Below are 121,896 nucleotides of genomic sequence, written 5' to 3'. Positions count from 1 at the left end.
GTGGCCTAAGAGGATGGCGGGGAGGGCCCTGGTGGGGCTGGAGAGGGAGGGGGCAGCGTCCAGCAGAAGGTCCTTTGAGGATAAGAATCATGGGAGGCAAGGGGTTTGGGCATTTAGGACGTGGAAGGACTTCTTGAAGGACTGTATTTGCAAACCATAGCTGTGAGTCACATTTCTATGTGTGTCCAGTGCCCTGTTGTTGACTTTCACTACCTCTGCTGGCAACAGCTGGAGTCCAAAGACCTCCTCACACCTTGCTTGGGAATAAGGGTGGGCATATTCTTTCAAAATGAGAAGTGACAGCTGTGAAGAATAGGCCTCTTCCAAATTTTCCATGTTGGGAAGAAACATTAGCTCCTCAGGGGGTGCGTGAGGTGTCTGAAGGAGGTTCTCTGTTCCATGAGGTCAGTGCAGAGCAGTGGGCATGCCACAGTAGCAATGCTATGTGGGTTACTGTCTGTTTGTGGACAAAGGGCCATTCAGTTTCTTAATATAGTCATATGTCATCTTTACCATTAAGCCCACGTTTCTCTTTCATATTTCATCTACAAAACAGCACTTAAAAGTCTCCTCTGGATTTCGCAACGAATGCTGAAGTTTATAGACTGTACACTTAGTATATTGCCATTAACCCAAATATAAAAATTGAAAAAACAGCAAGCCTGCACAACTCATTTCTACTAGCACTTATACATTACAGGCATACCTCAGAGATATTTCAGCCTTGGCTCCAGATCACCACAATAAAACAAATATTATAACAGATGAGCCACACACATTTTTTGATTTTCCAGTACGTGTAAAAGTTATGCTCACACTATACATAGTATGTTAAATGTGTAATAGCATTATGTCTAAAACATGTACATTCCTTCATTAAAAATACTTTATTGCTAAAAAAGCTAACGATCATTTGAGCTTTCAGCAATTCATGATCTTTTTGCTGGTGGAGGGCCTTGCCTTTATGACGGCTGCCTGATCAGGGCGGTGGGCACTGAGGGTTGGGATAGCTGTGACAATTTCTTAAAATAAAACAACAATGAAGTTCGCTGCATTGATTGACTCTTCATTTCATGAAAGATTTCTCTGTAGCATGAAATGCTGTTTAATAACATTTTACTCACAGTAGAACTCATTTCTTTCTTTCTTTTTTTTTTTTTTTTTTGAGACGGAGGCTCGCTCTGTCTGCCAGGCTGGAGGGCAGTGGCTCAGTCTTGGCTCACTGCAACCTCTGCCTCCTGGGTTCAAGTGATCCTCCTGCCTCAGCCTCACAAGTAGCTGGGACTACAGGCACGTGCCACCATGCCCGGCTAATATGTTTGTATTTTTAGTAGAGAGGGGGTTTCACCATGTTGGCCAAGTTGGTCTCGAACTCCTGACCTCAGGTGATCTGTCTGCCTCAGCCTCCCAAAGTGCTGAGATGACAGGCATGAGTCACTTCGCCCAGCCGAACTCATTTCAAAATAGGAGTCAATCCTCTCAAACCCTGCTGCTGCTTTATTAACTATGTTTATGTAATATTCTAAATCCTTTGTCATTTCAACAATGTTCACAGCATCTGCAACAAGAGTAGATTCCATCCAAGAAACCACTTTTTGCTCATTTATAAGAAGCGACTCCTCATCCATTGAAGTGTGATCATGAGATTGCAGCAGTTCAGTTACATCTTCAGGTTCCGCTTCTCATTCTTTTGCTGTCACATCTGCGTGACTTCCTTTACTCAAGTCTCGAACTCCTCAGAGTCATCCAAGAGGGTTGGAATTCACTTTTTCCAAACTCCTGTTAATGTTGATATTTTGATCTCCTCCCACGAATCCTGAATGTTCTTAATGGCATCTAGAATTTTGAATCCTTTCCAGAAGGTTTTCTGTTTACTTTGCCCAGCTCCATCAGAGGAATCACTATCTATGGCAGCTATGCCTTATGAAATGTTTTTTTCTTCCTTTCTTTTTTTTCTTTTTTCTTCCCTCCCCCAGCCTGAAATGTATTTCTTAAATAGTTAGATATGAAAGTCACAATGATGCCTTGATCCATGGGCTTTGGCTGGATGTCATGTTAGCAGGCACAAAAACAACGCTAATCTCTTTGCACATCTCCAGCAGAGCTCTTGGGTAACCTGGTGTATTGTCAACCAGCAGTAATATTTTGAAAGGAATCTTTTTTGTTCTTTTTCCAAGCAGTAGGTCTCAACAATGGGCTTAAAATATACAGTAAACCATGCCGCAAACACGTGTGCCGTCAGTGAGGCTTTGTTGTTCCATTTATAGAGCTCAGGCAGAGCAGGTTTAGTATCAGTCTTCAGAGTTCTAGGATTTTTGGGCTGGGCACAGTGGCTCATGCCTGTAATCCCAGCACTTTGGGGCCAAGATGGGTGGATCACGAGGTCGGGAGATCGAGACCATCCTGGCTAACATGGTGAAACCCTGTCTCTACTAAAAAAAATAGAAAAAATTAGCCGGGCATGGTGGCGGGCACCTGTAGTCCCAGCTACCTGGGAGGCTGAGGTAGGAGAATGGTGTGAACCCAGGAAGCAGAGCTTGCAGTGAGCCGAGATGGTGCCACTGCACTCCAGCCTGGGCGACAGAGCGAGACTCTGTCTCAAAAAAAAAAGAGTTCTAGGATTTTTGAAACAGTTAATGAGCTTTGGCTTTAACTGAAAGTCACCAGCTGTATTAACTCTCAAGAGAGTCAGCCTGTCCTTTGAAGCTTTGAAGCTAGGCATTCATTTCTCCTCTCTAGCTAGGAAAGTCCTAGATAGCATCTTCTTCCGATAGAAGGCTATTTCAGCTACACTGGAGATCTGTTGTTTATTGTAGCCGTCTTCGTCAATGATTTTAGCTACATCTTCTGGATAACTTGCTATAGCTTCCACATCAGCAACTTGCTGGTTCACTTTCCACTTGTAGGTTTTGGAGCTGTCTTCGTTCCTTAAACCTTGTGAACCAACCTCTGCCAGCTTCCTGCAGCTTCCTCACCTCTCTCAGGCTTCACAGATTTGAAGAGAGTTAGGGCTTTGCTCTGGGTCATGCTTTGGCTTAATGTTGTGACTGGTTTGATCTTCTATCCAGACCACTAAAACTGTCTCCATATCAGCAATAAGATTGTTTTGCTTTCTTATCATTTGTGTGTGTGCACTGGAGTAGAATTTTTAATTTTCTTCAAGATCCTTTTCTTTGAATTCACAACTTGGCTAACTGGTGCAAGAGGCCTAGCTTTCAGCCTGTCTCAGCTTTTGACATGCCTTCCTTACTAAGCTTAATTTCTAGAAGTATGACCCTTTCTTTCACTTGAACACATAGAGGCTGCTGTAGAGTTATTAATTATTGTGTCTCAAGGAATAGGGAGGCCGGAGGACAGGAAGAGAGACAGGGAAATGGCCGGTCAGTAGAGCAGTTAGAACACACACAACATTCACTAAGTTCATAGTCTCACATGGGCACGATTCGTGGTGCCCCAAAACACTTAATAACAGTAACATCAAAGGCCACTGATCACAGATCACCATAGCAGATATAATAAATCATAAAAATGCTTGAAATATTATCAAAGGGTGACACAGAGACAAGGAGTGAGCACGTGTTGTTGGAAACATGGCACTGTTAGACTTTCTAGACACAGGGTTGCCAAAAACCTTCAATTTGGAAAAAAAATACAGTATCTGTGAAGTGTAGTAAGGCAAAGCACAATAAAACAAATAATTTTATATATATCTATTTCAATTTTATATTCTGAATACAAAAGCTGTTTATTAAGAATGTTGAGCTACCCAAGTATAATGTATAATAAACTATACAGAAATAGGAAACACTTCTTTGAATAAGCTACATACATAAAATATGATATCTTTAAGATATGTTAATTAATTTAAGAAATCTGCTTAGATGGCTACCGAATAAGGCACTGTGCTAGGAGCTATGAATGCGGTTGAATAAGGCACAACCCTGCTCTTGAGGAGCTTACAAACTAGCAGAATTTGTAAGACACTGTATAAGATGTGAGCTGGAAGTGATTTCTAATGTAAAGAGCAGCGAATACTTTTTGCATTGAGCGTTAGTTTAGTTGTCTTTGCAAAAGCTTCTTTCTTTTCATAGTATGCGGCCTCATTCACAAACACGGGGTACACCGTACAGTCTCCGCCCAGTGGGATCGTCTTCCCATCAAGAGTTAAAAACATGGGATCCCCAGGATGCAGTGGTTTCCAGTCTTGATCCTCTCAGGAAACAATCAAAATAAATATATTATATTTGGTTTTTCTCCTCTAAAAATTTATGTCAGACTCTAGACAACTAACAAATTACAGTATTCTGTTGTTTTAAAAGAGATACTTGAGCGAGGCATTGAGATGCAGGCAAGTGATCTGACTGCGCTGAAATTGGGTCATCAATTTTGGCAGTAGTTTTAAGAGTTCCCCTTTGCATTTGTATAACTGAAACATGTAATTAACATTTGCTTCAGCCAGGTGCAGTGGCTCCTTGCCTGTAATCCCAGCACTTGGGGAGACCGACGTGGGCGGATCGCTTGAGCCTAGGAGTTCAAGACCAGCCTGGGCAACACAGAGATCCTATCTCTAGAAAAAATACGAAAAATTAGCTGGGTGTGGTGGTGCATGCCTGTAGTCCCAGATACTCGGGAGGCTGAGGTGGGAGGATTGCTCAAGCCCCCAGAGGTTGAGGCTACAGTGAGCTGTGTTCACACCACTGCACTCCAGCCTGGGTGACAGAGCGAAACCCTGTCTCTAAAAAAAATAAAAAAGTGTTTGCTTCAATACCAGGTTTACCTTGAATGTAGCCAAAGAGACTTACAATATTAAAAGGCAAAACTAAATGCATGTCTACCTAGTCTGCCTGTTGCCAGCTCAACTTAAATTCTGTTCAGCAAAATTTAGGAAATATCCATTAGGAGTCTTCTGTGTGCAAGACATTCTACCGTTGGGAAATATAAAAATGAGCTATGTTGTACCTGCATACAAGGAGATTCTATTCTGACGGGGATTGGTGAGAGAAGGTGGTGCTGGGCTGGGGAGAGTCTGGGACAAGGTAGATGTATTCCAAATATGCTCCTACATTAGGGTAACAGCTAAGTTATCTGAAGGGTCCTGCACCAGGGATTTGGACCTTTGAGCCCTCAAGCACTACGGCTGTCACACCACAGGAACCCCAGAACAGTTCTTCTCAAACTTTGAGGTGCTTGTAAATCATCTGGGGATTTTGTTAAGATGAAGATTCTGATTCTATAGGTCAGGGGTGGGGGCCTGGGATTCTGCATTTCTAACATTTCCCAGCAGCATCCGTATCACCCAGGAGCTTGTTAGAAAAGCAGGATTTCATTATGCGCGGCAGACCTACCAAATCAAAATCTTCACGTTAACAGGTCCCCGACGTTCACGTGCACAACATTAATGTTTGAGAAGTGCCGCCTCACAGCAGTTTTCTCCATCCTGGTGGCACATTATGATTGCTTGGGATGTTAAATACATATATACAGGTAGAAGGGCTGGCCCATTTCAGATAAATCAGAATCTCAGAGTAGGGCCCCGGCATCATTACTTTTAAATTTTATTTTAAAATTTACATACAGTGAAACGCACTCATTTTTGTGTACAGTTCTATGAGTTCTGACTTGCAGAGCATGGAGTCTTATAACCCGCAACTATGCGATCAGGATACGTACTTCTTTCACCCACCTCCTCGAATCCCTCGTGCTACCCATTTATAGTTCACTGTTTTCTGTGTTTATTGTATTTAGGCCCCAGATGATTTACAGGGTGGCTTGGCTGAGAACTATTTCTCTGAACCGGTGGTTTTCAGGCAGAGACTTGCCCCAGAATCACTAAAGGAACCTCTTCAACACACGTCTGGCTAGCCCCACCTGTGGAGATTCCAGCGTCGTGCAGTGCTATCCAGACCTGAGGCACATGAAAATCACCTGGTGAACTCAGTTGATTCCCTGTCTACACCCTGATGAATTAGATCAGAGCCTCTAGGAATAGGACTCAGGAATCAGCAATTTTTTTTTTTTTTTTTTTAGACGTAGTCTCAGCTCTGTCCAGGCTGGAGTGCAGTGGCACAATCTTGGCTCACTGCAACCTTCGCCTCCCGAGTTCAAGCGATTTTCCTTTCTCAGGCTCCCGAATAGCTGGGATTACAGGCGCCCGCCACCACACCTGGCTAATTTTTTGTATTTTTGGTAGAGATGGAGTTTCACCGTGTTAGCCAGGATGGTCTTGATCTCCTGACCTCATGATCCGCCCGCCTCGGCCTCCCAAAGTGCTGGGATTACAGGCGTGAGCCACCGCTCCTGGCCAGGAATCAGCATTTTTAAAAAGCTGCCCATAATTGTCCCGTGGCTCAAGTTTCAGAAGCGCTACTTTAGTAGTTTGTAGTGGGTTCCAGGCACTGGGAGGGGGTCCCCTATGTGATTCCAATTAGCATCCCTTAGTAAGAACTATCACTCTGAGGACAAAATCTAGACTCATAACTGGGTCCCGGACTGTGTGTTTTCTCCAGGCTCTACCATCCTCTGCTCACTCCTACTCTCCAGGGACATGGGTGTTCTTGCTGTTCCTCAAATGCTCCAAGTTTGTTCCAGCCTCAGGGCCTTTCACTTGCTTTCCACATGACTGGCTTCTCATCTTCTAGGTTCCAGCTTCAGTGCCACCATCTCTGAGATGGCACTTTGTGGCCACTCCATCTAATTGGAACCCTTTGTTATACCCTCTGCTATATTATTTTGTGTATTTCTTTTACAGCACTTATTACAGTTTGAAATGATTTGGTTTACATATTGTTTACTTATTCATGGTCAGTTCTCCTCACCCATTGGGATGGAAGCTCCATGAGGAACCTTCCCTATCTTGAATCTCAGGGCCCAGAATGAGCTTAGTTGTCATTCAAAAATATTTGTTGGCAGAATTAACCAATCAATCCCTCCTGTAGAATACTGAGCCATTCCTTATTGTCTGTCAAATCAAAACCATCCTTCCTAACTTTCAAGACCTACCACTAGCCCAGTTTGCTACTGATCTCATCCATCTCACTTCTCCGCCTGCCTGGGATTATTTTTGTACCCCTCAAGAGTATCCTAAAACCTGAAAAATCCTGTTTTAGCCTGCCATGACATCATCACCTTGGCCTCTGTTTCTTGTACTTGATATTTTTGTCACCAGTAATGCTTTCTTCCTTTCTCTCCCCCAGTCTTTACCTTTCCTTTAAAACATGGCCTAAGGCCGGGTGTGGTGGCTTACGCCTGTAATCCCAGCACTTTGGGAGGCCAAGGAGGGCGGATCACGAGGTCAGGAGATCGAGACCATCCTGGCCAACATGGTGAAACCCCGTCTCCACTTAAAATACAAAAATTAGCTGGGCGTGGTGACATGAGCCTGTAATCCCAGCTACTCGGGAGGCTGAGGCAGGAGAATTGCTTGAACCTGGGAGGCAGAGCTTGCAGCGAGCTGAGATGGCGCCACTGCACTCCAGCCTGGGTGACAGAGCGAGACTCCGTCTCAAAAAAACAAAAACAAACACTGCCTAAGGCGCCTTCTTTAGGTTTCCACCTGGGTCCCATTAAGCCACAAAGCAGGATTTGCTTCACTCGTCTGTATTACTGGGCAGGCCACTTCATTCAGTTGCAAGTCTAGATGACTATTAGAGTCACTAAACAGGGATAGGAACTGGATCAATCAGTGTTTTTCAATCCTGATTATCGAAGCCAGAAAGATCAGAGTATCTCAGAGTGGAGTCCTGCCATTGCTATTATTATGTTTTTTAAAAGCTCTCTAGGTAAATGTTAGTCAGGGTTGAAAGCCCCGGACTAGATAATCCACCAGTTCTCTTCCATCTCTGAGGTCTGGGAGTGTGCAGGGCACTTGCACTGGGGAATGGATACTTTGGCTTTGGAAATCTGTTCTTCTCTCCTTTTCCCTTTGCCTTTTCCAGATTTAAACCTCCTACATTCTCTCAAGAGCCTTTTTTTTTTCCTTCTTCACTATGTCATTATTGATAAAACTAGGCAAGGAGTAGATTCTGGGGGTTCTGAGGAGAGTCGGGGAATGGTGGCAGAAGAAAGAGGTCCAGTTGTTTTTCTCTAACTTATTCTGTCACAGGGAGGTAGCAAGCAATGTGGCCAACTGCAAAGAGCACTAACTCTGGATCTGTCATTGATAGCTACATGGCTATGGGAAGGATCTAACTTCTGGCCCTGTATTTCCTTATATTAAAATAGACATCATTATTCCCACCCGCTGAATGTGGGTAGGTATTTCACTTTCTCTAAGCGGCCTTGTCTGACCACTCCTCTCCCACCTCATTATTCTGTCATCGCATCTGGCTATCTTCATTTCTAGACTAAAGTTAGACTTTTGTGTACCTACACTATAAATTCCATTGAGCGTGTAAGGCCATACTTACTGATGTGTCCACACAGCCAGCACAGGTTACACTGAATAAGTATTTATTGAGCGATGGTCCGAACATCTTCCCTATCTACACTCAGTGTCTTTTGAGAACATCAAATGGGCAAATGTACGCGAAGTGCTGTATGAGCTATAAACTTCTATTCAAAGGTACAGCATTATTATTTTCAACACTTTAAAGAAAGAACAAATGTTACCTGCAGATTAGGATGGATGACAGCAGCAATTTCTCCATTTTCATCCCTGGGATAATCAACTTTCTCTATAATTTTATAGACCTCAATGGCACAGGGAGGAAATTCTTTTCCTATGACAAAAATAATACGTATCAATGGCAACTAAAAACATCTCTGGGCCAGGTGTGGTGGCTCATGCCTGTCATCCCAGCACTTTGGGAGGCCGAGTTGGGTGGATCACCTGAGGTCAGGAGTTCAAGACCACCCTGGCCAACATGGTGAAACCCCATCTCCACTAAAAATACCCAGGTTGGGATTATCCTAGCTACTTGGGAGGCTGAGGCAGGAGAATCTCTTGAACCTGGGAGGTGGAAGTTGCAGTGAGCCATTGCACTCCAACCTGGGCAACAAGAGTGAAACTCTGTCTCAAAAAAAAAAAAAAAAAAATCTGGAAAAAGGTTGATAATGTAAGGAAGAAACAATAATAACAACAACAACAATAACAAAATGAAGACAGCAATGGGGAGAACGGATAACATTTAGTTAAGGATGTTCATAAACAGCACTAGGCCAAGAGATGTCCTTGAATGATTCCTATCAGCACTCTGTCCACAAACACGCCGACGGACAGAGGTAGAAAACAGAACTGAAAAAGCCAGTTTAGGAGAAAAAGAATCTAGATTTGGGGGTCAGAAGACCTGGGCTCTAATCCCCTGGCTATGCGGCCTTGAACAAGATTCTTAACTTCTTGAGGCTTGCTTTCTTGACCTGTCAAATGAAGGTATTGGATTAGCTTATCTTGGAGGACCCTTCCAGCTATGATGTTTTATGACTGCATATTTTCAGGAGGAGTTCCAGCAACTTAGGTGACTTCAGTATCGTGCTCTTTTTCTTTTCTTTTTTTTTTTTTTTTGAGATGGAATCTCGCTCTTTCACCCAGGCTGGAGTGCAGTGGCATGATCTCGGCTCACTGCAACCTCCACCTCCTGGGTTCAAGCGATTCTCCTGCCTCAGCCTCCTGAGTAGCTGGGACTATGGGCATGCACCACCACGCCTGGCTAATTTTTGTATTTTTAGTAGAGATGGGGTTTCACCATGGTGGCCAGGATGGTCTCGATTTCTTGACCTTGTGATCAGCCCACCTTGACCTCCCCAAGTGCTGGGATTACAGGTGTGAGCCACCATGCCCAGCCTCTTTTTCTTAACTAAGTACATTGGACACTTGGACAGCTCCTGAGTAATGAGATCTTGCGACGCAGGCAGCCTGCCAATGGTGGAGACCAACTTCCAAAGATGCGGAAACCTCAATCCACTTCCCAGAAACTTGGAAAAGGATTAGTTTATGTATATACCAGGCTATCTCTGAGCAAACAGGATGAACTTTTGGTCCAATGTAGGGCCCACAGTGTCTTATGGTCACAACTCAAAGGAAAGCCTTCCTTTGCTTTTAGAGCAGAGTTAGAATGAGTATACCCAGTGATCACTTCTGTATCAGTTAGCTTCTGCTGCATAACATACTACCCCAGAATTTAGTGGCTTCAAACAACCACCTCCTAATTTAGTTCATGATTCTGTGGGTTGGTTGAAAAGTTTCTTCCATCTACACTGGCTTTGTGGATTTTTTATTGTTTTGCTCCTGCCTTTGTGGTAAGCTGACAGCTCACCTGGAGGCTGGATCCTATGGGATGGCCTCACTCTTATGTCTGTCAGCTGGAGTTGCATGGCTGTCTGTTAGGGTGCCTGAGTTTTCCACCTCAAAGGCTTTCATTATCCAGCAGGCCAATGTGGGCTGTTGCACATAATGGTACATGTACAGGGTTTCCAAGAGCAGGAAGAGAGCAAGCTGCAATGTGCAAGTGCTTTTCAAGCCTCTTCTATGGCACAAAACAAGTCACATGGGCAAGCCAGCTATTCCAGGAGTGGAAAAATAGACTGTATATCTGAACAGAAGGATATGAAACATCACACTGCCAGGATGTGGACGTGGGAAAGGGAAGAATTAAAATCTACCACACCTTCCAAGATGAAGATGGGAACTTAACAGATCTCATTTCTTTAAACCAAAAAGTTGGATAGGAAGAAAGTAAAAACTGATAGAACACAAAGGAGTATGTTTTTGCTACTTACAGTTGGAAGGAGTCTTGAAAGCCTAACTTCCATCTATGTTTGTGTATTCTCCGTATTGTTCTGGCCATCTTACAGATGCAGAAGATGACTTCTTACAGCCTCACAAAATGTGGCCCGTTTCATTGCTGCTCAGCTTTGTTAATAAGAAATTTCTGTCTCGCCAGGCGCAATGGTGCAGGCCTCTAACCCCAATGCTTTGGGAAGCCGAGGCAGGCAGATTGCTTGAGCTCAGGAGTTCAAGACCAGCCTGGGCAACGTGGCAAAACCCTGTCTCTACAAAAACCACAAAAATTAGCCGGGTGTGGTGGTGCACGCCTGTAATCCCAGCAACTCAGGAGGCTGGGTGGGAGGATTGCTTGAGCCCAGGAACTTGAGGCTCCAGTGAGCCGTGATTGCACCACTGCACTCCAGCCTGGGCAACAGAGTGAGACCCTGTCTCAAAAAAAAAAAAAGAAAAAAAAATTTCTGTCTCTAGGTAACTTTATCTCATTGATTCTCTTCTGCCCTCTGGGTCACAGAAAATATTCGAATTTCTTTCCAATGTAGACTCTTTTTTTTTTTTGAGACAGTCTCACTCTGTCACCGAGGCTGGAGTGCAGTGGCGTGAACTCGGCTCACTGCAACCTCTGCCTCCTTGGTTCAAGCGATTCTCATGCCTCAGCCTTTGGAGTCGCTGGAATTATGGGCACATGCCACCACACCCAGCTAATTTTTGCATTTTTAGTAGAGACGAGGTTTCTCCATGTTGCCCAGACTGGTCTTGAACTCCTGACCTCAAGTGATCTGCCTGCCTCGGCCTCCCAAAGTGCAAGGATTACAGGCATGAGCCACTGCGCCTGGCCAGGAATTATTCTCATTATGATTTTCAAGCTCTTTAACATTCTCAGTGCTCTCCCTGGCTAAATTCCTCTTTATAGATGTTTCTCCTGGATTACTGACTCAGAATTTATTTACAGTTCTCAAGTGTTGTTTATTCAAGGCAGAAAAAGAAGATCATTACCTCCCTTATTCTGGGATTTTTTTTTAAACATAAGAATAAAACTTTGTCCCTGATGTTGTTAACCTTAAACATTTGGTTTAAACAATTGTTAAAGATTGTCAGGACTTCTTGGATCTGCCTTCTCAACCAGGATGTTTTCCTGGCTATCTTCTTGCGACCTGTCACTTAGGTAAGCATGTCGCATATGTCTTTATCCAAGTCACTAACAACAGTTCTGAGTAGCACAGAGTCAAGAATGAAGCCCTTTTACACACTTCTTGAGACTTTTCACATAGCCGCTGTGATTCATTTGTCAGCATTCTTTGGATACGAGTGCTCAGTTGAAAATCCACCAAGCTGGATAGTCTAAATTAATCGTGGTTGACAATTTTTGAATTGCCGAATCCTTTGCTTAAATGAAATGTTACACAGAAGAGCTCTGGTTGAAGCAGAGATAAGGGGTTAAGGGGTGGGGGTGTTCCAGGAACTGCTTTTCTCCACCCTTGTGATAGGATTCTATGGACCATGATCTGAAAACCATGTTTTCCACCCAGATTTGTGGCCTTCTATCTGAATGTATCACTTCTTAACATATTGTAGTCCCACACTTACTATTCAGAGAGTTTATTGTAAATATGCTGTGATCTTCTCAAAACCAGTTCCATTAGACAGTATAGAACCTGCCCTCAGACAAAGATGGTAAAAAGCAAATTTTCAGTTTTCATGATTTTGGAGTCAAAGGATTCCCAAGCACAAAACGAATGTCTGTGATTGCAGTAGGGTGCGCACAATCTGACATTGAGGAATTTACTCCCCACAGACACTGAAGTACACACCAGCTCTGTTATTACAATTGCCCATTCCTCAACAACAATTTCAACTCAGTCTGTTGGAATAATTGTTTACATAGAATGCCTCTTTGATTTTAAGCAATTATATTCCATTTTAAAGTCAACTTTTTTTATAATTAATAGACTTTTTAGTGCAGTTTTAGATTTACCAAATAAATGAGCAGATAGTACATAGAGCTGTATATACCCACCTTGTCCACCAGTCCCCATTTAATTAATTTTTAATTACAGAAATAATACACAAATACTTTATTCTTATTGAATATAATTAAGACAAAATTAGCCTGGGTTTTGCCTCCCATCCCCAGTAACTATTGTTATCAGTTTGGTGTGTTTTCTTCTAGGACTTTTTCTGTAATATGTTAACATATATATATATTATATATATATATATATGTATCCTAGAAGGTGATGATTATTATTGTTATTTTAAAGCCAATTGGTGTACTGAATGCCTTGGTCTGCAACTTGCTTTCTGCTAATTACCAATGTGTTTTGAAGATTCTTCCATGTTAGTTTATTTAACTGTCCACCAACAGGTAGACATTCATGCTGTTTCCATTCTTTTGCTGTTATAAATTATGCACGATAATCTTTGTAAACAACATGTTGTTTGTGCTTGTGTTTCTTTGAGATGTGGAATTGCTGGGTAATAAGATTGGTGTGTTTTAAGAAGTGGATGCTGTAAAATTATCCTCTAAAATGTCTTTACCAACTTATATGTTCACTTATATGTTCACCAGCAGGTAATGAGAGTTTCCCCTTTTCCTACACATTTACCAACGCTTGATATTTGCAGACTTTAATATTTTCCCAACTTAATGGGGGAAATGATTTCTTATTTTAATTTGCATTTCTCTAATTATTAGTGATACTGAACATCTTTTCATATGTTTACTGGGCATTTGTATTTTCTCGTCTTTCTTTTCTTTTTAAAATGGAGATTAACAGGAAATAAGGATTTAATGTGGAGTCTTTATTTGGCAGCTGCTTTTCTTGAATGTGTCTATCCTGGCCATTGGGGAATAGCTGAAGTGAATAAAAATTTTAAAAAGCACTTTATATCATTAGCATGGCAAATTTGACTCAGGTTCCAATTGTTATTTAAATGTTTGGTGGTTAAGTTTGATAACGTTACCTTCATTATTACTTACCTTCATTGAAATGATGTATAAAATCAAGAGCATGTTTAATCATTTTTCTCATTTGATCCAAGATATCAGCTCTCAGAACCCCTTGAGGCTGAGGACCAACTTCTATACCTAGGTACAGAAGGAGAGATAGTCACATTTATATAAGTATGAAAATATATTATAAAACTAAGCATTTTAATGTATCAAGATTTAGAATTATGTTATTAAAAATTATTAAAAAGGTAAACCATGTAGCATCATGGAAAATAGTTGAGACATAATGTTTGGCAAAATGTAAAGCAGAACATTTACATGTTTAAGTTAGATGCATAGTGAATAAAGACTGGGAAAGAACATGGAAAAAATCAGTGGTGTTAGAAATAGGAAACTCTTGCGGTCTTTTTTCTTTAAATTTCCTTCAATATTGCTAAAATGTTTAAAAGTCATAACATAGTAAAAGAGGTGAACAAGTTTATGCTGACAAAATAATAGGTGAACCTGAAGAGAAACTGTTAAGATCTAACATTTAGCTGTGACGGTAGGAAGGACATCTATTTTTATAGATTTCACAGAAATCCAGACTAGAAGAATCATGGATTTCAGTCAATATGACAATCTATGTGACCCTTGAGCAACGATTTTGCCCTTAACATAACAATCCATCCTAACACAATACTGCAATGGTTTTATTTATTTATTTATTTTTTTGAGACAGAGTCTCACTCTGTCACCCAGGCTGGAGTACAGTGGTGTGATTTCTGCTCACTGCAACCTCTGCCTCCCAGGTTCAAGTGATTCTTCTGCCTCAGCCTCTCAAGTAATCCCGTGCCTGGGATTACAGGCATGGGCCACCATTCCTGGCTTATTTTTGTATTTTTAGTAGAGGCAGGGTTTCACCATGTTGGTCAGGCTGGTCTCAAACTCCTGACCGCAGGTAATCTGCCCTTCTCAGCTTCCCCAAGTGCTGGGATTACAGGCAAGAGCCATCATGCTTGGCCTGGTTTTAATTTTATGCAGGAAAAACTTGTGTTCATTTCTTCTAACTCATATGAAATGATGCCTGTACTATTAGGTCTACTTTGTGTGGCTGTTAAGCATCCATCCTTACACTTACAAAATACTCTTTCTTTAAACTACTTTAGTAGACCCTTCCTTCCTGTTCAAGTCTCCCACAAAGTCATCTCCCCAGTCATCACCTTCTCTATTTGTCAAACCGTTTACCAACTGCACTACCCTCATTCTCTTCCACCCCATTAACATACTGCATTCTTTTACACTCATCTTGTTTTCACCCGCTTCTGTTATTTCCCAATACACAAAATCTTATCATATTCTCTTGCATCATTTTTTATTTGTTGTGCTTAGGTTTCTTGCATATACGTGTGAACATATATTTAAGTATATGATGTTGTAAATGTGGCTAAGGTATGCATCTGTGCGTAAATGACTTACACAAATATGTGAAAAAGTGAGTTTGTAGATATGTCTGTAGGAATACTATAGAATACATTGTTGTTTGCCTACCCCAAATCCATTTCACTTTCCTCCTGTTTCTAATAGAATCCTGATTTTAGCTGGGCTTCCAGTCTTCAAGGTAGGTAAATTTTTCTCCAGTTCAAGAGTAAATGTTGAATAGTTTAAGTCAATCATAGTAATCCCCTAGTCAATGATTTAAGAATAAAGGAATCTTTATTATGCACAAAAGTATCAATACTTGAAGTAAGGAATTGGAGTAAGCTAAATATCCAAATATGGGCAATTAGCTGAAACAAATCAAAGGCTTAGCAATAAGAGATACAGATCCTGCTTCTCTGTGACACCAAATAAAAGCTTAAAATTTCCAAACTTTCAAATATCAATCTTGGGCTATGATATTTGTAGGCAATGCTACTCTTAGCCAGAACAAACATCTGCTGATATGTTTTGCCCTTACAAGTTGAGCCAAATCTTTAAAATATTTCAATATGAAGGAATATTAAGCTCATTGTAAATAATTAGAAATGTTATATGTTCTACTTCCAACTTTGCTGTTTTATTTGGAATATTTTATATCATGCGCTCATTGGAAAAAAGCATATTTAACGTTAGAGAGACAATCTTTCTGAGTCAACATTTTATAATATACTAAGAATATTGCTGCATACAAATTTTGCTTTAACTTCTAGTAGGCACCTACAAGGACCATCTTTGTACACCTGTTCCCAAGGCAGAAGAAATGTAACACGATCATTCTAGGCAAACCTTATCCTAGAAAGGAGCAGTTTGCTGCAGCCACTCTTATGATCATCCACACACACACACAAATATGGTAAAGCGACTGGACACAGCCCTCTCCTTTCTCAGATTAACTGTGGTCTCATCTGAGACTTAGAAAAGTTATTTGAATAATTATTGTTCATTCAGCTCCACCCCGACTCTGCCGTAGCCATGTCCCACAATCTAAATATTCTGCTCTGATATGAGATCTTGTATTGAAAAGTTAATTTTTGGTTCGGACAATAGGGCCACCAAAGATGGCCATATAAAGATCCCTTTATTATGCACAAAAGTATCAATACTTGAATATCCAGAATAATTTTAGATTTTTATTTATTTATATTGTTTGCCAACCTGCTTTTAAATTAAATTACTCTTGGCTAAACCATCTGAGATTTAACAAAAAAACTTTAAGTTGTAATTTTAATTGTAGTGTAATCTGCAGATAATTAATTACGCTAATGGGACACTCAGGAACGAGAATGGAATAGAGAAGAAAGACGGTGTTTGAGAGGGTGTATGAGAGTGTGGGGCTGCATCTTGGAAGTTACCAGAAGGTAAAGATGAAGTCACAGCCTAGTAACTGACAGGATAAACAAGTGAATAGATGACAAACAGCTCATGAAATGTCTGTTGCAAAGCAGGTGGTAAAAGGGATGTGGAGAGAGGGTTCCTTATGGATCTTCTGCATTTCTCCAAGTCTTGTGAGCAAGACATGGACTATTTTTGTTTCAGATGATCTTTTCAAGGATGTCTGTATAGTGAACAGCCTTGGAAGTTAGGAATGGAGTCTTCCTTGGGGTAAAGGGCACTCGTGCCTACTGCCCATTATAAAAATGAAGGTTCACAGCCGGGCGCAGTGGCTCATGCCTGCAATCCCAGCACTTTGGGAGGCTGAGGCGGTGGATCACCTGAAGTCAGAAGTTCGAGACCAGCCTGGCCAACATGGTGAAACCTTGTCTCTACTAAAAATGCAAAAACTTTGCTGGGTATGGTGGTAGGCACCTGTAATCCCAGCTACTCGGGAGGCTGAGGCAGGAGAATCGCTTAAACCCAGGAGGTGGAGGTTGCAGTGAGCCAAGATCGTGCCACTGCACTCCAGCCTGGGCAAAAAGAGCGAAACTCCATCTCAAAAAATAAAATAAAATAAAAAATAAAATAAAATAAAATAAAATAAAAGTTCCCTCAGCTCAGGGTTTGTCTCCTAGAATGTAACCACTGGCATGGATAGCTGCCATCTGGCTCTTTCTGTGTCACCCTGTGGGAAGTGGAGCTTGGGGAATGGTGCAGAAATGCTGACACTCTGCTATTACTACTGTCAATAATCTATTCTTTGTCTCTGTTTTAGGAGTCTTGTGTCTTCTACTGGCATCCACTCAGAGGTGCTAGGCTAATGGTTAGCTTGTAAGTCGGGTAAAATTTCTCAGATCTTTGACAGGTCTTGATAAGGAGAGGGTCAGAAAACAACCTGGAGTAGGTCACTGGTAGCACAAGCACTTTGGAGAAACAGACCCCTTGCCTTTCTGATCCAGTCAAATCTGAGCACTCCGGACAAGCTCATGAATGTATGTATTACCAGTGTTAGATGGCTAGTATTTATTTTTTTGGTTGTTTTTTTGAGACGGAGTTTCACTTTTGTTGCCCCAGCTGGAGTGCAATGGCATGATCTCGGCTCACTGCAACCTCCACCTCTGGGGTTCAAGCGATTCTTCTGGTTGGCTAGTATTTTATATATGGTTATAGTTATAGAACCTGCGTGGGAAGGAATGGATAAGTTCGTATGAGTCTGTGTGGGATATGTGTGATTAAAACACATCATATGATATGAGGTACAGGCGTGGTGGCTCATGCTTGTAATCCCAGCACTTTGGGAGGCCAAGGTGGGACAATTGCTTGGGTCAGGAGTTTGAGACCAGCCTGGGCATCATACCGAGATCCTGTCTTTACAAAAAATAAAAAATTAGCGGAATGTGGTGGCACGTGCCTGTAGTTTGAGCTACTCGGGAGGCTGAGATGGGAGGATTGCCTGAGCCCAGGAAGTCAAGGCTGCAGTGAACTGTGATCGTGCCGCTGCACTCAGCCTGGGCAACAGAGTGAGACCCTTTCCCAGAAAAAAAAAAAAAACCCAACTGTGAATGATGATCATTTATAAGTTGGAATTGTGTACTTACTGGTAATTTGAGCTAATATTTAGTAAGCATATATTATCAGCCCACAGAAGGGGATAGGGAACAGAGAGTGCTAAGATAAATGGAGAACACAGTGTATCAAGTATGGCATGTCATCAATTAGGGGTTTGAGGCCTTTGTATATGATATTCCTTTTTCCTCAAAGTGTTGTCTGAGGACAGGGACTGGTCCACCAATTGTCTGCTGCTAGTCCCAGGCGAGATAAGTACAGAAATTAAAATAAGTGTTTAGAAACTTTTATAGCAATTTGACATTGCTGCAACATTCAAGTATGTGATCGTTTTTCTAGAAATTCATTTTTAAATTATATTTTACAAAAGTATTGCTCTATAGCAGATTGGAAATCAACAATGGCCCTTCATCACAGATAATTTCAAGACCCTCGTCTAGAATCCTGTTGACTGCTCTCAATTTTTTTCCTTTCCTCCCCCAAACACATACACATAGACAACCTCAAGATGGATCCCACTTCTTTGGGCCTTCTGTGATCCATCAAGACTGGGTTAGGTCTTTCCTGCTCTTCCAGTCTTCTGTAATTGCCCCTATTTAGCATTTATCACTCTGTGCAGTGATTACCTGATTACCTGTCTGTCTTCTCATCAGATACGAAGCTGTTTGAAGGGAGACTGTGTGTCTTGCTCATTGTTCTGTCCCCGCACCTAGCACAGGGTTGGTCTCTGGTAGGCACACTATAAATATTAGTCAAATGTACACATTTCTGGAGTAATTAATGTTGTAGAGGGGGGTCAGGGAAAGTTCTATAGGAAGTGACAGGTGAACTGAATCTTGAGAATGAGAAGAATTGTGCCAGACTAAATAGAAGGGCCAAACATTACAGCAAAGGGAACATGAACAAAACCAGAAAGCTGCTCAGTGAAATTGGGGAAATTCGGTACAGTTAGAGCCTGCCTGGAGCTACACTGCTTGTTACTTGACAGTTATAAGCCTAAGGATATGGAAGGTAGCTGTAAATGTTTTTTTAAAAATGATTTTCTCGGCCAGGCATAGTGGCTCATGCCTGTAATCCCAGCACTTTGGGAGGCTGAGGCAGGTGCATCACCTGAGGTCAGGAGTTTGAGGCCAGCCCTGGCTAACATGGTGAAACCCCGTCTGTACTAAAAATACAAAAATTAGCTGGGTGTGGTGGCACATGCCTGTAATCCCAGCTACTAGGGAGCTTGAGGCAGGAGAATCACTTGAACCGGAGAGGTGGAGGTTGCAGTGAGCTGAGATCACACCATTGGACTCCAGCCTGGGTGACAGAGCAAGACTCTGTCTCAAAATAAATAAATAAATAAATAAATAATAAATTTCTCTGAGTTTCAGCTAGGACATATTTTATTGAGTTATGACAATGGGAACTATGACTTACCCACAGGATACTTGGCTATAGAACGAGTGGTCGCATATTTGAGGGAAGGATGCTCAATAAGATAAACGTAGCAGGGGAGTGGAGCCAAAGAAGTCTGAAAAAAATCGAAAACGTCTTTCTTATTGTGTAAAAACCGTATGTTTTGTTCTCTTTGCTTCAACAGAGTCAATAATACCTTCAATACGTTTTACTTCATCAACTAAGATTGGTAAGACACCTTTATGAAATACTTTAAAACCCAATGGTATTATAGCTTTGAAAAGATACAAATAAATTATACAATATGAAATTCATATACAATTGAATTATACAATGTCCTTCCAGGTAAAATGTACATTAAATAGTTCTCCAGAACCATGATCAAAAAACATGAAATAAATGTTCTTTCTTAATGGATGTGGTGATTTTTTTTAAAATAGTTTTTATTTGTTGTTTATTTAAGGTATACATCATGATGTTGTAGAATACATATAGATAGTAAAAGGGTTACTATAGTGAAGCGAATTAACATATCTATCTTCTCACATAGTTACCCATTTTATTTGTTTTAGTGGCAAGGGCAACTAAAATCTCATTTATCACTAGGATGTGGTGATTTTTGTTTCATCACGGGTTACACTATTTAGCTTGGTATTGGTCTCTTCAACAGTTGTTTCTATTCCTGTGATCCAGCTCTCTACAGATGTTGGGTGATTCCCCCTCCTCCTGCTTGTCTGCATGAAAATTGAAGACAGGCCTCTTGGTTTGGATAACAAAGTGTCAGCAATTCTGCTTCCATATCTGGCAACCAAAGCATTCAGCTCTCTCTTCAATAGGCAACGAAGAATCGCTACATTATGATGTCCTACCAGGACCACTACCCAGTTACTGTCCAAAACTTAAGGGAAACAAAAATAATAATCTTTACTATAGTCCAGGTATTAGGCTAAATGCTTTAAATACTTTATGTCATTTAAGGCTTTGAGTACCCTTATGGGTAAGTGTTGTTTGTTATAACACCAATTTTATAAAATGAAGGAGGCAAGGTTTTGGGAATGGTGCATTTTGTCTAAGGTTAGTGAAGGAGAAAGTGAGGATCTGAGCACAGGCCACACTCTTTCCTCTCAATCATCCTCGCTCTCACGAAGGAAGGCTATCTAGTACACAGAAATAAGCATACAGATCCTTATGTGTGTTTCTGATTGGTTGCTATTTTCTAGCAAATTTTCTCAGATTTCTGAGCCTTAAAATGATTATGGAGTACTGAAAGATTAGACGTATTCTGGGGTGTCTAAATCAAATGGGGACGGGGGCAGGACTAAAGGGAGGCAATCTTTTTATCACTCGGCTTTAGTCTACATTAAAGGGCTATTTCTTAAGTTTCCTAAAACCTTGTAATTGAGATCTCATACCATTTAAAGTTTTAATATTAATTTTACTTGGTTTTAACAAATTGACCATACCATTTAAACTTTTAATATTAATTTTACTTGGTTTTAACAAATACCCCACCATCTGGTGGCTGTCTGGATAAAATGTGTAATTTTATAGACACAAGAATCCACAAGTGTTTTATTACTTTATTAATTGTGTTTATTATTTTACTTATTTCCTCTCTTTTTCTCCTTCCTCTCACCACTGCCTCTGTGTTCTGGTAGCACCCTTTCCCCCAACCACTAAGCCTGGCTGTGGAATAAATCCCATTTCTCTTGCACCTTCCCTCATAACTGTTTTCTGATTGTCTCACATCCATAATTGACTTAAAAGTACAAGTCCTTTGCTAACTTATAAATTAATAACATTAACATTACCTTAATATAATGAAACATCTGAATTAAAAAGTGATTCCTGGAATCCTCAAGAATAAGAGTGCACCCCATGTTAGAAGTGGTGTTGTGAAGGTCAAAAATAATGTCATAGGAATCTTCACTATCTTTTGGACCAAATAAATGATTTATTTCTTGAGCCCTTCTCACTTCATATGGCAAATCTTCTGACATTTTTTTGCTGTTATAAGCAGAAAGAAAAAGATTAACAACATCTGTGCCTGAGATAATATAAACATATAATAAGAACACAGTGTAAAAACAACCAGTTGCCAAATCTTTAATATGAAAAATCTGTGTGGTAAGTAAAAACTTACCTGAAATGTTTATATATGAAAACTTACATTCTTTTTCTTCATTTGATTCCATATAACTAATGTTGCATTGGCACGCTTGCAAAGTAATACGTTCATTTATGTGGCTGGTCATGAATAGGACATATCAAACAGAATTTATCATTTGATTTCAATCTTGAACACAACATATCCATTAATTTAATGAACAGTTTCTTAGTAGTTAAGGTACACTGGGTTATTTATTATGGGACTAGACCATCAAATGCATCTTTTTTTCCCCCACTTTAGCTAATTCTAGTGCACAAATATAGTCACTTAGGGGTTCGCATAATCTAATTAGAGATCATTTTAATTTTTTGAGACAGGATCTTGCTCTGTTGCCCAGGCTGGAGTGCAGTGGCCCAATTATGTCTCATTGTACCCTCAAACTCGTGGGCTCAAGCAATCTTCCCATCTCAGCCTCCCGAGCAGCTGAAACTACAGGTGTGTGCCACCATGCCCAGCTAATCTTCTTATCTTTTGTGGAGATACAGTCTTGCTCTGTTGCCCAGGCTGGTCTTGAACTAAAACTGCCTTTGCAAAAATTATAACTGAGACAATTATTACAATGAAAGAGATCTAACCTGACTCCACCTTGCTTCTAATCTCCAAGCTATCCTCGTTCATGCCTGGGTGTAAACTGAACTAACTTTGGGAGGAACGTATAGTTTAACTTTGAAACAAAGTTGGAAACAGCCCTTTCCCAAAACAAGCCCCCTTCCTACCTGGGAACTAGACTGCCTTTGCAGGACTAACAAATTAGCCACAAGATTAGAAATTATGATTTAGGAGTCATGCAGCTGGAGGGCCGCAAGGTTCTGAACCTCCTGAAATTGCTCCTGGGGATAACACCCTATTGTAAAACCTAAGATCAGGGTTTGAGATATTTTGTAAACCCTGAGTTGACAGATCAGCTGGCACCACCCAGATGGATAAACTGGCTTATCTGGTCTCGTGGTCCCCACGCAGGAACTGATTCAGCGCAAGAGGACAGCTCCAACTCCCTATGATTTTACCTCGGATCTGACCAATCGGCACTCCCGACTCACTGGCCCCCTACCCACCAAATTATCCTTAAAAATTCCAATCTATGAATTTTCGGGGAGACTGATTTGAGTAATAAAACTCTGGCCTTCTGTACAGCCGGCTCTGCGTGAATTAAACTCTTTATTGCAGTTCCCTTGTCTTGATAAATCAGCTCTGTCTGGGCAGCGGATGAGGAGAACTTGCTGGGTGGTTACAGAATTCTTGGCCTCAGGCAATCCTCCTGCCTTGGCCTCCCAAAGTGCTGGAATCACAAGCATGAGCAGCCACACCTAATTAGAGATTCTTAATTGAGGTCCAGGAACCACTAGAGGTCCAGGGACAGAGTTTTCAGAGTCTGTAACCTCCCCAAAAAGGCCACAAGTTTGCAGGTACAGATATATGTATTTTTTTCTGGCACAAGGGCCAGTAGTTTTTTTTTCCATTCTCAAATGGGCCTCTACCCTCTCCCCACTTCACACAATGGTTAGGATACATTATTTTTCTAGATATAATAATGTTTTTCATTTACTTTTCCTCATTAAACCATTCGACCACATTTTCCTAAAATTCCATCTATTTGTATTCCTTGGTTATTTTTGCTAGTATCTTCAAGGGACCTACTGTGTACAATGGGCTAATTCCTGCCTGGAATGCGATCAGGAAGGTGTAGTAGTTATTTTGTGACTTTGAAGCAAAAACCATGAGGACAAAGCCGGCATCTTGAGACAGTGCAGTGGGAAGGTAGAAGGGACCGCGTCGAGACGGTGCAGCGGGAAGGTGGGAGGGGCCACGTGGAGACGGTGCAGCGGGAAGGTGGGAGGGGCCACGTGGAGACGGTGCAGCGGGAAGGTGGGAGGGGCCACGTGGAGACGGTGCAGGGGGAAGGTGGGAGGGGCCACGTGGAGACGGTGCAGCGGGAAGGTGGGAGGGGCCACGTGGAGACGGTGCAGCGGGAAGGTGGGAGGGGCCACGCGGAGACGGTGCAGGGGGAGACAGGTGCAGCGGGAAGGTGGGAGGGGCCACGTGGAGACGGTGCAGCGGGAAGGTGGGAGGGGCCACGTGGAGACGGTGCAGCGGGAAGGTGGGAGGGGCCACGTGGAGACGGTGCAGGGGGAAGGTGGGAGGGGCCACGTGGAGACGGTGCAGCGGGAAGGTGGGAGGGGCCACGTGGAGACGGTGCAGCGGGAAGGTGGGAGGGGCCACGTGGAGACGGTGCAGCGGGAAGGTCGAAAGGGCCATGTTGAGACAGTGCTGTGGGAAGGTAGAAGGAGCCTATGGCATTGATGATACCATGTGGCCGCTGCACCAGCCCTGGACAGCCTACTTCTGGACTTATTATTTGTGAACAAGAAACCCTTCTTTGTTTAAACCACTATTCTTAGGTTCCTTATTATATGCAAACCAAGCCTAATGGATATTTATACATTTTAAAAGTTAATTCATGAAATAACCCCCTGAGGTCGCCCCCAGCAATTTTGGTTCTATATCATTCTTCCGCATTTGAGTAAATGGTGCTAGTATCTACCCAGTTGCTCAGAGTCAAGTCTTGAAGTTTTGAAAAATGATGGACACTTTGAGTTCTCATGCCTGCAGATGAGCTCCCATTGGAAGAGTCCCAAGGGATGAAGAATAGGGAAGAGTGAGATTCTGAAGGGCATTAGCCATACTAAGTTGATTAAATCTATTCTGGATACACTTTAAAAAAATCTTCAGCAGGGGAGAGACATGATAAGGTTTGCATATTAGGATGATTCCTAGAGGTATCAGATGGAAAATAGATGGCAAGAAGGGTCAGAGCAAGTCTGGATGCAGAGAGACCCTTTAGGAGGCTATTCTAACTGTCCACAGAGGAAATCAACTAAGGTAGTAAAACTGGAGAGGAAGGCTGGATTTGTGAAGTACTTGCAAGGAATGATTGGGAGGATTTAGTGACCCACTAGACGTGGAAGACGAAGCGCTGGGAAGGTTCTAGGGTGATTTTCATAGGGGACTTGGTGGATAATGATGCTACCACTGAGATGAGGAATACAGGAAGATGAATAAATTTGGGAGAGGTAGGATGGGAGAATTTAATCAGTTTATCTATTTTATAATTTTTTAACCACGCTGGGAACAGTCTAGTCTCTGAATAGTGTTAACAGTAAGGAGCAGAAAGTGAATTTAAGTGAAAAGACTGTGCTCACTGAAATGCATACTACTGGGTGCTCATAAACTCACCCCAGTCTATTTCACACCTATTTGGGAAGTTAATATGCCGACTAAAAGTTATTCTTCAACAAATTCTTACCTGTAATATAGAAGTTAGTTAACAGCTCTCTTAGGTCAATAGATAAGCATGAATTGTGTTGACATAAACTCAGTCATGAAGATAAAGCATTTCTCAAATTAAAATTTATGCTAGTAAAAATATGATTTCATACAAACAGGATGACTGCTGTATAATTGCCCTGAAAAACATCTATTCCATAAAGTGAGGCATGTTTCTATTAAGAGTAGTGTCCATTTTTTGATCTGTGTTGAGACTAAACCTAAGGAGTGATCTAACTCAAATTAGAGTTGATCAGAAAACAAGCACATAGAACAGCGGCTAGCTGTGCCTGTGCGTATCTTATGTATATATATATTTTTTTGAGACGGAGTCTCGCTCTGTCGCCCAGGCTGGAGTGCAGTGGCGCCATCTCTGCTCACTGCAAGCTCTGCCTCCCAGGTTCACGCCATTCTCCTGCCTCAGTCTCCCGAATAGCTGGGACTACAGGTGCCCGCCACCATGCCCAGCTAATTTTTTGTATTTTTTTTAGTAGAGACGGGGTTTTACCGTGTTAGCCAGGATGGTCTTGATCTCCTGACCTCATGATCCGCCCGCCTCGGCCTCCCAAAGTGTTGGGATTACAGGTGTGAGCCACCGCGCCTGGCCATGTATCTTATATCTTAGCTAGTAGTCTACCAACTCCTTGAGGGGTAGAAACCAAGTTGTTTAGAGCTGTGTACTCCCCCAGTATCTGGCACAGTTTCCTGAGAAAAACAGATGTTTCCGAATATTTTTTAGTAAAAGAAAAAAAGCGGCCCAGCGCGGTGGCTCACGCCTATAATCCCAGCACTTTGGGAGGCTAAAGCAGGCAGATCACCTGAGGCCAGGAGTTTGAGACCAGCCTGGCCAACATGGCGAAACCCCGTCTCTACTAAAAATACAAAAAATTACCTGGACATGGTGGCGGGTGCCTGTAATCCCAGCTACTCAGGAGGCTGAGGCAGGAGAATCACTTTAACCCAGAGGTGGAGGCTGCAGTGAGCTGAGATTGCACCATTGCACTCCAGACTGGGCAACAAGAGCGAAACTCCATCTCAAAAAGAGAAACAAAGAAAGAAGTGGTAAAAAGCAAATATGTGGAGTCATATTATATCTACAGTGGTAGCTATTATGATGTAAACGAAGGCAAAAATAATTAATAAGGACCTAACCTAGCATGTTATGACTGCATACGTTGTATGTAATATATTATAAATCAGCAAAATATAAGCTCTGAAAATTCAGATGGTGTCTTTAGTTCTCATCTCTGGTATCCCATCTACGACTATCCACCATGGAAGTTAAGTATGTCTGCTACTCCGGATCACAGGGAGGTCTGATGTCTTTTTTTTTTTTTTTTTTTTTTTTTTTGAGACGGAGTCTCGCTCTGTCTCCCAGGCTGAAGTGCAGTGGTGCAATCTCGGCTCACTGCATGCTCTGCCTCCCGGGTTCACGCCATTCTCCTGCCTCAGCCTCCCGAGTAGCTGGGACTACAGGTGCCCGCCACTACGCCCGGCTAATTTTTTGTATTTTTAGTAGAGATGGGGTTTCACCATGTTAGCCAGGATGGTCTCGATCTCCTGACCTCGTGATCCGCCTGCCTCGGCCTCCCAAAGTGTCTGATGTCTTCTGGCAAAAGATATTTAATCACGTTTTCATTCAACAAATATTACTTGAAACATTACATTTTTTGAACTAGAACTTTATGCATTACCGTAAACATAGTTGCTTGAAAACATAGTAGTGAATTTCCTAAAAAGCTAACAATTATGTATGCAAGCATAGTGGCCAAACACTAACTCAATGCAAAGGAGTATTAAATCTGTTTCTTTAAAGGTATGATTTTAAAACAAAACCCTTTTCTATTTATTGTCTCAGTCTGTATACATTTGAAAAGAAAACTTAATAATCCGGTGCTTAAGAAAGTTTATAAAAGAGCATGTGAGTGCCCTGTTTAGATAACTGTGCAATTGACAATGCAGTATAATTAAAAGTGAAAGTGATCTTATTCAACATACGACTGCATGTACGGACATGAATTATCATCTGCATATACATATATGTGTTCTCTTTCACACACCTACCACTTTTCACACAACATACATACATATACAATACAAAGCATAGTCTTACCCAAGATTTTCAAGGTCAAAAATGCGATTCAGGTCACAGTCAATATATCTGGTACACTTCTTCACTGCTCTGGGGTTCGTAATAAATGGTTTTACCTCCAGCCCTGTTCTCTGAATCTCAGCGCCATTCTCTAGCCAATGCTTAACCAGAAATACTCCGGTTAGCTCATTCCCATGGGTTCCTCCAAAGATAGCAACCTTTTGTATAGGTTCTTCAGCAATGTGACAAGAAGTCATTTCACCAAGTAGTTTTTTATCTGATTTCTGCAATTCAGAAGAGAGATCAAAGGAAATTTGATTTTCTTAAGAAAGGTTTAGAAATTTAAATGAGACTTTACCCAAAGGGCAAAGTACAGAATTCCCTTGAGTGGAGTATATTTTAATGTTCTGTTACAAGTTCTGAGCCCCATTTATGGACACTCCCTTCTTTAGCCCTGCCCTTTACCATATTTGGATTAAAATATGCAAAGACCAACTAGAGATACAGCTGTTTACTTTAACTTCTAACTCCCTCAGATGGTCAGTAGATCTAAATACAGTAATAAATTAGCATTTCACACTAATACAAAAATTCTGTTCTTTTCCTCAGCTAGGATGTCGTCCAGTGAGGCTTTCACAATTATTTGTAATAATAAAAATAGTTTATACATTTCTAATCTCAAAAAATAAAAAAGTGGCCCACTCAGCATTTCCACGGGCATTTCAAAACATTTCTTCTCTGAAATGAGTTCAAGCACTTTTCATGATCTGAGGGCATTTGAATCTCACCTCTATAAACAGCCAGAGGCTGACCCTCAGAGACCTCCTCTTGAACCGGCACCCGTTCTTTCAGAATGCTTTTTCACTATCAGAAACAGAAGGGCCAAATCACTTGGGACTCAAAAAGCTACCCTGAAACATCTCTTCATTTCTTTCTCATGAAGTTTTTGGTAATTCTGTGTTAACTTACTTATGAATCTTCCTCATTTTTTGCCTAAATACCAAAGGAAAGACAACTGTTAGTAATTTTCAAGTCTTTGTGATGCCTGAAAATGTCTTGGGACATACTGCATGTGCTAACCACATCATGTGAATTTATATAGACACAGCCTTATTCACTGTCAGCAGGGACTCTCCACTGGACTGTGTTACTCAAAAAAGGGTCTTATTAGGGGAAATTATCCAGAATACTAAGATGATTACATCCCTTTGGAGAAATGACTCTGAGCCAAATCTGATTTGATTTCATGCTCAATCACCCAGAAAGTCAAATATGTTCAAGTACTGGAAATACCATGTACTAGTAATGCCAGGTTGTTTGATAGAGGGTACAATAAGAGTAATTTATTACAATTGCACAGTTTCATTTATAATATTCTTTCACTCGGTTTATTCATACATTAATTTTATATGATAGGATGGGTTAGGTGTTGACATCCCCACTGCAGGGGTAAACGAAAGAGAGGTTAAGTAACTCAGTTAAGGTTCTGCAGGGATGTAGGAGAACCTAGGCCTGAGACCCATGTTTCTCATTCCAAGTCTAGTGTTTTACACAGGACAATAGGGTGCCTCTGTTATTTTTGGTCTTCTTCACAGTTCTAGTTTTGCTCTTTCAGAATTCACATAAACAGCCATTACAATGTGCTCAGGAAACAAACATATATACAAACAAAAGACATGGTGGAAAAATAAAATATGAATGCTTCCTAATATTTAATAAACCCAATGAATGTTCCTCCTTTAAGAGCTTATAATGCAGAGATAGAGAAAGCAAAATAACCACATCAAATCTACACATTAAAATGACTGTTCTAATAGAAAAAAAAGCTCCTGTAGGCTTTGACTGTCCACATCCATGTATACTGAACACTTCAGACGGTGTAGACATGATGAAAACACACGTAAAAGTAAACAGATGACAGTTGTTTAGTTGCTTTGGTTTTAAGAGCAGTAACTATGGTGAATTATTAACACTCTGCTATGCTTGGTTTCTTTTCTGCTGATTTGTAGTTTGTTCTGTCCTTTGCCCTAGTCTCTCTGGAAATGCTGCTTCAGTTATTTACTCGTAGCTGGCACAAATGACTTGCATTTTGAAGCTTGTTTTATGGAATTTTAACAGATCAGCACTTCGAAGCACATTTCACATTCATAAATAAAGTTTCTCTTACATGTCAAAATGAATAACTTTTTTGAGAGTTAATGAATTGCAGCAAATATTTCCCATACTTACCTTGTTTTTTTGTGTACAGAGTTTGTCTTCTGTGGAAAGCTTTATTAGGAAAAAGGAGAGCATTTCCTCAGAACTAGAGCAACAGAGGCTTTTCATACTCTTATACCAAGTTAACTTCCGAAAGATTTTTAACTCCCTGTTTCCCAAAGTGTACTTGATTTTTGGGATGACCCACTAAAACCACACTTTTTTATTAGTTCTCAGTGAACTGATAGTATACTAAGTGAAACCCGTTCGAATTGTCACTATCTCATTATTAAGTTGAATATATAATATTCTGAAGTACTTAAAAGAGTAAGAATAACTTCCAGCATTACAAATGTTTTGTGGGATAGAGTTGCCTGACGTATTAATAAAATAATGTAGTTTAAAACAAAAGGAGGCCGGGTGTGGTCTCACGCTTGTAATCCCAGCACATTGGGAGGCCGAGGTGGGTGGATCACCTAAGGTCAGGAGTTCGAGACCATCCTGGCCAACATGGTGAAACCCCATCTCTACTAAAAATACAAAATTACCTGGGCGTGGTGGCGGGTGCCTGTAATCCTGGCTACTCAGGAGGCTGAGGCAGGAGAATCACTTGAACCTGGAAGGCGGAGGTTGCAGTGAGCTGAGATCGTGCCATTGCACTCCAACCTAGGGAACAAGAGTGAAACTCCATCTCAAAAACAAAACAAAACAAAACAAAAGGAGAGCAAAGTTTTACTTCACAGTCATGGCTGTCCAGTACATCATTGCCAGAAATTTTGTAGGGGACAAATTTAAGGTGGGTTGTTTCCTAAATGGTATGATTGGGGGATAAGAAGGGTTTTTTGCTAAATATTATACATAAGATGTCTCATACATAATGTGATGTTCAGTAGTTATGTAATCAAACTACTTTTACTACTTTAATTTTCTCCTTCCCTGTGACCCATCCTGACCAACTTTCCAGGTGGAAATAAATAAGCAGAACAAGACAAGTATAAAACAGATTAAGTTTATAAACTGCTAGCCAAGATTCTATATTGCTCATGTCTGCAGTCCTTACAGAAGTAATTGGCTTAAGGTGTTTTTTTTTTTTAATGAAACATCTATTTTTGGGGTGGGTAGGTGAATGTTGTAAATGTATGCACATCTGTATGTAGATATGAAGTCAAAATCTGCTTCCCTGAAGCTTCTATTCATATTTTGGGTAACTCCTCTCTGGAACCATGATAAATAACAAGTTTTATTTTTATTGTTGAAGTCTTCTTCTTCCCAAAATAAAAGATGGCCCTATTCCTTGAAAGCTATTCCTTACTCTGGCATTCAAGATCTGCTATTATCTGGTCTCAGTCTACATCTAATATTATTTTCTAACACTCTTCTTTACTTGAGATAGTTTTAAAGTAACTACTAAAATGTCTGTGGTCTTATAGGCCTAGGTCTTTACTGACAATCTTCCTTTCGTCTCTGAGCCCTTCCCTATCCCAGTCTTCAAATGGTTAGAAGATACGGTAACAACAAAACATGGTCTTTGAACTCAGAACTAGAATCCACTACCTGGCCCACAGTAAGTTCCGGATAAATGGCAGCTACTGTTACTCATATTAAATAAGGGCTAACATTTACTGGGCATTTACTGTGTGCCAGGATTGTCTATTTCATCTTCTAGTATTTTTAGGGCGATTGTTGTTATTGTTCTTTTACTGGTAGGTCCAGAGGGTGTTCAGTAAGTAACTTGCCCAAGGTCACAGGGCCAGGAAGCCACAGTCCTCTTTGCCAAGAAGCCTGGAGCTCAACGCCCAGGGTCGCACACCACGCGGCTTCCCCTGCAGAGCGTCTCTGCGGTTCACGGGCGCTTCCCTCCCGCAAGCTCCCGCAGCCCCGGCCCTGCCTCGCTGACGGCTCTCCGCCTTCCACGGCCGCCATCTGAACCTGGGCTTCAGCTCTGTCCCCAGCCTCCTGGGGACTCAGATTCCCTGACCCTGATCCGACCCAGAAATTGAGCCAGACACCTCGGGTGGCCTTCAAGTCAATCTCTGGGCACACTCTGAGTGGCCACCAGCATCTAACAAACGGATGTCTGGACCCTAAGAAAGGGCCAGGGGGTGCGGGGAAGCGGGGCACACTTTTTAGACGCTGGTGGGGCTGAGGCCCGTTGGGCAAGAGATCTGCCTCTGTCTCTCCAGTCACAGGACAGTCTCCTTTCCTCTCTGGGCAAAAGTCTAAGGAGCTGGAGCCATCCCTGCGCCCACAGTGTGAGAACGCCAAGGAAGCGCGTTAACGCCATCGCCCCCAGCCGAGGGCTGCCAGGCAGGCAGCGAAGACGCCATCGCGCGGAGGAGGCGGCCACTGCGCCTGCGCGGTCCACGGCGCCTGCGCACAGCCTGATTCCCGCGCTTTCTTCGCAGGCGGGCAGGGCGGCGGTTGCTGAAGGGGCTGCCTGGACGACGGTTGACGGAGGTGAGGGAAACTGAGGGCGAAAGTGGTGCGTCGTGTTGGCGGGAGGGCCTCGAAGGGAAAGACTGTGCGTTGATACCAAACTGCCCCCACTCCGTGGGCGGGTCAGGAGAGGCCTTTGGAAGAGCGTCTCAACTCTGACTGGAACCTCTTCTCTCCCACCCCGGTCAGGAGCCAAAACAGGCTGCCATTGGAGGCCGTGGCTTTTGTGGGTGTGTGTGGGTGTGTGTTTGTGCAGATTGAGCACACTTTTTGCACACCAATGCCACCAACCCCATTACTAACGCCACTTAGGTCCATTCGGGAGCTGGGGTTGGGGGTAAATGAGGGTCCCCGCCCCCAGGATCAATGGTCCCGCGGGGAGAATGTTACACTTAAAAATTTTGTTGTTGTTGTTTATTCTGTTTGTTTGATCCTAAGAAACATAATAGCCCTCGTAAGCCCCTCTAAATATAGGATGTGAGTTGCGCTGGTAGAGAAAGCGGCAGAATCCCTGTTTTGGCTCCTAGGATGGCACCAAGAATATTTTCCTTTCCTTTCCCTTCCTTTCTTCCTTTGCCTCCCTCCGTCCCTCCCTCCTTTTTTTTTCCTAGTTGGAGTCTTGCTCTGTCACCCAGGCTGGAGTGCAGTGGCCTGATCTCAGCTCACTGCAACCTCCACTTCCGGGGTTCAAGTGATTCTCCTGCCTCAGCCTCCCAAGTAGCTGGGATGACAGGCACCCACCACCACGCCCGGCTAATTTTTGTAGTTTTAGTAGAGACGGGGTTTCACCTTGTTGGTCAGGCTCGTCTTGAACTCCCGATCTCAGGTGACCCACTTGCCTTGGCCTCTCGAAGTGCTGGGATCACAGGCGTGAGCCATCGCACCTGGCCACCAGGAATATTTTCTAAAGGGTCTGTCTCTTCTCCCCAGCTTCAAGCCTAAGATGTGGAAACAAAGCAGAGGCAGCACCTGACCTTGTGTTTCCCAAGGTTTTTTTGTTGTTGTTGTTGTTGTTGTTGTTTTTTCAGACGGAGTCTCGCGCTGTCGCCCAGGCTGGAGTGCAGTGGCGTGATCTCGGCTCACTACAACCTCCGCCTCCTGAGTTCATGCCATTCTACTGCCTCAGCCTCCCGCGTAGTTGGGACCACAGGGGCCTGCCACTGCCCCTGGCTAATTTTTTTGTATTTTTAGTAGAGACGGGGTTTCCCCGTGTTAGCCAGGATGGTCTCGATCTCCTGACCTTGTGATCCGCCCGCCTCGGCCTCCCAAAGTGCTGGGATTACAGGCGTGAGCCACTGCGCCCGGCCTGTTTTCCAAGTTTTATTTTCAGAAACGATATTTGAAAATTAACACCTCGGCCTGACTTGCATTATTGCTTGGTTGTGTTATGTGTCAGTCTGTCTGTCTCATTGGGTTGTGAATTTGGAACAGAAGTTACCTGGTTTGGGTTTGTATCTTGCCTCTTCATGCAGTGGGCAAGTGTTCGTTGAATTACATTGCGGTTGAAATGTGTAAAGGGGCTAAACATGCAAAATTACAAGATAAATTCTATTGTAAAAGAAGAAAACTAAGGAAAAACTTGTTTCATTTGTCGAAGTTGTGGAAATGGAGTGGAAACTTGTCATTACAATTATTCTAGATATGAAGGGAGGACTTAGTCTTTCTTTTCTTTTTTTTTTTTTTTTTTTGAGATGGAGTCTGGGTCTTGTTGCCCAGGCTGGAATGCAGTAGCACGATCTCAGCTCACTGCAACCTCGGCCTCTCAGGCTCAAGCGATTCTCCTGCCTCAGCCTCCCGAGGAGCTGGGATTACAGGCGCCCACCACCACTCCCGGCTAATTTTGTATTTTTAGTAGAGTTGGGCTTTTGCCATGTTGGCCAGGCTGGTCTTGAACTCCTGACCTCAGGAAGACTTAGTCTTTGATATTATATAATCCAGGCATTTCAAACTGATGCAAAGGCAGATGACCTGCACAATGCCTAGAAGTGAGGCATGGAGGAAGTTCCCGGTGGCTAAATACTGTGTTTCCTCCTTGGCCTTGGAAGCGTGTATGTTTGCCAACGCTGTGGTCCATTTTCCTCTTTGTAGATGTGGTTCAGAATTCTCTTTGTGGATGCTGGATTCTGAAATAAATTACATATACTGTGTGAAAAAATGCACATATGTTTATGAAGCAAGGTTACAGTTGCCCTAGTCATGACTTAATTTGAACAGGGTTGGAAAAGTGGATTATGGTGTAAACTCTTAGAAAGCAAAGGACTCCCTAAAGTGTTTCCATGATCAGGTTTGAAAGTAGTTTAAAACCATAATTTCAGTAATCACTGGGCTGAGGATTGGGTTTTGTAGTTGAGACAATATGAGTTATAAGTTTCTTTCTTTGCAGGTCTAGTGGGACAGTGTCATATTGTAAATTTGGAATGCTGAAGAGAAAATTATAGATTTTGATATTGAAGGAAATGAAGCGAAGCCTAAATGAAAATTCAGCTCGAAGTACAGCAGGTATTGAACAACTTTTTAAAAAAATTTTCTATATAGCATATAAAGCTTGTATAGTTTATAGATATAACATTGGAAATAAATTTAAAATAGATTGAACAGTTAATCTAGCCTCTTTACTTTTTAGGTCCAAGGAAGTAAAATAACTTAACTCAAGACAAAACATTTAGTGGTAGAGGTGGGAGTAAGATCAAAGTTTCTTAGATTTATTTTGATATTCTTTCTACAAATTCGATGTGCTTGGGTTATTCTATGCTTTAAAACTGAAAACAAAGAAATAGATCTATTTTTGTTTGTATTTGTGACTTACTTGTTAAAAATATTTCCAGAAGCACTTCTGTCTTTCTAATAGCTTCTCCTATCATTTTTGCTTTCCCAATTTATTACTATAAAGACAGGGCAAGGATGTTGAGAACCAGGGGAATGATGATGCATAATGAAGATAATAGTAACTATTATTTATGGTGGATTAACTGTATTCAAGACATTATATATATTAATTTATTTAATCTTTACACCAATACTCCAAGATAGGTTATTATAATCATTTCTGTTCTTCAGATGAGAAAACCAAGGCTAAAAGAGGTTAAATAAGTAATCCATGAAGTAGCAGAATCAGAATTTGAACCTAGGAATCTGGCTGTTAGTCCATGCTCTTAATCATTATGCTATCAGTATATGTCATATTGGCACAAAGAGTTTAGGGAAATTGCCCAAGATCATACTCTGAAGTTATAATTCAAACCTACTTTGAAGTCATAATTCAAGACCTAGGCGGTCTGATTCCAGAGCCCACATAATTCTCCCAGGCTTTCATCAGAGACTGTTCACAGAGTCTGTATTTGCCTGTAGAACAATTGATGATGACCAGTTAGAGAACGGTACAGTGGCAAGAGATCTGAACTGATATTTAGGAATCTTGCGTCCTATCTAGATTCTTCCACTGACTTGCTCTATAGCAATGGACAAGCTTTTTGAACTTCTTTTCCCTTCGAGTTCCTTAAGTTTTAAAGTTTATATTTTGTGACTTTTGGCCTGAATTGAGATCCTAGATCTGCCATCTGGAGGAATTGGTAGTAGTATTTATTCTCATTTGGACTGGATATTATTACTCTCTAAGGCATTCTCAAAATGATCCACAAAATATATAATTACAGATACCTGAGGTGCTTGTTAAAATTGCAGTTTTGAGTTCCAGGCTAAATCTATTGAAATAAAATCTATGAGAGTGGAGTCTAGGAACCTGCACATTAATTAGAATTCCAGATAAATCTTAGTCCAATGAAACTTTGAGAACCAAGGCCCAAAAGGGTGTGCCACTATTGTCCAAAGCATGGTTCAGAGTTTGGTTCTTCCTCACCTCTGTTGAACTTCAGAGGTCCCCTGCAGTTGATATGGTAACAGGCAAGCACAGGAGGGGGATAAGGAAAACAAAAAGTGGATTTGGAAAGGGGAATGAGGGGGGAGATGGGAATTACTTCCATATGAGAGGAATTAAAACTGTTAGGGTAGAATAAGAAAAGGTTTTTGAAGAAACAAATTAGGCTATTCAGGATCTTAAAAAGAATGTAAAAATCAATCTAAGGTTATAGAAATCTATAAGTATATTAGCATATAGAAGTAGATAAATTTAAAGTGTGTATTATTATATACAGTAATTATTTTACAACTAGATCTGCTTATTTGTCTAGTATGTACTAATTTATTGGTACATTCAATTTAGGCTGTTTGCCTGTTCCGTTGTTCAATCAGAAAAAGAGGAACAGACAGCCATTAACTTCTAATCCACTTAAAGATGATCCAGGTATCAGTACCCCTTCTGACAATTATGATTTTCCTCCTCTACCTACAGGTAAGAAAATTAATAAGGTAAAAATTTTCAGGAAATACAAACTAGGATTATAGACAATTGTAATTTATATTATAATGAAAATAGAAAGTTTATTTTTTCTTCTTTCCATTATCCACATATAGAAATGACATAGCACTTTCTGAACATTCCAGGTCAGGTGTTTAAGTTTCCTTATCTACAAGGGTGGCTTAGCATTTAAATGGAGTATCTTAGATTTGGAGTCTTTGTTCTAATAAAGTAGTAACATATACTGTAGAAAATATTTTTTCTTTCTCAAAATACATGTGGATATTGTATTATAGCCTGTACATTTGGTGGTAAAGAATGGAAACACATGAATTGCCTCAGGAGTGGGGATAAGTGTGCAAGGGAACACAGGAAAAATGGGAAAAAAAGATAGATTTTATGAAGTGCAGATGCCTGGAAATATCTGGTGCCTGGCCGTAGTCTTTTTCTCTTTTTATGGCATTTTTGCCTTCATTCATTTGTTAGCTGTTTATGGTCCAAATGTGATCCCCCCCAAATTTATATGTTGAAACTTAATTGCTGGTGTGATAGTATTAAGATGTAGGGCCTTCAGGAGGTAATTAAGTAATGAGGGCAGAGCCCTCATGAATGAGATTAGTGACTTTATAAAAGGTATGAGGGAGCTTTTCCATCCTTCTGTCATGTGAGGACACAGTAAGAAGCCTTGATTTCCCAGCCTCCAAAACTGAGAAATATATTTATCATATTTATAAATAACCCATTCTAAAGTATTTTGTTATAGTAGTCCAAACGGACTAAGACACACCTTCATCCAGTTGGCTTCTTTATAGCTTCAACTGGCACATGAACTAAGTTGCTCTTCCTGTGAGTTTGCATAACCTTTTAGTTGTAGTTCTCAGAGGTCACTGGTAGACTGCCCTCTGTATCTCTTAATTCAAATCCTAGAGACAGCTTGTGATTCAGCTCATCTTTTAAGTAAGGCCACTGAAATCCTGGCTTAGGTTTAGGTTAGGCCTCTTACTTCTGAACCAGTTAGCTGAGGTTTGGTGGATGCTGGGAGGTCTTAATCGTTGTTGTTGACTTTTTACTTTCCTCTGGAAGAATGGGCAGGCAGACATTCTGAAATATACGTGATACATGCTGGTTATATACATTTACATTTTGGGGGCACATTTTAAAAACCATTAATAGGATCTTATATAGCTAGAATTTAAAAATATCTCTGATACAGCAATACTTGTATGTTAATTTCATCCCGTGTGCTCCCATAGACTTTAACATACTTCTAAATCTGTATTTTGTTTAAAGAAAACAAAATATATAAAAGATATATTTGAAGAATTTTAAGTATGAAGTTCATATGTTTCCAATTTTTGTGTATAAAAATCATAAATTCACATGGTTATGCACAACTGGGCATTTATCTGGTCATACTCCACCATTTAGAAAACATTCCGTCATTTAAAATATTTTTATAAGTAGCATGAATGTTAACCTTGAAAAATTGAGATACTCCATAAGGAAATGTGTGTCCTCCTGAAGTACTTCAAGCTCGGATCAGGATTACTATTTGTCAGAAATAGTAGTTTTCCTGTGTTGGGTAAGAGAGAGGACTACATCAGTGTTTTTTAAAAATGTTTGTCTTGATCCATTAATCAGTCTGAGGTATAATCGATCTTTGAAAAAACAAATAGAAGAGAATAGAGTAGAAGAGAAAATACAGCCATGCACTGCATAACCATGTTTTGGTCAATCACACCACCTGTGTGATGGTGGTGCCATTACAAATATAATGGAGCTGAAACATTTCTATCTCCTAGTGACATAGCATAGTAGCTGTCATAATGTCATAGCACAGTTTATTATTTTTTTATAAATGTAGCCTAAATGTATGGTGTGTTTAGTGTACAGTAGTGTATACAGTAATGTCCTAGGCCTTCATATTCACTCACCACTTAATCATTAACTCACCTAGAGCAACTTTCAGTCCTGCAAGCTCCATTTATGGTAAGTGCCCTCTTAAGGTGTATTGGTTTTTATCTTTTATATTATATTTTTACTGTACCTTTTCTATGTTTAGATATGTTTAGATACACAAATACTATTATGTTACAATTGCCTATGGTATTGAGTACAGTAACATGTTGCACAAGTTTGTAGCCTAGGAACAATAGGTTGTAACATATAGCCTAGGTGTGTACAAGCTGTACTCTCCAGCTTTGTGTAAGTACACTCTATGTTGTTTGCACAACAAACTCACCTAACAATGCATTTCTTAGAATGTGTCCCTGTCATTAAGTGACACATGACTGTGTCAGAGTGTATCACACGTATTAAGGATAAGATTTTCAGAGTGTATCACACATATTAAGGATAAGATTTGATGGTGAAGTTTTATATTCTTTTTTCTCCTTTCTCTATCTCTCTGTCTCACATATATCATGCATATATATGTTCTGAGTTATGATGTATTTCTTTCTGTGGGCGAGATTTTAAAAGTTCAATAAACATTGGGTTAGATGAAATTCATGTTACAAAGTTAAAGATACTATACTAGAACTGATTGTAGAAAAGATACAGATTAAATTATCTTTGCTTAAAATACAATGGATAAGAAAGACATCTATAAAAATTAATAAAGCAGGCTGTGACAGGTTTTCCAACAAAGTACTGTTGAAGAAATCCATATATTCAAGTTTTTTCTTCTTCAAGCTTTTAAACCCCCCAAATTAAATAAGTATGAAGTTATCATTTTGAAAAATACTACCTATCTTTCTTTTATCTATGTTACTTATATCTTTTGAGATTGGGCCTGGGAAGCTGTGAATCCAGAGTTGGCTCCTGTAATGAAAACAGTGGACACCCGGTATGTGGAGAAATATAAACCATTGGATGTGTGTCTGTCACTGACTGATTTTGTTCTTCTATGTATATCTTAATTTCTCAATTTGAGAGCAAACTATTAATATTTAACAAGACATATTCCCTTGAAAGGCAAATACCACATTCAGTTTCTCGTCCTCTGAGAAGTCAAGATTCTATCTTTAACTCTATTCAATCAAATACTGGAAGAAGCCAGGGTGGTTGGAGGTGAGTCTACTTAAAATTTCTTTCTTCTTCTATTCCTTCTCATTTTCCTGTCTTCCTCTTCATTCTTCCCTCCTCCTTCACTTCTTTGTTTCTCAGACAGAATTACATTTAGGAAATTTCTATAAATAACAACTATGGCAGTATTAATTATGTTTTGTGAAAGAACTTAAGAGAACATGCATGTAAAAAACTTAAAAAATATGTAAATTTCACAGTGATTATGCTTCAAAAGATTCTTAATGTGACAATGAAATTTCTGCCAATATTCATTGCTATGAATTTTATGATTTTGCTTATGGGTTATTAATGATTTAATTGACAATAGACAGGAATCATATGTTAGTATTGATTGTATTTAGGAATTGAGAACCAATTAGAGTACTCAGTCTTATCCTGCAAGACAGTCAGCTTCAAGGTAAACAGAATGGAAGAAGAAAGAAAAATGGAGGCTGAGATGCATATGCATCTGCAATAGTAGGGGCTCAAGAAATGAAGAAGATGGTAAAAAAGATGGTGAGGGTTCTTGCCATAAGGACCAAAGTTTAATGTTTAAATAGTATGAAAAAATTGATAGAAAAAGAACATGGATTTTTCTTGGTTGGATTTTAGTAGACTTGGATAAATGGCAATATTGAAGGAAATAATTTTAGAAACAAAGCGCTGGGAAAATAACACCAAATCAGTCACTGTTAAGTGCTTTGATATGTTATTTCAATAATCCTTACAACAACCATATGAAGTTAATACTATTCTCATTTTTATTATATAAAGATATTGTATTTTTTTAAACGGGGGAACTTTTTATATAGTTGTTAATAAATACATTGAAATAATATCTTTATTTAAAAATTAGTTTTGATTTTATTATTCATGCTAGTTTCCCCAGGACCAGTCCATTAGTTTCTTCATAACAAGGCCTTAAAACTAGGCCTGTTCAGTGGTTTGGCATGGCTCTTAGAGACATTGTTCCAACTGCAGGTGCTAGAAGAAAATCCATTCTGGCAAGCATTAAACAGATAATTAGGTAAACAGATTGTAATCTGGACAGGCAGCCAGTACTGGATATTACAATTTGAATTAATACATGATCTGTCAGACTGTTGGAATACAACAGGAAATCCAGGAGTAGAGAACATTTAAAAATCCATGCAGGCAGTTGGTAATCTGCTGAAGATCTTTTGAACCAATTAAAGGACTAATCTTCAGGTTTGGAGTCCAGGCTACAGTTGCCAGATTTAGCAAATAAAAATGAAGGATGCCCAGTTAAATTTGAATTTCAGGTAATCAGGAATTTTTTAGTATGTGTCACAGCCAATATTTGGGACATACCAAAAATTTGTTACTTATTTGAAATGCAAATTTAACTGGCCATCCTGTATTGTTTCTGGCAGCCTAGTCTATACTTTCTTGGGACATGGAGTTTCCAAGAGCAAAGTACACTCCTATTCTTATAGATACTGTGTTATTAGACACGTTATCAATATAGATTTCATTCACCAGAATTAGGATATGTACAATTAGTAAGATTAGTAAGGATGAGCTTGTTTGCCAAAGCTCCTACAATTGGCTTTAGACTCTGAGGAGACATTGAGCTTGTACTTACTTAGTAGTTAAGACATCTCAGTTGAGGAGTTGAGGTGATGAGGACTTTTAACATTTTTAATCTTTTTTTTTTTGAGACTGGATCTTGCCGTGTTGCCCAGGCTGGAGTGCAGTGGCATGATCATAGCTCATTGCAACCTTGAACTCCTGGGCTTAAACAATCCTCCTACCTCAGCCACCTGAGTAGGTGGGACTGACTATAGGTTTGTACCACCATGCCTGGCTAATTTTTACATTTTTAGTAGAGATGAGGCCTTGCTATGTTGCCCAGGCTGGTCTTGAACTCCTGGGCTCAAGTGATTCCCTCACCTCAGCCTCCCAAAGTGCTGGGATTACAGGCATACACTATTGTGCTCGGTGAGATGAAGGCTTTAGAAGCTGAGAACTGAACACAGCCTGGCAAACGGGTTCAGATAAATGCATAAATTTTAAGGGAAGATAAGGATATTATTTTTTTCTAAAATAACTTACTATTCTCATTATGAAAATAATAGAATAATTCTAGAAAAAAGGTAAAAAGAAAATTATTCATAGTTGCACTGATCCAGAGTTAATCATTAATTTATTTTTGAACAGAAAAAAGCCATTTCACCTTTTTTGAGTCTTATGTCTTTATCCATGGGAAAAAAATCGAACTAGATGATATCTAAGGTTCCTTCAGTACTCAATATATATTGTGGATAAAACATACAGTTCTGATGTATTTATATAACTTTGTGCTGTCTTGTCTATCACTACCAAGAAAACACTTGATTAAGGATTTTACAAATACATGAATTTATCTAACGTGCTTGTATGTGGAATACTTAGAATGCCTATTGCTCTGATTCACCCAGAATTTTCTTATTACACATCGTGTCTTTCAACCATTCTTGTTACACAGATCTATTATAAAAGTTTAATAATATAAAATAGTATATAGCTTAAGTCAGTAATTCATAAAAGGAGGTGGCAAGCCCCCAATATCCATATAACTAAATTTTTAAACTTTTAGATCTCCTTCAATTTGCTCAGGATGGCCAAAGATATGAGGAATATTTCCTTTTGGACTCTATTTGCCTCTGGAACACTCTCTTGACAATCTCATCCTTGTTAACGGTTCTGACTGCGGTTGAATATTGTATTTCTATTGTTATCTTAAAAAAAATTTAATTAGGGCCAGATGCAGTGGCTCACACCTGTAATCCCGGCACTTTGGGAGGCGGAGGCAGGCGGATCACTTGAGGTCAGGAGTTTGAGACCAGCCTGGCCAACATGGGGAAACCCTGTCTCTACCAAAAAAATACAAAAATTAGCCAGGCGTGGTGGCGCATGCCTGTAATCCCAGCTACTTGGGAGGCTGAGGCAGGAGAATCACTGGAACCTGGGAGGTGGAGGTTGCAGTGAGCTGAGATCCTGCCACTGCACTCTAGCCTGGGTGACAAAGTGAGATCCTGTTTCAAAAAAAGTATTTTTTTAAAAAAAATTATATATATTTAAGGTGTACAACCTGATATTTTAATATGCATATACATAGTGACCTGATTTCAGTCAAGCTAATTAACATATCCATCTCTTCACATAATTACCATTTTTTCTTGTGGTGAGAACACTTAAGATCTACCTTCTAAGTGATTTTCATCTGTATAACACAGTATTATTAACTATAGTCCTCATGCTCTACATTAGATCTCTGGAATTTACTCATTCTGTGTAACTAAAAGTTTGTACCCTTTGACTGACATCACCTTATTTCTCCCACCTCTTCACCCCTGGTAACTACTATTCTACTCTCTGCTTCTATGAGTTTGATTTGTAAAGATCCCACATATAAGTAAGCACATATAGTATTTTTCTTTCTGTGTCTGACTTATTTCACTTAGCATAACATCCTCTAGGTTCATCCATGTTGTCAAAAATGGCAGGATTTACTTGTTTTTAATGTCTGAATAGTATTCCATTATCTCTTTATGATGCATTTGTTAGTCCATTTATCTGTCACTTACGTTGTTTACGTATCTTGGATTTTTTTTTTTTTTTTGGCGAAGTTTCGCTCTTGTTGCCCAGGCAATGGCGACAAGACAATGTGAGTGCAATGGTGTGGTCTTGGCTCACTGCAACCTCCGCCTCCTGGGATCAAGTGATTCTCCTGCCTCAGCCTCTTGAGTAGCTGGGATTATAGGCATGCACCACTATGCCTGGCTAATTTCATATTTTAGTAGAGATGGGGTTTCACCATGTTGGCCAGGCTGGTCTTGAACTCCTGACCTCATGTGATCCGCCTGCCTCAGCCTCCCAAAGTGCTGGGATTACAGGTGTGAGCCACCGTGCCTGGCCCTCTTGGCTATTGTGAGTAATACTGCAATGAATCTGGAAATGCAGATATGTCTTTGAGATACTAATTTCATTTCCTTTGGATATATATCCAGAAGTGGAATTGTTAGATTATATAGTAGTTCTGTTTTTAATTTTTTGAGGAACTTCCATACTGTTTTTCATAATGGTTGTACCAAGTTACATTTCCACCAAGAGTGTACAAGGATTGCCTTTTTTCTGCACCCCCGCCAACACTTGTTATCTTTGGAATTTTTGATGACAGCTATCCTAACAAGTGTGAATTGATAATATATCATTGTAGTTTTGATTTGCATTTTCCTGATGATTAGTGATGTTGAGCACCTTTTTATATACCTATTGGCCATCTGTGTGTCTTCTTTAGGAAAATGTCTATTTAGGTTCTTTGCTCATCTTTAAATTGTGTTGTTTTTTGTTACTGAGTTCTGTGAATTCCTTAAATATTTTGGATATTAACTACTTATCAGTTATATAGTTTGTCAAAATTTTCTCCCATGCTATAGATTGCCTTTTCACTCTGTTGATTATTTCCTTTACTGTGCAGAAGCTTTTTAGTTTGATGTAGTTCTCCAATATTTACTTTTGCTTTTGTTGACTGTGCTTTTGGTGTCATATTGAAAAAAGTCATTTGCAAGACCAGTGTCAAGGAGCTTGTTCTCTACGTTTTTTCCTAAGAGTTTCATGGTTTCAGTTCTTACATTTAAGTCTTTAATCCATGTTGAGTTGATTTTTGTATATGGTGTAAGGTAAGGGTCCAATTCCATTATTCTGCACCTGGATATCCAATTTTTCCAACGCTATTTATGGCAGAGACTTTTTTCCCATTGTGTGTTCTTCTCACTTTTGTTGAAAATCAATTAAATGTAAATGTAAATGTATGGATTTATTTCTGGGCTCTCTACTCTGTTCTGTTGATCTATGTGCCTGTTTTAATACCAGTACCATACTGTTTTGATTACTGTAGCTTTTAGGTATAACTTGAAATCAGGAAGTGTGATGGCTGCAGCTTTGTTCTTTCTCAAGATTGTTTTGGCTATTCAGAGTCTTTTGTGGTTCCATATGAATTTAGGATTGTTTTTTCTATTTCTGTGAAAAATATCATTGAAATTTTGATAGGGATTGCATTGAGTCTGTAGATCACTTTGGGTAGTTTGGACATTTAACAGTATAAATTCTTCAAATCCATGACACAGGATTTTTCATTTATTTTGTCTTCAGTGTTTTTTTTTAATCAGTGTTTTATACTTTTTAGTGTATAGACCTTTCTCCATCTTGGTCATTTATTCCTAAGTATTTTATTCTTTTTGGTGTTATTGTAAATGGGATCATTCTTGTGGTTTCCTTTTGAGATGTCTGTTGTTGATGTAAAGAAATGCTCCTGATTTTTGTATGTTGATTTTGTATCCTGCAACTTTATTGAATTCATTTTTTAGTTCTAACAGTTTCTCAATGGAGTTTTTAGGGTTTTCTACATACAAGATCATGTCATCTGCAAACAGAGACATTTACTTCATCCTTTCCAATTTGCGTTCCTTTTATTTCCTTTTCTTGGCTAATTGATTGGCTAGGACTTCCAAGACTAGTTGAGTATTCCTTATCTGAAATATTTGGGATCAGAAATGTTTCAGATTTTTTTGGAGTTTGGAATATTTGCAGAATACCTGCCAGTTGAGTATCCTAAATTTGAAAATTCAAAATCTGAAATGCTTCAGTGAGCATTTCCGTTGAGCATCATGTTGTTGCTCAAAAAGTTTCAAATATTGGAGCATTTCGAGTTTTGGATTTTCAGATTTAGAATGCCCAGCCTGTAACTATGTTTGAATAGAAGTGGTAAGAGTGGGCATCCTTGTGTCGTACTGGATCTTTGAAAAAAACTTTCAGTTTTCCCCCATTGTGATGTTAGCTGTGGGAATTTTGCAAATGACCTTTATTGTGTTGGAGTATGTTCCTTCTATACTTATTTTTTTTAGAGTAAACTGAATGGATGTTGAACTTTGTCAGATGCTTTTTCTGCATCTATTTTTATCTTTAATTCTGCTACTGTGGTGTATAACATTGATTGATTTGCGTATGTTAAGCCAACCTTGCATCCCAGAAATAAATCCCAGTTAATCATGGTGTATAATTTTTTTAAAAAATATTTCAACTTTCACTTTAAATATAGGGGGTACATGTGCAGATTTGTTTACATGGGAATATTGTGTGATGCTAAGGTTTGAAGTATGGATCCTGTCACCTCACCCATGAAGTGAGCAGAGTACTCGACAGGTAATTTTTTTGATGTGCTGTTGAATTTGCCTTGCTAGTATTTATTGAGGATTTTTGCATCTATGTTCTTTAGTGATATTGGCCTGTAGTTTTCTAGCAGTGTCTTTGTTTGATTTTGATATCAGAGTGATGCTAGTCTCATAAAATGAATTTGGAAGTGGAATTCCCTCTTGTTTTATGAAAGAATTTAAGAAAGATTGGTATTAATTTGTCTTTGAATGTTTGATAGAATTCACTGTGAAGTCATCTGGTCCTGGGCTTTTCTTTGTTGAGAGGTTTTTGATTACTTCTTTAATCTCCTTATTATTGGTCTGTTTAGGCTTTGTACCTCTTCTTGATTCAATCTTGGTAAGTTGCTTGTTTCTAGGTATTTATCCATTTCTTCTGTGTTATCCAATTTGTTGTCATATAATGTTCATAATAGTCCCTTATGATCTTTTTTATTTCTGAGAAATCCATTGTATGTCTCCTCTTTCATTTATTTAAATCTTCTTTTTTCTTTTTTTAGTCTATGTAAGGGGCTGTCGACTTTATCTTTTCAAAAAAATAAGCTCTTAGTTTTTCTTTTTTTTTCTTTTTGAGACAGAGTCTCACTCTGTTGCCAGGCTGGAGTGCAGTGGCACGATCTCGGCTCACTGCAACCTCTGCTCTCGGGTTCAAGCAATTCTCCTGTCTCAGCCTCCCGAGTAGCTGGGACTACAGGCCTGCCCCACCATGCCCAGCTAATTTTTATATTTTTAGTAGAGACGGGGTTTCACCATGTTGGCCAGGATGGTCTCGATCTCTTGGCCTTGTGATCCGCCTGCCTCGGCCTCCCAAAGTGCTGGGATTACAGGTGTGAGCCACCTTGCCTGGTCCCAGTTTTGCTTTTTTTTTTTTTTTTTTATTCTCTATTTTATTTATTTCTACTCTAGTCCTATTATTGCCTTTATATGCTTATTTTGGGCTTAGTTTGTTATTCTTTTTCTAATTCCTGTAAGTGTGAAGTTAGGATGCTTATTTGAGATCTTTTTATTTCCACTTAGGCATTCATTGCTATAAACTCCCCTTAGTACTGCTTTTGCTTTCTCATAAGTTTTGGTATGTTATGTTTTGTTTCTGTCTCAAGATAATTTTAAGATTTTCTTTTTTAATTCCCTCTTTGATCAATAATTGTTCAAGAGTGTGTTGTTGTATTTGTGAATTTTTTCATTTTCATTTTTTTTTTTTTAATTGCGACGGAGTCTCTGTCGCCCAGGCTGGAGTGCAGTGGTGCAACCTCGGCTCACTGCAACCTCCGCCTCCCAGGTTCAAGTGATTCTTCTGCCTCAGCCTCCCAAGTAGCTGGGACTACAGGTGCATGCCACCACACCCAGCTAATTTTTGTATTTTTAGTAGAGACGGGGTTTCACCATGTTAGCCAGGACAGTCTCGATCTCTTGGCCTTGTGATCCGCCCGCCTCGGCCTCCCAAAGTACTGGGATTACAGACATAAGCCCCCATGCCTGGCGAATTTTTCCATTTTCTAGCTGTTATTGATTTCTAGTTTTATACCATTATGGTCAGAAAAGATACTTGGTATGATTTTGATCTTCTTAAATTTGTTAAGTCTGATTTTGTGACCCAACATGTGAGTTATCCTTGAGAAAGTTCCATCTGTGCTTGAGAAGAATGTGTAGTCTTCTGTTGGTTGGCAAATTCTATATATGTCTTTTGGGTCCATTTGATCCATAGTGGTGTTCAAGTTCACTGTTTATTGATTTTTCTGTCTGGATGATTTATCTATTATTAAAAGTGGAGTATCGAGCTTTCTTTTTTTTATTACGTTGCTGTCAATTTTTCCTTTTAGATTTGTCAATATTTGCTTTATATATTTACGTGCTCTGATATTGGATGTATATATATTCACAATTTTTATATCTTCCTATTGAATTTACCCATTTATCATTATATAATGACCTTCTTTGTCTTTAGAGACAACTTTTAACTTAAAGTCTATTTTGTCTGACATAAACTTAGCCACCCCTGTTTTCTTTTGGTTGCCGTTTGCATGGAATATCTTTTTTCATCCCTTTATTCTCAGCTTTTATGTGTCTTTGAATCCAAACTGAGTTCATTGTAGACAGCATACAGTTGGATCTTTAATCCACTCAGCCACTCCTCATATAGGCATACCTTATTATGTTGCACTTTGCTTTATTGCACTTCACAGATACTGCATTCTTTACAAGTCGAAGGTTCGTGGTAACCCTGCACTGAGCAAGTCGATTGGTGCCATTTTTCTGACAGCATGTGCTCACTGCATGTTTCTATGTCACATTTTGGTACTTCTTGCAATATTTCAAACTTTTTCATTATTATTATATCTGTTAATGATGTTCTGTGATCAGTGATCTTTGGCATTACTACAAATGTGCTGTTACCAATAGAGAGTTGTAAAGCTGAAATAAATTTTTCTAGACTATGAATAATAAAAGTAATTTCTATAACCATGAGAGAGAGGAAAGACAAAATTGTGTTTCTGTTCTCTTTATTGAAAATAAAGTTACAAAATTGTTGCATGTGATGGTACATACCTGTAGTGCCAGCTACTCTGGAGATTGAGGCGGGAGAATCACTTGTGCCCATGGGTTTGAGACTGGCCTGAGTCCAAAAAAATTACAAAATTATTGTCGTATGAAGAAGTGATCAGTGTAGGAAAAAATTTCTATAAAGGAGTATCAGGCAGTTAATTTATAATAATTCTAATATTTGTTTTCTGGGTATCGTGATGTTTGTGGTGTTTATAACTTAAATTGTTGTAATTGTGCTTTCTTTTCTCATTATTTTATACTAACTTTGTACCCAATTAACGGTGTTCCCCAAATTATACAAGCTTCAGGCCTCATAAAACTTGGATTTGTTCCTGGTCAGTAGTGTACCTAGACCTCTTTTTGGATTATTTACCTAAGTAAGGGATGAGTTGTATTGGTTGCCCTCTTGTGATACTTGTGGTATTTCCAGTAAAATTACTGAGAATTAAGAATTTGTGGGCTGGGAATGGTGGCTTATGCCTCTAGTCCCAACACTTTGGGAGGCCAAGGAGGTGGATCACTTGAGCCCAGGAGTTTGTGGCCAGCTTGGGCAACATGGTGAAACCCTGTCCCTACAAAAAATAACAAAAATTAGCTGGGCATAGTGGCACTCACCTGTAGTTACAGCTACTCAGGAGGCTGAGGTGGGAGGATCGCTTGAGCCTGGGAGATTGATGCTAGAGTGAGCTGTGTTCTTGCCATTACATTCCAGCCTGGGTGACAGAGCGAGACCCTGTCTCCGAGAAAAATAAATAAATAATTTGTGACTTGGACTAGTTTTGTTTCCTGTGGAACTCTTAACTAGGTTGCTCAGAAATTATGCCTTTGATTTTGGCCTCATTAGCATCTAGTATAATGTTCTGGTCAGCTGATATAACACACTTAATGTTGCTGACAAATGCTGTACCAAATACATTATAGGGCTTTTAAGCTATGCAGTAAAACCACAAAATTTCTAATCAAATATTGATAGCTATCTATCCTGCTTATATGTATTCTCCTTGTGATTTAAAATCATTGCTAAGCCACAGTTTAACTTCTTAAAATTTTACTTTGTAGAAAATTTTAAAATTGAATATATAAAGAAGCATGCAAATGCCCTCAAAGTCTTACCACTTGGATACAACTACTATCATATGAAGAATGCTATCATTTAAAAATATACTTTGTAGTACTAGACTCTGAGTTGGGAGATCTTGTATTTCCTGGGTTCTAGACTTGTGAGTAATTTCCTGTATGACTTTGGACAAGTTAATTCCTCATTAAGGATCAGTCTTCTCATCTGGAAAGAGAGGTAATACAACATTGTAGGGTTGTTGTGATGTATTTGGAATTTCTCAGTAGTTAGTTATAAAGTGCTTTCTAAATCATAAATTGCCATATAAATGAATTTTTCATTATTAATTTTTTTTGTAATTAAGAAACCATATAGAAACAAATGCTTTTTTTTTTTTGCACTATTACAGCTACAGAGATGGTAACAAAAATACCAGCTTGAAAACTTGGAATAAAAATGATTTTAAGCCTCAATGTAAACGAACAAACTTCGTGGCAAATGATGGAAAAAATTCTTGTCCAATGAGTTCGGGAGCTCAACAACAAAAACAATTAAGAATACCTGAACCTTCTAACTTATCTCACAACAAAGAAACTGAGCTACTCAGACAAACACATTCATCAAAAATATCTGGCTCCACAATGAGAGGGCTAGACAAAAACAGTGCACTACAGACACTTAAGCCCAATTTTCAACAAAATCAATATAAGAAACAAATGTTGGATGATATTCCAGAAGACAACACTCTGAAGGTAAATATTTAAATACAAATTAATGACTTATTTACATTTTTAAAAATGTGAGGTAAATATTTAGAAAACTACAGAGATAAGAGCACCTGAAATAAATTCCATGACATACATTACTTGATTAGCATAAATATTCAGTTCTATTGAAGTGGATGAATGTTAGTTTCCAAAATATTTTCTTAGAGGGTATGAATGGCTGCTCCTTTTCCTTTCAAACTTTAGAGTTTTCTACTGGATTCTGACTTTCACTTTACACTCATTTTAAAGATAATGACAGTTTATCCATTGTTGATGAATTTATCCAGGCTCTTCATATGTCATTCTAAGTATTTTTCAACAGAGGTCAGCAAACATTTTCCTTAAAGGGCCAGACAGTATTTTTGGCTTTATGGGCCATACTGTCTCTGTTGCAGCTACTCAACAATACTACTCAACTCTGCCACTGTAGCTTGGAAGCAGCCATAAGCAATACATAAATGAATGGGCACGGCTCTCCTCCAACAAATCTTTACACAAACAGATAGCAGGTTAGATTTGCACTGCAGGCCATAGTTTTCTTTATGATCAACTTATTATGACCTTTGCTTTATGATCTTGTCCTAGTCTACCTTTGTAGCCTCATATTTCATAGTCTACTAATTGTCTAATGCTCTAGCCACTTCAGACTCGTCACAATTCTCTAAACATAGCATACACTGTGTGCTTTGGTTTATATTCTTCCCTATAACTGTATCTCACCTGTACTTCCTCTCTACGCTCAGTGCTCTAATTGTTCTTTGTAAATGTTATTTATATGTTATGTGTGCTGGTTATTCCTCATTTCTGCTCCCTGGCCCCTTGGCCCGCTTGATTCTTCACCTGCCCTTCTCTGTGTTCTGGAAGGCTGAACTGTCCTGCGTAGTGCATCATCCTGAGATTGTTTGCTTGCTGGCTTTTGCTAGAGGAAGGCTGAACTGTCCTGCGTAGTGCATCATCCTGAGATTGTTTGCTTGCTGGCTTTTGCTAGAGGAAGGCTGAACTGTCCTGCGTAGTGCATCATCCTGAGATTGTTTGCTTGCTGGCTTTTGCTAGAGGAAGGCTGAACTATCCTGCGTAGTGCATCATCCTGAGATTGTTTGCTTGCTGGCTTTTGCTAGAGGTCAGCCAGTAGGAGTCACTGGTACGACATCACAGGGTGGGAGGAAACGTTGGGTTTTCTCACTTTCTCCTGTCTTAAATGTTAAATCACCAGCAGTAGCTGTGTCACTGCATGACGTAGCCCCTTCACGAGTATAGCTTTCCTGGGCTTGATACTTTCATTTTCTCCTCTTGCCCTTTCAGCCTAGGAATGGTAACAACTTCTTACAGTTGTTAGTTTTTGTTCTGCCCATATGTCTGAAAAAGCAATCTTTTCCAAAAGCCATTGGGGTAAAATTTGTTTTTGCATGTTTTGTTTTTTGTTGTAAATAAGATTAATAAAGCATGTTTCACAGTGGTTCTCAATCTTATGTTTCCTTGTACTCAAGAATTATATGACATAATCACCTTAGTAACAGCGGTTTACTGTGGCCGTAATCATCAAGAGGAGGCATATTAGAATCGATTAAGAGGGGGAAGAGGGAAGAAACTACCTGTATTTTGAAAAAAAGTCCCATCATATGTTCTTCACAACCCTCACCCTCACAAAGGAAAGTGTCCCCCTGCCTTTGAAAATTAGTATCTTAACACACTGTATTCTTAGTTAATCTTCAAAAATGCTAAGAACGTTTCCATCTCAGAGCTTTTATACTTGCTGTTCCCACTGTCCTCATTCAACAACCCACTTAAAATAATAACCCCCATCTCTCTCTCTTTCCATTTACCTTGTGTGTTTTTTCCTAAAAAAAAGTACATTTCCTGACATTCTGTTATATGTTTATTTATTTTATAAATCCTCCACTAGACTATAAAATCTTCGAGAACAGATATCTTGACTGTTTTGTCCATGAATGTTTCCTTAATAGCTATGTTTGGCATGTAGTAGGTGCCCAGTAAACACTTTTGAAACGAATGAATGAATGAATGTGTCTGGCTCCTTCCCCAGAGTCCCCTAGAGTGTGAGTGCACTAGGGAAAGGAATGGCCTTACCTGTATTTGTCACAGGATCTGGCATATGATGCTTTAAAATATTCAATGAATGAATGAGTGAGTGAATACCTATATAAATAATTCTCCTCTTGATTAATTGTCTCTAAGCACACCCTGGTTTCTCCATCTGTAATACAGTATTGATGGTCTTATTTTAGGGAAGTAACTATACTAAAATTTTCAGTAGTTCTTTTTACACACTTGTCCATTGTAAGGACTTAGAATTTTTACATAGAAGGTAAGCGAGTATGATGAAAAAAAATATTTTTCTAATACTATGTTTCTTATTTTTTCAAAAGGAAACCTCATTATTTCAGTTACAGTTTAAGGAAAAAGCTAGTTCTTTAAGAATTATTTCTGCAGTTATTGAAAGCATGAAGTATTGGCGTGAACATGCACAGAAAACTGTACTTCTTTTTGAAGTATTAGGTAGGTAAAATACTTCAAAAATACTTCAGTAATACTCTTTGGAGAACAGGATTTAATGTCTGATTAGTCCTTTTTCTTCCAAATAAAACAGTCTGATTTTTGCTACTCCCTAAAGTATATTCAAAGAACTGAAGTTTTAATAATAGTCCCTGTGGTGGATAGAATAATGCTCCCTAAAAATGTCTACATTCTAATTACCAAAACCTGTGAATGCTACCTTATATGGCAAAAGAGACTTTGCAGATGTAATTAAGTTAGGGATCTTGAAATGGGAAGATTATCTTGTATTATTCGGGTGGGTTCAATGTAATCACAAGGGTCCCTTATACAAGGAAAGCATTGAAAGATGCTACCTTGCTGGCTTTGAAGATGGAGGAAGGGGCCATGAGCCAAAGAATGCAGGCATCTTTGAGAAATTGGAAAAATTAAGGAAATAGATTCTACTCTAGAGCCTCCAAAAGGAACACAGCTTTGATGACTCGTTATAAGACTTCTGACCTCCGTAACTATTAAGATAATGCTTTTGTGTTGTTTTAAGCCAACCACTAAGTTTGTGGTAATTTGTAAGCAGCAATAGGAGACTGATAGAACCACCTCCTTTTCCTTTTGTCCTGTTATATATATATATATAAATGTAAATATAAATGTGTGTATATATAGATGTAGATTTCTATCAGTGCACTCATTTCATATGTTTAACTTTCACCTAAAAATGATTCCAGTTTCTCTCTTGTTACCATTAAGGAAAAAGCTTTATTATATAAAGTGACATTGGATTCAATAGAGACTCAGACTTTGAGTAAAGCACACTGTATTCATTTTCAATTGCTACGTAACAAGGTAATGGAAACTTAGCAGCTAAAAACCACACCCACTTCTTAACTCAAGTTTTGTAGATCAGAAGTCCATGTGGGCTTGACTGCGTTCTATACTCAGGGTATCACAGTGCTAAAATCAAGGTGTTGGCTGGGCTGATTTTGTTCAGTTTTCATTTTTGGCTTTTTGGAGGTTTCCATGCCTCTGGCCTCTGGAACTCCCATATACTTCAGGGATTCTTTATCAAGTCCTACTCATGTTGCTTGAAGCATATCTCTTAGCTCGTTGGCATGGCTGTTACTACTCTGTTGAAGCTTGACTTAGCTCTTACATTGTTCAGTTCTTACCAGTAGCCACGTAACTGCAATAGCAGATGGTATTCTATTTCATGTCAGTTTCCTGTCAGAGCTAGAATACTGTCAGAGGTAGAGCATCTTATTTCAAAGATCTTAGCCCCTGTTGGACTTCCACTAAGTTGCTTTTTCCTGTGTGAAGGATGCCTTTGGCTCTCACCTCATTTACAGAATATAAATATTAAAAATAACCTGAGCCTATTAAAAGGACATGCTAATTCCATTCATTTCCCCAGGTTCTCTTTGGTGAATTGTTCAGGTTCATTCCAGAATAATCCTTTTAAGAATATCACAATACTCATTATAAACACCAATAGACATTCTTATCAAGAAATGAAGGGGGTCCGTGCTTTTATATGTGATGGTTAGCTTTCATAGTGCTATTATAATCCTGAGTTCCTAGGCTAGACTCTAAACTTATCAAAGGTAGATACTTCATTTTACTACACTTTAGTGTCTAGCACACTGCACAGCATATTGGAAGTACCTTTCAGTTGCAAGCACCACCCCCCAAAAAAAAACAACTTTAGTGGATTTTAAATACTCATTTATATTCCTATGTATAATATTGTGTTGCATAGAGAATTATTCACGCACTGAAAAGTGGCTAGGTTTCTGACTTCAGGCAAAGCTTGATCTAGCTGCTCAAGAGATGGCACAGTGATTTCTCTTCATCCTTCTGGCCAGTCATAATGTTGGCTTCATCTTAAGGCTGCACACTATAGTCTCTCCAGAAGCTTCTGACTCTCCCCTTATGGTAGCAAGTTGATTATTAAATTTCTGTAGACTATACATTCTTATACCATACCGTCATATTCTTAGATTTTTCTTCTGATTGCTTTTTCCTAGAAACTAACCAATGAGTCTTTGCAAAAAACCATTTCTGACTTGGTAACATGCCCATTGCAGAAACTCTGAACTACGTAGTTGCGTAATAAAATATGCTGATTGGATTAAGTCAGTCACAGTTCACTCCTGGATCTGGGGGTGGGGACAAATCCTATCCAAATAATATGGCTAAAAATGGAATTTTCCTGAAGGATAATCTGGGTCTTTTTAGCAGAAATGGCGGCCAGCCTCAAAATAACAAATGCCCACTACCAGTACCGAGTAGATGGTTATTAAATAAATGAATAATGCTGTCACTTCATAATAGTTTCTGAGATAAACATGAATTACAATTTGCATTTTATAGGTGAAGAAACAGATTTGAAAGTGGTTAAACAATTTACTCAAGGAGGAGGGAATAGGGAGATGTAGGTCAAAGGGTACAAACTTGCAATTATGTTGGATGAATAAGTCTAGAGACTTAATGCACAGAGGAGGTCTATAGTTAATATTATTGTATTGTATATTAAAATTTTGGTAAGAGTAGATTGTAGGTGCTCTTACCACACACAAAAAGGAATAACTATGGAAGGTGATGGGTATGTTAACTTGCTCACTGTAGAAATGATTTCACTATATATATGTATATGAAAATATGTTGTATATATATGAAAATATGTTGTATACCTTAAATGTATATAATAAAAATAAATTTAAAACGCAGTTTGCTCAAAGTCACAAAATATTAGTAAGTTGAAGTACCTGGGACTTGAATGCATGACTCCTGATTCTAACTCAATGTTTCTTTTTTCATTAAATTATGATGCTTCTTTGTTACACATGTGCATTTTATTGTTATAATGTTGTAGACTGTTCTGGGGATTTAACCACTCTGTACTACACATTCTAAGGAAAAAGTTTCAGATGGCCATTTATTGTCAATTATATGAGCTTGGCATATAATCTGTTCCTAAGTTGGAGAGAGTCAGAAGTTTTGTTTTCCTACCTATGAAACTGCCTGATAAATATCTTCTCTTAAAATGTCTTCTTTATTACTGTATAAATAGAACTATGGGAGGTTGATATGGATAGTTATTTAAACATCAGCTTCTCTTTGTTAAATTTTATTTGCAGTTTACCAACATTTATTTTTCCCCCATTTCAATATTGCTTAGCTGTTCTTGATTCAGCTGTTACACCTGGCCCATATTATTCGAAGAGTTTTCTTATGAGGGATGGGAAAAATACTCTGCCTTGTGTCTTTTATGAAATCGTGAGTATTTTTAAAGTATTCTTCGCAAAGCCTATGTCAACATAGTATAAACATGCAGGCTATAATTCCAGTTGAAATATAAATTCTGTTAACAATTTAGTACTTTTAACACGTTGTTTGGTTTTAGTTCTGATATGAAAGTTGTTTATTTGTATAATATAGGGAGCCTACTATGTGCCAGGTACTGTGCTGGGTGTGAGGGATATAAAGTGGAATATAAATGGCAAATGGCTCTTTCTCTCAAAGAGTTTGTAATCCCAGGCAGAATGGTACAGAAATGTTACACTGTGGTATGGTGAATGGCATGGTGGAGCTAGGTATGTGCAGTGTGCTAGAGAAGTAAGTAAGAAGGAAGGGGCAGATCAGGGAAAGATTTTCAAAGAAGGTAGTAACTTATCCTAGATCTTTAAGGACTAATAAGAATCAACTAAGCCAAAATGTGTTGGGGAGGATATAGTCTAAGGTGAGGGAGCAGCATATGCAAAGACTTGAAGCTAAGAGAGAGCTTCACTTGTTCAGGGAACTGAAAGTAGTTAAAATTACCAAAGTGAAGAGTTAGGAACTGATAGGGGTAAGGGTAGTGGTTCTGAAATTGGGGGAAAGCATAGTGGGCTGGGATATAAGGAAGAGGCTTGGTGACAAAGAAGTCTGGAGATTGCAGAGGAGGCTATAGACCTACACACATTGAGGCTGTGTAAGAGCTACATAAACTTTGTAAAAGTTTGACCTTAATTCTGACATTGGTCTCAATTCTGAAATCAGACTTGGATTCCAGCATTTACTCCAACATTTTCTAGTTTTATGACTTAAGAACACTGCTTAAATTACTTGAACTTCAGATTTTTTTAAAAATCTATAAAATGGGGAGACAAATTCCTACTTTGAAAGGTTGTTAAGGGGATTAAATGATGAAACATGAATATACAGTGCATGACACCTAGTAGGTGATCAATAAATAATTGTCAATTCCTGTAATATCTTGAATGTGTATTATTTTTATCTAGTCTGAAGTTTTTTAAAAAAACTTTGTTATTGAAGTATAACATGTACAGAAAAGTGTAAAAATCATAATTGTACAGTTCTATGAAGTATCACAAAGTGAATGCCATCCAGGTTAAGAAATAGAACATTGCCATCACCCCCCAAAGCCCTTTGTGCTTCTTCCCATTCACTACCTCTTGTCTTCTACTTACAGGTAACCACTAGCCTGACTTTTAATGTCATCAATTAATTCTGCCTGTTTTTGAATTTTATAAAAATAGTATCATACATTATGTCATTTTAAATATGTGATTTACTTTATTTGACAAAATGTTTGTAAGATTCATCTATGTTGTTATGTGTAGCTGTAGCTCACTCATTTATATTGCTGTGTATAATATTGTGTTGCATGAATGTGCTACAGTTTTCTATTTCACTGTTGATGGGCATTTGGGTTTCTGGATTTTTTGCTGTTATGCGTAATGTTTTATGAACATTCTTATCTATGTCTCTTACACATTTGCATGTATTTCTGTTTGATATATACTCAGAAGTAAAATTGCTGGGTCATAGAGCACGTGTATATTCAAATACAGTAGTTATTGCCAAAGAATTTTTCAAAGGATCGTGTCAATTTAAGTACTCACAGGCAATGTAGGAGAGTTGTGGTTGCTCTGCATTCTTACCAACACTTAGTATTGTCAGTCTTTTTTATTATAACCATTCTGGTGAGTAAATTTAGTGTTATCTCATTTCTTTACAATTCCCTGGTAAGTAATTAGGTTGAGTACCTTTTCATATGCTATTTGGATATCTTTTTTGTAAAGTCTGTTCAGGCATCTTGCTGTTTTCTTCTCTTATTTGTCTTTTTCTTACTGATTCTAGGAATTTAAAAAAAAAACTATTCTGGGAATCAGTTTTCTGTCCATTACGTGCATTGCAAATATTTTCTCATATCCATGGTTTGCTTTTTCCCACTTAATGATGGCTTTTGATAAACAGAAGTTTTTCATTTTCATATAATCCTTTTATCAATCATTAGTCTTTCCCCTTATAATTAGTGCTTTTTGTGACTATTTAACGAAAGCAATTTCAGAATGCTTTAATTTTATTCATAATTGAGAGGATTTGGAGATTGCTAATCTTTTTCTGATTTACTTGTCTCTAAAGGCATCACACTTTTGGGTCCCAACCTTAAGCTTCAGGTCTGAGTGGGGGTGGTTACTAGAATCTCTTTTCCTTGGACACCTAAGATTCCATTTTTTTGTTTCCCACCTATACAAGTCTATGAAATCTCTGCTCAGTTTCTTAGACTCTCAGATGCCTTTCTGTAATTTGCAGACATCTCAGGGAGAAAGCACCCCCCAAATCAGGTTTCATCCGAGACTCCCATACTATCCTAGACGGGGGGTGGGGGGGTCTCTGTAATTCCTCACTGTCTTAATATCTCTCTGATGCTTACGAGGAGATTTTTAAGAAAACATTTCATCCAGCTATCCTAATTGTCATCTGATGAGCTGTTTTGAATCACCCAGTCTGCTGCCTACTGAAAGTGGAACTCTGGGAATCTGATAAAAGAGTGGGTAATTTCATGTGTCATTACACTGGGAATTATTCAGTCTTTGAAGAAGCAACAACTTGCTAGCTTGTAAAAGCCCTACCAAGTGAGGGTCTTTCCTCTGTTATAGGGCACCAATATGTGAATAACTATCATTGTCTTGTTAGCAGTGGGGCCCTGAGTCACGTGAAGGAATTATAGCATTTTGAGGTGACACATGTTTAGCTGATCACATAAATATTAAAAAAATTGAAATTCAGATGAAGTAATAACTATTTTTTTGATATTTATTTTTTGAAAAACAGGATCGTGAACTTCCGAGACTGATTAGAGGCCGAGTTCATAGATGTGTTGGCAACTATGACCAGAAAAAGAACATTTTCAAATGTGTTTCTGTCAGACCGGCGTCTGTTTCTGAACAAAAAACTTTCCAGGCATTTGTCAAAATTGCAGATGTTGAGATGCAGTATTATATTAATGTGATGAATGAAACTTAAGTAGTGATAAAAGGAAGTTTAAATAGCATAAATTATAGCAGTTTTCTGTTATTGCTTAATTTACTATCTCCATAGTTTTATAGCTACTATTTTCTTGTATTTCACATGTTGAATTAAAGTATTTGAATTCTTTTAAATGTGGAAAGAGTTTTTGAAGTATAATTTTAATGTTTTTATTAAAATGATATATTTGCTAAAATTCCACAACCATCCTAGATAAAAATGATCACTATGACAGGAATAGATGATGCTTATTTAATATGGGATAATAATACATCTGAGTTAGCTCAAAAGCCAGCATTGGGCTTAAGGGGGAAATACTAGAGGTATTTGCACTATCAGGAAAAAGTCAAGTGTGCCCACTGTCATTACTGTTATTAAGCATTGTTCTGGAACTGCTAGTCTGTGCGGTTCATTTAATTACTTCAAATAGTTAATGAAAATCTGCTTTGTGCCAGGCATTGTTGCAAATGCTAGAGACAAAGCAGTTCACAAAGTAACAAAAATTAGGGGTACCAGAAAGGTTGGTGTGCTTTGAACCAGGAGCCCGTGTATCATCATGTTTCTCCCATAGCCATGATTCACGAGTCTGGAAATCAAGGAGTGGTAGCAGAGCTGACTTCCTCATTAATAGACCAACTAACATACCCACAGAACTTTTGCTCCCTACTCCCACAATTTTGGGCTCTGTTGATTAACAGATCTTACTTTCTGTCATAGCCTAGGTTACCCAAAAAGTGGAGACTGAGAAAAAGTCTTATTTGTGAGTAGTTTAATTGAGAATTTTATGTCATGTGAAGAAGTAAGGAATAGAGGGTGTTAAATAGGGAAGAAGGGAGACCAGTTACTAGGATGGCTTATTGAGTTGGCAACCACTAGGAGGGACTAAGGCATATATGCATAAGCTCCCAGTACCTGTATTTAAGGGTTGACCGACACGGCAACAACTCCCTTTCACTTTCTGGTTGTGTATGTATGAGCATTGGGCTGGTTTTCCATGATATTCCACTCCATGGAATCAGAGGAACCGTACGGTAGGACACAAGAAGCAGATGGAATAGGCCTGAAGTAATACTGTCAGACCAAATCTATGTGAAGCTGGTCAAAGTCTGCACAGAATTGGTTATTGCAGCCATGGCTGGAATAAGAGAAGATGGCTGAGAGAATTTGAAGTGGTGAACAAGAAGTGTCTGATACAATTCTTAAGGAAGAAGTGTCTGACAATTCTTAATGTTTTACCAGAAGTGCTTCCATGGTTCCATTCTACTGAAAGTTGAGACTGCCATTTGGCAATTTTGGTTCTTTATGTTTTCGAATCAGTAGGCAAAAAGGGGTTTACTGTGCTGCCTGTGGTACTTCAATCCCAGTTAACAATGGAAAATTGTGTTTCTCTGCATAATGAGGAAAGGGAAGACCATATCTGATATGCGGGGGATTCTTTGGGATGTCACTTAGTAAAAGTTAATGGAACACTATTATAGCAACCCAAGAAAAACAATAACACTGAGGATTCAGACTCACAAGGAATGTGGGTTGAATCTAGCTGAAGTTATGTAAAAGGGAACATGGAATGGGTGTGGAAGAAGGAGTTGTAAATGTCAGTTGTGGTCTTGTGATCAGTTGTAGGGTAAGGAAAAGCTAGTATAAGGAGGTAATATGACACATGAAGAATGGTTGAGATAATGATGGTGTCTGGTTATTAAGGTTTTCCTAGAGAGGTAAGGAGCTAGAAGTAACTCAAAGGGCTGCAAATATGGATTTACTTTTCCATATTTGCCTGAGGAATAATTGAATGTGATCCAGGAGAGTTCATCTTTTCTATTATTCCTGTCTTTTATATCTGTATATGGTTGGGTAATGGAAGTCTGATCCTTGTTGGTTACCATTTTTCTCTCTCCTAGGGCCTATTTACAGGGAGTTGGGTTATAGTGAGAGATTCTGCCACCTGGAAATATTTCCAAAGCATATGTCTTTCCCTGGTGGTCCTCTATTCAAAGACCACTGATGGCTTGTTGTTGTCTACAGGATAAAGCCTAAACTCTTAGACTCTTAAGATATTTTAGGACATTTACAGTCTGGTCCCTGCTTGCTTCTATGACTTCTCCAACCATTTTTCTTCACTTCTCAAGATGTAGGCCCCAATCTCACAGGCATGCTCTCCATTCCCTAAGCAAGCAATGATTAAACACCCATCCCTGAGCTTCTCTACATTCTCATGATCCCCCAAAGTATAGTAAGGTGTGATCAGCAGCTGTAATCAGTCACTGTTGCAGGACTCTGAAGATAATTTGTTCTAGAGAGGTCCTGTGTAATTACTTTGTTTTTAATGAGTTCCCCCAGGATCTGGGCTCCTCTGGGATGCACAGTCCCCTAGGGCCAGGGATAGGTAGAAGAAGAGATGTTAGAAGGGTGGGTACAGACACAGGTGATGACTCTACAAAGGCTGTTGCAACCAATAAAGGGCAGGAGGATTTTGGATCAGGGCCCTGGAGTTAACCTCAGACACAGAGTAAGTTGGGCAGGAGAGTGAATAAGCTGGTACCTTAGTATCCCTACAACCTGAGGGTCTTGATCTCCCCAGTTGTATGATGTTCTATAGGATAGTTTTTCAGATATAACTTTCCTTTTCTCCACCTCTCTGCTTTTCAAGACTTTTCTACGTTCCAGAAATATTTTGATTTAATGTTCACAACTTAATATCTTTTTATTAATGACAGTGTCCATTAATACTATGCAACGTCCTCTCTCATGATTGTATCATTTCAACATAATGACATCTCTATGAGATAGGCATTTAATACAGGGATTTCAAGCCCTCGGCCATATATTTGAATTACTTAAGGAGCTTACTTAAGGCCCCCTGCAGAGATTCTAATTACACTTTTTGGGGGATGGTGCTGTAATGTGTATTTTCAAAATGTATTATATGCCCTTACTACTCAGTGTGGCCCACAGAACAGCAGAATTGCCATCACCAAATGTAAAATTTTAACTTTCAAAATGTAGAATATTAGGCCCTACACCAGACCTACTGAATCAAAATCAGCATTTAACACGACCACCAGGTGGTTTGTATGGAAATTAAAGTTTTAGAAGCAGTGACCTTTGTGATTCTTACATTCAGTCCAGACTGAGAACTGTAGATTTACCAGGTGAAGAAGATGAGAGGCGTTATTGAGGGAGCAGCTGAAATTTATATTCCCGATCACTGGCAGCATTCACAGGTGATGTCTCTCTGGTTTGGAATTTCTAATAAGACCCTTGACACCAGAGATTGGTCCCACTCATTTCCCAAGCAGGCAAACTTCTGAGAGAACAGGCATGTGAAACTTCACTTGATGCCATTTCCCTACTACGATACTAGCACATTATGTCCAAATGTGAAAAACTGTTAACGTGGCTAGACTAAACATCATTAGCAGGGTGAAGATCCCAGCAGTTAGACTCAGCTACATCCCTCTAGGGAAGGAACTTCTCATATGCCCTAACACCTTTCAACTTTCTTAGCTCAGAGGCATTTTGAGGTATGGATATCTGGAGAGGAAGTACAGCGAGGTCTCAAGGATGGATATCCTCGTTCCCTTTCTCCCCAAATTATGCAAACTTTCAGATACATTTCTTCATGTCAACATAACTGAACCATGTAGACATCAACACCAAAACCAAAATGACTGTCAACATGCATCATGGGCTGTCTTTTTAAAATAAAGAGTAGTGTGGTTGGATGGTCTAACATTTTCCATCGGTCTGAAGTTTATCTCAGAATTTTGTAATAAAGTGTCAAAACTAGCACTAAATGGTTAAGGCTAGTGAATTCTTATTCTGGGAGGATTTAATAGGAGTCGTTTTTCTAACTACAATGGGAGTTGGCTGCTTTAAAGTTGGAGGGGCCGGGCGCGGTGGCTAACGCCTGTAACCCCAGCACTTTGGGAGGCTGAGGCGGGTGGATCACCGCAGGTCAGGAGTCCAAGACCAGCCTGATCAACATAGAGAAATCCCGTCTCTACTAAAAATACAAAAATTAGCCGGGTGTGGTGGCGTTTGCCTGTGAGCCCAGCTACTCATGAGGCTGAGGCAGGAGAATTTCTTAAACCTGGGAGGCAGAGGTTGCAGTGAGCTGAGATTGTGCCATTGCACTCCATGCTGGGCAACAAGAGTGAAACTGTCTCAAAATAAATAAAATAAAAAATAAAGTTGGAGGAGTGTATGTCTCAGCCTGAAGGACAGCCAACAAATACTAGTGAAACATTGGCCATATCCAGGCACCATCCCAGTTGCTGGCGTTGGTGCAGTCACGAAGGCAGTCATGGCCTTATCTGTATAGAGTTTACAATTTGGTAGGAAACTCAGCTATAAACAAGCAATCAAGGTCATTGAATGCTGCTGGATAAGTACGGGATGCTGTGGAAACACAGAAGCAGGTCTCACCTGGTCTGGGTGATTGAGCTGAGCCAGTGACATGTAGTAAACCTGCAGGAGAAGCAGGGGTATGCCAAGTAAGAGGAGGCAGAGGGGCCGGGTATGGTGGCTCACGCCTGTAATCCCAGCACTTTGGGAGGCTGAGGCAGGCGGATCATGAGGTCAGGAGATCGAGACCATCCTGGCTAACATGGTGAAACCCTGTCTCTACTAAAAATACAAAAAAATTAGCCGGGTGTAGTGGCAGGTGCCTGTAGTCCCACCTGCTTGGGAGGCTGAGGCAGGAGAATGGCGTGAAGCTGGGAGGCAGAGCTTGCAGTGAGCGAAGATCGTGTCACTGCATTCCAGCCTGGATGACTGAGCGAGACTCTATCTAAAAAAAAGAGAGGAGGCAGAGGGAAGATATTACACAGAAGGAACAGCGAGTGTGAACGTCTGGAGGCAAGAAATTATGACTTCTAAGTCTAGCATTGCTGGAGAATGCTGGAGAATGATGATGCAAGAGTCATTGTGGGACCAGATGAGGCTGTGGAGGTAGGCAGGGGTCAGATAATGAAACATCATTTGCATCCTTGAAAGGAATTTTGCCTGTATGTTAAGAATAATGAGAGTCCATAAGGACTCTGAGGAGGAGAATGATGATCAGATTTTTATCTTAGAATGCCACAGTGTGTGGCTGGGCACGGTGGCTCACACCTGTGATGCCAGCACTTTGGGAGGCTGAGGCGGGCGGATCACGATGTCAGGAGATAAAGACCACGGTGAAACCCCCTCTCTACTAAAAATACAAAAAATTAGCTGGGCGCGGTGGCGGGCGCCTGTAGTCCCAGCTACTTGGGAGGCTGAGGCAGGAGAATGGCGTGAACCCAGGAGGTGGAGCTTGCAGTGAGCTGAGATTGCGCCGCTGCACTCCAGCCTGGGTGACAGAGCGAGACTCCATCTCAAAAAGAAAAAAAGAATGCCACAGTGTGAATGGATTGAAGGCTAGTGAGCATAGCAGCAGGGAGATGAAGTAAGAGACTATTCCAATAGTCCAGACAAGAAAAGACGTCAGCCTGATCCAGATTGTGGCAATTGGGATAAGCAGTGGGTGAATTAGAAATAGAATGAAGTACAGAATCTATATGAATTGCTAGGATTAGATGTTGATCTTGAGAGAAATAAATGAATGAAAGAAAACTCCCAGGTTTCTGACTTGAGCCTGGATTCCTTTTACTGAGGTAAGAGAGACTGGAGGAGCAGATTGGGAGAGTGGCAGGGTGAGATAACGAGTTTCATCTGGGATCTGTGAAGCTGAGGATGGTCATGATCCATGGGGAGATAATCAGGAAGCAACTGGTAATACAGTACTAATGATGATAGGTTTACCCATGAAGTTCAGATGGTAATCAGTGTCACGGGGACAGGTGAACTCTTTCAGGGCTTGATCTGTAGAATTAGAACAGAATTTAGGAAAAATTCCCAGAAAACACCAATATGTAAGATACTGTTAGAGAAGAAACCATTTACAGTTGTTAAGAAGGAATGGCCAGTATGTGTCAGGAAACCAGTGTGATTGCACGGAAGCTAATAGATAAGAGTGTTTTAGAAAGAAAGGAAGAGTCAATCTTGCTACATGTTATGAAAATTGAGACGGATCAGTGTGAAAAGTAGCGTGGATTTTGTGATGTGGCACATTTCTGATTATAGAAATAATTATAGAAATCTCTGAATATAGAGATTGTTGTTAGGGAAAATAATGGTGAAATCAATGATTGAAGAACACCTATTGACCATGTATCATAGGAATATATTTATTTTTATTCACAGTTTTAAGGGACCCTATTATATTCTCTTAAAGATACTGGAGACAGATCATGTTGAGACAAAATCAAACCAGCATCTCAGAGTTCCTGCTCCTGGGCCTGCCCATCCAGCCAGAGCAGCAAAACCTGTGCTATGCCCTGTTCTTGGCCATGTATGTTACCACCCTCCTGGGGAACCTCCTCATCATTGTCCTCATTCGACTGGACTCCCATCTCCACACGCCTATGTATTTGTTTCTCAGCAACTTGTCCTTCTCTGACCTCTGCTTTTCCTCGGTCACAATGCCCAAATTGCTGCAGAACATGCAGAACCAAGACCCATCCATCCCCTATGCAGACTGCCTGACCCAAATGTACTTCTTCTTGTATTTTTCGGATCTAGAGAGCTTCCTCCTGGTGGCCATGGCCTATGACCGCTATGTGGCCATCTGCTTCCCCCTGCACTACACCGCCATCATGAGCCCCATGCTCTGTCTCTCCCTGGTGGCGCTGTCCTGGGTGCTGACCACCTTCCATGCCATGTTACACACTTTACTCATGGCCAGGTTGTGTTTTTGTGCAGACAATGTGATCCCCCACTTTTTCTGTGATATGTCTGCTCTGCTGAAGCTGTCCTGCTCTGACACTCGAGCTAATGAATTGGTGATATTTATCATGGGAGGGCTCATTCTTGTCATCCCATTCCTACTCATCCTTGGGTCCTATGCACGAATTGTCTCCTCCATCCTCAAGGTCCCTTCTAAGGGTATCTGCAAGGCCTTCTCTACTTGTGGCTCCCACCTCTCTGTGGTGTCCCTGTTCTATGGGACCGTTATTGGTCTCTACTTATGCCCATCGGCTAATAATTCTACTCTAAAGGAGACTGTCATGGCTGTAATGTACACTGTGGTGACCCCCATGCTGAACCCCTTCATCTACAGCCTGAGGAACAGAGACATGAAGGGAGCCCTGGAAAGGGTCATTTGTAAAAGGAAAAATCCCTTCCTTCTATGACGGTAATACTTGGGAGTCATACATAATTTTATCCAATAGATACATGGACATTAATATTTCAATATTATTTCCAATGTCTTTTTTCTGCACATGGAACTTTTTGTTTAAATGTAGTATTACATAATTTCCGAGTAAGTAAAACAGATGTGGGGGGATATGTAGTTGAAGTAAGGTGTTCTCAGTAACCTGCTAGGAAGATTTTCCTTTTTGTTAATCCCAGGTGAAGAAAATCTTTAAAGATTTAAAATATTTAAATTAAAATTTCTGTCTTCATTGTTAAACCGCCAGTTTATCACGTGCACTTAAAAAAACCCTGTAGGTTTGCTTTAAATGATATTCTGTCCTCTCATGTCAATAATAAGACCCAAACATCTCAGTCCCCTTCTTTGCTAAACAAAATTACAAATTTTGAATAAAATTTTTAAACTCATTTTCCTAAGTGTTCACATCAGCCTATCTCCTAACCTTGTTTTCTTCTTAATTTTTATGTCTGCATGTCTTTTTACCTGACCCAAACCTAAAATGAACTTTCTATTTGCTTAGATACCATAGTTTAGTTTATCTATATCTGAGAACTAAGTCATACCTAAGGCCCTAAAAGGACTTCTCAAGCATGGGGAAGGGAACCAAAGTCTGCTTAAGAACCTCACTCATTTGTTCACTCATTCATTTATATTAGTTATTTTAAAATTATTTTAAAAATTGACACATAATAATTGTACATATTTATTGTGTACAGTGTGATATTTTGATACATGTATACAATGTACAATGATCAAATCAGGAAAATTAGCATTTCTATCACCTCAAAATTTATCATTTCTTAGTATTGAGAACATTCAAAATTATCTCTTCTAGTTATTTGAAAAATGCAATAAATTGTCTACCAGAGTCATCCTACAGTGCTATAGAACACTAGAACTTATTCCTCCTATCCTATAATTTTTTATCTATTAACTAACCTCTATAACCCCACTTCTTCCCCTTCTCAGCCTCTAGCGGCCAATATTCTACTCTATACTTCTATACTGCCAACTTTTTAAGCTTCCACACATGAATGAGAATATGTGGTATTTATTTTTCTGTGCCTGACTTATTTAACAAAATATCCTTCAGGCTCATCCATGTTGCCATGAATGACAAGATTTTATACTTTTTAATGACTGACTAGTATTCCATCGTGTATATGTACACCATATTTTCATTATTTATCTGTTGATTGGCCACTTAGGTTGATTCCATATCTTGGCTAACATAAATAGTGCTAGGAGTGAAGATGTCTCTTGGACATACCTATTTTCTTTCTTTTGCATACAAGTAATGGGATTGCTAGATCATTTGGTAGTTCTATTTCTAGCTTTTATGAGAACTTCCACACCATGTTCCATAATGGATGTACTAATTTACATTCCCACCAACAACAGTATATAAGAATTACCCTTCTCCACATCTTTGCCAGCATTTATTTTTAGTTTTCTTGATAATACTCACATTAATTGGGGTGAGATGAGGTCTCATTTTGGTTTTGATTTGAATTTCCCTGATAATTAGTGATGTTGGGCATTTTTTCATACACTTATTGTCCATTTGTATGTCTTTTTTTGAGAAATGTTTATTCAGATCCTTTGCCCATTTTTTACTTAGATTATTATTATTTGCTGTTGAGTTGAATTCCTTGTATATTTTGGATATTAAAACCTTACCAAATGAATAGCTTGCAAAGATTTTCTCCCATTCTGCAGGTTTTCTGTTCATTCTGTTGATGGTTTTCTTGCTGTGCAGAAGCTTTTTAGTTTGATGTAATCCAATTTGTCTATTTTTTCGTTTGTTGGCTGTGCTTTTGAGGTATTATCCATAAAATCTTTGCCCAGAGTAAGTTGCTGAAACATTTTCCCTGTGTTGTCTTCTAGTAGTTGCATAGTGTTGGGTCTTACATTTAAGTCTTTAATCAATTTTGAGTTAATATTTGTATATGGTGAGAGATAGGGGCCTAGTTTTATTCTTCTGCATGTAGATATTCAGTTTTCACAGCACAATTTATTGAAGAGACTGACTTTCCCAGTGTATGTTCTTGGTGTTTTTGTTGAAAATTGGTTGGCTGTAAATACATGGATTTATTTCTAGATTCTCTATTGTGTTCCATTGGTCTATCTGTCTGTTATTATACCTGTACCATGCTGTTTTGGTTACTATAGTTGTGTAGTGTAATTTGAAGTCAGGAAGTGTGATACAGTGAGTTTTTTTCTTTTTGCTCAGGATTGGTTTGGCTATTTGGGGTGTTTTGTGGTTCCATATAAATTTCAGGATTTTTTTTTCTATTTCATGAAAGAATATCATTTCTATTTGATAGGAATTACATGGAATTGGTAGATCACTTTGGGTAGTATGGTCATTTTAACAATATTATTTCTTCCAATCTGTGAACATGGAATGTTTTTCCTTTTTTTTTATCCTCTTCATTTTGTTTCATATAATTTTCCTTGTAGAGATTGATTAGATTTTTTTCCTAGGTAGTGGAATTGCTTTCTTGATTTATTTTAAGCTACTTTGTTTTTGGTGTATAGGAATGCTACTGATTTTTGTATGTTGATTTTGTATTCTGCAACTTTACTGAATTCGCTTAATTTAATTTAAATCTAAGACATTTTGGTGGGATTCTTAGGTTTTTCTATAGATAGGATTATGTCATCTGCAAAGGACAATTTGACTTCCTTCTTTTTGGTTTAGATGCTGTCTATTTTTTCTCTTGTCTCATTGCTCTTGATAGGATTTCCAGTAGCATATTTAATAAGATTGGCAAGAGTACACATCCTTGTCTTATTCCAGTTCTTAGAGAAAAAGCTTTCAGCTTTTCTCCATTAAACATGATGTTAGCTGTGGGTTTGCTATATTTGGTCTTTTTTTTTCTTATTTATTTATTTATTTATTTGTTTATTTATTTATTTATTATACTTTAGGTTTTAGGGTACATGTGCGCAATGTGCAGGTTACTTACATATGTATACATGTGCCATGCTGGTGCGCTGCACCTGCTAACTTGTCATCTAGCATTAGGTATATCTCCCAGTGCTATCCCTCCCCCCTCCCCCCACCCCACAACAGTCCCCAGAGTGTGATGTTCCCTTTCCTGTGTCCATGTGTTCCCATTGTTCAATTCCCACCTATGAGTGAGAATATGTGGTGTTTGATTTTTTGTTCTTGTGATGGTTTACTGAGAATGATGATTTCCAATTTCATCCATGTCCCTACAAAGGACATGAACTCATCACTTTTTATGGCTGCATAGTATTCCATGCTGTATATGTGCCACATTTTCTTAATCCAGTCTATCATTGTTGGACATTTGGGTTGGTTCCAAGTCTTTGCTATTGTGAATAATGCCGCAATAAACATACATGTGCATGTGTCTTTATAGCAGCATGATTTATAGTCCTTTGGGTATATACCCAGTAAAGGGATGGCTGGGTCAAATGGAATTTCTAGTTCTAAATCCCTGAGGAATCGCCACACTGACTTCCACAACGGTTGAACTAGTTTACAGTCCCACCAACAGTGTAAAAGTGTTCCTATTTCTCCACATCCTCTCCAGCACCTGTTGTTTCCTGACTTTTGAATGATTGCCATTCTAACTGGTGTGAGATGGTATCTCATTGTGGTTTTGATTTGCATTTCTCTGATGGCCAGTGATGGTGAGCGTTTTTTCATGTGTCTTTTGGCTGTATAAATGTCTTCTTTTGAGAAGTGTCTGTTCATGTCCTTCGCCCACTTTTTGATGGGGTTGTTTGTTTTTTTCTTGTAAATTTGTTTGAGTTCATTGTAGATTCTGGATATTAGCCCTTTGTCAGATGAGTAGGTTGCGAAAATTTTCTCCCATTTTGTAGGTTGCCTGTTCACTCTGATGGTAGTTTCTTTTGCTGTGCAGAAGCTCTTCAGTTTAATTAGATCCCATTTGTCAATTTTGGCTTTTGTTGCCATTGCTTTTGGTGTTTTAGACATGAAGTCCTTGCCCATGCCTATGTCCTGAATGGTAATGCCTAGGTTTTCTTCTAGGGTTTTTATGGTTTTAGGTCTAACGTTTAAGTCTTTAATCCATCTTGAATTGATTTTTGTATAAGGTGTAAGGAAGGGATCCAGTTTCAGCTTTCTACATATGGCTAGCCAGTTTTCCCAGCACCATTTATTAAATAGGGAATCCTTTCCCCATTGCTTGTTTTTCTCAGGTTTGTCAAAGATCAGATAGTTGTAGATATGTGGCATTATTTCTGAGGGCTCTATTCTGTTCCATTGATCTATATCTCTGTTTTGGTACCAGTACCATGCTGTTTTGGTTACTGTAGCCTTGTAGTATAGTTTGAAGTCAGGTAGTGTGATGCCTCCAGCTTTGTTCTTTTGGCTTAGGATTGACTTGGCGATGCGGGCTCTTTTTTGGTTCCATATGAACTTTAAAGTAGTTTTTTCCAATTCTGTGAAGAAAGTCATTAGTAGCTTGATGGGGATGTCATTGAATCTGTAAATTACCTTGGGCAGTATGGCCATTTTCACAATATTGATTCTTCCTACCCATGAGCATGGAATGTTCTTCCATTTGTTTGTATCCTCTTTTATTTCATTGAGCAGTGGTTTGTAGTTCTCCTTGAAGAGGTCCTTCACATCCCTTGTAAGTTGGATTCCTAGATATTTTATTCTCTTTGAAGCAATTGTGAATGGGAGTTCACTCATGATTTGGCTGTTTGTCTGTTGTTGGTGTATAAGAATGCTTGTGATTTTTGTACATTGATTTTGTATCCTGAGACTTTGCTGAAGTTTCTTATCAGCTTAAGGAGATTTTGAGCTGAGACAATGGGGTTTTCTAGATATACAATCATGTCGTCTGCAAACAGGGACAATTTGACTTCCTCTTTTCCTAATTGGATACCCATTATTTCCTTCTCCTGCCTAATTGCCCTGGCCAGAACTTCCAACATTATGTTGAATAGGAGTGGTGAGAGAGGGCATCCCTGTCTTGTACCAGTTTTCAAAGGGAATGCTTCCAGTTTTTGCCCATTCAGTATGATATTGGCTGTGGGTTTGTCATAGATAGCTCTTATTATTTTGAGATATGTCCCATCAATACCTAATTTATTGAGAGTTTTTAGCATGAAGGGTTGTTGAATTTTGTCAAGGTCTTTTCTGCATCTATTGAGATAATCATGTGGTTTTTGTCTTTGGTTCTGTTTATATGCTGGATTACATTTATTGATTTGCATATGTTGAACCAGCCTTGCATCCCAGGGATGAAGCCCACTTGATCATGGTGGATAAGCTTTTTGATGTGCTGCTGGATTTGGTTTGCCAGTATTTTATTGAGGATTTTTGCATCAATGTTCATCAAGGGTATTGGTCTAAAATTCTCTGTTTTGGTTGTGTCTCTGCCTGGCTTTGGTATCAGGATGATGCTGGCCTCATAAAATGAGTTAGGGAGGATTCCCTCTTTTTCTATTGATTGGAATAGTTTCAGAAGGAATGGTACCAGTTCCTCCTTGTACCTCTGGTAGAATTCGGCTGTGAATCCATGTGGTCCTGGACTCTTTTTGGTTGGTAAGCTATTGATTATTGCCACAATTTCAGCTCCTGTTACTGGTCTATTCAGAGATTCAACTTCTTCCTGGTTGAGTCTTGGGAGAGTGTATGTGTCAAGGAATTTATCCATTTCTTCTAGGTTTTCTAGTTTATTTGTGTAGAGGTGTTTGTAGTATTCTCTGATGGTAGTTTGTATTTCTGTGGGATTGGTGGTGATATCCCCTTTATCATTTTTTATTGCATCTATTTGATTCTTCTCTCTTTTTTTCTTTATTAGTCTTGCTAGCGGTCTATCAATTTTGTTGATCCTTTCAAAAAACCAGTGCCTGGATTCATTAATTTTTTGAAGGGTTTTTTGTATCTCTATTTCCTTCAGTTCTGCTCTGATTTTGGTTATTTCTTGCCTTCTGCTAGCTCTTGAATGTGTTTGCTCTTGCTTTTCTATTTCTTTTAATTGTGATGTTAGGGTGTCATTTTTGGACCTTTCCTGCTTTCTCTTGTGGGCATTTAGTGCTATAAATTTCCCTCTACACACTGCTTTGAATGCATCCCAGAGATTCTGGTATGTTGTGTGTTGGTTCTTGTTGGTTTCAAAGAACATCTTTATTTCTGCCTTCATTTGGTTATGTACCCAGTAGTCATTCAGGAGCAGGTTGTTCAGTTTCCATGTAGTTGAGTGGTTTTGAGTGAGATTCTTAATCCTGAGTTCTAGCTTGATTGCACTGTGATCTGAGAGATAGTTTGTTATAATTTCTGTTCTTTTACATTTGCTGAGGAGAGCTTTACTTCCAAGTATGTGGTCAATTTTGGAATAGGTGTGGTGTGGTGCTGAAAAAAATGTATATTCTGTTAATTTGGGGTGGAGAGTTCTGTAGATGTCTATTAGGTCCGCTTGGTGCAGAGCTGAGTTCAATTCCTAAGTATCCTTGTTGACATTCTGTCTCGTTGATCTGTCTAATGTTGACAGTGGGGTGTTAAAGCCTCCCATTATTAATGTGTGGGAGTCTAAGTCTCTTTGTAGGTCACTCAGGACTTGCTTTATGAATCTGGGTGCTCCTGTATTGGGTGCATATATATTTAGGATAGTTAGCTCTTCTTGTTGAATTGATCCCTTTACCATTATGTAATGGCCTTCTTTGTCTCTTTTGATCTTTGTTGGTTTAAAGTCTGTTTTACCAGAGACTAGGATTGCAACCCCTGCCTTTTTTTGTTTTCCATTTGCTTGGTAGATCTTCCTCCATCCTTTTATTTTGAGCCCATGTGTGTTTCTGCACGTGAGATGGGTTTCCTGAATACAGCACACTGATGGGTCTTGACTCTTTATCCAATTTGCCAGTCTGTGTCTTTTAATTGGAGCATTTAGTCCATTTACATTTAAAGTTAATATTGTTATGTGTGAATCTGATCCTGTCATTATGATGTTAGCTGGTTATTTTGCTCGTTAGCTGATGCAGTCTCTTCCTAGTCTCGATGGTCTTTACATGTTGGCGTGATTTTGCAGCAGCTGGTACCGGTTGTTCCTTTCCATGTTTAGCACTTCCTTCAGGGGCTCTTTTAGGGCAGGCCTGGTGGTGACAAAATCTCTCAGCATTTGTTTGTCTGTAAAGTATTTTATTTCTCCTTCACTTATGAAGCTTAGTTTGGCTGGATATGAAATTCTGGGTTGAAAATTATTTTCTTTAAGAACGTTGAATATCGGCCCCCACTCTCTACTGGCTTGTAGAGTTTCTGCCGAGAGATCTGCTGTTAGTCTGATGGGCTTCCCTTTGAAGGTAACCAGACCTTTCTCTCTGGCTGCCCTTAACATTTTTTCCTTCATTTCAACTTTGGTGAATCTGACAATTATGTGTCTTGGAGTTGCTCTTCTCGAGGAGTATCTTTGTGGCATTCTCTGTATTACCTGAATCTGAATGTTGGCCTGCCTTGCTAGATTGGGGAAGTTCTCCTGGATAATATCCTAAAGAGTGTTTTCCAACTTGGTTCCATTCTCCCCATCACTTTCAGGTACACCAATCAGACGTAGATTTGGTCTTTTCACATAGTCCCATATTTCTTGGAGGCTTTGCTCGTTTCTTTTTATTCTTTTTTCTCTAAACTTCCCTTCTCGCTTCATTTCACTCATTTCATCTTCCATCACTGATACCCTTTCTTCCAGTTGATCACATCGGCTCCTGAGGCTTCTGCATTCTTCACGTAGTTCTCGAGCCTTGGTTTTCAGCTCCATCAGCTCCTTTAAGCACTTCTCTGTATTGGTTATTCTAGTTATACATTATTCTAAATTTTTTTCAAAGTTTTCAACTTCTTTGCCTTTGGTTTGAATATCCTCCCGTAGCTCGGAGTAATTTGATCATCTGAAGCCTTCTTCTCTCAGCTTGTCAAAGTCATTCTCCGTCCAGCTTTGTTCCATTGCTGGTGAGGAACTGTGTTCCTTTGGAGGAGGAGAGGCGCTCTGCTTTTTAGAGTTTCCAGTTTTTCTGCTCTGTTTTTTCCCCATCTTTGTGGTTTTATCTACTTTTGGTCTTTGATGATGGTGATGTACAGATGGGTTTTTGGTGTGGATGTCCTTTCTGTTTGTTAGTTTTCCTTCTAACAGACAGGACCCTCAGCTGCAGGTCTGTTGGATTACCCGGCCATGTGAGGTGTCAGTCTGCCCCTGCTGGGGGGTGCCTCCCAGTTAGGCTGCTCGGGGGTCAGGGGTCAGGGACCCACTTAAAGAGGCAGTCTGCCCATTCTCAGATCTCCAGCTGCGTGTTGGGAGAACCACTGCTCTCTTCAAAGCTGTCAGACAGGGACATTTAAGTCTGCAGAGGTTACTGCTGTCTTTTTGTTTGTCTGTACCCTGCCCCCAGAGGTGAAGCCTACAGAGGCAGGCAGGCCTCCTTGAGCTGTGGTGGGCTCCACCCAGTTCGAGCTTCCCGGCTGGTTTGTTTACCTAAGCAAGCCTGGGCAATGGCGGGCCCCCCTCCCCTAGCCTCGCTGCCGCCTTGCAGTTTGATCTCAGACTGCTGTGCTAGCAATCATCCAGACTCCATGGGCGTAGGACCCTCTGAGCCATGTGCGGGATATAATCTCCTGGTGCACCGTTTTTTAAGCCCTTTGGAAAAGCACAGTATTCGGGTGGGAGTGGCCCGATTTTCCAGGTGCCGTCTGTCACCCCTTTCTTTGACTAGGAAAGGGAACTCCCTGACCCCTTGCGCTTCCCCAGTGAGGCAATGCCTCGCCCTTCTTCAGCTCGCGCACGATGCGCGCACCCACTGACCTGCGCCCACTGTCTGGCACTCCCTAGTGAGATGAACCCGGTACCTCAGATGGAAATGCAGAAATCACCCGTCTTCTGCGTCGCTCACACTGGGAGCTGTAGACCGGAGCTGTTCCTATTCGGCCATCTTGGCTCCTCCCTGTTTCGTATTTGGTCTTTATTGTGTTTAGGTACATTTCTTCTATACCTAATTTATTGAGAACTTTTTTCATAAAGTGATGTTGAATTTTATCAAATGCTTTTCTGTGTCTATTGAGATGATCATATGGGTTTTGTCCTTCATTCTGTTAATGTGATGTATCTCATATGTTGATTTCCATATGTTGAGCCGTCTTTGCATTCTTGAGATAAATCCACTTGAATCCACTTGAACATAGTGCATAATCTTTTTGATGTGCTGTTGGATTTTGTTTGCTAGTATTTTGTGAAGAATTTTTGCATCTATGTTCATCAGGGATATTGGCCTGTAGTTTTCTGTTTTTGTTTTCTCGTCTTGTTTTAGTATCAGGGTAATGCTATCCTTCTAGAATGTGTTTGGAAGAGTTTCCTCCTCTTCTGTTTTTTGAAACAGCTTGAAAAGAAATGGTATTAAGGTTTTTTTTTCTCTAAAGTTTTGAACAATTGAGCAGTGAAACCATTTGATCCTGGACTTTTTTGTTGTTGTTGTTGTTGGCAGATATTTACTTACAGATTCAATCTTATTACTCATTATTGGTCTGTTCAGGTTTGTTTTTACTTCTTGGTTCAATCTTTATGGGCTGTTTGTCTTCAGGAATTTATCTGTTTCCTCTAGGTTTTCTAATTTGTTGGTGTATGGTTGTTCATAATATTTTCTAATGATCCTTTGTATTTCTGTGGTGTCACTTATAATGTCTCCTTTTTCATTTCTGATTTTATTTATTGGGTTTTCTCTCTTCTTAATTAGTTTAGCTAATGGCTTGCCAATTTTGTTAAACTTTTCAGAAAAATCAACTTTTCATTTTATTAATATTTCACATTTTTAGTCTCAATTTTATTTCTTTCTGCTTTGATCTTTATTATTATTTCTTTCCTTCTACTACTTTTGGATTTGATTTGTTCTCACTTTTCTAGTTCCTTGAGGTATATTGCTAAGTTGTTTATTTGAAATATTTCTTTTTTTATGTAGGAGTTTGTTACCATAAATTTTCCTCTTAATACTGCTTTTGCTGTATTCTATAGGTTTTGGAATGTTGTTTTTCTATTTTTATTTTATTTTAAGTTACAGGGCAAATGTGCAGGATGTACAGGTTTGTTACATAGGTAAATGTGTGCCATGGTGATTTGCTGCACCTATCAACCCATCACCTAGGTATTAAGCCCAGCATGCATTAGCTATTTTTCCTAATGCTCTCCCTCCTACTGCCCCCGCCACCCCAACAGGCCCCAGTATGTTGTATCCCTCTCTGTATCTATGTGTTCACATTGTTCAGCTCTCACTTATAAGTGAGAACATATGGTGTTTTGTTTTCTATTCCTGCATTAGTTTGCTGAGGATAATGGCTTCCGGCCTCATCCATGTCCCTGCAAAGGACATGATCACCAGTGGCTCACGCCTGTAATTCCAGCTTTGGGAGGCCAAGGTGGGCACATCACCTGAGGTCAGGAGTTCGAGACCAGCCTGGCCAACATGGTGAAACCCCATCTCTACAAAACTACAAAAATTAGCCAGGCATGATGGCGGGTTCCTGTAATCCCAGCTACTGTGGAGGCTGAGGCGGGAGAATAACTTGAACCCAGGAGGTGGAGGTTGCAGTGAGCTGAGATCGTGCCATTGCACTCCAGCCTGGATGACAGAGTGAGACACTGTCTCAAAAAAAAAAAAATTAAGTAAAGATCTCATTCCTTTTTATGGCTGCATAGTATTCCGTGGTGTATATGTACCATATTTTTTTAATCCAGTGTATTATTGATGGGCATTTGGGTTGATTCCATGTCTTTGCTATTGTGAATAGCGTTGCAGTGGACATGTATGTGCATGTACCTTTATAACAGAATGATTTATATTATTTTGGGTGTATACCCAGTAGTGAGATTGCTGGGGCAAATGGTATTTCTGGTTCTAGGTCTTTGAGGAATTGCTACACTGTCTTCTACAATGATTGACCTAATTTACATTCCCACCAACAGTGTAAAAGTGTTCCTATTTCTCCGCAGCTTCACCAGCATCATTGTTTCTTGACTTTTTAATAATCGCTATTGTGACTGGCATGAGATGGTATCTTATTGTGGTTTTGATTTGCGTTTCTCTAATGATCAGTGATGTTGAGTTTTTTCGTATGTTTGCTGGCTGCATGTATGGAGATTGAGGAGAATAACCCTGCACTGCCCAAGGCAACAGCAACGGCCTTCTCTGAGGCAGTTGCCATGCAATGTTTATTCTCCTCAGGACCCACCCCCAACACCCCTGTTTTCTTCTAGACCTATAACTAGACTAAAGTCCTGGCAGGCCCCTAGATGTGAGGTTCAGAGTGTGACCCATGAAGAAGTGTGCTACACTCCAAAAGAACTGCTTGAGTTTTCTAATTTAAATGAGCAGAAATCTAAAGAATAGGCATGGGAATGGATATTAAGGGTGTGGGATAATGGTGGAAGGAACATAAAGTTGTATCCGGCTGAATTTATTGCTTTGGGCCCCCTAGGCAGGGATTCTGCATTTAATGTTGCTGCTTGGGGAGTTAAAAAAGGTTCTACTAGCTTATTTGCTTGGTTAGCTGAAATATGGATTAAAAGATGGCCCACTGTGAGCGAGCTGGAAATGCCTGATCTCCTTTGGTTTAATGTAGAGGAAGGAATCCAAAGGCTTAGGGAGATAGGGATGCTGGAGTGGATTAGTCATTTTAGACCTACTCATCCCAGCTGGGAGGGTCCAGAAGATATACCCTTGATGAGTACTTTGTGAAATAGATTTGTGAGGGTAGCACCTGCATCCTTGAAGAGCTCTGTGATTGCTCCTCTCTATATGTCAGATCTTACAGTGGGAACTGCAGTCACTCAACTATAAAATTTAAATGCAGTGGGAATAATTGTATCCTGAGGTGGCAGGGGCCAAGTGGCAGCACTCAACCATCAAAGACAAGGTAGCTGTAGCCACCATAATGGACAGCAGAGGCAAAACAGCAATCAGAATAGTCTGACTCGTGTAGAGCTCTGGCATTGGCTAATTAATCATGGTGTTCCTAGAAGTGAAATTGACAGGAAGCCTACTGCATTCTTACTTGATTTATATAAGCAAAAAACTTCCAGGCCAGTGGACAAAATACTAATTTGATATATAAAAACAGAGAATCATGGCCCCTCAATCAGTTTCCAGACTTGAACCAGTTTACAGACCTAGAACCTTTTGAATGAAGGGGAGGTGGGATCCCCTTGAGGAAGGACCCCACTACACTACTGACAATTTATGCTGTTAATCTTTCTCCCATTCTTCCCCAAGGAGACCTCTAGCCTTTTACCAGGGTAACTGTGCATTGGGGAAAGGGGAATAATCAGATCTTTCAGGGACTACTAGACACTGGTTCTGAGCTGACATTGGTTCCAGGGGATCCAAAACATCATTGTGGTCCTCCAGTTAAAGTAGGGGTTTATGGAGGTCAGGTAATTAATGGAGTTTTAGCTCAGGTCCAACTTTCAGTGGGTCCCTGTACTCATCCTGTGGTCGTTTCCCCAGTGCCAGAATGCATAATTGGCATAGACATACGTAGCAGTGTCAGGACCCTCACATTGGCTCCTTGACTGGTAGGGTGAGGGCTATTATGGTGGGAAAGGCCAAATGGAAGCCATTAGAGCTGCCTCTACCTAGAAAAATAGTAAATAGAAAACAATATCGCATCCCTGAAGGGACTGCAGAGATTAGTGCAACTATCAGGGATTTGAAGATGCAATGAGATACTCTCACTCCAGTCAGAATGGCTATCATTAAAAAGTCAAAAAATAACAGATGCTGGTGATGTTGTGGAGTAAAAGGAATGCTTATACACTGTTGATGGGAGCATAAATTGGTTCCACCATTGTGGAAGACAGTGTGGCAATTCCTTAAAGACCTAAAAACGGAAATATCACTCAACTCGGCAGTTCCATTACAGGGTATATACTCAATGTAATATAAATAGTTCTATCATAAAGACACATGCACGCTTATGTTCATCGCAACACTATTCACAAAAGCAAAGACATGGTATCACCCTAAATGCTCATCAATGGTAAAATGGATAAAGAAAACATGTTACATATACACCATGAAATACTATGCAGCCATAAAAAAGAATGAGATCATGTCCTTTGCAGGAACATGGTAGGTATATATAACCTATATTACCTATATATGACAAACCTGCACATGTACCCCTGAACTTAAAAGTTAAAAAAAGAATGCCCTGTAAGGTAAAGGAAATACCAAATATTGAACATGTTGATTATCATTTGTTAATCAGCTCTGATCAGCAATTATTGAGATATTTGGTTGATACAAAATTTTATCCCTCAATTTGTTGGTAAAATGGGGATGATAGCTCAAAGAGTGACTTTAAGGATTAAGTGAATTCTCTTATGTAATGTGGATAGAGCATTTACTAACATCTAGTAAGTACTCAATACATGGCACCTACTTACATAAATAAATAAAAGTAAAATTAATGAAAAAAGAAATTAAAAATTCAAATTAAAATACTGCAATTTCTCAACGTTCAGGTTATAAAAATCGAGAAAAATTTTTTTAATAACAACCATTGATGGGAGGGGTGTGGGTAAACAAACACTATCATAACAGCAAATCCATACATTGGTCCAAAAGTTTTAGAAATTAAGATGTGTATGTGTATGTGCATGTGTATCTTAAAATTTATATTTGTTATTTATATTTTATAATCGGATAAAGTTATTCATAGGAATTAGTCCCGGGAAAATAATTACATAAATTTATAAAAATGCCCCTATAAGGATATTCATCACAATATTATTTGTTATTGCAAAACAATTAGGAAAAACCCAAGTTATATCAGTGGAGTTTTGATTAAATAAATTATAGTTTATATGTTTAATGATATACTGTGTCATCATTAAAAGGGACAAAGCAGAATTGTAGTCTTTGTCATGTAAAAGATTATATTGTGTAACATGTAGGAAAAACATAAAGCAGATCACAGCACAGTATGTTTCTACAGATGTGAAATAGGCATATCATATATATAGGAAATCTTTGGGGGATTAAACACCAAGTTCTTTTTTTTTTCTTTTTTTGAGATGGCATTTCACTCTTGTTGCCCAGGCTAGAGTGTAGGCTGGAGTGCAGTGGCGCCATCTCAGCTCACTGCAACTTCCGCCTCCCGGGTTCAAGCGATTCTCCTGCCTCAGCCTCCCAGCTAGCTGGGATTACAGGTGCCTGCCACCACGCCTGGCTAATTTTTGTATTTTTAGTAGAGATAGGGTTTCACCATGTTGGCCAGCATGGTCTCGAACTCCTGACCTCAGGTGATCTACCTGCCTTGGTCTCCTAAAGCACTGGGATGACAGGCGTGAGCCACCATGCCTGGTCACCAAATTCTTAAGAGGAGTTAACTCTGATGAGGTTTTTGGTGAGGTGAAGGAATAATTGGATATTTATTTCCCACTTGAAAGAATAATATTTTCTGAATGTTTCCACTATCAGGTATAATATTTCTGAAACATTTAAAAATAGGTATATTTACATTCGAGAGCACAAAGAGAGAAACTCCCAAGGAAATACATCCTTCTCACTTGTTCAGGAAACCCTCGGTGTTGGAGGACAGGTGGAACACAGGAAAGGAGGTGGCAATGCTACGCAGGAGGCAGTGCCAAGGCCTGGGATCTTTGGGGGTCATAGACAAGTGTTAGATGCTCACGGCGTAGATGGAGTGATGGAAATGGTGGTGGTAATGCTCTCAAAATGTTTTGTGATGTGTTCAGACCCAGGGAAAAGCTCATTCAGACTATTATGATCAGAGGTCATTAAATGTGAGGAACCGTGGATAGAAAATCTTGTCCCAGTCCCTTACGGTACAGGTGGACACAAGCCCAACCATGGTTAGGAACTTTCTAAGATCACAGAGCAGTGGATGAGTAGGAATGATGTGATTACAGCCTGTGTCCCTGATTTTCATTCACAAGAACTTTGCCCTTAAGGGAAGCTCAAGTTCTTTAATGTTAAAGTGTCTGGACAACCAAGAGCATCAGGTAAGAGACACACTTCTCTCTTCCCATTCTCTCATTGCATCATTTCCTTCATTACTTCCATCCTTCCTTCTCACCACTTTTGCTCATCATCCTGTCCCATCCCTCTCGATATGCTCATTTCATCTTCATTGCTCCACTCCAATCCTTTCCTACCTCCCACTCTCATATCTTTTCTTCACATCCTTATCTCAGCCCATCCTTCTAGTTAACCCCAAGAGGAAATCACAGAGAAGCCAAGGTTCAGGTGCACCCACGGACAGTTTTAGGGATGACACAGCAGAGGGACAGTAGGGTTGCTAGGACGCGGGAAACAGTCTTCCTGGAGGGGCTGGAGAGAATCAGGAATTAATGGGCTGAAACCTGGATAGACGTTAAGATGAGGAAATGCTCTGGGTTGCAGCGGTATTGATGTATTAATAAAATAAAGTTAGAAAGAGGTATCACTCCCAGGGACTGCATTTATGGATGTGTATTTTCAGGCTAGAAGGTTTGGGATAGAAAAGTAAGACTTTGGAGAAGAATGTTGTATTGGGTATTCTACAATGAAATTCTGAGGACCTGGTTGGAACATAAATGCTTCCTCTTTCAAAAAGTATCATATGTGTCAGGAAGATGACTTATCAAATAAGACAGAAAGATACGGCAGGGGATGGAAATAGAACATTCCCTTTTTGATCTTAAGGTATATCATCTACGTATTAACACAGTTTTTATTTAGTAGCTCTTTCCTTCTCTAGACCCCACCTGTTGCCTGATCATCCTATGGGATTCTCGTGTGGTATTAAAGAGAGGGAACTGATTTTATGGGAGGTGAAAGGTGAACAGTAGAATGAAATGATTCCTGGCACTGGGCCCATGGTTCAAAATACCTTTCTACACTCTGATCTGATGGGAGTCTCACATCCCTCTGGAAGGAAACTTTGCAGTGATATTCTCGGTTACCTAGGCTGGGATGAAGTGGCCCTTTCCTGTAGGACATTGCTGCCCAGGCATAAAGTGCTGCCAAGATTTCAACTCTACTGAGAAAGTGGGCACAGCCCAAAGCAAGGTAGCAACTTGCCCACGAGGCTTGGTTGGCAGAAGCTAACTTCATGTCTTCCTGTCTTACTAGCTTTTTTCTATAGCGTGTATCACCATGTGGTATACTATATATGATGCTTATTTATTTATTTAGCCTACCTTTATAGCATGTGATTTGCTTGAGTGCAGAGACTTTTGTCCATTTTGCTCACCAATGCCCTAGAAGATGGTCTGGATCATAGAAGTAATTTAATAAATATTTGTCTAATGAATAAATGAATGAATTATATAGGGTTTCCTTGTAGGCCAAACACATAACACCACTCCTCAGGCATCAGGAGATAGAAATAATGGTTATAAACAAGGTTTGTTGGTTACTATCTTCTCGGGAAATTTTCCTCAGTCCAGAAAAGGCAGGAAAGGAGGTCATCTCTCAGGTCAGTGATCGCTTCCCCACAAGTAGCTGACACAGAGCGCCCTGAACATCAGTATTTCTGAGGCTGTAGATAAGTGGGTTCAGCATGGGGCTGATCACAGTCATGAAAACTCCAACCCCCTTATCCTTGTCTGAAGATTCCACTGAACCCAGCCTCATGTAGCTGAAGACACCTGTCCCATAGAAGATGCCCACCACAGTGAGGTGGGAGCCACATGTGGAGAAGGCCTTCTTTCTGCCCTCAGCAGAGCGGATTTGCAGCACAGCAGCTACCACGTGGGCATAGGACACGCTGATGAGGACCAAGGGCGCCACAGCCATGAAGGCTGCTGCTACAAAGAGCAGCAGCTCATTGAGTTGGGCGCTGGAGCAGGAGAGCTGGAAGAGCTGTGGCAGATCACAGTAGAAGTGATTGATCACACTGGGGCCACAGAAGTTGAGGGTAGTTAAGGCAATAGTGTGGGTCAGTGCATTGGTGAAGGCACAAGTCCAGGACACAGCCACCAACATCCTCTGGACTGTCTGACTCATGCGGGTGCTGTAGGTGAGGGGCCGGCAGATGGCCAGGAATCGGTCATAGGCCATGGCGGTCAGCAGGAAGCAGTCCATCCCAGCCAGAAGGTGGAAGAAGAAGAGCTGGGAGAGGCAGGCATCATAGGAAATTGTGCACTTGTGGGACAAGAGACGACCCAACATTGCAGGAGCAGTGACAGTGATACATCCGACATCCAGCACTGATAGGTTCCCCAGGAAGAAGTACATGGGGGTGTGGAGTTTGGGCTCCACCAAGACAGCTGCCAGGATGCTGAGGTTGCCCCCAATTGTGACCAGATAGGCAAAGAGGAGAAGCACAAAGACCACAGACTGCATCTCTTCTGTTTGCACTAGGCCCAGTAGAATGAACTCAGCAACAGCGGTCCTATTGGTCCCAGCTTCTGGCTCCATGAGTTCCTATAAGGACATGTCCCAGCAGGGGAGGTATCAGTTCACTCAGTTCACATTAACATTTTAAACCATTTATGTTCAAAGCCCCATGGTGAGTCCCCAGGCCGTCCCTCACTCCTCCAACACCTCAATGCCTTTACCTTGCTCTTGGTTGAGATGCCAATGCCACCACCACCTTGTCCCTCTCATCCTCTGCTAGCTGAAAAGGTCAGAATACTTGGGAAAATAAGCTAAGATAAAAGATCTAATTTATAACGTGAGGATTATAGTTAATAAAGTGTATTGTATTCAAGATTTTTGCTAAATGAGTAGATTACAGTTGCTCTTGCCAGAGGGGGGGAAATGGGTAATTGTGTGAGATGATGGATATGTTAATTTGTTTCACTATACTAATCATTTTACTCTCTACATATATCTCATAACTTCATGTGGTGAACCTTAAATATACGCAATAAAATTTGTTAAAAAAAAGGCAAAAGACTTCCTTTTTGAATATAGTGAGATTAAGATAGAATTTTCCCTGGGCGCAGTGGCTCACGCCTGTAATCCCAGCACTTTGGGAGGCCAAGGCGGGCGGATCACGAGGTCAGGAGGTTGAGACCATCCTGGCTAACACAGTGAAACCCCGTCTCTACTAAAAATACAAAAAAAATTAGCCAGGTGTGGTGGTGGGCGCCTGTAGTCCCAGCTACTCGGGAGGCTGAGGCAGGAGAATGATGTGAACCCAGGAGGTGGAGCTTGCAATGAGCTGAGAATTCGCCACTGCACTCCAGCCTGGGCGACAGAGTGAGACTCCGTCTCAAAAAAAAAAAAAAGATAGAATTTTCTCATTTTTCTCTGAGGGATCAACCCAAACTAATAAGAAGATTACATTTTAATAATGTATTTTTAATTGATGAATAATAATTGTGTATATTTATGGGGTACAGTGTGATATTGATTTGTATATGCTTTGTAAAATGATTAAATCAAGGTAATTAACATAGCCATCCCTTCACCAACTCATTTTTGTGGTGAGAATGTTAAAATATATCCTTTTATACAAACTGGATGACATTGTGCTAAGTGAAATAAACTAGACACAGAAAGGTAAATACTTTACAATTTCACTTACATGTGGAATCTAAAAAGTCAATGTCATAGAATCAGAGACCAATAAGCAGACTTCAAAATAGAAAAATTCATGAGATTTTCAGAGAAACTAGAAAATATTGAAACTGTTGCCTTGGTTTCAAGGCTTCTGGAAATAGTGAAGATCAAATGAAGGTATGGCAAGAATCAGAGAGAAGATACTCATGATTATGAATGTCAGAAAGACCAGCCAAGCAGATTTCTTCAAAGAGAGGGACCACACTATGAAGTGTCAATTCAACACTCCTTGTTCAATGAATTGCTAGTGTTATTATTGTTACTTAAATCCTTACACTGTACTTTGACTAACAACTTAATTTAAAATTATTTTTTCTGTGTACATTGTCAGCTATTCCCCTCTAAAACCAAAGTTGCAATCATGCCCTGTGGGTTGGTTGCTGCCAGGTGCAGTTAGGGTTCTACATTGCACAGATACTGGTCTTCTACTTGTCCTTCATTCAGGCATGGTAGATTGACCAATGACTCTAAGGCTATGTCTTCAAATGAAGAAGGCATGTACTTGGAAAGCCATATTGAATTATGTCAAACTCTGGATCAAAAAAATATCAGTGTCTTTATTGACCAGAGACAAGTAGGGCTAGAGCTTCCTTAAGAGCAATGTCATACCCTTGTATCTGAAATCAGAAGATGGGAAGGGGTTGGAGTCTGATAACTCTAACTGAAAGGGAAGCATGATGATTGCCTGAACTGGGGCAGTGAAATTCAGGGCCAGGAGCGGTTAAGAAAATCAGATCTCAGAAATCAGAGTGCTGTAGTATGGTTGATGTGACTGCTTTGGGGGATGGTCACCAAAATATTCTTTAAAATCCCTTGTTTATAAAAGTGGAAATGGTTGGTGGCATGGTCTTCTTTGGTCTCAGTTTGGATCTGAGAAGCAGAGGAGGCAAGACTCAATGAGAAGCCACCCAGGCAAGCTGATTGTGTAGTGTTTAGGTGAGACTGTAAAAGCAAGAAAACTGCCTTGTCAGCAGTTCCTCAGCTGTGCGTCAGCACTGACATTAGAGAAGTCAAGGCAAAAGGTACTCAAAAACAACTGTGAATCAAGACATGCACCTGTCCCCAACAAAAACCTCTCATGGAAAACTGGCTCACAAACCTTTCAATTCATTTAGACTTCAAAAGGGAACCAGCACAAGGTCTAGTTAAAGATACTCAAGAACAAAATAGGGAGGGGAGAGGAGAGAAACCAGGACAAACAAATGCTAGATTACAAACACTCAGAAGAAAAATGGTGGCATAGAGCTACTGAATAACTGAAAAACAAAAAACAAGTGTGAACTTAAAACATGTAATAAACCATTCACCTCTATGTGACAAGAACACAAGACAGAGATACAAGACCTCAGGGAAGAGTTTCAAGATACCAGATGGAGATGAAATGTGAGATAACAGAACTCAGGCAAAAAATGAGCATGGAGGAACAAACATTTAGACAAAATAAAACTTTCCAGAAATAACTGAAGACTGGCTTCTAGAGACTGAAAAGTCACAACATGTACCAAGAGACAGAAACAGGTCCCATTCTGAGATAGTCCTAGTAAGGTCATTGTAATTAAAAAATAATGAATCCTTTGGGTACATTGGCAGAAATCAAGTCACTTACAATGGAACGAGAAGACACTTATCTCAAATTTCTCTACAGAAGTATTCAAGACTAGAAGAAAATAGAAAGCTTCCTATAAAATCTTCATAGAAGGAAAGTGTAACCGAAGAATTTTCTGTTGAGACAAACTGTAACTCAAATATACAAGCAACAACCTAAAGTTTTTGGACACTCAAAAACTCAAGAATAGTTGTTCTATGAGCCCAATAGAATAAACTTCTAGAGGATAAACTTCAGCCAACAAAGAGAAGAGGAAGGAAAAAGAAAACAAAATAACTAGTAATAAGCACTGAATTTTTTTTACTGTAAGACATATATGGGGATTGTGGTTTCAGAATAAAATATAAATGTATGAACAATGACTGTAGAAATCTAATAAAGTTAAGAGGAGAAGAAAGAACATGTAGAGATGGTGTGGGTATGCTGACTTCCTTAGTTGTCTTACAACTGTAAGTCAAAAGATATGTTCATGTTAATCAGCAAAAATATTGAAATGAAAAGGCTTAACCCACTCATGAATTTAGAATAAGAAAACAAAAGAAATTTAAGAAAATCTAAAGGAATTCCATAGTAATAAATTAGAAAATAGACAAACAAAAGGATGAATACAAATTGAGAACAGGTTGTTTGTGGTAAAATGAAATTGACAAACCTTAACTAAGTGATCTAATCATGAGTAAAAGCAAAAAAGTATAAGCATGCAGAATAATAATTGACAAGGAGAAAATAAACATAGCCCAATAGAAAACTGAAAAATTCTAGTAGAGAATAGAATGGTGGTGATTGGAGGCTGGGAAGGGTGAGGGGAAGGAGTGATAAAGATAAATTGGTTAATGGGTACAAAAATACAGTTAAGTAAAAGGAACAAGTTCTAGAATTTGATAGCAGAGTATAGAGACTATAGTTAACAATAATTTATTGTATATTTCAAAATAGCTAGAAGAATTGGAATGTTCCCAACACAAAGACAAATGTTTGAGGTGATGGATATCCAAATTACCCTGATTTGATCCTTACACATTGTTTTATATATATATATACACACATCACAGTGTACTCATTAAATATGTACAACTATTATATTTCAATAAAAATTATAAAATTCTATTTTTCTGAACTCCAAGTTATAAAAGTTTTCCATGAAGTTATGATTTATTAAAATAATTCTAGAACAGTTAGAAAATCTAAACAGACTACTATAGAAAAAGTAGAGAAAGAGCCAGCTTCCAATTGCTACTAATGAAAAGGAACATCTCCGTAAAATGCCACAGGGAAGTTTTTAATGACAATCAAACTATTCAAGAATATAAAAGAAGAAAGCTTCCATTTTTTTTTTGCGAAGTGTGCATAACTAGCTCAAAAGAAAAGAAAAAATTTTATGTTAAAGTAAAGAAAATATAAAATCATAAAAGATTAACAAATTTATTTCAGTAATTTTACCAAAACAATTAACCATAAGTATTTGGGATTTAGTCAGGAATGCCAGGTTAGTTCAAAATTAGGAAATGTATTAATATGTTTTATGATATTAACAGATGTAAAGGGAGATTATGTGATCCTTTCCATAAATGCTAAAAAGGCATTTGATTATATTAAATATTCATTTTGATTTTTGAAATCTTAAAATAGGAATAGTTAGCTATTTACCTAACATGTTAAAATAAAACTAAGTAGGCCGGGTGCGGTGGCTCACGTCTGTAATCTCAGCACTTTGGGAGGCTGAGGCAGGTGGATCACTTGAGGTCAGGAGTTTGACAACAGCCTGGCCAGCATGGTGAAACCCCATCTCTATCAAAAATACACAAATTAGCCAGGTATGATGGTGCGCACCTGTAATCCCAGCTACTTGGTATGAAGCTGAAACATGAGAATCGCTTGAACCTAGGAGGTGGAGGTTATAGTGAGCCAGGATCGTGCCCCTCCACTCCAGCCTGGGTCTCAAATAATAATGATAATAATAATAATAATAATAATAATAATTTAAAAATAAGTAAATAAAAAATAAAACGAACTAAACTCCAAAGACAGCATCATGTTTAATAGAAAAACATTAAAAGCATTCTCAGTCAAGTCACTAATGAGACAAGTAAGTTCATTATCAATTATTATTTAACATTGTTCTGGAAGCTTTAGCCAATGCAAGAAATTAAAAGACCATATATTAGAAAGCAATAAAAAAGTTGTTGGGTTTGTTTTTTTTTTTTGAGTTGGAGTTTCACTTTTGTCACCCAGGCTGGAGTGCAGTGGCACGATCTTGGCTCACTGCAACCTCCACCTCCCAGGTTCAAGCGATTCTCCTGCCTCATCCTCTCGAGTAGCTGGGACTACAGGCACCTGCCACCATGTCTGGCTAATTTTTGTATTTTTAGTAGAGACAGGGTTTCACCATGTTGACCAGGCTGGTCTAGAACTCCTGACCTCATGTGATCCGCCGGCCTTGGCCTCCCAAAGTGCTGGGATTACAGGTGTGAGCCACCGAGCCCAGCTGGAAAACTTTTTTTTTTTTTTTTTTTTAAGGAGAAAAGGCATTCAACATTTATTGATGTGCACGCACTGGGAGAGACTCTCTTTGGAATTTCCTTATCTGACCAGGAAAACTCTTAAAAATATGAAAGTATAGGAAAATTTCAAGATAAAAAGTAAATATAAAAATAATATACAATAATATGTTGTTTTCTTATATATACCGTAATAAACTAGAAAAAATATTTTAAAAAGTTCACATTAACAAAAATGACTTTAAAATCAAGCAAATTCTTGTAGTAAGATATTCAATAAGTAAAAGGAAAGACAAAACTGTATACTTAAAATTTGATCTCACTGTTATGACATACACATATAATAAACAGAAGGAAACTGAGCTATTGCAGTGGTTTTCAAACAGTGGTAATAATATAATGGGTTTTAGTGTTTTTCATTGGAGATTTTAAATGTTAACATATTACCTATATTATTTTTATAATGATTATTAATATACTTTTTATGAATGATCGAATTATTCCCACCCTCTCAGTAGCTACGACTTGTAAATTTCAAAGTCCCTTGCCTTGCGCGCTGCGGTAGTTGCTATCCACAGAAGAGCCTTGGGTGGGTTCTGGGAGGAGACAGCAGCTCTCCCAGGCTATTTTACTTCCTGTCAACCAAATTCCATTTCTGGTGATGAGCTGTCTCCTGGCTTACCAGTAAATGCCTTTTCTCTGACATCCTTAGGTGATTTGGGTCTTTTCTCCAGTTACCGAGAATGTGTCCAGTAGTCTCTGATCGCATTGCTGCCCCAATTGTCAAAGACAATCACATGGGTTTTGTGGCTCTTAAAATCCTGAGGTCGTTTCGGAGAATTCACACTACCTTCCTGCGTTGTGTTTTTCTTTCTTTGTAAAGACAATAGGAAATCCGCCTGGCGTTCATTCCTCTCTGATGCTCTATGAAAGTGTACTGCAGTGAGTCTCAACCTCGGCTGCAGCTTTAAAAAAATCCTGGCCGGGCGCGGTGGCTCACGCCTGTCATCCCGGCACTTTGGGAGGCCGAGGCGGGCGGATCACGAGGTCAGGAGATCGAGACCATCCTGGCTAACATGGTAAAACCCCGTCTCTACTAAAAATACAAAAAATGAGCTGGGCATCGTGGCGGTTGCCTGTAGTCCCAGCTACTCGGGAGGCTGAGGCAGGAGAATGGCGTGAACCTGGGAGGCGGAGCTTGCAGTGAGCTGAGATCGGGCCACTGCACTCCAGCCTGGCGGACAGAGCGAGACTCCGTCTCAAAAACAAAACAAACAAACAAAATCCTTATGCCCAGACTATACCTCCAGGCCAATTAAATCGGAATCTCTGAAGGTAAGACCCAGGCATCTGGATTTTTTTAAAGCACCCACCTGATCACTGCTGTTTCAGAATGTACCTGGACAGATACTTCCAACTATTAGCTCTTTCTTGTCACTCCCTCAAATTAAGACACAGTCCTCGCTTATTTTATAATTACTGATAATCCTGAAGGGAGAAGAGTCAATATTTTAAAAGTTGACACCAAGAAAAGTTATGAAAATTTAAGATATCTTGCAAAGGTTTGGTGGTCAGTATTTCCAACCACATTTCCTGACTTTCTGTTACATTAGATGCTCAGTCCAAGATTACTGGAATCACCTGGGAAGCTTTAGGAAGCAAATACTGATGCCAAGCCCTTTCACTAAGAACTGTATTTTAATTGGTTTAGTTGTTGGCACCTGGGTATGGGTGCGTCATTAAAGCTTCCCAGCTGTTTCCAATGTCCAGCCAGGACAGAGAACTCGGACAGATTTGCAGCCTGGGAGGCACGATGATGGCTTCTTGTTTCCCACTTCATTGCTTTTCTCCTTACAGAACATAAAGGCCGCCAGCCCCTCCAGGTCACGTAGCCACTTCCACAAAGACTCCTCCACCGAGGTTTACGTTAAGGCAGTGACTATAGACTGACCCGCAGTTTCATGTGGATAACGTGCATCTCATTGGAGTCTCTATAGCAAGGGGATGTTTCCAGTGTGAGGCTGTCTCGATGACCAACCTTCCAAATGAGGTCTCCACTGTGTGTGCTCAGGCCACGGGGAAGCTGCAGAGGGGATGCCACATGGATGAGAATGTGGATGCGGTGATCTCCAAGAGGTCCTTAAAGTTCTTTTTTTTTCCTTTTTTTTTGGAGTCTTGCTCTGTTGCTCTGTCACCAGGCTGGAGTGCAGTGGCATGATTTTGATGATCTTGGCTCATTGCAACCTCAACCTCCCAGGTTCAAGCGATTCTCCTGCCTCAGCCTCCCGAGTAGCTGGAACTACAGGTGCCTGCCACCAAGCCTGGCTAATTTTTGTATTTTTAGTAGAGACAGGGTTTCACCATGTTGACCAGGCTGGTCTCGAACTCCTGACCACATGATCCACTCACCTTGACCTCCCAAAGTGCTGGGATTACAGGCATGAGCCACCGCGCCTGGCCAGGTCCTTAAAATTCTAAGATCACATGACTTGGAAGTGGGAAGAAATCATCTTCTGGTATGATTATCTTGATGAAATTGGTAATTGTAAATGCTTTGCAAATTGGCAAATCAGTGGGTAGGTAACAGCTCTGTACATATGTTCTATTGAAGAGTTAGCTACTCCCCATTTATCCCCATTTTAACACAAGCATTGGATTGTGACTCTGCAATTTTCCAGCCCCTTGCTCATACTGTTTTTTGGTTTTTTTGTTTTTTTGGTTTTTTTTGCCTGCAATAGTTTTCCTCCAAGTCCACTGTCCAAATATTTCAAGACTTGACACCAGATGCTGGCTGCTGAACTAATCTTACCTTGAAAGTTTCCCATCTCAAAAGGATCACTCTCTCTCTCACTCCTGCCTGTCTCTCTGTTTCTCTCTTTCCTTGTCTTTGCCTCCCTCCTGCTGCTTCTCTCCTAAACTCCTACACATGTTATTTCATGCAACTTACTATGCTTTACCTTCCAGTTCAGTCATTGCTCTATAGAACATATCTTTCTTACATCTCTATAAGTAATTTGAGGACAAAACATGTTTGATTCAGTCTTTTCAATAGCAATAACCATCATAATACTTCAATATTTGTGAAATGAATTATCAATTGTTCTAATGTTCGTACAACTTCAGAGAAAGAGAGCATCAGTGTAAGCTAGAGTTGTCATGGAAGACTTTCCGGACACATTAATATTTGGGCTAGACTTTCCTGGCTTAGTGTGCTTTAGGGGAGGTACAGGTTAAGTGCAGGGTGCAAGGTTGTGGCAGGGACTCCTTTGTGTTAACAGGACAAGCAGGTCATGGACCAATCCACATCTTCTTTTTACTTAAACCTCCCAAAACAATACGGCCCTTAGGAGGGGCCACACCTTACAGACAAGTAAGTCATGGTCAGGGGTAGAAGAACCACTAAACAGCTGTTGCCAACCCTCAGACAGCTAGAGATGCAATTGCTTAAAACCAGGGGGATTCTGGGATGACCTCAGGTCACCCTGAGACACCCAGAGGGTCTGACAGGGTCCCCACGAGGCCCACTGGGGAGCCCTCCTGCACGACTACTCTCGAGGCTCCCCTTACGAGCTGTGACAGCTCCCTGCTCTGGAACTCCAGCCCATCCCTCATGCGCCCAACATGACGAGGCTCAAGGCCTTCGCTGGAGTGAGGGCTTCCGGCTGCCTGATGCAGTGGGTGCAGGCAGTGAACTGGTCTGAGCAAGTCTCCTCACACTAAGCTAACAGGCAGCAGGTTTCATCTGAGAGAGGCGAGCACGGGAAAAAAACCACAAAAGAACCCAGGACCTCTGGGCTATAGTCCCAGATCTTCCCCTAAATGGCTTTCCCTGTCAGGGGCATCCATGGCATCAGGCTTACTAAGCTGATGGCAACAGAAGCCCCTTCTCTATCTTGTAGGAGCAGAGGGACTCAGGAGAACACTCACCCTGGAAAGGGCACGGAAGCCACTGAGGTTTCTTCAGGAAAGAAGGGGAGGAGCTGCGCAGACCCAGTTATCCTCCCGGAGAGCCAGTGAGGGGCTAATGTCTGAGAAATGAGAGGACTCGAGCTGCTGTCTTCTCTGTACAGGGCTGTGTTCACTACAGCATTCTCCTCTGGGGCACTCAGAAAGTGGCCCTCCCAGGAGAGAGAAGGATGGGGAGAGAGACATGGAAAAGGAGACATCTAAGGCCCTTCATACTCATGGCAATGATGCTTCACCCCTTCTGGTATTTAGACTTTCTCACAAGGAAGGCTTTGCCTCTAGCCCTGGCTTTGTGGGCAGGTTGTTATGGCAGATGATGTCCGCTCTGCTTAACGGTGGGTCACTGAGGCCTACAGGACTTGCCCATGTCCTCCAGGTCCCCCAGGAAGGGAGAGGTGCAGCTGGAGACTCTATATGGGCTTTCTAAGGAGACATTTTCTTTTCTTTTCTTTTCTTTTTTCTTTGAGGCGGAGTCTCGCTCTGTCACCCAGGCTGGATGGAGTGCAGTGGTGTGATCTCGGTTCACTGCAAGGTTCACACCATTCTCCCGGGTTCACGCCATTCACCTGCCTCAGCCTCCCGAGTAGCTGGGACTACAGGCGCCCGCCACCACACCCAGCTAATTTTTTGTATTTTTTTAGTAGAGACGGGGTTTTACCATGTTAGCCAGGATGGTCTCGATCTCCTGACCTCGTGATCCGCCCGCCTCTTCTTTCTCAGATGTCAACCAGGGCATTTGAGCAGAGACAAGCCAATTTCTGAACTTGCCTGGGACCTGGGGAGGAGGAGGAGGCCCCAGAAGGGAGATAAGAGGGGAAAGCATTCTTCAAAGCCGGTTTCCTGTTGAGCCCTCAGTAGTGAGGCACTTTCTCTCTTGGGGCCTTGTTAGTGGGGGCCACTGGGACTGTGTCTTGGGGATCCTATAATGATTCTGGAGGTGGTGGGAGATGAGCCCTAGGATGCTAGCAGGACTACTGGGAAGGTGCCTATCAACATGATTTTCTAAGCCAGGTCCTTAGGGATTGAGAGCTCTGGTGAAGGTCACAGATCAATGAACAGAAGCTGTGGGAAGGTGTAGGAGTGTGTTCCTCTGACTCCTCTTCCCACTAACACATGCTCAGCCAACATTCCGTCGCCTAAGAGAGAGGGCTCCTTCTTCTCCCACCAGGGAATTCTGGTGCAGTAGAAAAAGCAGAATAGACAAACCTGTTCTTCTGATTATTAGTGGTTTGACTCTGCACAAGCTGCAAAGTCAGTTTTGGAGCCTCAGTTTGCTCATCTATAAAATGAGCATATTCTCCCCTACAGAGCACTGCTGTGAACATTAAACGAAGTAGGATTCATTAAGCTGCTAACAGAAGTTCAACAATTCATCTACATACAAACTGAGAACATTTGTGAGTGTTTGTTATTTATATGGTAATTTGCTAAGAACCGTACAAGCCTGGAGTGTCTATCAGTCTTCCTAACACTTCTACAAGTAGATTGTAGCAGACAGATCAGATGTTCTGCTTCACATCTGGAGAACAAAGGAGACAAGATGCTTGTCTTCTGATTTCAGCCATGGTTGGAGGGGATAGTTCCCTGCAGGCTTCCATTGCAAGCTGACAGTGTAGCCTCTTCTCTGGGATCCTCTGATGCCACGAACAGTGGGGGAGCTTACTCTGTCTCAGCACATGTGGAGCTCAGAAGTGCAGAGGGCAACTTGACAATGGGGAATGGGGCCAGGGGATAAATATCCCAGGAGCCGGGTGCAGTGGCTCACGCCTGTGATCCCAGCACTTTGGGAGGCCGAGGCAGGCAGATCACCCGAGGTCAGGAGTTAGAGACCAGCCTGACCAACATGGAGAAACCCCCTCTCTACTAAAAATACGAAATTAGCCGGGCGTGGTGGCGCATGGCTGTAATCCCAGCTACTTGGGAGGCTGAGGCAGGAGAATCGCTTGAACCCAGGAGGCGGAGGTTGCAGTGAGCCGAGATCACACCACTGCACTTCAGCCTGGGGAACAAGAGCGAAATTCCGTCTCAAAAAAAAAAAAAAAAGTCCCCTCAGCCCCCATCTTTACACAATTCTGGGAGACATTCTGTATGCTCTGGCTCAGTCCAATCTCTAGTGTTCATAGTGGAGACTTGGGTAATGTGTTGTTAGTAAGGGACAATTTTTCTTTCTCTGCCTCACCCTCTTCATAAATCGGTCTTGCTCTTGGGGACTAGCTCCCAAATAAATAACTTCACTCTTGCTCCCTGAGATGACTTCCTGCTTAAACCACACACACACACACACACACACACACACATACACACACACACACACACACATACACACACACACACACACACACACATATCTTCTCTCAGGCTCTTCTTTGGTGGGAACCAAACTAAGACAATTGGTTTTGGGAGGGATTCTGGAACTGGAGCATTCATCACTGTTGGAGTAAGTGGGGTTTATGATAAGCCCTAGCATGTGATAGCATCACAATTACCAAGAGTCATTTGTGGTAGTTTGGGATGAGGTACAGGTAGATGGAGAAACACTGTGTCATGTGTTAGCTCCAGCACGTTAATGTTAGAAGAACCATGGTAGTTATGAGAATTAGGATTTTTTTTGAGACAGAGTCTCACTCTATTATCCAGGCTGGAGAGTAGTGGTGCAATCACAGCTCACTTGCAGGCTCAAGTGCTCCTCCTACCTAAGCCTCCTGAAGAGCTGGTGCATGTCACCACACCTGGTTAAAAAAAAAATTAAAAAAAAAATTTTTTTTATTTTTATTTTTTGTAGAGATGGGATTTTGCTATGTTGCTCAGACTAGTCTTGAACTCCTGGGCTCAAGCAGTCCTCCAGCCTCAGCCTCCCAAAATGCTGAGATTGCAGGCATGAGCCACTGTGCCTGGCCTGGAGTTTTAAGAATAGGGATAGCTTTTGTTAACTTCCTTGGAAGCCTGGAAGAAATAGGATGATAGGTCCAGGTTAGTCAACTATCAACTTAGGGTTTATTTTGTAAAAGCCAGAAAACTTCCATGGCAACATTTAATGAGACATTAATCTTCTACAACCATAGACACACGGTGTTGAAAATCAGGCCTGGGACTTAATTGTAAGGGTGCAAGAGCTACTAAGGAGGCAGCACACGTAGCTTAGGTAGGTCTCCTATGCTAAATTACAGACCCTGGTAGGGAAAGAGTGAGACCTTGAGTCTTGTTTGAGTGGATGAACATGAGAATTTTGAATCCTCAGACTCCCCTGAATTCACTTGCTGCGGCAGAAGTATCCCTTCCCCTTGCTAGAAATGAGCAACCTCCTTTTGCCTGAAGACCATACAAACACCCTATATGAGGAAGAAGTCTCACAAGATGATTTCTGTCCTCCTCCAGAACTACTTCCATGTCTCCCAGTGCCTCCAAAATAGGATCAGAAAATCACTCAAAACCATGTAACTCCATGGAAATTAAACAACATGATTCTGAACAACTGTTGAATAAATAATGAAATCAAGGCAGAAGACAAGAAGTTGTTTGAAACTAATGAGAACAAAGATACAACACGCCAAGTGCGGTGGCTCACGCCTGAAATCCCAGCACTTTGGGAGGCCGAGGTGGGAGGATCACTAGAGGTCAGGAGTTCGAGACCAGCTTGGCCAACATGAAACCCCATCTCTACTAAAAATTCAAAAAAGTAGCCAGGCATGGTGGTGGGCACCTGTAATCCCAGCTACTCAGGAGGCTGAGGCAGGAGAATCACTTGAACCCGGGAGGCAGAGATTGCAGTGAGCCGAGATCATGCCACTGCACTCTAGGCTGGGCGATAGAGTGAGACTCAGTCTCAGAAAGAAGATGCAACATACCAGAATCTCTGGGCCACAGCTAAAGCAGTATTAACAAGAAAACTCATGGCACTACATGCCGACATCTAAAAGTTAGAAAGATCTCAAATTAACAACCTACCATCACAAATGAAAGAATTAGAGAAGCAAGAAAGAATCAACCCCAAAACTGGGAGAAGACAAGAAATTACCAAAATCGGAGTTGAACTGAAGGAAATTGAGACACGAAAAACCATTCAAAAGATCAACAAATACAGGAGTTGATTTAAAAAAAAATGAATAAGATAGACCATTAGCTAGCCTAATAAAGAAGAAAAGAGAGAAGATCCAAAAAAACACAATTAGAAATGATAAAGGGAATATTACCACTGACCCCACAGAAATAAAAATAACCATCAGAAATTTCTTCAAATACCTCTGTATAAACAAACTAGAAAACTTAGAAGAGATTGATAGATTCCTGGCCATGTACACTGTCCTGAGACAAACAAGAAGAAATTGATGCCCTGAATAGACCAATAATGAGCTCTGAAATTGAGTCAGTAATAAATAGCCTATCAGCCAAAAAAAGCCTTGGACCTGATGGATTCATAGCTGAATTCGACCAGAAGTACAAAGAAGAGCTGGTACTGGTACCATTCCTACTGAAACTATTCCAAAAAATTGAGGATGAGGGACTCCTTCCTAACTTGTTCTATGAGGCTAACATCATCCTGATAACAAAACTTGGCAGAGATACAATAGAAAAAGAAAATTTCAGGCCAATATCCTTGATGAACATTGATGCAAAAATCCTCAACAAAATTCTGGCAAACTGAGTCCAGCAGCACATCAAAAAGCTTATCCACCATGATCAAGTATGCTTCATCCCTGGGATGCAAATTTGGCTCAACATACATAAATCAGTAAATGTAATTAATCACATAAACAGAACTAAAGAGAAAAACTACATGATTATCTCAATAGATGCAGAAAAGGCTTTCAAAAAAAATTTAACATCCCTTCATGTTAAAAACTCTCAAAAAACTAGGTATTGAAGGAAAGAGCCATCTATTACAAACCCAGAGCCACCATCATACTGAATGGACAAAAGCAGGAAGCATTCCCTTTGGAAACTGGCACAAGACAAGGATGCCGTCTCTCACCACTTCTATTCAACATAGTATTGGAAGTTCTGGCCAGGGCAATTAGGCAAGAGAAAGAAGCAAAGGGCATTCAAATAAGAATAGAATAAGTTAAATCATTCCTGTTCTCAGATTACATAATCCTATATCTAGAAAACTCCATAGTCTTGGCCCAAAAGCATCTTAATCTGAAAGACAACTTCAGTAAAGTCTCAGGATACAAAATTAATGTGCAAAAATCATTAGCATTCCTATACACCAACAACAGTCAAGCTGAGAGCCAAATCATGAATGCACGCCCATTCAGAATTGCCACAAAAAGAACAATATACCTAGGAATACAGCTAACTAGGGAGGTGAAAGAGCTCTACAAAGATAACTATAATATACTCCTCAAAGAAATCAGAGACAGCACAAATGGAAAAACATTCCATGCTCATGGATAGGAAGAATCAATATCATTAAAATGCCCATACTGCCCAAAGCAATTTATAGATTCAGTGTTATTCCTATTAAACTACCATTGACATTCTTCATAGCATTAGAGAAAACTACTTTAAAATTCATACAGAGCCAAAAAAACAGCCTGAATAGCCAAGGCAATCCTAAGCAAAAAGAACAAAGCTGAAGACATCACGCTACCTGACTTCAAACTATATTCAAACTATACTACAGGGCTACAGTAACCAAAACAGCATGACACTGGTACAAAAACAGACACATGGGCACCAATGGAACAGAATAAAGAACCCAGAAATAAGACCACACACCAAGAACTATCTGATCTTTGACAGATAGAAACCTGACAAAAACAAGCAATGGGGAAAGGATTCCCTATTCAATAAATTGTGCTGGGATAACTGGAGAGCCATATGCAGGAGATTGAAATTGGACCCCTTCCTTATACCATATACAAAAATGAACTCACTACTCTTTTTAAACATTGTACTAGGCAGTGAGAAAGGGCAATAAAAGCAACTAAAATGTATACATATTGGAAAGTAAGAAATTAAACTATCTCTATTCATGTTTATACAGAATCCACAAAATTATCTAAAAAGGGGTTCTAGAACCAGTAATCAAGTTTAGTAAACCCATAGGGTATAAGGTCAACATATTAAAAAGTTTTATTTGTGTATATAAATATATATATAATATTAATATATTAAAATTATATCAAATAGCAATGAACATGTGGAAGTTGAAAAAAATTAAAGTACTCTTTGCATAGCACCATATTATTAAATATTTAAGTATAAGTCTTACAAAAATGTGTAAGATCTATGACATGAAACCTGCAACACTGATTATAGAAATCAAAGACTTAAGAAATGGGTAGATACCCAACTTCAAACTATACTACAAGCCTGCAGCAACCAAAACAGCATGATACTCATACAAAAACAGACACACAGACTGATGGAACAGAATAAAGAACTCAGAAATAAGACTGCACACCTACAACTACCTGATTTTCAAAAAACTTGGCAAAAACAAGCAATGGGGAAAGGATTCCTTATTTAATAAATGGTGTTGGGAGAACTGGCTAGCCATATTCGGAAAATTGAAACTGGATCCCGTCCTTACACCTTATACAAAAACTAACTAGAGATGGCTTAAACCCAAAACTATAAAAACCCTAGAAGAAAATCTAGGACATAGGCACAGGCAAAGATTTCATGATGAAAACATCAAAAGCAATGGCAACAAAAGCAAAAAATGACAAATGGGATCTAATTAAACTAAAAAGCTTTTGCACAGCAAAAGAAACTATCATCAGAGCAAACAGACAACCTATAGAATGGGAGAAAACTTTTGCAATCTCTCCTTCTGACAAAAGTCTAATATCTAGCGTCTACAGGGAACTTAAACAAATTTACAAGAAAAAAAAACCCATTAAAAAGTGGGCAAAGACATGAACAGACACTTCTTGAAAGAAGACATACATGCGGTCAACAAACATATGAAAAAAGGCTCAACATCGCTGATCATTAGAGAAAGCAAATTAAAACCACATTGAGATACCATCTCATGCCAGTCAGAATGGCAATTATTAAAAAGTCATGAAACAACAGATACTGGCGAGGCTGTGGAGTGAAAGGAATGCTTTTACACTGTTGGTGGTAATGAAATTAGTTCAACCATTGTGGAAGATAGTGTGGCAATTCCTCAAAGACCTAAAAAGAGAAATACCATTTAACCCAGCAATCCCATTACTGAGTATATACCCAAAGGAATACAAATCGTTCTATTATAAAGATACATGAATGTGTATATGTTCATTGCATCAGTATTCACAATAGCAAAGACATGGAATCAACCCAAATGCTCATCAATGATAGACTGGATAAAGAAATGTGGTACATATACACCATGGAATACTATGGAATACTGTGCAGCCATAAAAACAAATGAGATCACGTCATTTGCAGGGACATGGATGGAGCTGGAAGCCATTATCCTCAGCAAACTAACGCAGGAACAGAAAACCAAACACCACATGTTCTCACTTATAAGTGGTAGCTGAACAATGAAAACACGTGGACACAAGGAGGGGAACAACACACATCAGGGGCTTATTAGGGGTGGGATCAGGGGAGGGAGAGCATCAGGAAAAATAGCTAATGCATGCTGGGCTTAATAACTGGGAGATGGGTTGATATGTGCAGCAAACCACCATGGCACACATTTACCTGTGTAACAAACCTGTGCATCCTGTACACGTACCCCAGAACTTAAAATCAAATAAAAAGAAATGGGTAGATACAACATTTTTACAGATTGGAAGACTCAACACTCTTAAGATGTTGACTCTTCAGCAACTGATCTGGAGAGTTAACAAAATTCTAATAAAAATTCTGACAGAAATTTTTGTGCATGATTTGACAATCTGATTATAAAATTTATGTGTAAAGACAAATACACCCAAAATCAATTTTGAAAGAGGAGAACAATGTAGAAGGACTAAAATTGTCTTGTTTCCAAATTAACTATTAAGTTACAATAATGAGGAAACTGTAGTATTAGACAAAGGATAGAAACAGTTAGAATGGCAATCATTAAAAAGTCAGGAAACAACAGGTGCTGGAGAGGATGTGGAGAAATAGGAACACTTTTACACTGTTGGTGGGACTGTAAATTAGTTCAACCCTTGTGGAAGTCAGTGTGGCGATTCCTCAGGGATCTAGAACTAGAAATTCCATTTGACCCAGCCATCCCATTACTGGGTATATACCCAAAGGACTATAAATCATGCTGCTATAAAGACACATGCACACGTATGTTTATTGTGGCATTATTCACAATAGCAAAGACTTGGAACCAACCCAAATGTCCAACAATGACCGACTGGATTAAGAAAATGTGGCACATATACACCGTGGAATACTATGCAGCCTTAAAAAATGATGAGTTCATGTCCTTTGTAGGGACATGGATGAAATTGGAAATCATCATTCTCAGTAAACTATCGCAAGAACAAAAAACCGAACACCACATATTCTCACTCATAGGTGGGAATTGAACAATGAGAACACATGGACACAGAAAGGGGAACATCGCACTCTGGGGACTGTTGTGGGGTGGGGGGAGCGGGGAGGGATAGCATTGGGAGATATACCTAACGCTAGATGACGAGTTAGTGGGTGCAGTGCACCAGCATGGCACATGTATACATATGTAACTAACCTGCACATTGCGCACATGTACCCTAAAACCTAAAGCATAATAATAATAAATAAATAAATTAATTAATTTAAAAAAAAGAAATATAGATGAGTATTCAGGGTATATAATACCATAAAGAGTCCAGAAATAGATCTACTCATGTATCATTCACTGATTTTTGACAAAGATACAGAAGCAATTCAGTGAAGACTAGTCTTCAACAAATGGTGCTGGAAAAATGGGGTTTCCATATGCAGAAGAAATAAAATGGAACCTCAATTTACATTTAACACTCTACAACGAGTTCAAAGTGGATCACAGGCCTTAATATGTGTGTGAGTGCTAAAGATTCACCATGACATCTGTGGGGTCGTAAAAGTCCCAGAGAAGGAGGCAAGGAAGATATGTAGCAGCAAGGAGGTGAGGTGCTTTCAGTTGCATCCACTAAAGCTAGCTGAAGCCATCGCAGAACTGGTTCCTTCAGCTGTGGCTGAAATACCAGATGAGGCTGAGAGAACCTAAAATAGTGCATCATAAGTGTCTCCTATAGATCTCAAGGGCTGCGTTCTTCTACCAGGTGATGCAACAATGGCTTCACTGAATTGGAGGTTAAGCCTACCACCCAGTCATTTTTTGGTACTCATGTAAGCCAATATACAAAGAATAGGGTTTTCATTCTGCCTAGTGTGATTGATATTGATTACCAGGGGAAAATTTTGTTGTTCTACACAACTGGAAAAGAGAGAGCCATGTCTAAAATTCTGGAGAATTATTTGGTTGTCACTTAGTATTTCCATGTGCATCAATAAAGGTTAAGAAAAAATATAACAACTTGAGAAAGCAAGGCTTATGGGATGCAGATTTCCTAGGGATGAAAGTTTGCACTGTTACCACTGTGTAGAGAATGTCACCCAGCTGATAATGGCCAAAAGAAAGGGGAACATAGAACGAGTAGTGGAAGAAAAAAATATAAATGTCCACTGTGGCCTTGTGAGCAATTATAGGGACAGGAAGAACATGGCATTAGGAGGTAATCTGACATAGATGGAGTGCGGTTGGCACAATGGTGGTGATGAGTGCTATCAAGTTTTCCTAGAGAGATAAGGAGGTAAAAGTAACTAAACGGGTGGGAATTTGGGTTTCTTTTTCTGTTTTGGCCTGAGGAAGAATTGAGCATAACCTGAGAGAGCTCATTTTTTCTTCTTTTCATCTCTTTTCTATATATCTGCTTATGATTGGGTCACAGATGTCTGATCCTGGGGTATTTTTATGGGAAGCTGAGTTTTAGTGAGAGACTACCACCTGGATATCTTTACAAAGCATGTATCTTTCATAGTGGCTACTCTGCTTAAAGACCATTACCTTTTTGTGTCAATTTATGGTGTAAATGTTATACGTCTAAGATATTTGAGGCCATTCACAGTCTTTTATGGCCATTCTTTTTCACATCCCAAAATGTAGGCTGCAGCCACACAGGACTACTCTCCATGTCCTAAGCAGGCAGTGATTAAGCATCCATTCATGAGCTCCGTCCTCATGATAGCCCTAAATACAGTCAGGTGCGATCAGTGACTGATTACAGTGACAGATGACATGTACGGTAATTAGTCACTGCTGCAGGAGTCTGAGCAAATTTATCCTAGAGAGGTCCAGGGTAATTATTTTGTCTTTAATGAGTTACTCCAGAATCTGGATTCCTCTGGGATGCAGGGTCCCTGAGGCTCAGGGATGGGTAGAAGGGGAGATGTGAGAAGGAGTTGTCCAGACACAGAAGACAACTACAGAGACTGTTAATTTACGTGTCGTAATGGATAAAAGGGAGCAGGATGTCAGGTCAGGACCCTGGAGTTACCTTGAGATGCTGGGTGAGCTGGGCAGAAGGGTGAATGAGCTGATTCTTTGTGTCCTTCCAGCCTGAGGGTCTTGATTTCCCAGATGTAGGATGTTCTGCAGGATATTTTTTCAGTCATAATAACTTTCCTCTTTTCTATGTCTTTGCCTCCCACGACTTTCCAACATTCCAGAAGTATTTTAACTAATGTTTTCCAGTTACAGTCATTGGTAATGATAGCACTTACAAATATTTCTTATTGTACAATATATCCTCACAAGATCCTATCATTTTGGTATAATGACAGCTCTGTGAGGTATGCTTTAATGCAGTCATTCTCAAGCCTTGTTTTGTTTTAAAATTATCTGTGAAGCTTTACAGACAATTTTATGGTTCTCCAGAAGTCAGAACCATAAGCATAGTCTGTCTGTCTGTCTATCTGTCTATCTATTATCTAAATATCTATCGTCTCTAATCTATCTCTCTACCTCTATCATCTATCTATTGTCTATATCTATCTGTCATCTATCATCATCTATCTATATCTATATCTATCTATCTATCTATCTATCTATCTATGTATCTATCTATCTATCTCTAATCTATCTCTCTACCTGTATCTATCTACTATCTATCTATCATCTATCTATCTATCATCTGTCACCTATCATCATCTACCTATCTCTATCTATCATCTATCTATCATTATCTCTATCTATCTATCTACCTATCTATATCTATCAAGGCAGAGAGATAGAGACAGAGAGAGAGAGAGATTCTTTTAAGAAATTGGCTCACAAGATTGTGAGTATGGGTAAGTCTGAAATCCACAGGGTAGGTAAGCAGTCTGGAGACCCAGGGAAGAGTTGATGTTATAGTCTTGAGTCTGAGCAGTCTGAAGGCATAATTCTTTCTTCTTCAGGAGACTGTGGTCTTTTCTCTTAAGGCCTTCAACTAATTCTATGAGGCTTATCACATAATAGGGGGAGTCTGCTTTACTCAGAGTCTACTGATTTAAACGTAAATCATATTACAAAATACCTTTACCACAACATCTAGAACTGGCGTTTGACCAAAACTTGGTACCAGGGCCTAGCCAAGTGATAGACTGGATAAAGAAAATGTGGCACATATACACCATGGAATACTATGCAGCCATAAAAAAGAATGAGTTCATGTCCTTTGCAGGGACATGGATGAAGCTGGAAACCATCATTCTTAGCAAACTAACACAGGAACAGAAAACCAAACACCTCATGTTCTCACTTATAAGTAGGAGTTGAACAATGAGAACACATGGACACAGGGAGGGGAACAACACACACCAGGGCCTGTTGGGGGGTGGGGGGCAAAGGGAGGGAGACCATTAGGACAAATACCTAATCCATGTGGGGCTTAAAACCTAGATGTCGGGTTGATGGGTGCAGCAAACCACCATGGCACATGTATACCTATGTAACAAATCTGCACATTCTGCACATGTATCCCAGAACTTAAAAATAAAAAAAATAAAAATTAACCATCACATGGGATATGGATATCTGAGGACGAACTCAAGTGAGGGCTTGAGGTTAGAAATTATCCTTCTTTCTGTTTGTCCCAACATTTATAAAATTATTATCATATTTGTTTTTCTCACACCAATTTCAATGACATGATGTAGATTTGAGCACAGGAATGTTTGGTTTGGGTCATTTGTATTTGTGAAAAGAGTAGTATATCTGAGATACCCTAATATTTTCCACGGGCACAAAATTACATTGGTGAAGTCAGCAACAGAGTGTCAAAATGTAGAGTTAAATTGCTGAAGGTAATGAGTTCTTATTCCAGGAGGATTTAATAGAAGTAGTTATTCTAACTTACTGGCCATTTGCTACCTTTTAAGTTGGAGGAATGCACATTCCAGCCTGAGAGACAGCCAACAACTATTTAGAAAACATCTGCAATATCTGGGCACCACGCCAAGTGCTGTGACTGTCTTGCTGCGGTTATGAAGGCAGACGTGGCCTTTCATGCATAGAGTTTACAGTCTGGTAAGGAAGCCAGCTATCAACAGGTAGTCAACGGCATGGAGTGCTGTCGGATGAGTATGGGATGCCACGGAAACATAGAAGCAGGTCTCACCTTGTTTACAGAGACACAGGGAAGGTTTAGCTGAGCAAATTACATGTAATAGACCTGAAGGATAAGTGAGAATGAGCCGGATGAAGACGGGGCATGGGGGGATAGGTGCTGGGTAAGAGGAACAGCAAGTATGAAAGGCTGGAGGCAAGAAGTTATGACGTATAAGTCCAGCATTGCTGAAAAGAGGATGCAAGAGTCATTGTGGGGCCAGATGAGGCTGTGGAGGCAGGTGTGGGTCAGGTAATGAAACATCCTTTGATTGTGGGGCCAGATGAGGCTGTGGAGGCAGGTGTGGGTCAGGTAATGAAACATCCTTTGTGCTCTTGAAAGGAATTTTGCCTTTATCTTAAGAACAATGATAATCCATGAACTATTTAATCACGAGAGAGGGATGATCAGATTTTCATCTCAGAATGCCACAGTGTAAATGAAGATTGTTGAAAGAGAAGGTTGTTGAAGCACAGGGGCAGGAAGATGAATTGAGAAGCAGTTTCAATAGTCCAGGTAATACAAGATTTCCACCTGGTCTAGGGTAGTGGTAGTTGGGATAATGAGTGGATGAATTAGAAAGAGAATGAAGTGCAGAATCTGTAGGACTTGCTAGATTGGATATTGACTGTGAGAGAAATGAATTAATGAAATCAAACCTTAGGTTTCTGACTTGAGCCTGGCTTCCATTCACCAAACATGAGGGAGTGGAGGAGGATGGAGTTAGAAGAGGAGCAGGGTGAGATCAGAATGTCATTTAGGATCTGTCGAGCCAAAGATGCCTGTGATCCATCCAAGGGATGTTAATCATTGAGACTCAGGATATCCAGTTCTGTATACTAGAGAATGCTACACCTGAACACCTGAATTTCTTTTTTTTTATTATTATTATACTTCAGGTTTTAGGGTGCATGTGCGCAATGTTCTTTTTTTTTTTGACAGAGTCTTACTCTGTCACCCAGGTTGAAGTACAATGGCATGAACTCGGCTCACTGCAGCCTCTGCCTCCCAGGTTCAAGCAATTCTCCTGCCTCAGCCTCGTGAGTAGCTGAATTACAGGCGCCCACCACCACACCAGGCTAATTTTTTTATTTTTAGTAGAGACGAGGTTTCACCATGTTGGCCAGGCTGGTCTCAAACCCCTAGCCTCAGGTGATCCACCCACCTCAGCCTTCCAAAGTGCTGGGATTACAGGTGTGAGCTACTGCGCCCAGCCTACACCTGAGTTTCAAATGGCAATTAAAGCCATTGGAGTAGATGTGTTTTTATTGGGCATTATGCAGAATTATAAAAAAATGAAGTTTAGAAAAATCCCTGAGGAATATCAACATGTAAGATACTGACAGAGGAGGAGCCAACTGCAGTTACTGGTCAGGCAGGTAAGACAGAAACCAACACATTTTATGTTTCAGAAGTAAATAGATGAGTATTTTAGAAAGGATGGAATATTGTTACATGTTAAAGATAAATGAAGAGAAAAAAGATAAAGTTAAGTCATTTCTGATTATAGAGATTCTAGTTATAGATATTTGTGATATAGAGATGATAATTATTATAATGTCAGTTAAATAATTTTCGCAGAACACTCAGCAGACCAAGTGTCACAGAAATATCTCCATTTTAAAATTCAGATTTTAAAGGATACTGTTGTTTTTCCACTAAAGATACTGGAGACAGAGCATGATGGGACAAAATCAAACCAGCATCTCAGAGTTCCTGCTCCTGGGCCTGCCCATCCAGCCAGAGCAGCAAAACCTGTGCTATGCCCTGTTCTTGGCCATGTATGTTACCACCCTCCTGGGGAACCTCCTCATCATTGTCCTCATTCGACTGGACTCCCATCTCCACACGCCTATGTATTTGTTTCTCAGCAACTTGTCCTTCTCTGACCTCTGCTTCTCTTCCGTGACCATTCCCAAGTTGTTACAGAACATGCAGAACCAGGACCCATCCATCCCCTATGCAGACTGCCTGACCCAAATGTACTTCCTCCTGTTATTTGGAGACCTGGAGAGCTTCCTCCTGGTGGCCATGGCCTATGACCGCTATGTGGCCATCTGCTTCCCCCTGCACTACACCGCCATCATGAGCCCCATGCTCTGTCTCGCCCTGGTGGCGCTGTCCTGGGTGCTGACCACCTTCCATGCCATGTTACACACTTTACTCATGGCCAGGTTGTGTTTTTGTGCAGACAATGTGATCCCCCACTTTTTCTGTGATATGTCTGCTCTGCTGAAGCTGTTCTGCTCTGACACTCGAGCTAATGAATTGGTGATATTTATCATGGGAGGGCTCATTCTTGTCATCCCATTCCTACTCATCCTTGGGTCCTATGCACGAATTGTCTCCTCCATCCTCAAGGTCCCTTCTTCTAAGGGTATCTGCAAGGCCTTCTCTACTTGTGGCTCCCACCTCTCTGTGGTGTCCCTGTTCTATGGGACCGTTATTGGTCTCTACTTATGCCCATCGGCTAATAATTCTACTCTAAAGGAGACTGTCATGACTGTAATGTACACTGTGGTGACCCCCATGCTGAACCCCTTCATCTACAGCCTGAGGAACAGAGACATGAAGGGAGCCCTGGAAAGGGTCATTCATCAGAAGAAAACTTTCTTCTCTCTGATGATAACACTTGGAGCTATTACATAGTTTATCCAGTAACATATTGATAATAATATTGGAATATTATTCTAAATTATTTCCTTATCATCCTTTTGTTGAAATGGCATTGTACATAATTTTTCAATATGTAGTGGAGATGAAGTATAGCTGAGTAGTTGAACTAGGGAAGAGGGTCTTGGTGACCTGGCTAAGACTTCCTGTTTGTCTTCCCAAGGTGATCTTGGAAAAATATAGTTTAAGAACAACTGTTTTAAATGGTCTTCATGCCCCACAATCTTAAATTATCGCAGGATTTTGTTATGTTACTCAGAATTTTGATTTGATTGTAGAATCATTTTTGTTTAATTAAAAAAAATTTTTAATTTTTTGTTTATTTTTATTTTCTATTTTGCACAGCGTCTTACTCTGTTGCCCAGGCTGGAGTGCAGTGGCACAATCGTAGCTCACTGTAACCTCAACCTTCTGGACTCAAGGGATTCTCCTGCCTCAGCCTCCCAAGTAGCTAGGACTACAGGCATGCACCACTATGCCTAGCTAATTTTTAAGATTTTTTTGTAGAGATGAGGTCTCCCTAAGTTTCTCAGGCTGGTCTTGAATTCCTGGCCTCAAGTGATCCTCCCACCTTGGACTTTCAAAATGCTGGGATTACAGGAGTGAGGCACCGTGCCTGGCTTGTGGAATCATTTTATTTTTATTTATTTATTTATTTATGAGACTGAGTCTTGCTCTGTCACCCAGGCTGGAGTGCAATGGCACGATCCTGGCTCACTGCAACCCCCGCCTCCTGGGTTCAAGCAATTCTCCTGCCTCAGCCTCCCGAGTAGCTTGGATTATAGGCAAATGCCACCACGTCGGGCTAATTTTTATATTTTTAGAGATGGGGTTTCACCATGTTGGCCAGGCTGGTCTTGAACTCCTAACCTTGTGATCCGCTCACCTAGGCCTCCCAAAGTGCATGGATAGAATCATTTCTAAATAGTGCTCTATAATCTTAGGTTAGTGCTAGATAAGATCTAAACAGCTTAACCTCCCAGCCGCCCTTTGAGTGTCTCCTACATATTCTCCCTGCACAAATTTTCACATCATTTTACCTCTTCTCCCTCCTCCTGATTTATTTTCACATCTCCATAGTCTTTTCTCACCTGGCCTGACCTTCAGTACATTTTTCTGACACTTTTACTACAATGGTGTATTTCGTCTTTACCTGGAATTAACTAATACCCTGAGGTCCTAAAATTTATTTCACCAGGAAGGAAGCTACTTGCTGGTAAATTTTAAAAAGCTCAGTTTTAAAGAAAGGCTCTCTTCTGGCCAGGGAGGCTCACACCTGTAATCCCAGAACTTTGGGAGGCCAAGGCAGGTGGATCACAAGGTCAGGAGATTGAGACCATCCTGGCTAACACGGTAAAACCCTGTCTCTACTAAAAATATGAAAAATTAGCCAGGCGTGGTGGCGGGCACCTGTAGTCCCAGCTACTCGGGAGGCTGAGGCCGGAGAATGGCATGAACCTGGGAGGCGGAGCTTGCAATGAGCGGAGATAGCGCCACTGCACTCGAGCCTGGGTGACAGAGCGAGACTCCATCTCAAAAATAAAATAAAATAAAATAAAATAAAATAAATAAAATAAAAAGAATGTCTCTCTTCTGTTTGGTATTTTGGATGTTACAAAAGAACTTCATATTTCTGTTTGTATTTTACCCCCATGAAAGATCCAAGGAAGTAGAGAAGATGCTAACACTGTGTTACATGCTGAAAAGTACGTAGCTCGGCAACTTTCTACATCACACAGTGTGTCAATTGTTGAGTTTATGTAAAATTCCAGACTATCTGATTCTGCAGTTTATTCTCATTTTCTCTCACTTTAGAAAGAAAGGGAGCAGCCATTCATGGGAGTGTGAATTAGTTCAACCATTGTGGAAGACAGTGTGGCGATTCCTCAAGGATCTAGAACCAGAAATACGATTTGACCCAGCAATCCCATTATTGGGTATATACCCAAAGGAATATAAATCTTTTTAAAACTCTTAACTCCACTTGTGGCGTAAGTTTCCAACATTGGTCAATTTGTATTCTTTATTATTATTATTATTATTATTTTTAAAAAATGAATCTCGCTCCGTTGCCCAGGCTGGAGTGCAATGGCATCATTTCGGGTAACTGCAACCTCTGCCTCCTGGGCTCACGCGATTCCCCCACCTCAGCTTCCCGAGTAGCTGGGACCACAGGCGCCCCCCACTCCTGCTCCACCGCTCCACACCCAGCTAATTTATATATTTTTAGTAGAGATGGAGTTTCACCATGTTGACCAGGGTGGTCTCGAACTCCTGACCTTAAGTGATCTGCCCACCTCGGCCTCCCAAAGTGCTGGGATTACAGGCGTGAGCCACTGCGCCCCACTCAATTTGTATTTTTGGTTGTGCCCTCTAAGTGATGGGATCCAAGCCCATCACTTTCATCCTCCTGTATGTTCTGCCGACCTCCACAGCTCTATCTGAAGCCCAGCCTTTCTCCAGAGCTTCCAACTGTTCTTTTTATCTGCCTAATAGATACCTCCTCTTGAGGCTGTATGGGCAGTTCAGTTTCAACACGCACAGCATTAAACTTTTCATGTTCCATCCAAGTCTCCTCTTTGTCATTGATCCCATATTGGTGTTTATGATGTCTCCCCCCATCCAGCTACCTGACCAACCACTTCTATATGTGTATGTATACCACTTTGAATTTCACCTTTTTCATTTAATATTTCCTGAAATACTTTATTAATCTCCATATGGTCATTAGGGTAACACCAATTTTTGTAATGCATACAGTCTAAATTCTCAGTGCATAATACATCAGAGGTATTAGAGGCAAGAAAAAAGATTGATCTTTAAATCACTTTCCTTTATGCCAGAAAAACCCAATTTAAAAATCAATAAAAAATGGATTTAATTCTTAATAGCAAGTAAAAGTAAGTACAAGAACTAAGGAAGAAACCTTTAAAAATTTAATAAAAGATATAAAAGATACTACAAGAAATGAACATATATAATGACTCTGGAAAGGGTACCTCAGTTTTAACAGTTTTTTAAAGATTAATTTTTATGCAATAAAATCAGTCTAATTAAAACTGTACCATTTAATATGTTTTGAAGCCTCAGTACTTTTACAAAAGCAACTCTACTCAAATACATTCAATGCAATCCAAATAAAATTCCCAGTGGAATTATTTTTGTGGAGATGGACAAGTTTATTCTCAAGTTCTCTTGAAAGACAAAATAGGTAAAATTTGTAAGAAATATTTGAAACATAGGAACCATAAATTCGTTCTTTTTCTACCAAGTATCAATACATACTTGAAAAAACCCAATAATTAAAACAGTATGTATTTATTCAGGAATTGACAAAAAAGATCAATTGAGTGAAAAGAACGTTAAAAATAGTCCTGTGTATGTGAGGATTTATTTTGTGATTAAGAAAATCAATGGGAGAAGGGATATACTACCGGGGAAATTGACATGGGAAAATATTAAATGAAATTTTTACAGTACAAGTAAATTATATTTTAGATGGCTTAAAAAGCTAAACTTAAACTACAATCTATAAAAATACTCTAATATAAAAAATACTTATAATTTATGCAAAACTCAGAGGATTTATTTTGTGATTAAGAAAATCAGTGGGAGAAGGGATATACTACCAGGGAATTGACATGGGAAAATATTAAATGAAATGTTTACAGTACAAGTAAATTATATTTTAGGTGCCTTAAAAAGCTAAACTTAAATTACAATCTATAAAAATACTCTAATATAAAATAATATTTATAATTTATGCAAAACTTAGAAGCTGTATAAAAAGGTTGACATATTTGACCAGAAAGAAATAGGAAAGTTTTCTGGGACAAAAGATAACGGAAATTTGAGAAAGAAGTAACAGGCTATAACATGTCTAATAAACACAAGATTGAAATTTTAAATATACAAAGAGCTCCTATAATCTAATAAAAATAAAACACAACTGAATAAAAATGTACAAAGAATATTAACAGAAAATTCATAAAGAATAAACAATATAAGAAGATGTTCAGCTTTAGTGTTAACCAGGAAAAAAACTTGAAAAAGGCTGGGTGCAGTAACTCACACCTGTAATCCCAGCACTTTGGGACGCTGAGATGGACGGATCACTCGTGGTCAGGAGTTCAAGACAAGCCTGGCCAATATAGTGAAACCCTGTGTCTACTAAAAATACAAAAATTAGCTGGGTGCGGTGGCACGCACCTATAATCCCAGCTACTCAAAAGGCTGAGGCAAGAAAATTGCTTGAACCCAGGAGGCGGAGGTTGCAGTGAGCTGAGATAGTGCCACTGCACTCCAGCCTGGGCATTGCAGTGAGACTTTGTCTCAAAAACAAAAACAAAAACAAAACAAAACAAAGCAAAGCACAACAAAACAAAACAAACAAACAAACAAAAAAACCCTTGAAAAACAATAAGGGATTATTGAATGACCACATACTTGGAAAATTTAGAAATGATTGACCTATGGTAATAGCAAGGATGTGGGAATAGGGGACTTTTATGTCATGTAACCTCTACCCCAATCCAAATCTAGAATAACTCCATCACTTCATAATTCAATGTGAACCCTTGCAATTAAGCTCTTCCTGCCACTAATCTGATTTTTATCTATCTGATTTATATCACTACAAATTAGATTTGCCTGCTTTGAACTTCACATAAGTGGAATCATTTAGTATGTATTCTTTGTATCTGGCTACTTCAGCTCTGCATAATGTTTTGTAGATTTCATCATGTAATTGTGTAGATCAGTGACTTTTTTATTACTGAGTAGTATTCCATTGTATAACGATACCATGATTTGTTCATTCTTTCACTTTTGATAGTTTTGGGGATGTATCCAGTTTTAGACCATGAATTGTTGAAAAATGCTATCCTTTTCCCTATTTAATTTTCTGGGTAACTTGTAGAAAGTCAGTTGACCATATATAGTTGGATCTATTTTTTTTAACTTTTAAGTTCAGGGGTACATGTGCAGGTTTGTTACACAGGTAAACTTGTATCATGGGGGTTTGTTGTACAGATTATTTCATCTCCAAGATATTAAGCCTAGTACCCATTAGTTATTTTTCCTGATCGTCTCCCTCCTCCCATCCTCTACCTTCCAATAGTCGCCAGTGTGTGTTGCTCCTCTCTATGTGTGTCCAGGCGTTCTCCTATACACCAACGACAGTCAAGCAGAGACCCAAGTCAGGAATCCACTCCCATTCACAACTGCCACAAAAAGAATACAATATCTATGGATAGAGCTAACTAGAGAGGTGAATGGTCTTTACAAGGAGAACTACAAACCACTGCTCAGAGAAATCAGAGATGACACAAATGAGTGGAAAAAACTTCCATGTTCAGGGATAGGAAGAATAAATATTATTAAAATGGCTATATTGCCCAAAGCAATTTATAGATTCAGTGTTATTCCTATAAACTAAACTAAACATTGACATTCTTCACAGAACTAGAGAAAACGATTTTAAAATTCATATGGAGCCAAAAAAGAGCCCAAATAGTCAAGGCAATCTTAAGCAAAAAGAGCAAAGCTGGAGGCATCACTTCAAACTATACAACAGGGGTACAGTAACCAAAACAGCGTGGTACTGGTACAAAAACAGACACGTAGAGCAATAGAAGAGAACCCAGAACCCAGAAATAAGATTGCATACCTACAACTATATGATCTTCAACAAAGCTGTCAAAAACAAGCAATGGTGAAAGAATTCCCTATCCAATAAATGGTGCTGGGATAACTGGCTAGCCAAATGTGGAAGATTAAAACTGGACCCCTTCCTTACACCATATACAAAAATTAACTCAAGATGGTTGGTTCTGTTTCTGGATTCTATTCTGTTCTATTGATCCATATGTCTCCTTCTTAACTTATTCTTACTAAAATGTTAAAATCATTCTATCTCTGTCATATCATTTTTTCCTGATATATTTTTTATACCTATATTGTCTTTTCCAACCTGGCCTTACCCTAAAACAATCTTTTTATTTCCTTTATTATAGTAGTGAATTTTGGTCTCTGTAATGCTGTTTGCCTTAAATTCAACTTTGTTATTAAAAGATAAAGCATGCTGTCTGCATTTATTACCATAACACATATTTTTCTTTATTATTGTTAAATAAATTTTTACATACCATCTTTTTAATATTATGACTTTTAAATTCTTGAGTTTTTAATTTTGACTAATTCCTTGGTTGGTTGCATTGCATCAAGTCATTTTTAAAGGACTAGTACATCCATTTTATATTTATTGAATTTTCACATATTTTAGATTGTTCTTTTGCATATGTATTTATATACCTGAAGGATGACTTAGCTAGGTATAAAATTTGTGGACATCTGTTTTCTCATCTATAACTCATTTTGCCAAAATAGCTTTCCATAGCAGCTGTATCATTTTACTTTCCCACTAACAATGTACCAGGGCTCCAATTTCTCCACATTCTTACCAATACTTGTTACTTGTCATTTAAAAAATTATACCCATGCTAGTGAGTGATTAGCTATTTTAAAAGCTTTCCTGAAATATTTTAATGTCCCTAGTTGGTGGCTAATGATATTGAGAATCTTTTCCTGTACTTGGCCATTTGTACATCTTCTTTGGGGAAATGTCTGTTGAAGTCCTTTGCTCATTTAAAAAACCAGGTTGTTTGCTTTTTTGTTGTTAAATTATAACGGTTTTTAAAAATACATTCTACATACCAGAAATATGATTTGCAAATATTTTCTTCCATTTGTGGGTTGTCTTTTGACCTTCCTGATGGTGTCCCTTGATGTACAAAAATGTTAAATTCATCTATTTCTTCTATTGCTTATGCTTTTGGTGTGATATCCAAGGAACCGTTGCCAAATCCAAAGTCATGAAGACTTACCCTTACATTTTCTCCTAAGAGTTTTATAGTTTTAATCCTTACATTTAAGTCTTTGATTCATTTCGAGTTAATTTTTGTACAGAGTGTGAAGTAAGGGTCCAATTTTATTCTTTTGCATGTGGACATCCAGTTGTAGCAGCATCATTTGTTGAAGAGACTATTCTTTCCCCATTGATGATCTTGGCAGCCTTGTAGAAAAATCAATTGACCATATATATCTGAGTTTATTTTTGGATTCTCAATTCTATTCCACTGACCTATATGTGTATCCTTATGTCAGTTTTGATTACTATAGCTTTGTAGTATGTTTTGGAATTGGGAAGTGAGCCCTCCAAATTTGCTCTTTTTTTTCAAGATTGTTTTGGTTGTTCAAGGTCCCTTGAATTTTCATATGCATTTTTGGATCAGCCTTTTCATTTCTGCAGAAAAGACCATTGGGATTTTGATAGGGATTGCATTGAATCCGTAAGTCACTTTGGGTAGCATTGTTATCTTAAGAATATTAAATCTTCCAAGCCATAAACAGGATATTTATTTTTATTCATTTAAGATTTAAATTTCTTTCAGTAGTGTTTTATAGTTTTCAGTGTACAAGTTTGCACCTCCTTGGTTAGTTTATACGTATTTTATTCATTTAGATGCTATTGTAAATGGAATTATTTTCTTAATCTCCTTTTCATGTTGTTCATTGCTAGTGTACAAAAATTCAACTGATTTTCTGTGTTGGTCTTGTACTCTACAAATCTGCTGAATTAATTTACTGGTTTTAATAGTTTTTCATTATGTGAGATTTTAAATACATGGGATCATGACCTCTGTGAATAGACATAGTTTTACTTCTACGTTTTCAATTTGGATGTCTGTTAATTTTTTCTTGCCTAATCGCTCTAGCTAGAACTTCCAATACTATGTTGAATAACAGTGGTGAAAGTGGGCATCCTTGTCTTGTTCTTGAACTTAAGGGAAATTTTTTCAGTCTTTCATCATTGAGTATGAAGTTAGCTTTGGGTTTTCCGTAGAAGCCCTTCACCATTTTGAAGAAATTCCTCTTCCATTCCTAGAGTGCTATGTGTTTTTATCATGAAAGGGTGTTGGATTTGTCTAATGCTTTCTCTGTATCCGTTGAGATAAAAATGAGGTTTTTTTTCCCCCTTTGTTTCATTAATATTTTTTGATATTAGTAATGTGTGTCTTCTGTCTTTTTTCTTTTTTTTATTATACTTTAAGTTCTAGGATACATGTGCACAACATGCAGGTTTGTTACATATGTATACATGTGCCATATTGGTGGAGAAATACCTAATGTAAATGACATTAATCGATTTTCATATTAAGTCACCCTTGCATTCCTGGAATAAATGCCATTTAGTTACAGTATATTATTCTTTTATTATGCTGTTGGATTTGATTTCATAGCACCTTACAACACAGAAATTTCACTTCTGGGAATTGGTAGAAATTGGCTAGAGTCATGTGCAAGGTTGATTAGAGACTATTTATTCCAGGGCAGTTTATTATTATTATTTTTTTTTTATTTTATTTTATTTTTTTTTTTTTTTTTAAATTTATGAAGTATTTATTGATCGTTCTTGGGTGTTTCTCGGAGAGGGGGATATGGGAGGGTCATAGGATAATAGTGGAGAGAAGGTCAGGAGATAAACACATGAACAAAGGTCTCTGGTTTTCCTAGGCAGAGGTCCCTGCGGCCTTCTGCAGTGTTTGTGCCCCTGGGTACTTGAGATTAGGGAGTGGTGATGACTCTTAAAGGGCATGCTGCCTTCAAGCATCTGTTTAACAAAGCACATCTTGCACCGCCCTTAATCCATTTAACCCTAAGTTGACACAGCATATGTTTCAGAGAGCATGGGGCTGGGGGAAAGGCCATAGATCAACAGCACCCCAAGGCAGAAGAATTTCTCCTAGTCAGAACAAAATGGAGTCTCCTATGCCCACCCCATTCTACACAGACACAGCAACAATCTGATCTCTCCTTCCTTTCCCCACACTTCCTCCCCTTCTCTTCAACAAAACCGCCATCGTCCTCATGGCCCGCTCCCGATGGTCGCTGTCTCTTTGGAGCTGTTGGGTACACCTCCCAGACAGGGCAGCCGGGCAGAGGCACTCCTCACGTCCCAGACAGGGCGGCCGGGCAGAGGCGCTCCTCGCTTCCCAGACGGGGCCGCCCGGGCAGAGGCGCTCCTCTCCTCCCAGACGGGGCGGCCGGGCAGAGGCTCTCCTCACATCCCAGACGATGGGCAGCCGGGTAGAGGCGCTCCTCACATCCCAGACGGGGCGGCCGGGCAGAGGCGCTCCTCACTTCCCCGACGGGGCCGCCCGGGCAGAGGCGCTCCTCACTTCCCAGAAGGGGCCGCCCGGGCAGAGGCGCTCCTCGCTTCCCAGACGGGGCTGCCCGGGCAGAGGTGCTCCTCACTTCCCAGACGGGGCCGCCCGGGCAGAGGCGCTCCTCACTTCCTCCCAGACCGGGTGGCAGCCGGGCAGAGGTGCTCCTCACCTCCCAGACGGGGCGGCCGGGCAGAGGTGCTCCTCACCTCCCAGAGGGGGCGGCCGGGCAGAGGCGCTCCTCACTTCCCAGACGGTGTGGCGGCTGGGCAGAGGCGCTCCTCCCTTCCCAGATGGGGCAGCCAGGCAGAGGCGCTCCCCACTTCCTCCCAGACGGGGTGGCGGCCAGGCAGAGGCGCTCCTCACTTCCCAGAGGGGGCGGCCGGGCAGAGGTGCTCCTCACTTCCTCCCAGACGGGGTGGCAGCCGGGCAGAGGCACTCCTCACCTCCCAGACGGGGCAGCCGGGCAGAGGTGTTCCTCATCTCCCAGACGGGGCGGCCGGGCAGAGGTGCTCCTCATCTCCCAGACGGGGCGGCCGGGCAGAGGTGCTCCACACTTCCTCCCAGACGGGGTGACGGCCGGGCAGAGGCACTCCTCACCTCCCAGACGGGGCGGCCGGGCAGAGGCGCTCCTCACCTCCCAGACGGAGTGGTCAGGCAGAGGCGCTCCTCACTTCCCATATGGGGTGGCGGCCGGGCAGAGGCGCTCCTCACTTCCCAGATGGGGCAGCCAGGCAGAGGCGCTCCTCACTTCCTCCCAGACGGGGTGGCGGCCAGGCAGAGGCGCTCCTCACTTCCCAGATGGGGCGGCCAGGCAGAGGCGCTCCTCCCTTCCCAGACGGAGTGGCCAGGCAGAGGCGCTCCTCACCTCCCAGAGTGGGCGGCCGGGCAGAGGCGCTCCTCACTTCCCAGAGTGGGCGGCCGGGCAGAGGCGCTCCTCACTTCCCAGAGTGGGCGGCCGGGCAGAGGCGCTCCTCACTTCCTCCCAGACGGGGTGGCGGCCAGGCAGAGGCGCTCCTCACCTCCCAGACGGGGCGGCCGGGCAGAGGCCCTCCTCACCTCCCAGAGTGGGCGGCCGGGCAGAGGCGCTCCTCACTTCCCATACGGGGTGGCAGCCGGGCAGAGGCGCTCCTCACTTCCCAGATGGGGCAGCTGGGCAGAGATGCTCCTCACTTCCTCCCAGATGGGGTGGCAGCCGGGCAGAGGCGCTCCTCACCTCCCAGACGGGGCGGCCGGGCAGAGATGCTCCTCACTTCCTCCCAGATGGGGTGGCGGCCAGGCAGAGGCGCTCCTCACCTCCCTGACGGGGCGGCCGGGCAGAGGCACTCCTCACCTCCCAGAGTGGGCGGCTGGGCAGAGGCGCTCCTCACTTCCCAGAGTGGGCGGCCGGGCAGAGGCGCTCCTCACTTCCCAGATGGGGCAGCTGGGCAGAGGTGCTCCTCACTTCCTCCCAGACGGGGTGGTGGCCAGGCAGAGGCGCTCCTCACCTCCCAGACGGGGCGGCCGGGCAGAGGCGCTCCTCACCTCCCAGAAGGGGTGGCTGGGCAGAGGCGCTCCTCACCTCCCAGACGGGGCGGCCGGGCAGAGGCGCTCCTCACCTCCCAGGCGGGGCGGCCGGGCAGAGGCGCTCCTCACCTCCCAGAAGGGGTGGCTGGGCAGAGGCGCTCCTCACTTCCCACATGGGGTGGCAGCCGGGCAGAGGCGCTCCTCACTTCCCAGACGGGGTGGCGGCCAGGCAGAGGCGCTCCTCACCTCCCAGAAGGGGCGGCTGGGCAGAGGCGCTCCTCACTTCCTCCCAGACGGGGTGGCAGCCGGGCAGAGGCGCTCCTCACCTCCCAGACGGGGCGGCGGCCGGGCAGAGGCGCTCCTCACCTCCCAGAAGGGGCGGCTGGGCAGAGGCGCTCCTCACTTCCTCCCAGACGGGGTGGCAGCCGGGCAGAGGCGCTCCTCACCTCCCAGAAGGGGCGGCTGGGCAGAGGCGCTCCTCACTTCCTCCCAGACGGGGTGGCAGCCGGGCAGAGGCGCTCCTCACCTCCCAGACGATGGGCGGCCGGGCAGAGGCGCTCCTCACTTCCCAGATAGGGCGGCCGGGCAGAGGCGCTCCTCACTTCCCAGATGGGGCAGCCGGGCAGAGGCGCTCCTCACCTCCTAGACAGGGCGGCCGGGCAGAGGCGCTCCTCACTTCCCAGATAGGGCGGCCTGGCAGAGGGGCTCCTCACATCCCAGACGATGGGCGGCCAGGCAGAGATGCTCCTCACTTCCTAGACGGGGTGGCGGCGGGGCAGAGGCTGTAATCTTAGCACTTTAAGAGGCCAAGGCAGGAGGCTGGTAGGTGGAGGTTGTAGCGAGCCGAGATCACACCACTGCACTCCAGCCTGAGCACCATTGAGCATTGAGTTAGCGAGACTCCGTCTGCAATCCCAGCACCTCGGGAGGCTGAGGCGGGCAGATCACTAGAGGCCAGGAGCTGGAGACCAGCCCGGTCAACACGGCGAAACCCCGTCTCCACCAAAAATACAAAAACCATTCAGGCGTGGCGGCGTGCGCCTGCAATCCCAGGCACCCGGCAGGCCGAGGCAGGAGAGTCACAGGAGCCCGAGGCAGGGGGGTTGCAGCGAGCCGAGATCACGGCAGTACAGTCCAGCTTCGATAACAGAGGGAGACCGAAAAAAGGGGGGAGGGAGAGGGAGAGGGAGAGGGAGAGGGAGAGGGAGAGGGAGAGGGAGAGGGAGAGGGAGAGGGAGAGAGCGGCAGTTTATTATTAAAGAGTGTGAAATAGAGAATGAGTAAACTGGAATACAATAGAATGATGGAAATATATACAGCCAGATGGAACAGTACCAACACAAGTATGCTTGACTCCTTTTCTTCACTCCCTGTACCTAGACCATCCCCAATTTCTGAATTTTAATTCCTAATAATTTCTAAACCTGTTCCCTTCTATATCTCCATGGCCACTATTGAAATTTAGGCCACTGTCACTTCAACATTCCTCCAGATATCTGCAGAACTCTTCCAAATGGCCCCCTACCTGTGGTCTTGAATGCCTTCAATCCATTCTTCATACAACAGCCATGGAGATTTTTCTAAAAATGCAAACTTGATTACATGTCTTTTTAATTATTATTATTATACTTTAAGTTTTAGGGTACATGTGCACAACGTGCAGGTTTGTTACATATGTACACATGTGCCATGTTGGTGTGCTGCACCCATCAACTCATCATTTAGCATTAGGTATATCTTCTAATGTCTTATCCACTTAAAATGCCTCAGTGATTTCTCATTGCTACCTATGTAAAATGCCAGCATCTTACTTTGACTTACATGGCCCTTCAAGACATGACTGCCTGCTCTCCAGCTTTATCACTGAACTCCCCACTCCATTCTCATTTTCTGCCTTCCTCCCAGCACACCCACTACACCTTAGCCACGCTGAACTTCCTTTGCTCTGAGAAACCTCCAAGCTCTCTCTTACCTCAGGGCTTTTCTATATGCCATTTCCTCTCTCTAGATACTTTCATTCCCTTTTCTTGCAAAACTCCTTAAGTTCTGCTTAAACATCATTTGAAAACTGTCTTCCCTGACCCTCTGAATAAGGTTAGTTGTCCTTGATATGTGGTTTCATTGCATCCTTTATTTCTTCTCTGATAACATTTGTGACACTTACTAGTAGCTTGTTTGGTAGTCATCTTTGCCAGCTAGACTGTAAGCTTCCTGAGGCCAGGAACCATGCCTACCTTGGCCATCCTTTTTCCCACAGCACATGACTCAGTCCCTTGCACATGTAATTACTTAGCGTCCCTTGCACATGTAATTACTTAGCAAATATTTCTCTAAGGAATGCTCTAGTGAACTAATGATAAAGTAATTCCTATGTGAATCAATCAACACATTACCTGCTATCATGGAGCTTAAAGTCCAGCCAAGGAAAGAAGGTCTGTATATAGGGAAGTAATCACTGGATGACGTAAGACAGTGGTGATTAAGTGCTACAATATTTGATTCTGATAACTGTTTTAATTTGCCATATACTGCATAAGATAGAGAAAGGGGATATTAGTGTGGGTCAGAGAAAGCATTCTTGGGAATGTCACATTTGGGGTGAACCCAGAATTCTGTCTCTGGGCATAGCTTATTCAGATATGTGGCTCAGAAAAGTGCAGGGATAAACAGGAAGCAAGTACTGGATTTGTTGGTTTGTTACTAATAAGTTTTTCTGGGACCCAGGGATCCCAGGGGCCACAAAACTGTAGAAGAAAGGAGTCAGAAGACAATGGCAGGGAGCTGGAATTGCACAATGTGGACACAGGAAACAGGAAGAAGTTTCCAGAGCCACACCCAGATGAGCAGGGGAAGCTGGGAGGGAGTTCGTAAGGGGTAGTTATTCTAAAATCCCCCTTTACAGATGTTAGTATTCTGTAGGGCAATGCTTGCAGGATGACTTAGAAGTCATCATCGTCATTGTTTTCCACTGTCAACAGTGATTCCTATCTCTAAAGGTAATTGGGTATCACCAGAGCTGTTACTAGCAACTAATTAATTGTACATTTGTAGAGTACTTTATACTTTGCAAATATCAATCATTCAAAACCCAGAATTCTGCAAGGTGTGTAAGAGTCACTGAAGATGGAGTGTAAGGTTGGAAAAGTTAAGCAATTTTCCAGGGTGACAGGCCAGTAGATGATGGAGTTTGACTTTTCTGGGATCCTGAATATTTTGCTTAGGGGCTAGGTACATAGAGTGTAAAAGATCATCCTGGGAGCTCCTTTTCATAAAGTTAGTTTTCCTCACCTTCCATTGAGCTGTTTTAATATTGATGTCTTTAGGGACAGATTCAACTCATACCTTGAGAGGAAATTCCTGCTGTTTGGGTTCAAATTTGTCCCTCTGGGTCAGTAGCTTCTTCCATCCCACAGAGCTCCTGCACCCCTTCTTTATTGGCACTAAGGTGCCAGGTTCATTGGGTCGGGGATAGACCAGGGCAAGGGTACTTGGAAACATATTACATCCGCATCATGGTATTGAATGATGACAGTAGTAAGTATCACAAATGCC

General features: G+C 40.5%; 5 protein-coding genes across 7 annotated transcripts; 3 read left to right on the top strand and 2 right to left on the bottom strand.

Moving 5' to 3' along the window:
• Window positions 1–1,135: 1,135 nt before the first annotated feature.
• On the bottom strand, window positions 1,136–29,920 carry ASPA (aspartoacylase). Of its 2 annotated transcripts, XM_054535213.2 has the most exons (9): window positions 29,803–29,920; window positions 28,028–28,051; window positions 27,847–27,922; window positions 27,080–27,342; window positions 21,284–21,479; window positions 19,494–19,587; window positions 13,698–13,805; window positions 8,608–8,717; window positions 1,136–4,210 (listed from the first exon to the last, which is right to left on the bottom strand). In XM_054535213.2, exons 4-9 carry the CDS (start codon window positions 27,313–27,315, stop codon window positions 4,013–4,015), a joined length of 942 nt encoding a protein of 313 aa, XP_054391188.2. In that variant the 5' UTR covers window positions 27,316–27,342; window positions 27,847–27,922; window positions 28,028–28,051; window positions 29,803–29,920; the 3' UTR covers window positions 1,136–4,012.
• Window positions 29,921–30,353: 433 nt separating this feature from the next.
• SPATA22 (spermatogenesis associated 22) lies at window positions 30,354–58,656 on the top strand. Of its 2 annotated transcripts, XM_002826841.4 has the most exons (9): window positions 30,354–31,711; window positions 34,074–34,189; window positions 35,910–36,038; window positions 38,832–38,892; window positions 39,021–39,116; window positions 49,339–49,681; window positions 52,084–52,213; window positions 55,386–55,483; window positions 58,328–58,656. In XM_002826841.4, the coding sequence occupies exons 2-9, from the start codon at window positions 34,147–34,149 to the stop codon at window positions 58,517–58,519; spliced, it is 1,092 nt and encodes a 363-aa protein (XP_002826887.3). In that variant the 5' UTR covers window positions 30,354–31,711; window positions 34,074–34,146; the 3' UTR covers window positions 58,520–58,656. The 2 variants fall into 2 exon arrangements, with proteins under 2 accessions (XP_002826887.3, XP_054391337.1); XM_054535362.2 differs by lacking the exon at window positions 39,021–39,116.
• A 6,138-nt stretch (window positions 58,657–64,794) lies between these two features.
• LOC100440162 (olfactory receptor 1E2) lies at window positions 64,795–65,736 on the top strand. The gene has a single exon (XM_009251130.3). It carries the CDS (start codon window positions 64,795–64,797, stop codon window positions 65,734–65,736), a length of 942 nt encoding a protein of 313 aa, XP_009249405.3.
• Window positions 65,737–79,692: 13,956 nt separating this feature from the next.
• On the bottom strand, window positions 79,693–83,326 carry LOC100436861 (olfactory receptor 3A2). Its single transcript, XM_054537436.1, has 2 exons — window positions 83,306–83,326; window positions 79,693–83,171 (listed from the first exon to the last, which is right to left on the bottom strand). Exon 2 carries the CDS (start codon window positions 83,163–83,165, stop codon window positions 82,218–82,220), a length of 948 nt encoding a protein of 315 aa, XP_054393411.1. The 5' UTR covers window positions 83,166–83,171; window positions 83,306–83,326; the 3' UTR covers window positions 79,693–82,217.
• A 23,295-nt stretch (window positions 83,327–106,621) lies between these two features.
• Window positions 106,622–107,926, top strand: LOC100436476 (olfactory receptor 1E1). Its single transcript, XM_002826831.3, has one exon. It carries the CDS (start codon window positions 106,622–106,624, stop codon window positions 107,588–107,590), a length of 969 nt encoding a protein of 322 aa, XP_002826877.2. The 3' UTR covers window positions 107,591–107,926.
• The last annotated feature ends 13,970 nt before the right edge of the window (window positions 107,927–121,896 follow it).

Source organism: Pongo abelii, chromosome 19, assembly GCF_028885655.2.
Source record: "Pongo abelii isolate AG06213 chromosome 19, NHGRI_mPonAbe1-v2.0_pri, whole genome shotgun sequence".
Taxonomy (NCBI): Eukaryota; Metazoa; Chordata; class Mammalia; order Primates; family Hominidae; genus Pongo; species Pongo abelii.
This window is presented reverse-complemented; position numbering and strand designations above follow the sequence as displayed.

Coding starts and splice junctions, on each gene's coding strand:
- LOC100436476 (XM_002826831.3), top strand. CDS start 106,622: ATGATGGGACAAAATCAAACCAGCATCTCAGAGTTCCTGCTCCTGGGC.
- SPATA22 (XM_002826841.4), top strand. CDS start 34,147: ATGAAGCGAAGCCTAAATGAAAATTCAGCTCGAAGTACAGCAG. Junction 36,039..38,831: donor TTTTCCTCCTCTACCTACAG/GTAAGAAAATTA, acceptor ATATCTTTTGAG/ATTGGGCCTGGGAAGCTGTG. Junction 38,893..39,020: donor ATGAAAACAGTGGACACCCG/GTATGTGGAGAA, acceptor TTCCCTTGAAAG/GCAAATACCACATTCAGTTT.
- LOC100436861 (XM_054537436.1), bottom strand. CDS start 83,165: ATGGAGCCAGAAGCTGGGACCAATAGGACCGCTGTTGCTGAGTTCATT.
- LOC100440162 (XM_009251130.3), top strand. CDS start 64,795: ATGTTGAGACAAAATCAAACCAGCATCTCAGAGTTCCTGCTCCTGGGC.
- ASPA (XM_054535213.2), bottom strand. CDS start 27,315: ATGACTTCTTGTCACATTGCTGAAGAACCTATACAAAAGGTTGCTATC. Junction 8,718..13,697: donor TATACATCATTTCAATGAAG/GTAAGTAATAAT, acceptor TTTTTGTCATAG/GAAAAGAATTTCCTCCCTGT. Junction 4,211..8,607: donor TCATCCATCCTAATCTGCAG/GTAACATTTGTT, acceptor GTTTCCTGAGAG/GATCAAGACTGGAAACCACT.